Source organism: Hyalella azteca, unplaced genomic scaffold (assembly GCF_000764305.2).
Source record: "Hyalella azteca isolate HAZT.00-mixed unplaced genomic scaffold, Hazt_2.0.2 contig261, whole genome shotgun sequence".
Taxonomy (NCBI): domain Eukaryota; kingdom Metazoa; phylum Arthropoda; class Malacostraca; order Amphipoda; family Hyalellidae; genus Hyalella; species Hyalella azteca.
Genome location: NW_025930616.1, coordinates 51583 through 173478, shown reverse-complemented (window position 1 = coordinate 173478; position 121896 = coordinate 51583). Strand labels below are relative to the sequence as shown.

The 121896-nt window shown below is 39.7% G+C and overlaps 7 protein-coding genes across 7 annotated transcripts in view; 4 read left to right on the top strand and 3 right to left on the bottom strand.

The window, feature by feature from the left end:
• Window positions 1-876: 876 nt before the first annotated feature.
• LOC125179554 (histidine-rich glycoprotein-like) lies at window positions 877-6735 on the bottom strand. Its single transcript, XM_047885629.1, has 4 exons — window positions 6716-6735; window positions 5356-5408; window positions 4359-4649; window positions 877-1148 (listed from the first exon to the last, which is right to left on the bottom strand). The coding sequence occupies exons 1-4, from the start codon at window positions 6733-6735 to the stop codon at window positions 877-879; spliced, it is 636 nt and encodes a 211-aa protein (XP_047741585.1).
• Window positions 6419-47611, top strand: LOC125179552. Its single transcript, XM_047885625.1, has 8 exons — window positions 6419-6628; window positions 40147-40397; window positions 40827-41032; window positions 41882-41978; window positions 42345-42785; window positions 42922-42992; window positions 43572-46803; window positions 47189-47611. The coding sequence occupies exons 2-8, from the start codon at window positions 40254-40256 to the stop codon at window positions 47609-47611; spliced, it is 4614 nt and encodes a 1537-aa protein (XP_047741581.1). The 5' UTR covers window positions 6419-6628; window positions 40147-40253.
• On the top strand, window positions 47610-82373 carry LOC108665709 (regulator of G-protein signaling 3). The gene is made up of 9 exons (XM_047885593.1): window positions 47610-47940; window positions 69142-69192; window positions 69374-69432; window positions 70021-70184; window positions 70714-70768; window positions 77184-77274; window positions 80099-80176; window positions 81319-81580; window positions 81964-82373. Exons 3-9 carry the CDS (start codon window positions 69376-69378, stop codon window positions 82343-82345), a joined length of 1089 nt encoding a protein of 362 aa, XP_047741549.1. The 5' UTR covers window positions 47610-47940; window positions 69142-69192; window positions 69374-69375; the 3' UTR covers window positions 82346-82373.
• Window positions 82374-91368: 8995 nt separating this feature from the next.
• On the bottom strand, window positions 91369-92788 carry LOC108665708 (clumping factor A-like). Its single transcript, XM_018152499.1, has 2 exons — window positions 92750-92788; window positions 91369-92061 (listed from the first exon to the last, which is right to left on the bottom strand). The coding sequence occupies exons 1-2, from the start codon at window positions 92786-92788 to the stop codon at window positions 91369-91371; spliced, it is 732 nt and encodes a 243-aa protein (XP_018007988.1).
• Window positions 92789-95414: 2626 nt separating this feature from the next.
• On the top strand, window positions 95415-105281 carry LOC108665706. The gene is made up of 8 exons (XM_018152498.2): window positions 95415-95550; window positions 95589-95799; window positions 96345-96531; window positions 97177-97327; window positions 97942-100443; window positions 101059-101122; window positions 102091-102161; window positions 102681-105281. Exons 1-8 carry the CDS (start codon window positions 95443-95445, stop codon window positions 102702-102704), a joined length of 3318 nt encoding a protein of 1105 aa, XP_018007987.2. The 5' UTR covers window positions 95415-95442; the 3' UTR covers window positions 102705-105281.
• Window positions 105282-111300: 6019 nt separating this feature from the next.
• LOC108665705 (keratin, type I cytoskeletal 9-like) lies at window positions 111301-120021 on the bottom strand. The gene is made up of 3 exons (XM_018152497.1): window positions 120006-120021; window positions 118964-119506; window positions 111301-111365 (listed from the first exon to the last, which is right to left on the bottom strand). Exons 1-3 carry the CDS (start codon window positions 120019-120021, stop codon window positions 111301-111303), a joined length of 624 nt encoding a protein of 207 aa, XP_018007986.1.
• A 579-nt stretch (window positions 120022-120600) lies between these two features.
• The window catches only part of LOC125179545, a 6601-nt gene continuing 5305 nt past the window's right edge, over window positions 120601-121896 (top strand). The window contains exon 1 of the mRNA XM_047885616.1: window positions 120601-121702. Coding sequence (XP_047741572.1) covers window positions 120601-121702 — 1102 coding nt within the window. The remainder of the gene's footprint in view (window positions 121703-121896) is intronic.

Here is a 121896-nt window from a genome sequence, read left to right as displayed (position 1 = left end):
AGGATGCACATTTGAATGTTACACAAGGATACTCGTATAAGTCACGTTATAAAGTGATTACAGCATCTTTGTGGCATCTCATAAAGTCTAAAACCATCATTAATCTACACAATCGACTATTGATTATTTCTATAATACAAGGCAAATTTATTTCACTAATACTAATTTCAACTGAAAAGTTTTTGCTCCATATTTCAGAATTTGATTTTCTTAGTCCAGGCTTTCGCGATGTTTAAAAATTATTTTCTCTATTATGTGTATTAAAATGTAAATATTTAAGCCTGAAAATTCACAGGGAAAAAATGTTTCATAGTGATGCTGTAAAGATATGGCTTCATTTTGAGGAATGTTACAAATGTTAACGCAAAATAAAAACTTCTGTAAGTAAGATAATGAACCTAATCAACTAAAAAGGAACCCTGGTAATTTGTGTTTCAAGTTTAGCGTGCTTATCATCAAGAATGACAGCTGAGTGCGTCCCCGAAGCTGAGTGCGTCTTTACTGAAATTTTGATAAAAATCTTTAATAAGAAGCGTCATCTGCAGCAGTCGAAATAATAATAGCTATCTCCACTTCTCAGTACCTCTTAAAATTCAGTAGCTCCACTTCTCGTCATCTCCTAAATCTCTCTTATGAACGCTTACCTTTAAAGAGAGAATTAAGTTATAAGAAGTAATTCAAGAAGCATTTTTAATCATTTCCTATTAATGCATATCAAGGAGGGTTGAGTATTTTTGTACATTCAAGATTTGATGTGATGTTCTAATTTCAAACTGCCGAGCCTCTCCCGCCTTGCATTAATTTGATTGTCGGTTCTGTGGCCTTGAAGATATTAAATGAGCGGTCAGGTTCGGGGTAGTGCGATCATTGCCTGCATTACGCATAGAGCTGGTAGAGTAGATGAGAGGAGCCGGTAGAGTAGATGAGAGGAGCCGGTAGAGCTGATGAGAGGAGCCGGTAGAGCAGATGAGAGGAGCCGGTAGAGTAGATGAGATGAGCCGGTAGAGCAGATGAGAGGAGCCGGTAGAGCAGATGAGAGGAGCCGGTAGAGCAGATGAGAGGAGCCGGTAGAGCAGATGAGATGAGCCGGTAGAGCAGATGAGAGGAGCCGGTATAGACCACCAGCCTCGTCGCTCTCCAAGCTTCACCTTGCCATGTCCACGACAACACAACATGTCGGTGCCGCAGTTAATCAAACACAACACTCGTTCTGGTGCAATGTTTATTTCACGCGTGATTACCTTATTCCAGGTTGCATTGGCTACGTCCAACAGCCGCACAGCAATACGATGTAGCTGCATCTTGCTTACGAAACATGTCGGTGAGCGGCATCATATCTTACGACCCAACACTTCTTGTGATGCCCCGACATCAGCCACCAAGGCTGGACCAAAACGAAGTATGATGAAGCTTGTCACCCCAGAGAGCGCTTGTGCCGCCGCCAGGTCAGAACTGGAGTGCGTACGTTCGTTGGATGTACCTGGACCACCCACACTGGGAACCACCCGCGCGTTGCTCATCTCTTGAAGCTTCTCTTCAACATCACCCCTCACCCGATTACTCCCCTTACCCATTACTCCCCTCACCCCATTACTCCCCTCACCACATTACTCCCTACCATCTAGAGTACTACTGCTGCTGAACTACGTAGTGCGCTTGTACACTTGTTCTCGAAAGGAACTCGCTCTGAAATGACAGAGTCGGCCAGAATATGGAATACAGAATGTATCGCTTTCCTACTTCGTACTAACTTATATTTTAGTATTAGATGACAGAATTTACTTGTTTATACACGCGCGATTGATGACCAGAGATTCGTTGATTTATATTATCCGGGAGTGGTTTATAATTATAATGTTATTTGTTAAACATAATATTATAATGTTGTTTGCATTCGAAACGTCGTTAATGAACAAAAACTACTTCCTGAAACTCTCCTTTTAATATACCGTCATCTGAAGAAAAGTTCCATTCCCTGATAATAACGAATTCTCTGGTCATAAATCACGCGATTATAAACTTGTATTTTACTATGCAATTTTTTCGTGGATCTCTTTATAAACTTTTCCTCTAGTATTTTAGTGTCGGCGAAACAAGAGCGCTACGCGCACATCGTGTGTGTGCAACTATCGTCAATTGATCAACGAATGCGCTTCAATATTCTTCGGATCTTACAGGATTGCATGTCGGACGCTCCTCGGCCGTTTTGAGGCTGCCATACCTGAAGACAGGATCGTATCTAGATCCTATATACGAGTCATTGTTGTTACTTTTAGGGACACCCAAACATTTTCCATCGTTTGAAGCATCTTTCTATTCCGTACATGGCATCAAATTAAGGCAACGCTTCAAAGGCGGCGAGTGATGAAGAATTCTCCGTCTCCAAGCACCGAGTCATTATCATCATCTTTATATAGTAGTTCATTTGAATACTGAAAGTCTTCGACTGGAATTCCGGTAATCATTATTACTATTGTTATACAGCGAGGATTCGTAGGTCGCGGATGTGTTTTTTGTATTAATACAGCACATGCCTTGCAGTAACTGAAGCTTACACAACAGCAGATAAATAACATTTCATTTAATCAAATGGAAATAAACACTTTTTGAATTGAGTCGTATAAACATGTTTGTTTCAAGTTTTCGAATCTTATGAATAACAAATTTACACAACAAACTTATGCTGCTGCTACGGAATAACGGACTTGAATGATAACTGATATATCGCGACTTTCGGTGCAGGTTTTGTGTACGAGAAAATTTAGGGACCTGCAAATTTTCAATTCTGAGATTTAGAAGGAAATAATGACCGGAGACAGCGTTGCAGTACCCACTTTATTCTCAGAGATCTCTCAACTGTAAAATCCGGCGCGGAAATACAGCCTATAATAATTCCATTTGTAGTCCAGCGCATTGTCTCCAATTGAACTGTTAGGAAAGACGTCGCCACTAAGAGAAGATCGCGACGTGGAATGATTGTATCATCATCGCGACGTGGAATGATTGTATCATCATCGCGACGTGGAATGATTGTATCATCATCGCGACGTGGAATGATTGTATCATCATCGCGACGTAGAATGATTGTATCATCATCGCGACGTGGAATGATTGTATCATCATCGCGACGTGGAATGATTGTATCATCATTGCGACGTGGAATGATTGTATCATCATCGCGACGTAGAATGATTGTATCATCATCCCGACGTAGAATGATTGTATCATCATCACGACGTGGAATGATTGTATCATCATATCAGCGGGGCAAATATAAGCTTTAAATTAACTCGAAAGGCAGCAAATGGTGGCTGAAGCTGAGCAGTTGTTGCTTTCATGGTCTAAGGGTCGCGTCAAAGTCAACATTAGTAATAGAACAATTATTGAGGATCAAAGTTCAATTAAGAATAATATCATTCGAGCAAAGAAATTATTCTAGAAAGTCGCTTTTCATGTTAATGGTTGATTTTAAATAATGTTCTTGCTTCAATTACTCATTTCCAGTCTGATTAAACAATACGGTAAACACCAACAGGGCATCGACAGAACAGTGAATCTTTCTCTTGCCAACTAAAATAGTTCATTAAAACTCACACTAAAACTAAAGTGATACAACATCGTTGCATTGGTAGCTTGTCAGTCAAACTGACACTGGAAATTATCGACCGTTCATCGGCGGCCACTCATTGATGGTCGGCAGAGCGGTCCGGGTTACAATTGATTACTAATTAACCAAGCCAGACCCACTCCTGTTGTGTGGCTCTTCACCTCCATATATTTAATAGCAAACGTTAGGATGTGCCAGACGTGCGTGTCAGACGTACGTGTCAGACGTACGTGTCAGACGTACGTGTCAGACGTACGTGCCTGACGTACGGGCCAGACGTATGAGCCAGACGTACGAGCCAGACGTACGAGCCAGACGTACGTGTCAGGCGTACGTGTCAGACGTACGTGTCAGACGTACGTGCCAGACGTACGTGTCAGACGTACGCAACAATCACCGCTGACATAGAAGCATTGTCAACAACAGATGTATGGCGGAAATTGAATAAAAGTTTGATTACAGGAACGTGTTTTTATCTCGATAATTTGATCCGCAGAGCGTGAGTAATACGAGTCACATCAATTATAACTCGCAGGAATAATAGGATCATGAGTCTTGTTTATTGCTGCTTAGGCTATTACTGAACGATGGACTATGTTTTCTTCAGAATTGGGTCGCTAAATTTTAGGTATTACTCATCTGCCTTTATAGAGACGCTAGAACAAAGCTCTTAATCGACCAGGAACAGAGTTCTATATCTGTTATTTGTGATAACAGTTACACTGATACATGGTATATGGTGAGAGATAACAGTGTGCATGATGGTAGTGATGGGTGTGATGGTAGTGATGGGCATGATGGTAGTGATGGATATGATGGTAGTGATGGGCATGATGGTAGTGATGGGCATGATGGTAGTGATGGGCATGATGGTAGCGATGGGCATGATGGTAGTGATGGGTGTGATGGTAGCGATGGATATGATGGTAGTGATGGGCATGATGGTAGTGATGGGCATGATGGTAGTGATGGGCAGGATGGTAGTGATGGGCATGATTGTAGTGATGGGCACCGCAAAAGGTAGACAACAGATGGGGTGGATCTGGCGGACGTTCAGAACGAGAGAAGCGGAACCGATGATCACACTCTTCAGAGCCCTTGTAATACCTATCCTTGAATACTGCTGCCAGCTCTGGACTCCGTTCACACTAGGCGCAATACGGCAACTGGAAGGAGTCCAACGAACCTTTACTTCCAGGATCAGAGGGATGGAGAATTTTAACTACTGGGGGAGGTTACAGCGACTGAATTTGTACTCACTGCAGAGGAGACGGGAGAGGTATGTTATTCTGTACACATGGAAAATGATAACCGGAATGGTGCCAAACTTCGAGAGCGAGACCTTCAAGATTCAGACATATCACAACGAGAGAAGGGGGAGACTGTGCAAGATCCCTCCCCTGCATAACAGATCCGCAGTCAGATTTCAATCCCTGCGAGAAGGATCACTCTCCGTGGCAGGAACAAGGCTGTTCAACGCCCTACCAAGGGATCTAAGAGAGGGGGAGTTCACCCTGGAGACCTTCAAGAGACAGCTAGACGTGTTCCTGAGCACAATCCCAGATCGACCGCCCCTGCAACACTACCAGCGGCGAGAAGCAAGCAACACCATCGTGCATCAGGTGGCCCAAATGAGGGCGGATGAACGATAATCAGAGGCGGCGATCCATCGTGGCCTGGGACTGCTGTGTCCCAAACAAATACTAAGGATACTAAGGATACTAAGGCATGATGGTAGTGTTAGATATGATGGTAGTGGTGGGCATGATGGTAGTGATGGGCATGATGGTAGTGCCCCCCTCTAACAAATAAGAACAAATTACGAATAAAACTACGCTGAGGTTCTCTTGAGAACTCATGAACTGCAATATATGTGACGCTCGAGCGGAGATGCTCAGCGAAGAACAAACGAAGTAAAAGTTATCGGTAAGAATGCGGAAGGAATATGTCTTCCACACACGAATAACAAATCTATTCGTTATTAAAAAACAGATTTTTCGGTTGCTGTCAAGATAATAGAAAAACTGGACTTATCGAGACGTAGACCAAGACCATAGCTACCATCAAAGACCGCTTCTATCATCAATTGGACTCTTACTACCATCAAAAGCCATCATAACCTTCAATGATCTTCACTACGATCTATAACCATAACCTCAATTGCATGAAGTGCATGGCTTCCATCAAAGACCATAACTACCAGCGTAGAACATGGCTGCCGTCTTAACTACAAGCGTAGAACATGGCTGCCGTCTTAACTACCAGCGTAGAACATGGCTGCCGTCTAACACAATAACTGCAATTAAAGTTTCTTGACATTTGCCGTGCTGCAATTCCTTAAAAATGTTCGCAATTTAATAGTTTTGCGTACTATTTTTACACGCACACCAGCAGACAGCGATAGCAGTTCATGTATCTTTAGACCTCGTATGAAATCTCAAGTCAATGAGATCATTGTAGGAGCAGGATTAAGATAATATTTCACAGCAAAACTAAAATGAACAAAAATAAAATGTATGAATAAAATCGCGAAGGTTTTTCCCGCCGCTCATTTTTGATTGGAAAGTTTGAAATTATCAAACGATATTTAATTTAATAATATTTTCATCCCTGTAACATTTTCAAATGTCATACTAGTACTTGTGCTTGCTTATGCATGGAATGAATCCATGAAAGACTTCATCCGAGGTGTATATAATTGCAAGTATTTTAGATCGCCGCCTTCACTGTTCAGCCTATAGGAATTCCATTCAGGTTAGTTGTGTACCTGTGACGCTGTGAAGTTTTTGTGCATCGCGCGTACAACCTCAGTGTGGCATCAGACTTCGTGAGGGGAGGAGTGCGTATGAAGCTCCCGTACCGCCGTGAGTTAAACTGTCCAGCAATCCGACGCGGTCGCGGCTGTCATGGCTTTCAAGAGTTTCAGAAACAGATACAATTAACGCTCGGATTTAGTGAGAAGACTGTGCTAACTTTTACCCTCAGCTGCATCATCGAACGCGGGAATATTGTTTATCCGGGGTAAGTACAATTATTTACTTCTACTGAATGAAAATTGAGAATGTCTAATAATTTGCGGCAAATAGCTGGTTTTCCGACATTTTTTACCTGCCCATGACCAGCTGCATTTCAGTTGATGATTACCGTGTCTGATGGCAAACGAGTTTGGCGCAAAGTTACACGTATTTTAGGATACCCTCAATGTACAAAACATTGAAGAAGAAATGTGAACTCCACTCCAAGATTTTATTAGGTATCTCTTGAACTTTTTTCCTTTACTGTTCCGCATTTTTTTACTTCAAGTTTCGAGGAATGTCGCAGTTAGAAGGTTTTAAATGTCGCAGTAGGATTGACATGCTCTTCTTTCTAGTTTAAGGGGATTATTTCGTACACGGGCATTATTTCAACGATCAGCGCTGATATTTTGGTCTCGTCATTATCCTTAGTTCCGTACACAAGCGATCGCGGTAATATTTCTCTTTTAGAATGCTTTTTCTTGTTAATTGCGTTGCATTCCCGTCGCTCATCTCGTGAATTAATTAAACCGCCGAACTAATTTTGTTTAATATATTTTATTCATTTTCTTAGCGGCCACGAGTTTTTCTGAATAATACCAAAATGTGACCACCTAATGGCAGCTGTGATGGGGTAACATTGACCGGCTTGGAAATTAAGTTAAAATTACCATATATAAGACTCAGTAGAGTCTGAAACATAAAATATGTGGTATTCAGAACACACGCGCCCCATTAGAAAAAATCTACTGACTGTCGAAATTGAATTCCGAGTTCAGATATCGACAATTTTAGCAGACGGTCGTAATGGCTGAAATGTGTTCGAAGTTAAATAGGCTCGTTTTTTTTTAATTTTTAGCTAAAAATTCATCGCTGACAAGCCATTCAGTAGAAAACAATTCAATTTTGAAATGGAACTTAGCGAAGGTACCCAGGATGGCTGGTGCAAAAATAGGCTTATAGTGCAAAGAAGGCTCTTATTGCCAAGGAAGGCACTAAGGTGGAAAGAAGGCTTGCGTTGTCTGTGAAAGCATCAATGATCGTTGCTGCAAAGAAGTCTCGATAACCTACTTTATTGAGAGTTGGTTGCAAGAAAAAAAGGCTCCTAGTAGAAATACGTATAGGTGCCAGAGAAGTCACCATAGGGATCCCCAGCGGCAAAGAAGGCTCATTGTATCAATGAAGGCAGCCGAGATCTTACCAGGCAGATCCGCAACCATCATCTTTGATCTGGCAAGGCTGAGAATTTATGAATGCAATACTTCAGCCTCAGCGTTGCTGCTGACATCCGGGCTCTGGTGCTTTACCGGCCGACTGTTTAATTCTGTTATTCACCGTAAGAAATCATTCGGTCGCTAAGAAACCTTTGGATGGATCCATGCTGGACGCATGAATTATTGCGGCCTCTGTATTGTAGTAGCTCCGTTGCTTCAATACAGCTTATCTCTTCGCTCTGGCAGGGTCCCCATATATCTTGTCAATGTTATATATAATTAAACTATACATTACACTAGAAATAGCATGTAGTCGTTTCTACATCTGTGTAGCGGATGATATTTATCGTTCTTTACATGGTTTTTGAGAATAAAATTAAATTATATTTATACGCTCTGTTGTGAGGACATATCTGCTCCTAAACTGCGCTAGCTGGCAGAAGTTACTGCTAACATGGCAATGTTATAAAGCCAAGTTATTAGGCCTATATACAAGTGCCTCAATTCTGGTGGAAATGAGCATTTTTTCCATCCAGTCTCTCGTTTTAGATTAAATTCTATTTATCAGACGCACATTATAGCTAGATATACAGTATAATCTGCTAGATACTATGCATAGCAAGCTAATTTTAGTGTTAAAATTTAACCAGTACCAATATTACTTAAATCGTTAATTTGCTTCGAATTTGAGAGCAATGAAAATTCCACAAAAATCACGTTTTCATGGAAAAGATTTGGGAGTCCTGCTACATAGTTTGGGAGTCCTGCTGCATAGTTCGGGAGTCCTGCTGCATAGTTTGGGAGTCATGCTGCATAGTTTGGGAGTCATGCTGCATAGTTTGGGAGTCATGCTGTATAGTTTGGGAGTCCTGCTGCATAGTTCGGGAGTCCTGCTGCATAGTTTGGGAGTCCTGCTGCATAGTTTGGGAGTCCTGCTGCATAGTTTGGGAGTCATGCTGCATAGTTTGGGAGTCCTGCTGCATAGTTTGGGAGTCCTGCTGCATAGTTTGGGAGTCATGCTGCATAGTTTCTACTGATGGAGCATCACTGTATCTTAGAACTTCAATAGTTCTCTTCATCGTCTCAAAGCTATTACTTGAGAGACAGGCTTCACACAATAGGAAGATTTCACGTGATTTGCACCTTCTTTCTCTCATAATAGCGACCAATTACTGGCGCGACGGAGGCGGTCGTCGTTTGAAGTTCATGCTCATCGTTACAGCACAAACCTTCAATCAGAACTTGGCGATAGGCTGTGTATTAACGAAACGGTTTTATCACAGAACTTGGCTGCGATGGAGCGGTAGGCTGTGTATTAACAAACGGTTTGTTCGATTGAATAACGTGAGCTTTTCTTCGACTTTATCTTTTGTGTTGGAAGATAGGTAGGTGAATGCAGTATACTTTATTGTTTTGGTGCATAAAACGATATAATTATTCTAATTTAGCTTTAAAAACATTCACTTGAAACTAAGCTTGTGCTCATTCTTGCACCCAGAGAAATGAGTGTGACTTTGTCCAAATAGGGATGCACTTTGTGTGGGTCATCTAGATTCAGTTTGGTTGGGGGAACACGGCGTCTCAGAGCTACGTGAGGAAGGTGACAATATTTGGCAATCGACTTGACTGATGGAGGCCTTTTACCAGATCACATAATGCATAATTTACAACAAATATTCAGAAATGATGGCGCTGATAATATGTTTAATTGTGATCCTAAAGTAGAATTGTATACTTTGATTTCTGAATGGCCTCTTGTGTGCATGATTTTTACTGATTTACGAGCATGTGATATGTCATGAGCTCCTCGCAGCTAGAATAAGTGCATTGCGATCTCGAACTCAATTTCTACTCGACAGTTACCAAAAGAAAACATCATCGTAAAGGAAATTAAAAATGAAGGCTGCTCGATGTCAAGGTTATTTATTCGCCTTCACGATCAAAAGATCGCACCAAAAATGTTCCGCTGTTCGATTCTGGCGTGTCTGATTTTGTGGTGAGTTCTGAGCTGCGCTGCTGTCCTCGCAAGAAATTTCGTGTTTCCAATCCCGAGCTAAAATTTGTGGTACACATTAACTGCGGAGTCGAAGTTCACTTGAAATTTGAACTCTCGACTTGATATTTTCGTTGTACCGCGCCAGGTGGCAAAGGTGGTGTTCAGTATTTTAAGGTGGGTTTGCATTTATTATACGTGGTACCTGAATTTATAACGCCATTGTTTCCAGAATGTCTTCGTTAGCATTTAAGCATTTCTTGCATACTAATTTTGGAAGACATTCACAGTGGTCGCTGAATTTCCTTCTCTCTGGATGCCATACATATATCGATATCTGCTGCCATCAACATTTTAAAATTACCGCTCACATTTCTCTCTTATTTTACTAAAAATTAAGTCATTTACTCACTGTAATTTGCCCATATTCCCCCTCTCTGATGCAACCAAAAATTTTGTTTTGGCTCAGCTGACATTTTGCTAGTTGGAGTTCATCTCCAAATATTTCGGTTAGTGGTCCTAGCCTGTCGTTTGCTCACTGTGCTCAAGCCATGCTCGTTTGTTCACAGGTCCCAGCCCATATTTCTCTTACTGGGCCCCTGGGCACCAGCCCATTTGTTGCACACTGGGCCTCTGGACCCAGCCCATATTTCGCTCACTGCCCCTGCTCGTCGTTTGCTCACTGGGCTGTGCCCAGCCACTGCTGGATGCCATGCCCCAAAAGCTCTTATAGTGCACCTGCTGGGCCCTCCAAGAGCCCCAGGCTTGGTAGGTTTTATTGCTATGGGCTGCCATGCTCAGGCTAGACGCCCTACAGAGCCCAATTGAAACCCAAGCAAAGCTTTGTTGCCTTCAATTCATTCCCGGACGATGGAAGTTCTTCACGATCTCCTTTACCTTGTGACGCGATGAAGCCATTGCCTGATTTATGAATTGGCCGCTTGAATTGATCGACTTGAAGTTGCCGAGAATTGATTGCCTTGCCAAGTTGGTTTACCTCAGGCATGAGTGATCGTTTGAATGGTGCCGCAAGCCTAATTTACATGATTGCTGCCCAGTATTTGATCTTCCTTTCAAATTACCTTGTTGCCCACCACCGCCCTTATATTTTTTTTGTTCAACGTGCCTTGGCTCTCTTCAGTTAATTATTCCAGCTCGTCCTTAGTTAACTGCTCTTTTTGTGCATATCTTACAGAGTAAATGTTTGTGGGATTCAGTATTAAATTTGATTCTAATACGTTCCAAGATATTTGCACTAATTTAGGTAATGGCTGAAAATTCTTTAAATTTTGGTTTATAAAATGACGGGTAAATACATTTAATTTGGGCTCAACTTGAGCGGTACAATTCACATGCTGTAGATAGCAGCATGATTACCTCCATATAACCCGTGGCAAAGTTGCGATACTCGGAACTACTGATCTTCTTTCTCGTCAAGGAACAATGATTTTATAATTTAGAATTTTTGCGACTTGGCTTTTCGCGAGAAGGTGCGTGAGTGGATGAAAACTTGACCAGTCAATAATAGCGCGAAATTACAATTAATTATCAAAGTTCCTCCCTTGCGTAAGTTATTTTCTGATAAAAACTTGGAGTTATGAAAAACGTTTTTTGACATTTATCATCGTTCATCAAGACCATAAGCCGGTATACCTTTCTCACCAAGACCATGAGCTGGTATACCTTTCTCATCAAGCCATAAGACGGTATATTTTTCTTATCAGGACCACCAGACGGTAAATCTTTCTCATCAAGACATCAGGCGGTAAATCTTTCTCATCAAGACCATGAGCCGGTAAATCTTTCTCATCAAGACCATGAGCCGGTAAATCTTTCGCATCAAGACCATAAACCGGTATACCTTCCTCGTCCTTATTATACCTTTAAATTAATGTGGCAACGCATCCTCCGTTAACATCTATGCAGTTGAACGTGTCTGAATGTTATTCCTTATCATGTTTTGTGTGTATGAACCTCATCCAATATAACTAACGCTAAGTTTAGGGAGCAGAAATAAACAGCGACGAAATACTTCCAATTGCAGAGTTGAAATTTCATTTATCCACAAATTTTTCATATCCTGACAATGCTTAAGGCGTTTACGTAAATCTTAGCGTTGCCAGATGATATTAATAGTCCAGATTTATTGACTGAGGCAGTGGACAGCTCCGTCTCCTCGGTCCTGTGAAGTGGTAACTCGGAGGTGTTCGAGGTGCGCCTTGCGATTCTTTCTTGAGGTTTGGGCTCCTGCCGCTGCTTGCCTTCCCGACGGTTTTATTGCTGGCACAACTTGAATCTTAATTGGCTTTCTCTTTGTCTTCAGTTCCTCAGTTTCTGCTTGTTTCATTGGTGAATCGTAAATTTTTACTTTCAATTTATTTACTTCTAATGACGTTCTAAGCTGGTGTTGCAGACCTGGATGCTGTGTGGCAGTGGGAGGAAGAAGTTCATTCGAACCTATCTATTACCTTAGTGAAGACGTTGGTTTTTGTTTAGAATCTCCTTGTATATATTGAGGTTAAAAGATAATTTTGGGAGGTTTTCAAACAAAGTCCATCAACAAAGCTTAGACATTTTTCGTGAAGAAGCCAAACAGTTTCATTGTGAGGTACCTAAAACAAAGGCACCAATTACCGTCGGGCAAACCAAGTCTTTTCCTGGTCTTTGCTAAAGATAGAAAAGCGCGGTGCCGGGCGGGCCGCGGCCTCCAAGCCTCACAAGAAAGGCTCATGGTTGTAATGTTGAGAAGAATGCGGCCGTTGGTCAGGCTCATGCCCCAATATTGGATTACAGTTGTGGCTCTAGTGGAGCTGAGTGTCTGTCACGGCACCAGTGAGCGACATCGATATACGCGCTGCTCTCGATACGCCACGCAGATATACGCGCTGCTCTCGATACGCCGCGCAGATATACGCGCTGCTCTCGATACGCCACGCAGATATACGCGCTGCTCTCGATACGCCACACAGATATACGCGCTGCTCTCTATACGCCACACAGATATACGCGCTGCTCTTGATATACGCGGGCACTCAACGATTGGGTAACTGCCACTTTGATATCAACGAAGCGGGTGTAAACAAATTTTATGTAAAAATTACACATTGAATGGTGGTTAATCAATATCAATATTCCTTATGAGTTATTTTCAGGTGGAATGGTTTATAATAATTATGGATGGGATTGCTGTGACGAATAGTCAGTTTGTAAGATATGTTACTTTTAGGTGGCTTACGTGTTCATTTTAAACATTCATGTTTTCATGTTCGAATAGGCATGTAATCAACGTCCAAGGATAATAATGAAGTTATCTTGTAGCATTGTAATTGCAATTTTTAAATGAATGTATTACGCGTTGTATATTCAAGTTTATTCATTCTAGTTACACGTGGATATGCAATACCTTTTTAACGCACGGTGCTGCTCAATGTTCAAAAGTTGTTTAGTGGTTACGATTTACGGACAACATGGAAGAAAGTCGAAGACAAACTGCTGGAAACAAAAGCTACCAACCTTAAAATGGGTGGAATATTTCATACAGTTTGACAATTTTTTGTCACCATATTTGAAACTCTTTGCACGGACAATGGAGCAACATTGAGCATTAATTTTGTCGAGTAATTAATAAAGAAAGATTATAATTACTTTAGCAATATTAGTGTAGTTTATGACAATCAAATTGTTTTTTCTAAACTCAATGTACTGTAAACTTGTAGAATTTCAACGTGGAATTAAAAAAAATTATTGGATGCTTTAAACTAGGGGGAAGTGTGGACTATGGAAAATTCTAACCCTGATACTAGTAACTCAGTAGAGTTGTAGCGTGAGATTCTGGGCTCGCGATGTAATTCAATATATCCTTCTTGAAACCAGACGCCCACTTTACCAAAGTTTTCCTTGAAGTTTGACGTGGGCAGGCAGGTGTTGTTACCCAATCCCTCGGCTAGCGGCAGGTTCTGAGGGACGTTCCCACCGAGGGGAGACCTGCCATGGATCCCAGAAGAGCTTTTAGTTTTTGCGACGAGTAAACTGATAAAGACTGCGTTGTTTTGGCGCTGAGACGCGAGAAGCTAAGTGCTGGCCGCGGCTTGAAGTGTTTACTGTTACATGTCAGCTTAATGATTAAAACTATAACTAATACCATAGTCGATTTGCTCCATAACTGAGAGCAATTTATTGAATAAAAAATTTGTAGTTGCTAGTTTTGGTTCTTGTATGGCAGTTGCAAACTTGTGTACAGATACTTTGTGAATTGCTAGAAATACTTGTGTGTCAATAAAAAAATTAAATTTTCATACTTTGATTTTAGTGGTGATATTTTAGCAACGTTGAAATATATTCGCACAGCTAATTGGAGCTAATCGAATTTACATGTATTTGGTAGTGTGTAGCTGGCTGCTTGACTGTCTTTTGGGCTTGGCTTTTTATCGACACTCGAAAATAATTCAACATTTGTTTAAATCCTCCAATCACTATCAAGATTATATTCTCTACGTTGACGGGTTAGCATAATTTTTTATTGTTCTGCAAAATATCATCGTAAAAAAGTTGAAAATACTATCTGATGAGCGTTTGGGCTGAAAAGGCTGTAGCGCAGAGATTCAGGAGTTTGGAGTGATTAGCCTAGGTTATTCTGCGTAGTGATGAAACTATGCTTGATATAGATATATGGTCGCGATAATATGTATTTATCGTTTATTACATTAAAAAACCGTATTCAACACCGCATCATTTGATGCATTTGAATTTCTTTCCGAGTGGTACAAAAGGACGCGATAAGGTTCTCCTAAGAGTCAATGACGAATTGACAAAAGGACAATTGAAAACACATGTAGTCTCTCATGAGGATAGTTATCGCCCTCCTTCTTTTAGTTTGTTGACTATGAACGCCGGATTTATTTTGTTTACGAAGAAGGATAACCGTATTTCTTCATTACGGAGAGCGGGGAACGTTTCTTACGAGTCGCTGGGGAGTGGCGTATGAGTACAACAGCGCTCTGTCTGCACCGCTGTGGTGGTTGCCCTCGTCCGATGAGTGACTAAGATGCGGGGGATGAAAAACGGCGATTAAAAATATGAAGCATTATCATTTAATTGAAAAAATACCTTGAAGTTTATTTCTTGCATTCTTTTTTCGTGATTTTCATGTATAATTGTTAGGAAAAAAGCTTAATTTCGCATTCTTTTGCTCACTTTCTTTGCGGTGGTGAGAATTTCACCCACCAACATGTCGGTTGCTTTCTAAAGTGAAGCGCGTGATGACTCGTGTCTGCCCTCGTCTGATGAGTGACTAAGATGCCGTGGATAAAAAATGCCGATGAAAAATAAAAACGGTTACTAGTTTGAAATTAAAAAACATATTGAAGTTTGTTTCTTTCATTCTTTTTTCGTGATTTTTATGTATAATTTCTAGGAAAAAAGCTTTATTTCGCATTCCTTTGCCCGCTTTCTTCTGTTGCGGTGGTGAGAATTTCACCCACCAACATGCCGGTTGCTTTCTAAAGTGAAGCGCGTGATGACTCGTGGCACTGAATACGTGCAGAATTGTATTTTCTGCGTAACTTTGTACCACCAAAACTTTTGAACATGAAAAGTACTGCAGGGTGCAGCGTATTCCGCAATATCGTAAATACAAGGGCTGGTAGGGCGCTAGACTAACGCCCTTGACTTTCACTCGTCACTTCGTTCGACCGCATTCTTCGACGTCGAAAGTTTTGCTGCGGACGACGCAAAATTTGGATGGCGCGTTATTCCTGTAGAAAACAATCCTTGGTTCTGCTTCTTAACAATGTACGTAGTTGAATTCAATTATTCATTAGACTTGAGTCAGTTTGAGGATAACACTCTAAAATTGGGCACCGCATTGGAGAAATCTCAACTGTTATTCACGTAAGAATATTAATCTTCAACTTCATTTATCGAGAATTATTATTCATTTTGCACAATTCCTCAATTATTGTCAATTCGATAATTAAAAAAAAGAAACGAAAAAACTTGATACCTGTATTTGCAGGTCGTATCGTAGTCGTGGGGTTTCTCTCCTTTATAGAAATCACTCTTGAAAACCAATAGGCTAGAGACACGGGATCAATAATTGTCAAATAATTCATTAGGAAAACAAATTTTTTGTAATTCGTGCATCAGTTTCGCCGTAAATGGGTTTAAACTGAGACTTATTATTTACAGCTTTTAATGCGATCAATTACTGCCTTCAGGTGCGTGGTTCCTTCACTTGATTACACTTCAATTGGACCTCACCGTTACAATGATAGTATAACTTTTCGCTAATTTGGCTCTTCAGGTTAGTTATAGGCTCATCAAGTTAATTAGGCTCATCAGGTTAATTTGGCTCTTCAGGTTAATTATAGGCTCATCAAGTTAATTAGGCTCATCAGGTTAATTGGGCTCATCAGATTAATTTGGTATTTTTTTCCTATAATGTATAATGTAATTTATGACTTTTCGTAACGAACTTGGGAGTTTAACATTTTCGATCGTCCGCTGAAAATTAATCGTGTTAGCAAGGAGTATTGCACCATTAACACGAACGTAAGCAATGCGCAGAAGCAATTATATAGTTTGTAAGAGAACTTTACGTTCTGGTAGCACGAATATGTCGTTTGTGCAGCACGAATATGTCGTATTGTGGACGAATATTTTACGAATATTGTGGAATAAGTGCTGCTGTACTTATTCCTCGACAATTGAAACCGCCGACCTTGCGATTTGCGTAGCTTTGTTTTCTACCACTGAGGCATTGCGAAAAGTAAAAGCAAGAATAGTTGGAGTGAGTGATACACCAATTCAATGGCAGGTCAGTGATTACATCGATTACGGTCAATATGTGAACAATTCCGTACCTCATAATTTGTGCCTTGCAGGGATGAAAGTTGCAAGCAGTGTCATGGAAGCCGTGTTGCGATGGAAACTTTTAAATGCTATTACGCATTTCTTGGTCGAATACAACAGAGTATGAGCGTTAACAACTGGCCACTCGGTATTCATAAAGCAAACATAGAGTTACATTTCGGTGCAATCGCTAAATGAAGATGCAACCGCGCTGCGGCTTTCAGCCACTACGCAGTTCTTGGCCAGCGTAGTGCGCGACGCTGACCAAATACGTTGCTGCAGTGATCGACCTGACGAACGTTGTTAGCGAGACGCCGCTGAGTTATGGGCGTTCACTTGACTGATTCTGAATGACCTTTAACGTATCGCTGTCGTGACGGCAGCCGTTGGTGCTCACCGCTAAATGTCGTCAAGCGGTCACTTTTCCCCAGCCAGTGCGTGACATATTAATGCTCGCGATTTTCACGCTCCCGTAACCTTCATGTAGCTGACGCAGTCCTTTCTGTATGTGATTTACCTACGAAATTTTCAAATCCATTCATCCGGCAGGTCTAGTGTACGTTTCAGTAGGTAAATTATAAGTTGTGGCACGGTGTTCAACTGGGTATTCTATTTATGACAAATTACCGTTTATATTGATATCTGTGTTATTTATTTATAATTAATATTTATAATAAGTTACATATATGATATCTGTGGAGATGCGTGGTTCCCGTTTAGCGCTGGGCTAACGTAATTTTCATTTCTGTGAAGTTACTCACGATTGATGAAACAGTACGCATTTAAATGAACACACTTACTAGTGCAATGGGTGCAAAACGTATCCGACACAAAGGAACAAACTTAATTTAATTAAAGCTTATTCAACAAAAATAACATAAACAAACTAACGTGGGAAATACAAATATCTCATCAAAACAAGAATATCATTAAATGTTGACTTGATAACTGCAATTTTGTAAAAGTTAAGGTTCAAAAAGTATGAAATTTTTCCATTGTGTCGGATACTTTTGGCACCCACTGTATATCATGGCGAGGTTCAACGTCATGATTGTCACGCTGTTGATAAAGAAGGTTCAACTTCAAGATTGTCACGCTGTTGATAAAGGAGGTTCAGCTTCAAGATTGTCACGCTGTTTATAAACGAGGTTCTACGTCAAGATTGTCACGCTGTTGATAAAGGAGGTTCCACGTCAAGATTGTCACGCTGTTGATAAAGGAGGTTCCACGTCAAGATTGTCACGCTGTTTATAAAGAAGGTTCCACGTCGAGATCGCGCCGCGCAAAGATGTCCGCTGTGTTGCGCTCGAGTCACCGTTTGTACCTGCAACTTGAGAGTTCATGATCGAAGCTGAACACGCAATTAATGCGCCTCGCTGCCGTACAAAAGCCTTTTGTCCGTTTCCACTCGGCTGGCTTCCGTGAAGAGGCAATTCGGTGGCGGGAGAAGCAGCGCAGGACATAACCTCCTCAACGTCGGGCTGCTAGCGCTGAGCGCTGCTATAAATTCGCTAATTCCAATTGAATTAAAAACAAATGGATTTTATGGCGATAGTGAATAATGACGGGAGTTTAAGGATGTGTTCACTTTGGAAATAAATTGAGTGATGACAATGTAACATCATGACATTATTCCCACAATGCGTTGCCAATAGCTAAAGTTGAACGCAGCAAAAGCCTTCTCGATCGCATCGTGTCGCTCTGGGCTTTCATTGCAGTTCCTTACTGTATGAGGTTCGTATGTTACAGAAAGTTCAAGGTAAATTTAATTTTTTCCGGTTTATAAGTGCACAAAGTTTACGATTCATTGAATTAGTCTTGTGAGTATTTCCTCAAACATACGTATATTTGCACGCATTTCTGAAACTATGCCACGATAACAAAAATTTCTGCATGTCACCATAACAAAAACCTTATCGGACGAAGTGGTTTATGTTCAAGTTAATGAGTAAAAAACGTTTCTAATTCGTAAACGTAATTCTAAAACTTAATATCCTGGCAAGGTAACATCAGAGATATATATTAAATACATTATATCTTTTAAATTTAAATCTGCTCCTGTTCCTAATTCAATAGCTGTACCGTGCTGACGTACGTGTGCTTTAGTTCACATACCAGCGCCTCAAAATGAAGTGTGGACCTATAACCAACGATCTAAAATATTAAGAGAATTGTTCGCCGTAGGTACACGATGTTCCTGTTGAAACCATCGCTCTCGTAACTTATATTCGAGGAGCAAGTGATGTAGTCTACATTGAGGCTCTCAGCTGGTGCTGTGTTGTGCTCAGGTGGCAAGCTGGGCAACAGCAGGCTCGCCTCTGGGCTGGAAGCCTCAGGCATGGCTCTGATTATCTACTGAGATAATCTACCTTCACTGCTTCCATGATCTACCTTTAGGAACCGTTTATCTCCTCCATGAACCGATCCACTTCAAAGTCTGCCGACACACCGCAGCGAATGCCGGACACATCAAGACAGATACTCCCGAGACCGTGGCTCGCTCGGGCCGGTCCATCTGCTCGGCTAATGCTTCTGCGTATCCATTCACTACTCCATCGTATCCATTCTTTACTCTATCGTATTCATTCACTACTCCATCGTATCCTTTAATTATTCCATCGTATCCATTCACTGATCCATCGTATCCATTCACTGATCCATCGTATCCATTCACTACTCCATCGTATCCTTTAATTATTCCACCGTATCCATTCACTGCTCCATCGTATCCTTTAATTATTCCATCGTATCCATTCACTGCTCCATCGTATCTTTTAATTATTCCATCGTATCCATTCACTGCTCCATCGAATCCATTCTCTACTCCATCGTATCCATTCATTATTCCATCGTATCCATTCTTTACTCCATCGTCTCCATTCGCTCCTCCATGGTATTCATTCACTTCTCGATTAGTTAGCCCGCATGAATGGCCCGACTATAATTGGATGAAGGAAGGGCTCACTAGAATGAGTACTTGTACTTAATTTCACACGTCTTGATGATTCAATATTTAATCGTCATATTATTTCTCATATTATAGATTGTTTGTAGAACTTCATTTAACTTGCGGATTTAAACGAAGCTAAGGTAGCGATCTAACACACGGCTTAGTCGCGGTCACAGTCTTTTTTCCATATAACAATGCAGCGAGTTGAGAAATGAAATGTTCCGGCTCAATATTGCATCGTTATAGGAAACGCAAATTATTTGTAATATTAATGTCGACAGATGACATGAAACATGCGATGTGAGGGTAAAAAACGGATGCAAGTAATTATTTTTATGCACCCTAAAAAGAATGCAGTAAAACGAAAGGATATCTCAGCTGTAAACCTCCATGACTCATTTGTTTGGGTCCAGATTTTCTTGTGTATCTTTGGTGCTGCCTCTAGCTATGCCTCCACATGTTCAGCGTGTATCTGCTTAGCTGGAATATGAAGGGACACCTTAGGCTTTTTCTTGTAATTTGTATTTTATGACATGCTTCTTTTGTCCCTTTGCTATATTACGCTTGAAAATGTTATCGCGAATGCAAATCGATTTATACGCGGCTGGAAATAATTTTTTCCATGCGAAGGGTAATCAATTTTATTAATTTACTTCTATGAAGTTACTCTCTGCAACTGATTGTCATCAACGTCCTGGACACTCAGCTTCAAGTTCAAACATGGCAGCCATATTGGTTGGTGTCCAGGTGTGATCCTACCAGCGTGGTGATCAATAACGGCAACCGCAAACCTGGTGGTGTTGGTGGTGGTGGTGGCAGCGGCAGAATGTGCGGCGGTTCGCCACTTCCGCCCAACCGGAAGCGCGATTTATTGCGTCCGTTATTGACTTGATGATGTGTGAAGTATGCAATAAACCTACGGAAGCCCCACATGATCACCGTCATCACACTTCTTCACCGCACTACATCACGCCTTAACTAGACCCGTTATATAGGCTCCATGTTTCGTTGCTACGAACCGGTTGCTGTCGTACCTGTGAGTTTGGTTGAATAATTTACATCGTTTATTTTTGGTTGAAGGCGAAGTAGCGACGAAATTTTTTTCTGGATACCGCCTTATGGCATACATATGCAATTGTTTATCGAATATTTATGTATTGAATTTTTACAAACCCCTCGTGCATTCATAAAGTTGTTGATTCAATATGCGTCGAAAAAAGATTAGGGAATACAGCGCGAATCACGGCATGAGAAACTAATAATACTCAAACGATCATCTGGATGCCTTGTCTGAATCAATTAAGTAGCGTTGTGGTAGCATATTCTCCTAAAAACGGATATTGATCACTTTGAGCAAAGCGATCTGAAATAATAATTGGTTTATCTACTTAATTACTGACGTATTATCGCAATTCAGTTTACTTTGTTAAATTGAAGAATTAAATGATTGAATGAATAATATTCATCAAATTGTTATTTTTGTCGAAGTGTCTCCGAATTTTTCTAGACTAAATATTTGATGGTTTACAATCCTTCATCAATATTTTTACTTTCGCTAGGAAGTGATTTTAAATTATACTTCCGCTACTTTACCACTTTCATTGAAAAGTTCTAGTTACTATAGTACAAATAACTATGAAGTTGAAAAAAGTAAGGAGTTTCGTTAACAACGATGATGTTCGTTTATAAACTTTTAGCAAGATTTGCAGACGGTTTGACTGCCTCTAAGAAGCAAACGGCCGGAATTTTGCTAAGTCAACTTTGTACTAAAATTTCCATTATACTACATAGAATATGGGATGAAAAAATTAAAACCGTGCAGTTTTATGAATTAGGTCCCAGACATGAGTCTGTCGAAGTTCGTTCAGTTTTACTCCATAGATGAAAGGCGACGATATAAATTGCATGAACTAAACGTTTTGATTGTGCAAACGAAACACGCGCTGCAAACCGGACCCATTGCACGCTCCGCTGCCCTCTGCTTTGCATCGATGCGAACCTTTCCCTTTTCTCTTGGATGGTCCTCCTTTAAATTCCAAACTCAAGTAGGATTAAACTTCGTCCAGAAATTGCTACGTATTCATGAACCAAACGTACGGTGTTGCGGAAATGGATGACTAATATACGCTTCGTACTTGTGGGGTTAATTTCACTTCAAGTGTCATTCCTGATTAAAGAAAATGGATTTTTCAATAATAACGGCGGGTAATGCTTTGATTAATATATTAATGACAGATTATTTGGACTTCCTTTACATCAACAAAAGAAGTATGCGAGAACATTATCTTGAAGTGACTAATGTTCCTCATGAAACACTGAAGTTCGAAAGAATAGACGTATTATAATCATGCAATTTGTTCCTAACGAGTGTCCAACGATAATAGATTATTCTCCAGATGAAGGCATTGTAACTACGAGCATTTCTCAGCAGCTTGTCTTCAGTATCTAGTGAGAAGACCGAGCGTGTAAATTCTGTTCGAGAATTTATTTTACTTAAAAACATAATCTGATTCTTGCATTCGCTGCCCGAATTCTCAGCGATGAGCTCGTGACTGTATTTCGGGGTGGATCTGGGCGGGTATCTGTGATGCAAGTTCTACTCAGTCGTCGGAATTTCCCCGAACTTTGCTGCCGCCCATCAGCCATTATATATCTTGGAATGAGCTTGCAGCTTCGCATTTGAGTGCGTGTCACTGAATTAAAGCCTTTTCTTATTTTTTTTGAACAGTGATACTTTTTACTGAGTTAATTCGAACTGCCAAGCAAATAACATAAGACCATTATGACTAAATATCCTAGTGCATGTAACCTTTTTGAATAATTTCGGTGTCGGTATTGTCGATCCCTTGTGATGTTTGAGGTCTGACTGATGTGGAGGTTCAAACTCTACCTGCGACAGTTACGAATAAGAATACGTTATTTTGAACTGAACGTAAATTAATATCGTGGTGAACAAGCATCCACACCCACTTTCCACACGTACTGATATTTCTAGCAAATCAAGTATGCTTAATTGTTAATTGTATCTGTGATTATCGGGGCGGGACTGACTTTTGCACGCACGAAAGTCGCAGCTGCGCTGGACGTTGGGCGTGCGGTTAAGGGGGCTACATGAGCAGCATATCGACCAGTCGGAGACCCCCTTCCGTTGTCCACGCTCGGAACACATCTTACGTCCAACGAGTTTGCGCGATTGGGGAAAATTCAACCTAGTTACGGTAAAATCAATTATGATAACTCGCTTAATGAATCTTTTTGTGGTAATCGTATTTTTATGTGAATATGTCTGCAATCATAATTCTGAGCCTAAAGAATGCAAAATTTTTTTGATTTACGATTATTTAAGGCATTTATATGCTGTTATCATCAATGAGTAGAGATCCAGGAAAAAATCTGCACGTTTTAGCTCAATCGTTGATTATGGTCTGGCTTGTGTTTTTGGAATAATGCAAACTGAAAGTGAGTAGAAAAGAGATTTAATGTGCGTTTATTGTATAATAGTAGACTATTCTTTTGCCTGATGTCAATTTTATCTCGCTCCAATGTAATATGCACTTTCAGGTAAATTGACAGGTTGCGTGTAGAACCATAACCAATAACATAACATAGCATAGTGATGTCAGCGCTGAAGTGTAGGCCTGATGTGGCCTGTCGCCAATTCTTTTCCTTTTCGAGGCCTTGTTCACAGAAGATCTAATATCGTGTTATTTGCCCGGATCTTTTCATGACTGGTGATAGTTTGAAGTAGCTACTAGACTTCCACCGTTTCGTTATGATAATAAACGCACCATGCACGATATACGTTCGTCCATGTATCCTTTTAACGTACGAGCACAAATTATGAAAGTGTATCCTGTCTGTTTACGTACCTGTAATCTGAAAGTTTAGACGGATCTTCGTGCAGTGGAACATGTCGAACTTCCGGCCTGTCCCATGCTTGAACTTTGGGGTCAGTAACTGCCTTCGCAAAAACTCCTGCTAATGCCGTTTCGGCTTTGCTTCGTATTTCATGTCTTTTTAGGAATCTATAGCCTGATGGTCTGCCATTTGAAAATAGATCTTCAGGAATCATTTGGGGCTTCAAAGTTCATTTGCCATCTTTAATATTCTCTGGCAGATAATTCAGCGATTGATTTGCCAGGGGGTCTGGGATTTATTATACTTGCAAGGCCGTGTGCAGAGGGCGCGTGATGTACATCTTTCTAATTTAGAGGGACTTCGGAGTCCGATCCTATTGCAGCTAGTGGTAATTGTTATTATTTTATGCTAGAAAACTTCGATTTAGATTTTTAGAGCGATCTGATAGTGATCCGCCTCTTGACTATAGCAAACAAGGTGATTACTTTGGCTGATGGGCTAACAATAATATTTTTTGAGGCTGAAAATTGAAGAAATTGTTTTGTATTTCATTTGAATTATATGCATGTTATATACAAGCATTATATACCCAAGCTTGTACATTATTATTCATGTATCACTGTGAAAAAGACCCTGCCTGGCTTAACTGATTTAATAGTGTTTAACAAGAATTGGTTTAAAAATTTCAGGTTGTGTTATTCGTTGGCTTGGAGATATTCATTTAAATTAGAGTTTAGGTGCATTCATTTGGTTCAACGCTATCCAAACTAGTAAATATTTTCATCGTACAATTCTTGTTTACATTAGGTCCTTGATTTCTCCCTATAATATAAATTAAGTCTATGTTTGAACATTGAAACAAAAAGCGTCTAAATGATGACGAAATGAGAATGGGGGCAAAAAAATAATAAAAATGTCCAAGTGGTGATTTTGGAGACTAAATGAAAGTAACACATAACAGTTTTGAGTTAAGATTTTGATTTGAACATGGAACTGAGATTACCAGAGAGGAACATGATCTATTATATCGTGTATATTCATAGTATTGGTGGAGCTTTTATAGTGGGTACATCTCATTCATTTGTTATTAGTGGGTACATCGCATATGTTGCGGCACGTTCGTGACTCGAGCACCGCGGTCGGGGCGCTGGTCGATATAGTGGGACCCTTCCGTAGGGTCGCCCTACGGAAGGGACTCCCATTGCACACCTCATTACTCACGCTACCCTCGTTGGCGGGGCAGTTAGAGCCTCATGTCCTAATTGATGGTGTCGCTGCTGATAATAATTCTGATGATAGCTGAGAATTATTAGCATCCGGATACCATTTATCATACGTGCTCGCCGGCGCAGTGCAAGCCATTACGCACAAGCTTCCCTTTCAATGAGTTTAAGCTCTAATGGCGTTGTCTGGATATAACGCATTTGTCAATTGTAATGCATACGACGGAATGAATATTTGAAAAACCAATTCAGCCTTAAAATTACATGATGGCTGTTGGTAATGGTCCAGATCTGTATTGATTATTTTATCTCATGAATGTGCATCGTGCTTGTGGTTAAGGTTGCTATGATGCGGACACTCGAGGTAAAAAAATTTGTGGCACGACTGGTGCATTATGCTTGCAAGGTAATCAGTTCACGCCTGGTCCTTCCATGCAATTCATTCGTGCATAGACTCGTTTCTTCTTTTGGCTGACATTCACGTCTCGTTTTGTGTTCGTATTTTTCGCTGGTGGCCCTGAGACTTTAACTGTGTTTTGAGGATAATGGCTGAATTCTTTGAAGTTCCTCAATACTTCACTGGAGGATTTTCCATCTTCTCTCACTCTGCCTTGGGAAGGCTGGTTATTGTGTGTGTCGAAACAAAGCTTCAGACTGGCAGATCTGTCACAAGCGAGCGTGACGGTCCATCTGAAGGCGTTGTGGGAGCCCTGCGACATTCGACGCTACACGAAACAATGCCACTCACGAAACAAGGAACCTGAGCGCCACGCAGCGGCCTGCCTCTCATCAAAAGAAGTTTGTTTGCTACTCTTGATAAATTCGGCGTCTTAGACGTGCTTCTGCATAGCTTTGGTTCTGCATAGGTTTGGTCGCGTCAAAGATTTCACGTTTGAGAAACAAGTTCAAGAAGTAAACAAAAGCATTACGTTTTTGCAGAGTCATTTCAAACGGCCACTAAGAAGTTATAAATCGGTGTAACCTTAAAAATTTCTTTTGTTGAGAAGTGTTAAATTTGCAGGATTAATCATATTTTTTATTTACCCTGTACCCCGGATCTCGACGGTTGGCCAAAACCATGGCCATAAATGAGGTTCCCATTTAAATGATGAGGTTACATTTTTGATTATTTTAGAACTTTGTATGTCTGGCCAATTATATAGTAGCATTCGTACTATAATGTGGTTATAATTTGTTTACCTCAAATGTGCCGAATGTAATTGATGAAAGAAATAAGTTTACTGAGATTGAGAACACAATAAGACGATTTTTCATGTCCCAGGTCCTTTTTTGATGGCCCAAAATTGAGGAACTATCCAAATTGAAGAAGATTTATAATTTTTCGCTAAAAATTCCAATTCTCGTGATACTAACTTCAAGTTTCACTAAAGAATCGAGCACCGTTTCATGCGTGTTCAAGTAAAACAACCGAATTTGTGAAGTTCCCCCGGTTTGGTTTTACGCTAGCTCTCATGTGTCCTGATATAATGCTCGCATGCACGAGTTCTTTTTAATAGATTTTCATTAGCAAGCTCTAACGAATTCATATTTACGGTAGACATTTTGCTTGACCCAGAGGCACTGAATAGATTTTTTTCATTGCTCAGGCATTGAAAATCATTCACGAACAATAAGATGAAAAGGAGAATAAATTTCTGTCATAACCCACAAAAGTGATTCCTTTCATTTTAGAGTAGGAAGTCCCTCGAGGTGTGCTCTAACCTGAACCCCATCAGTCGATGCGAGGCCTGCTATTTTGTTTGCGTCAAGTGGCTTGAGGGAAACGCTAGGGACGTGACATGCCTTACCTTCAGTGCCCCTCATTGTTCGCGTTGGCTGTTCCCTCGCCTTCCTTTGTGCTGTCAAGTTTCAAGTGGCGCTTGCGAGGTACTTACGTGGCTGGTTTGTCTCACGTCATCGGTGGTGTTGGGAGCCTTGGATGTAATCATGATGCAACTTCCTCATTGTTTTGAAAACTTCCTCAAATTTGTGTGAAATTCGCCAGCAGAACTCACGACTTTCCAGTCAGACTTGTAATCAATTTTGAGGTTCTACTGCTAAAACTTAAGATGAAATGGACACGAAGTGCAAAAATGCGTACGAACCGAGCAATGGATGGCGTATTTTAAATACATTTAAGGCTCTTAAGTAATTCAAGAAAAGCATTGCGTTTGTTTAATAATGTTATTGCCAAGCCCAGATGTTTGCATATTTAGACTTGTTTTCGCTTGTATACAAAAGAATACAAATGAATGTTTCGTCATATCGTCAAAGCATCAATCCTGTGGAAGCCTTTGCTGCCTCTTTTATGTAGGATAAGTGAAGCACTCGTCCGAAGATGTGAGCGCGTTTCTCCACTAATGAATTTGCTCTCAAATGAAGGGCGGAGTCAACAAGACTGGGGCTAAACAAATGTTGAACTTGGCTTGGATGACCTCTTCCTCAAATATGCTGGAGGGGGGAGGGGAGTCGAAGCTTTTGGACGCACTTAAATTGTGTTTTGTTATAATTAATCTTAACTAATCGAATTTAGTGCTAGGCCGATTACTAATTCAATTATATAATATTTTCAAGTTTAATGCCATGGGAGATTTTCCTCATAAGGAAGTCTGCATTTCGCTCATTATTTCTCTCGTGGATATGATTGCAGCGCAGCCAGGGAGCCATCACGTTCGTTACAACACAGAAACAATTCCAGAATAAAAAGACTATGACGATAAATAGTTTATATTTTTAATTTTCTTACATATGCGAAGTATTTGTCGCATATGAATATAATTTTTTCAACTCCGTGTAAATTTTCAGACAAATTGCATTCTTTGAGATGCGCAATAAACGAAAGAAGTGAAGAGTTTGCACCTGTTCTATATTACAATAAATTCTTATTACTGCAAATTAAGCTGCATTTGATTGGGACGGTCATTTCGTCCAAAATAATTCGAAATCCAATTTATTTTCATGCGATTTAGTGAGGATGATTTTGCATGATAATTAGAAAATTAGTTTTATGATTTCGGTTCTTTGCGATCATAAATTTTGCGATTTAATCCATGCCATAAAAAATCTTACAAGTGTTACGCTTCCAGGCATAGCGCCTTTTGTGTCCAGTCATAATGCCATTTGTTTCTAGTCACAAAACATTTTCTTTCCAGTCATAACACTTTTTGTTTTCAGTCATAACGTTTTTTACGTCCAAACGTAACGCCGTTTGTCTCCAGTCATAACGCCTTTTGTTTCCAGTCATAATGACATTTGTCTCCTGTCATAACGATTTTTGTTTCAAGCCATAACGCCTTTTGTTTCCATTCATAATGCTTTTCGTGTGCAGTCACAACGCCGTTTGTGTCCAGTCATACCGCCTTTTGTGTGAAGTCATAATGTCTTTTGTTTGCAATCCTAACACCTTTTGTTGTCAGTCATGACGCTTTTTGTGTCCAGTCATACTGCCTTTTGTGTCCAGTCATAACGCCTTTTGTGTCCAGTCATAACGCCTTTTGTGTTCCAGTCATTACGCTTTTTGTGTCCAGTCATTACGCCTTTTGTGTCCTGTCATTACGCCTTTTGTGTCCAATCATAACGCTTTTGTGTCCAGTCATAACTCATTTTGTGTCCAGTCATAACTCATTTTGTGCCCTGTCATACCGCCTTTTGTGTCCTGTCATACCGCCTTTTGTGTCCTGTCATAACGCCTTGTGTGTTCAAAGTACCACAGTTCTAAGTCTATGCATTTATGTGCAGATTTTAAACGGTAGGAAAATGAAATTGAACGTATTTTTGTGCCTTTTTCTTATAAAAATCTTTTATCGTGAAAAAGATATATTACGGACGTTGATTAATATTTCTCGCAAGAATTTTCCCAGTCACGCTACAAACTTGATTTATAAACATTTGAAGTGCTTGCTAATTTCAGATAATGTCTAATCAATACTGAAGGTTGTACATACTAAGAAAAATCTCACACTGGTCATCATTGCATAGAAGTCCTGACAATGATTTAGTTGTGTTGCGCATTGCACAATAATTGAGACCGAAGGAATTGATTTGAGTTTAAATTGAATCAGCGTGACTCGACACAGACGAACACAATGCCATTTAAACAAATTGTTGAGAATAGATGCCTTGCCCAGCCTGCTCGGTAGCAAACGCCTCTCACTTTCACTGGAAGTTTCCGCATAGTGCAGGAGCTACACTTTATTGCAGCCATAGTTGAGCGTCTGCCTCCGGCCCGACCATGTGAACCGACCGGTCCAGGGCCGCTGCTGTTTTGACCGACAATCTCCAGCCCATGTAATTGCTCTCTGGGTCAACCATAGGCGGTGACGTGTTGCACAAACTTGCTCTATGATTAAAGTTCGAACCTGATGGAGGTTTCGGCTAACGAATCTGTTGCTGTTGAATGGTAGTCATTTAGAATCTATTATTATCTTATAATTTTTTATATAAGCGTAACATTTTAACAGATATTTTTTATTACTAACACTAGTAACAGTAGCTTTTTGTAACAGTTGCAAATGTCGTAATTATTTCTTCTTTTGATGTATTAGTTTCAAGCACATATCACCTATTTTGCCGGATTTATGACTCCAGAAAGGGAAACGCGTAAACTTCACTCGCCCCTTCATATAGTGCTGGGACCTCGACATGTCAAGCTTGTTTCGCTTCAGGTTTGACAGGTTATACGTACTCAAGGCCACGGTTATCTGGTCTCACTCCGCTCATCAATTGCTTCAGATAGAAAGAAGACCATTAATTTTTACCGACGATGTACTTCTGTTCTTGTTTCTTTTTAGTATTGCCTTTTGTTACGCAAATATATGATCGGAATTGTGAATTTCCAAAAAAGTACGAGTTTCAAATTTTAATTACTTAATTTTTGGTGCCCAATTTGTATCCTCGACTTTACCCGGCCGGGATGAAATTACTTTACTATAATAAGCCTATCAGTTGAACTCAACATGTACTATTTATTTATCAGTAAAATTCCGAAGGCTCCAAGTATGTGAGTAAGTCTGATGTCCTGGAAACTGTTCTATTGTCATGATAAAAAATATTAGGAATCAGCACGTCTATAATTAGCAGATTAATTGATCGAATTACATATTAATTGACAGCTGAGGACAGCCATCCGACAGCTGAGGCATCGTTGAGATGCAGCTAGTTGATATTCATTTATGATGACATTTACGTTGATAATACGTTGATGATATGTGCTTACGTTGATTGTATAATTACTCACGGTTCCGAACTGCATTACGTTATTCGACATGACAAGTTATGATTTATTACGGAATTCTCCTATAAATTTACTTCATAAAATGAGCTGAACACATGAATTTGGAGAAAATTAATTAATGGTATTATGTCTTAAGATACTAATTAAGGAGTAGTCCTGCTGTGACTACAGCGAGCAATTTTTATCCTACGTATTTAATTTAACTTCATCCAATTTTAATATTTTTTGTCCTAAAACTCGAGGAGCTAATTTTCCCTTGAAATCTAAATGTCTAGCATTATCTATATTGGTCTCCTCATACTATTTTCTTAGGTAATAAATTGTATTATATATATTGAAAAAATCTATTTATAGCAATTTATTTAAATAGGTACCTTTTGTTTAATAGACGCAATGGCACTATATATATGTCTGTTGGCGTAAAATCCCTTAATTATGTATTTGAATTTATTTTAAAGCGAAAGTGCAACTTTTTAATTTCAACCAAAATGAACCTTAAGCGGTTAATAATCTCTATCGTTCATTACTGAAATGTAGCTATGTAGGTGTATGAAGTAGCTCAACCTCTCCGAGTTGTGGGACTCGTACTGATCGGTACCCGTGAAATGGGCGAACAACAGGTTCGTCATAGGACCTTGGTTAAACTCTTTGACCTAAAAACCTTGAAAAGTTGAAAGTTAAATGAACTCAATCAAGTTAGAATTGATTGTTGGCGCAATTTTTGCACTTAAATTAAAAGATATATTAGTTTTTACGAACTATGTAGATTTAACAAGTGATAATTTAAAAAATTAAGGTGCAAAAATTTCACGCAGAACTTAGTCTGGAATTATTTGATCTGGATTACGAATTTTTCTGAGCGGCTTGTACGAATATGCAAGTTATTAATCGCATAATCAATAGAATATACCCATCAAGAACTAGTTTAATTACACCTCCAGTTAATTGTAAAAAATCTACGATTATAGTTAGCATGAGACTAGAATTATTTTCACCTTAATTAAAAAAAATAAACTTCTACGATTGCACTTTCGACCATTTAGACATACTGTATATCAGTGCCTTAGGTTTTGTGTTGCTGGTGCAGTGAACACTGTCTGTTAATTAACGACGAAGTCACGTCTGGTCTAATGAGATGTTTCAACTCCGTCGACTTTTGTCCAATTGTGGGAGCGAATTAAGCGTTCAATTGTCTGGCTCAAGGGTGCTCAACTTGGAACTTTTTTTGAATCGTAACTACATTTTTTTTCTTGGTTCAGTCGAAAAGGAAGTTCACTCACCATTTACTTTGACCATGAAAACGATTGAACGTTTTTGTAATAATCATTTTGAATGTACGATGATTGACATGAAATATTTTCACATTCTGACTTTTTAAACTCGCTGCTGTATTGACATTGCAGTGGACCCATCAACTTCCGTAGACTTCTCATCCGATAATTTTGGTAAAATTCCATATAATCTTTCGTAATACAGCAGCAAAAAAATCACGTGATATGAATAATTAAAATTATCACTTGATATGAATAACTAGCGCAAAGAATAACAAAGGTTTCAAAAATCTATGGCTCAGAGTTAAGTTTTTAATGTTGATGTTCATTTAAACGTCAGCCTTTTACGCTATTAGCATAAATATATAATGAGCTGCTGCAGGCTACAGTGTTCCAGGTCCCTGACATTCCACAGGCGCCATAAGGCGCTGGATGAGTTCTGCTCAGTAATCTCCCCTCAGGAGTTCAGCCTGCAATTAACGCTTGAAATTGCCGTGCCTGGACCACGTCTAGATGTGGTACAGCGCGGCCTGCAGCTACCATCATCTACTGGTACTACTATTTGCAGCTACCACCATCTACAGGTACTACTATTTGCAGCTACCACCATCTACTGGTGCTACTACTTGCAGCTACCATCATCTACTGCTACTACTATTTGCAGCTACCATCATCTACTGGTGCTAGTATTTGCAGCTACCATCATCTACTGGTACTACTATTTACAGCTACGATCATCTACAGGTACTACTATTTGCAGCTACCATCATCTACTAGTACTATTATTTGCAGCTACCATCATCTACTAGTACTATTATTTGCAGCTACCATCATCTACTGGTACTACTATTTGCAGCTACCATCATCTAATGATATTACTATTTGCAGCTACCATCATCTACTGGTACTACAATTTACAGCTACCATCATCTACTGGTACTACTATTTGCAGCTACCATCATCTACTGGTAGTATTATTTGCAGCTACCATCATCTACTAGTACTACTATTTACAGCTACCACCATCGTGCACGGTACTGTATAAGTCAAATAACTGCCACTTGCTGCAGCACTCGACTGCTTCTTATTTTGTTATGTATTATCTCTCTGCTACGATGAATAGAAATCTCGTGTTTGCCGGTTGATTTTTTGTGGTTGATAACAAAATTAAACTCGTATAAAAGGAAAATAGTTTCACAATATACTTTTTAAGCTTCAGCTCGCGCATTGCCTAACGCTACAACGATTTTACGTTTCAGCTTCATGACCCTATTGACTGCCTTTTGTGTATATTTGACAGCGATGATCACATCTTACTTACGTCAATGAAGCAAAATATTTTTTATTTAAACATATAAATAGAGTGAGCCATTTAAATGCCACGGACGATACGCCTATATCTTCAGCAATAAATCTACGCGACTTTCACACTCAATTTAAGTGGACTCTTCATTAAAATTTACTCGCTTTTTACGGTATTAAGTGTAACTGTAAAATGCTTCATTTCATTTTCAGCGGCTAATCTAGTTTTCATTTACGCACACGTTTCTCTATTTTTAAATTAGAACGTTTTACAAATTTGCGTTACACATCTTCACATTTAAACTACCTCGTACCTCGTATGTGCTTTCGTTCTTACACAAGTAGTCGATGAATTTAAATTGTTGAATAATTTTACCTGGCTTGAAATTAAAAAAAGTTTTCTACGACTGGGATATTTTTTCTTATATAATTCAAAATTGCATTGAAAAGTAGAGGATAAAACAACTTTTCGTGTCATTACAATTTATGAACGAAATAGTTATGAGATACTTACATATGGATGGTGGTGGACAGATGAGTTGAAGGCAACAATGTCTCTCTTTCTATTTGCAATAATTTTTAATAATTTCAATGTTTTTTTTTAATTTTAGACAACTTTGTCGCAAGCCATTCCTTAACATGAAACTATGTGATTTCTCCTCCTGAAGGAAATAACTGTGGCATTCCTGCCTAACTACTTGCTCCTGAAGGCCAAGTTGAACGTTTGTGGCGCAACGGATTTTGCCGATGGCACATTATGCACTTGTTTCCGGTGGCGTTGCAATGGCCGTTGGTTGGGATTTTGTTTCTGCCCTATGCGTATAGTTTTGAACATGACTGCCACACAGCGATGTTTGAATGAGTACATTTTCGTATCTTCTCTTAATGAATAGACTAATTGATAGGCGGCAGGATCTATATAAAGGCGTTTTTATTGTTCTCTTGCTAAATTTCGCTTCCACCATCGAGTTGTCGCACGAAGTTCTTTTCACATCGACCGCAGAGGAATTAAAGCGTTTACTGCTTGCAAGAAGAAGATCCCTGCTTCGATCTTAGAAATTAAGTAAATCTCTTTTAGGTGAATGGGGTAGAAATTGATCGTTAATGTGAGTAATAAGTCATGCTCGTCGTCAGACCTGCACTGGTCGCATATACTTGATGCCGCTATTTCCTGGCTACTTCTGTCGTAGGCTGGAAGGTATGGTCTCATCAGTAGTCAGTTCGGGAGCCTGATGCAGACAAGAGATCTCCTCTGTCAAGGCGCAACTCGTATTAAATGTTGCTTATGTCGCGATGCAGCTCGTGTCGAGATGCAGCTCGTGTCGAGATGCAGCTCGTGTCGAGATGCATTCGTGTCGAGATACAGCTCGTGTCGAGATGCAGCTCGTGTAGAGATGCAGCTCGTGTCGAGACGAATCTGTCTCGAGACGTCGCGCTGAGGTGCCCAGCGCCCTCATGCCATATGTTGAAGTCAGCCACCGTTAGCCACCGGACTTATCGCTATAGCGATAAGTCCGACGCAATCGCTGCTTGATCTCACATCAGGAGAATTAATGTTACGATGAGGCAAAAATTACGTAAATTTTGCTGAAAAAATAAACTTGATCCTGACGATTAGTGTAATTGTTCCTGAAGCTCCAGGCGTAAAATTTTTAAACAAATTTTTATTTCGAAATTGAACTTTTATACCGCTGTTCTCCAGAAGGATACTTTGATTTTGGTTGTAAAAAAGCCCTTTGTGAAGTAGCTTTATAAATATTACCAAGTCCTGTGACAGCGTTTTGGTCAATCTGTAAATTTCGTAATGATATAAAATTGAAATGAACATCAGATATTTTATCTTTCACTCGGCGTTCTACCTTTTTGGCTATTTTTGTCGCATCCTCAATTTGTCACGATTTAATTTTCACGAATTAATCGACTATTTCATGTTATTCATACGTACACACTGTGTGTTTGACATCATCGATCGGAACTAACACGTTGAGCAAATGTGCACTATGTGTCTTTTTAAATCAAATATAACACGCGTTTTCCTTAATTATTGCATATGCTATCTAAGCCTGAAACTATAGTGGTCATAAATATCTCGTTTTATTGAGAATTGTACGTCTATTTCTTGATGAAGTACATATCAGAAAGCAAGAAAAAATGTGTCTCCATTGGATAGCATTAAAATTCGTTCAGGATTATCTTTGTACGCTGAACACATTTTCCGTCATTTTTAACTTCATTCTGCACGCCAATGTCGCCAAGCCATTGAAATAGCCATCTAAAGCGTTTCTTTGACATTGAGCTTGAAGAATTTGAACTTTGGTGTTCTGTATCATCATTCATTTATAATTCATGTGTTGGATTGAAATAAAATGTCCGTGTGTTGCAAACAATTATCATTTAACAATTTCTAGACAGCTTTTTTAAATCGAAGTTTTCTGTTGGATTCTATGACCTCGAGTGCGGCGAAGTGCGAGCGGAAGGGTTGGGCGATGGAGCTCCGAGCGCCTGGGGCACTTCACCGCCCCCGGCCTTCCTTGTCGCGATCAACACAGGTGTTGCGCGTCGCCGACCGCGATCACAGCTGGATAACGTCAAAATAGAGCGCTCGAAAGTCCCAATTACGATCCTTCTTGGGATGGATGTTGGTTTTGAGAATCGTTTAAAGGGCGAGGCTGCGGTGACTTATTGTGGCGTCGATGGCTTGATCTCTTCTCTACTTCCAGGCAATCGACTACTCCGTAGCATGGATGTACGGAGTGTGCTACTGCCGCCTTTCTGCATGGTCACTGCTAGGCGTTTAAATTTCGGTGTTTGTGTCGTTCCACGCTTCAAGTGTTTCATTCTTAAGAGGGTGAAAATGCTTTGTGCACATTCCAAATATATTCTCTTTTTACCCGCTGAAGCTGCGAACGATGCGAAGATTAATCGTGTTCGTTTTGGAACACTGCGGTGTGCTTTGAAAATTCCTTACGGACTCGCTCAACGCTTTAATTTTTGATACGGTATGAGGAACTCGTTCACAATACGACAATGGTATTTGTACGATGTTTGGTGCATCAATAAAACGAGGTGCTGATCTTGAGTTTGAAACTAAATATTTGATATTCATAGCATTTTATTTTTACGAGGCACCCTGCTATGACAATCCAATAGAAAGCAACATTTGGAATTAATTACCTACCTACTCTAAATTAATTCATTTTAAGAATTAATTCTTGTGATTAACTTGGTAGCTGGTCAATAGGAAAAAAAGGTATAAGTTTGAGAGATCCAATTAGGAAATGTGTGTTTATTCGTTTTATTTGTGGCATATGCTTTTGTTTCAACGCACAGTTGCTTGTAACACTGTATTTGGATCTAAAAAAAAAAAGATATTACACTCTGAAAACCAAAAATTTCAATTGAAACGCAAGAGATTTGATTCTCCATAACTCGTAAGCGTTAGAATCTTTTTGGAGCTGCAATATGAAAATATAGAGTCGTGAGTCCATTCTAGTATCTGAGACAGATTTGATTCAGCACTCACCCAGCCTCTTGGTTTGTGCTGTCTCTGTATCGCCATAAGCCGTGTTTCGTGGCGCCATATTTGTAAGACGTGATCTTATCTCTTATTGGATCGCTTGCAGCTTGCGGCGGTCACGACTCACACCAAACCAGAGCACGCGGAGGCCTGAAAAAATCCATTCGCGGTCGCAATGTTGGTTCGCCGCGGCCTGTGGGCAAGTCTTGTATCTCAATGGGCATCAATGTTTACACTACACGCGGTTGCGATCATACCGCTTACGACGGGCGGTGCGAGTTTCTCCTTCGGGCGTGTTTGCATAACGTTTACAGTACGTAGACCGGTTAGGATCTGCTGGCTGTCATCATCGTTTACATAACGTTCATGTAGGATTTGCTCGAATCCAGCTAACGAGAAGTCGACCAGGCTAGTACCTCTCACATCGCGTGTACCTAGCGCTATGAGGTTTATGACTGTAACACGTTTGCTAACCGTAGCTGTTTCTTACATTTGAATATTTTTTGCTCCTCGGGCTATTTTGCTAGAAAATTTCATTTAGCAAGCCCAACTATTCAATCATGCAATTGTTTCATTTGGATTTTTTTAATCGTAAGGTTAAGATTGACTGAACGATCAATTCAGGATGGCCTTTATTTTTTAGCCCAGCTCAAACATCGGAGTTGATACGTATTTTATGATTTATTTTTACGACAGTATGAGTAACATTTGATTACCTGTTGATTTGTAGTAAAGTGTGCGTGAGCATACTTGCGGTTTCAAATAAGCATGTGTCCTTCAAAATTGATTGATATTCTGTTCTTTCTTTGTCCGCCTCGAACCGAGTTTTATCTGAAAATTGGTATTAATCGTTTAAGCAAATCAACTGTAGCGCTAAGTTTTTGGTTAAGAGCAGTGCTTTTTAAACTGGGGTAAATTTCCTCCCCGTTGTAACTTGTCAATTTAGAGGTAGTTGAGCATGTAACAGGAAAAAGTTAATGCAAATAGGCCTTGTAAACATCAATGGCCGTAGCATTTGTGGAATGAGCAGCATATTCCATTGTTAGCAAATAAATATTGTGAAACTTCCAAGTGAAATGGTAAACAAATTGAAGTTCAGGCGCCTCTGGATTAGGGCGGGTTGCCCGTGGGCAGCTCGAGGAGGCAGTCGGGACGACAGGCGTGCGATGGTCGAGCCTGCGCTGTGCTTTACGACCTCAGACGCCGCCTCCTGCGCACTCAGGCCTCACCGCTGTTCCATTTCTGGGACCGTCTACAAGGCTCGGGAAAAAATACTAAGCGCATTTTCTCATTTGTGGAAAAAAGGCGCTATTGTGCTTGCCATGTCCGTTTTTCTGTCTGTCCGTCCGTGACTTCACGTTTTCGTCGACTAGAAAATGCGCTCTCCTGTCACTCACTTCTGTGAGTACTGAGTTATATTTTTCACGTTATTTCAGTGTTTCACATCGTTTCACCGTCTGCGAAATGCGGCAGGGTGTACATATTTTGTTCGACCGTTTTACAAGCAATAATTTTGAATGAGTTGTTGGTCTATTATTAAAATCTCATCGATGAATTGAATAGTGAATTATCTAGTATTTTGAAATTATTTTACGGACATCCAGAATTTATTCAATAATTATTGAAACATTCCTTCCAAAACACAACAAGTTTGTGTTAAATTTTCATTATTCTGCATTTCTAAATTATTATACCATGAGACGAGACTCTATGGTAGCTTGCGTTACAGTTAAATAAGGTTAAATAATAATAATAATAAGGTTTACATATGGCGTGCTTCCTACAACTTTACTGGAATTGTTTAGCAGTTAAGGGAAGACTGTGTATTTGGTTTTTCGTTTCCACTAAATGACAATAAAAATTGTTCTAACCACACAATTGCTGACCTCCCGCTGTGTGGGACGACATCCACGGACTGCTTAGATTGGCCTGTCTCGCTTGGGGCCGATGTCCGTAGATTTCAACACCTGCTCGTCGCGACCACAACGACTTTTGTGATAACCTTACTTTAGTGGAATTTAATAAAAGCGAAAATCTTTTTTGGGAAAACGGTTTGTACACAAAAATTTTCATCATTCTGCAATCTTTTTACGTCATACTTTCAGCAAATTTTGAGTTAAAATGCTTGACGATGCTAGTAAAACTTGGTAGAAAGAAAAATTTTTGGAAATATTTGCCCAAAAATTTCGAGAGAAAATTTTAATGTTATAGAAAATACTTTTACTTATATAATTTTTGCAATGTATTTCCGATCAATATTTAATTTACAGAACTATTTTTTAATTAAGTAAAAAAATGTTTCATTTCTAGTCCGTGAAATGGTATTCGATTGAATATTCTGGCTGTTTCGCCGCAGACACAGACAAAGACTGCACCATGGTTTACATGCGCATTGCATTTTTTGGACGGGTTCGAAACTCTTTTGTAAATTTAAATACGATCATACTCACACGAGTATTGCATTATTATTTTGTTTCAGCAAAATTATGTAACGCTTGCATCAGAAGAAAGACATCAAATATAAACTCGAAATTCTTAATATGTTTATGGCGGTCATAGTATGAGCTTATCTCATTTCTCATGTATTTTTCCACTTAAGTGATTAATTATTTTCATGTTTTGCCAAAGTTTGCGTTTTATTTAAGCCTGATGCCGTTAAATATGGGGATGTTGGTGCGCGTATCAACGAATCTAACGAGTCAGGATGTTGCCTGGCCCTGAAAATGTATTTATAGCGGGAGAAGTAGCACGTAAATCTGGAAGGGAATGGGTGGACAAAATTTCGAAAATTTAATTTATGTGCAGATATTTACCTTGCAATCGCTATATAATTTTCCAAAATTCTACAGCAAAAGGAAGACTGTGCGAGATTTTCCTTCATTTTCCTACATTGGATTTATTATTATTACCGGGATTTGCAACAACGGGATTCAGGATATAGAGAGATTCTCAAAGTTCAGAGTCAAGCTATTCCAGGCGACGCCGGGCTAACAGGCTAGTTTATAATGATGGCCAAATGTCGTTTACAATTTATTGAAAGTTTTACTTCGGCTTTCTAGTCTAATTAGCTTGGCCTAGACTGGGCTTGTTTGGAAAAAAGGATTTCATATGAAGCAACGGCTAAAGGTGCGATTTCTTATATGTAACACGCGTTCGAATGATGACCAGAAAATTATTTTTATTATTGACTATCTTGTACGTTTTTGTCAATGAGTCGAACGATGTTCTTTGCTGGCGTCGGTAGAGCAAAAAACAAAAGAGCAAAAGACAACATAAATATTACGGCATTCCGAATAATTTTATTATATAACCACCGAGGAATATTTGCAACATCGCGTGTTTAACACCGCCGTTTCTCTATACGCTCATACATCACTGGGTCATATTGTGCAAATAGTGACACGATTTATGCACGTAGCACAGATGGCCAAATTGGGTCTGGATATTCGGTCCCTCACTATGACAAAAATGCGTCGATCTTTCGACTAAGTCCCATTTCTCTGACTGCTTCTAGCAGTAAAGCTCAGCGTCGGAAGCTTCTTAGCCACCAACCGTCGCGGCTTGCAGATATGTTTAGCTGAAATATTTCTCATTGTTTTGGCTGGACTCAATAATCTTCTTGGAAGCCTTGACGCAAGTAGAACGGATATGCGCCTCGCTACTTTCTGTGTATGCAGGCTTAGCGTTCAGCTTGCGTGCCTGCGCGTGCGTTGCGAACTTTGCCGTACCCAGCGTTGATTGCGTTCTCGGAGCGCACGAACGTCAGAGAGGAAATAAATAAACTACACTTACTATAAAATTATTTTTTCGTTTCGTTTCAATGAACATTGAAAATGGTTTTATAATTTTTATTTTTATTTTTTCGCCGAAATGTTGTTCATATCGGAAAGATAATAACTGGTGTGTTAACTTAACGCAAGCCTTCGACCGCCATAAAAACCGAGCGCGATGAGTGAATGTTTCTTGTCATGTTATTCGATTACTTCCCAAGAAATCGCAAATTTATATTTGATGTTTTGTCAAATTTTACCCATGAAATAATTAGAGTGATAGGTCATATTTGCACCATTAAACATCAGAATCGATATAATAGTGATGAGTGACTCCTCTTTTAGGTGAAGGCCTAGGAAGTCACGCCCATCACAAGGCCGTCTAAGTCTGAACGACTCCCGGCACTCAGCGCAGTCCCGAAGCTGGCACGTGTGGGGCGCCGCGCCTCGCGATGTTGAAGTGGACGCTGCGCTCATCGGCGCAGCCGGGCGGGCGTCGCGCAGCGCCGGTCACTGCACATGACATCCGACCTGACGCCCGCTACTCCACGGACTCCAGCCTGCGAGACTCGAACAAGTGCTGGTCCGAGACCCAGGTGAGTCAGGCGCCAAAAAGTTGTTATAATAAATTAATTCTAGAAGAGAAAAATATAAAGAATTATATACACCGAAAATTTGCATTTTATAGATATCAAATTGGTTGTACTACTAATTGCTTAAATTCATCTTATAGCATTTTGTCGGAGTTTAAGATTTTCCGAAAAAATTCTGTTTGTTTTATATCCTGGGATCCCTTCATAAGTTGTTTTAATGCCAAATTTTCCAACTTGTTATTGAACAAATTAACTTATTCGCTGAAAAATTATCTGACGTATTCTATTGAAATAAAAATCATTTAGCTCTTAGTAAGCTATAAAATTTTAAATAAAATAATTAATGGCATTCAAAATTTGTAGGCATTAATAAATGGTACGCGAGGGGCTTTTGTAGTAGCTAACTGATAACTCAAAAATTTTCCAATGCAGGTGAAAGTAGCTCAAGTGAAGTCTACCCTAAAATTGACTAAAGAAAACCAATTCGAGAAACTGTATGAAGAAAATTGTGATTCACTGGAGTGCAGCAGTAACTATTCTAGCTCAAAGACATCTCGATCGTCGCTAAGATCTAACAAGTCATCAACGGCCGACGCTAAAGAGGACAAGCGAAGAAAGAAACTTTCAAAAAATCTAAGGTATTTTGTAGGATAAAATAATGACGAGTTTGTAATGAGTACCAGAACAATTTTTCTAAAGAAAAGTTATTCCCTTCCTTTTAAATTGCTCCATTACAATAGCGTGACGGTGGCGTCGAGGTCGGATGTGTCAAAATGTCGCACATTTTTCGAAACTTTTTAGGGATTAGATATTTTATGATAAATAATTCAAACTTATATACCTAAGTAATTTAGACATAAAAATATTTAATAGCCATATTCGCGTTTGCTATTTTTTCAGTTAACTGTTTACATTCCGTTGTTCTCGAGATAACTGTGATTTTTTTTCAAATTCATAAAAATTTTTTATATCAACAATATTTACATGATTATTTACAATTTACTGAAGGATAAAATACATTGTATAAATATTTCCTTTAAATTGTGGTTAGAACGTTTTACCGTCGGTACCTTTGAAATTACTCAATTCTTTATGTATTCATTACTGTATGATATCTTTCGTTCGGTCCGGAAATCTACGGAACTTATCACGACATAATTTTTTTTTTCGTGTGCATCATCATGATATGTATCATCATGATATGCATCATCATGACAAGAGGTTTGAAGATTGCGCTACAAAATCTATATTTTTTTTATGTAACCGGCAAACTGATACAGTAGACTTCCATGCCATGAAAAAGTATTCATTCTTCACTATGGAAAATTATAATTGTTGCCTTTATTGGAAGCATAAGTTTAAAATATCGAATTAAGACAAATTGAACAAATCAGCTTTCTCTAGGTTTTGCTGTCCGCGGGTTGATTTCAAATATTATTGGTATCAAGTTTCTTTTCTTTAATTTTATTTTGAACATTTCTTACCAGATGTGCCACTCTGATCGCTGGCTCGGCGAGCGACAGCGACGCGAGCAGCGGCGTATACATGCAGCTCCATCACACGCCGGTCGCCCTCCTACAGCCGGTGAGAAATATTTATCTTTGATGCGAGATCTTGAACGCCAGGCCAATTCTTCTGTTTTATTGAGCTGGATAAATTACGCGTAGTTTAATAAGCTTGGCCCTGACTGGACTTATTTGGAGAAATGGATTTCAATTGTGTGCCGTGTGGCCCCATGCGATCTAATAAGCTTAATTTCTATCCAAGTTCGTTTCATAGTTTCTATCCAAGTATGAAACGAAGCAATAACGATAAGAATTTAAAGCATCAGATTCCCTTGTGTATAAATTGACCACATGTGACTCTTCTATAGTAATTTATCTGACATAAGAAATGAAACTGAAAGTAATTATTATTTGTCTGTATTGATTCTAATCAAAATAATCACAGTGTGGACCAAGCACGGGGCACGACGATCCTCGACGTCGCCCCTTGATCGACGTCTCGAACGGTGACTATGACGACGTAAAGAAGCACCTGCAAAACGTTTACCTCAAGCACCCACTTGCTGAAAACTGTCTGCTCGCAGACTCGGTCCAGGAACGAGCCAAGACCTGCAATTTCTCTTGCATCGCAGACTCCAACGCCTTGGTCACTTCTGAAGCAGAGACTGACACAGGTAGCACTCCTGATGTCATTGGATGCCATCAAGAATTTATTGAAGAGAAAGAAGGTATGCAAATTGAAACTCATCAAGAAGTAACCCGAGATGCTTCATCAGAACATGGACATGACTTACGTCACGATTGCCGGTCTGTTGTCAGTGGGGGGAACGGGCTAGAGAACTCCCTCGGGACTGCCGGGACCGTGCGCGATGACACGGAGTATAGAGTGAGAGAATTTTCTTGAAATAATTTATGGGAATTTTATTCCATTTATACTTGGCAGTGTGAGAGTATTGATTTTAATCTTACAATATTTTCAAGTATTAATCAGTCTACGTGACATAGACCATGTGTCTTTACAGGGACGCCGTCCTGAACCACTAGGCGCCAGTGTTCCATCGGGGGCAGTCGACCAGCAGATTCCTTCTGCGGGGTGAGTAATCAATATTGCGTTTTTTGTTACTCATTAAACATCATCAAGTAAGTGATTCTGTTATGCATGCAATAAATTTTAAACCCATCGTTCAATTTTCTCCAAAGGAATTGCATGAATGGCCATGAAGAAGTAAATTGACTGTGGGCATAAGGGCTCCGTGGATTTTTTATATATTCAGTGGTGTAAGAAGAGGAAATATTTCCATGTAAAAATATTTCATTCCCATGTTACACATCGGAAATAAAATTTTTACTTTGATTTAAATTTTTTAATTTAAATGAAAATTAGATTAAATTGAATTCTAATATTCCCAGTTAATGACATTAAATACTGTGCTGTCAGCAACAACTTTGAGATGGCGTAATGTGTGTGATTCAAATGTAAAATGTAGTAATTTTCAACGTGTATGTGTGTGTGTGAAATTTGTAATAGGATTCCTCAAACGACAGTTTTTATTGTCTTGGTGATAAGGCAAGAAATTAGGTGCTAACTATAATTTTCATTTAGTAGGTAGTTACTAGTTACCAAAACTTTCTTGAATATAAAATACGTTATTCTAAATATGAACCCTGACAGTAAACTACGAAGTTCCACGAGAATAGAAGGCTTCTTCAAAGACGTGTTCAGGAGCGCGCACAACCCGCGTCGCTCGCTGAGGTCGAGAGGCGCTACTGCGGCCGTGACGCAGTCTAAGCCTCGCCAGCTTCCCGAGGACACAAGCCTCTTGCCAAGAAGCTCAAGACCTTTCGTCCGTGATGGTCCAGAGGGCAGCAGCGCCTCGAAACTCGAATTATGTTCAGGAGAGACCAAGATAAATTCTCTATCAAGCAAACGACACTCCATTTCAGTTTTTCCGAAAGAAATTTTCTTGTGTAGTGTCAGTTCAAAGAAGCGATTGTCTAGTTATGGCCATAAAAAAGTTCTGCAAAATCGTGTTTATGACATACAAATAGATGGAGATAATAATGACGAGCCTTCAAGTGCAAGCCACGGTGATGGGGAACCTAAATCAGTGGACAATGTCAATGAAGAAATTAAGAATTCGAATTGTCTCGAGTCTGCATGTACTGGGGGCATCAGGACTCGCTCCACCTTCTGCGAGAACGCTCTCTACATGTCCATGAATGGCGATGATATTATTTTGGAGAATAGTAACAGAGATATCGATACAATTTATTCATCTCCAAAATTATTTAGATGCAATGATGAAGGGAAATCGGAGGCAAATCAAAGAGATCTTATGCATGGAAGTGATACTTACGTTCTCATGACAAACGACAGAGCGCGAGCAAGACTACAATCAACTTGCGAAATGCCGCGTAAAACTCTTCATACTAGTTACTCTTTTCCTTTACTATTGCCTCATAGAAGACTATTGCATCAACCTTGCAGTGACGCTATGGTACATGAGCACACGAATGCAGAGAAAGCTCATGCTGGCAGCGATCTTTTTAATTCAAATCCAAAGCGGAGATCATCGGAATCGAGCGAACTGAAAACTGCATCCCCTCGGGGCATCCGACCCATCTACCCCACTCCTCCATCGCCCAGCCGCCGTCTCATCAATCGTCAAATGCTTCGCCACTCTGCCAAGGATGTTGTACAGTCCGACATTGGCTCTTCCGCCACCTCTTGTCTTGGTGTTAGACAAACTCTCGTGAAGCCTGCTGAGTTGCTACCATGCAAGTCATGCCTCGTTTACGGTGACTTAGCTTCTCCGAGTTGTTTATGTGACATACCAAGACATGATAAAAATAGCAGTAACCGAGCCCGTTCCAATGAACAGAGCACTGCATTAAATTCTACTTCATCAAAGACGAAAGTTTCTGGTGAATATAATATTGATAAAGGCAACGATGGATACGATTATTCTAGACTCAAGAGCAGTTCGGTTTCATTGAATAAACCTGATTGCGATTCTCAGTCTACTAGCAATCAACCCGAGGCGGCTCATCAAAATAATACTGAACAGATTACCTATTCAGATGTAATTTCGCGCGCCAATGGTTCAAGCAACCGAAATTTGAGTGTTATTATCGACAGAGTTGTGCACAAAACTCTTTTTGACTCTGAATCAGGGTCGCTACTTGAGGCTCAGTCGCCAGCTGCTATTCTGTCCAGACGACATTCGATATCGAGCTCTGATAACGTCTCCAAAGAGTTAATAACAGGGTCGAACCGTTGTGACGTATCATTTTGGAACGAAGTTAGTGATTCATCAATACATTTACCAAAATTTCGAAAATATCCTTCGGAGTCGATGCTGTTCCACGAATATGAAGTTCCATTGGCAGCTTCAATTGATAAAATCCTAAGCCAAACGCAGCAAAGCTCGTTTCTTGATCCTGATAACCGAAAAAACTTTCCGGATCTCATGGTCAGTTTTAGCCTTTTTAGGCAATGTGGAGAAAATCGAATTCGTCACGTCCTTGCGAGGAGGAAGGAGGCAGGGACAGCATTGCCGTGCCCCATAGTGGCAGGTAAGCAGGTGATCTCTGCACAATGGTTGAAGACTTCGTCCGAAGCTGATCTCTTCCATACTACTCCCGGTAACTTGACACTTGAGCTTCCGGAGATGGGTAGCGAGCAGCTGGGTACCCGCAACATGACTGGAGCGTCAGTGCCCAACACGGCCGCGCGCAGTGAACATGTGAGTGAGTGTCGTGAGCTTAAAAAAGGCACTAAAGAAGAGGGTTTACTGCCTGCATCAAAAACTGAGGAAAAGCTACTGCAAAGACAGGAAGAAAGTTCATACCGATTGTTAAGGCTTTTTCAGGACTGCTCGATAGACGAGGTAATTGAATCCGACGATGAAGACTTTGATAGTGGAGAGTGGTCAATGCATGCAACTCTTGATGAAAACTCCACTCGCGACCCGGCTTTATTAGATTTGAGTTGTGCAATGTTGAACGTGGATGTCATGAGAGATCCTGAGAAGCTAGACAGTGCCACAGTGAGTGTTATAGAGAAATTGAGAGCGATATCCGACGATAAGATGCTGGCTAAGTTTCGTAAGTCTTTCCGGCGCAAAGACAAAGATAAAGTTGACAACAATTTAAGTATGTTTATGTTTGTCGATAATCCAATGTATTTAAGCCCTGAAATAAAGAAGGAAGCCAAAGTGGTAAATTCTGGTTTTGGGGGCACTAGCTGGTTTTTTAGCAATCCGACTTATTCGTCACCTAATATTATTAAGAGCAAAGTGCGGTCATATACGCGGCCTCTCAGTGACAGCGTTCAGTGCGAAAAAGAAAATATTAAGAACCTGATGCTTGCTCAAGCTTCATCAGAGCCTATATGGCATCAGAGCTCGGCACCGAAAGTATCTCTTCTCCAGAGCAACCCATGCTATCAATATTCAAATGCGATGCGGGTAAGCTCAAGTGACGACACGCAAGAAACTCTTCCTGGCCTCGCCTTCAGCCAGGAAGACATAAATGGTGATAATATTTTAGAGCACGAGTATTGCACGATACCTGGCGACGAAGAATCTGATTCGTGGATCACTCAGTCGTCTGGATCACAGCAGGCCAATTCAAGTCCTAGTTCTAAACGACATTTTCCTCAGTCTTTATCTTCACTCTGTCTATCATCTCCGCAATCTCGGGGCAGATTTGTTCTCACCAAAGATCTTGCTCTTACCTCACATAATAATCTAAAAGAAGCGAACTGCAATCCTATTCACGTTTACGCCAATGGACCAACTTATAATCCGTGCTCGACTGCCACGACGACGCTGGCCGCTGCCTCGTATGCCTCGCCTAGAACCCCGCGGCCAGTCAAGAAGTCTTGCTCCCTCAGGCAGCAGGTGAGAAAATTATCAAAATTTGGTGAAAATTTTTTGAATTATTTGCTTGATTCATCTTTATTATATTTTTTAGTGTTGTGTTACGTTGAGATGTGATGAACATAAACTTAAATGGATGATTTGATTTTAACTGCCGTAGTGATTATTCTTGAGGTGCTGATAACAAGTGCCAAACATTTACTGCATAGTCATTCTGATTTAATATTTTCGCACTCTATATATGGTTACAATATTCCTGAAAATTACCTTGGAGCTGAATAGATTCAAACTTCGCGAATTACTTGTAAATATACGATATTAGCATCACATGTTGCCTGTTATCATTGTTTAATATTAATAATTTAATTAATTTGATGGTATTTTCAAAAACGTAAATATCCTTCAGTTCGTTTTCGGCGAGCATCCACCCACCGTCCCTCCTCCTCTACCCTCGCGCTTGAGAAACAGCATACGACAGTCTTCTTGGGCTCCTCAGGAGCTTCCTTCGCATGGAACCTTTGTGTCTCAGGAGTCCCAGTCTCAATGTGCTGACAATACACATTCAATTGGAGACTTGCGTAGCAATCAAGAACGTCTAGATATACATGGCAGTAATACTAAAATTTCGGCAACCAAAGCATTCCAGCTGCCTCCTGATGGGGTGTACGAAAGCATTGCTGACGCAGCTTCTCGCCGATCACGATCTGATAGCTCGAGCACAAACAAACGAGTGGATTTTGAATCTCATAGCGATGCCTCAAGAGTGTCTTTGCTGGGGACGTGTCAGGGCCTGTCTAATGGGGCTTTCGAGACACAGCATACGATCTGATAGCTCGAGCACAAACAAACGAGTGGATTTTGAATCTCATAGCGATGCCTCAAGAGTGTCCTTGCTGGGGACGTGTCAGGGCCTGTCTAATGGGGCTTTCGAGACACAGCAAGCGCCCCAAGCTGATGGGGATCCTCAACGCCCGGTCTCGGGGAGGCAGCTTACACTTCGCGTCCCCAAGACCCCAGTGAGGCGGTCGTCCCGACCCTCCTTCGTCACGACGCCCGGGACAGCAAAAAACGCCCTTGCGTCTCTGGGACGGGGGCGACGAACGCCTTCTCGTCGGCCTCAGAAGAAATACCGTGCCAGGGACGTCCTAGAAGGAAAAGGTAAGCCCTTCGTTGAATGTCTGTTCCTAACTGAATACTTGGTATCTCATTTGAACGTCATTTTCAAATTTAAATTATTCCATTTCATTTTATTTGTAAACACAATTATAAATAATGTCTTTTGCCTCATCACACTATCGTGAACAGTTTTCGCTGTTCATTTAAAAATCAAAATATTTGAATCTGCTTGAATTTTCCCTCTAATGTACTTGGGTTCCGTTTATCATATATCCCGTTTATATTTATTATCTTTGAGCTTTAACCAAAGAGCGTTGCGTTCTGAATTTCAAGGAAAATTACCCTGCTCGTGCAGGCCTGTAGTTAATTTTTAAATACGTGGCTTTGTTTCTTGCGCCTTTGCAAACAGATCTTGCATCCTGAGGATACATTTTATTTGTATTGCATGGAGACTCGTTTTATAAATGTTTTTCAACATGCCACTCTGAACATGTTACGACTCCTGGTTTTATTGACGGCAGAAAAATTTATTGCATTTTTCGTTTATTGCCACTGCATAATATTGACCCAGCGATGAAACACCACTTAGTAAGACACTGTTTTTTATGTGTACGAAGTTTGCATTAGTTCCAAATATTATAGTGACCGACTTTCTATGCCTAATTGTGTGAAAAGTAAATGGCGAAAAAAGTTCAAGTAAGAAATTGAGTGATGAAGAACAAATTGAAATCGCTTCTCGTCTATTTCTGAAAGTTTTAGCTCCATAACCAAGTGGATGATAAATTTTTCACTGGCATATGCAGTCAGAAATTTATTTTCCCAGCCACAAATTCATGAATAAAAAGCGCTGGATTTTCTTGGCCACATTCCAAGAGTCGGCTTTGCTGTGCCGAGTCCAGCCCTTTTATGGCTTCATTGCGTATTGACCGACACCGCAGACCAACCCGCAAATTTTTTGAATTCTCCTTGGCTTTCCAATGAACATAATATCTTGGCCATTGCTGATCACGGCGGAAAAGCCGGCATCATTGATATCAATCGACTGGTGATGTAGGAAAATGTAAATGAAGTAGTTTCATTTCCTATCTAGTTTCATTATTTATATCCTAGGCTGGCTAGGTGCCTATCGCCATAAATGAGGACTTGACAAATGATGAAAATAAGAGACCGTAGGTGATGGTGATTATGAAGTAAAAAGTCTTATGAAATTCAAACTTCTGTCGGATCATGATTCAATATCGGGAGCGAAGCAGCGATCTATCACATTTTATTTTTGCATTCTATTCTAATAATCTATCACAAAAATATTTGATAATTTTTCATTTTACATGATTACGTATTACATCTACCATATTCTAAATAGTTTACCTCCTACAAGTTTCTGGTGTGCTCAATCACTCCTCTCATTATGTCACTGACTGCATTGTGTTGCATGAGTTTTCAATGAAATCTTCAGTGCTGTACCTAATTAGTGTGCTCATTATTGTAGTTAATGCCTTCTTAACTCCAAATGAATTGTCACTGTCATGTCTTTCTGTACGGAACGTGCTGCTAACCAAGCCCTGACCAGGCGTATCCTATTAACGTCCCGCTGTGGTCCGCTTCACGTTTGTTTTCTCGTCACAATGTTTTGTTGGTGAAAAAGAAGGCGTAATTACCTCGTACACGCGAAAGGTTATTAGGGATTCACCCAGTTTTTTCGAGATTCTCATAGAAAGTTTAACATATTTCATGGAGTTTGAAGCATCATTACATTTCTTTAGTTATTTGACGGTGGAAAGTCAAAAACAAGAATAAAAAATATAACTCAGTACTCACTGCAGTGTGTGACAGAGACCGCATTTTCTCGTCGACAAAAACGTGAAGTCACGAACGTACGGACGGACATGACGAGCACAATAGCGCCTTTTTTCCATAAATGAGAAAATGCGTTAAAAAGGTTCACCATTTATTTAATGTCGACGCAACGTCACAATTTCATCATTTATGATAACAATGAAAGTGCGGTAAATATGGAGCGTGGGAGTGTGATATTCATGTCCCATTTATGTGCTAGTTATTGGTTAAGCTTGCCAACGACAACACGCATTACTTTTGTCATCTTCTTCTCCAATGCTTCTTGTCGTTGTAATCCTGATTTCCAGTCGCCCGATCGTCTGGACTTAGGAGCCTCAAAACAATAGCGTCAGTATTATGGCCTGTTCCTAACGGCCACCCGAGCTGCTGCTTTCCACCCGAGCTGCTGCTTTCGCTGGTCCAACGTAAGATTTCAGAGCTGTCATCCTTCTCTTCTGTAGATGATTGATTAGAGCAGCTGTCACAGCACAAGAATTGCGGGATATTAGGCAGGAGTTGTCCTAGATACCCGAAGTCAAAATGACCAGATTCCCTCACATTACATGCAATGGAAACTCGATGTAAGATTAAGCTCTTGAATGCGACCCTTATTGTATTAATTAATGCGACCCATTAATGTTTTAAGCTTGTGTGTGTGTGTGGACAGAAAAATGCAGAGGAATATTAATTTCTTTCACTAGTCCAAGAAAGCATAAGCATTCCTAAAAGAAAAATTCACTCCTGGGCATTTTTCCAAATCCTGTTTCCAACTGAGTAACTGTCATCCAACTGAGCAACTGTCATCCAACTGAGCAACTGTCATCTAACAGAGCATTTGTTTCCAACAGAGCATTTGTTTCCAACTGAGCAATTGTTTCCAACTGAGCATTTGTTTCCAACTGAGCATTTGTTTCTAACTGAGCATTTGTTTCCAACTGAGCATTTATTCCAACTGAGCATTTGTTTTCAACTGTCTTTGATGGTCTCAATTGCGGTCTTGAAGTTTTTGGCTCTTGGCGCCGTCAATAATTGGTCGTTGTCCATACGCTGGCCACACCAGGGAGAACAAATCGAGCTTGTCCGACAATGGGTCTTGCGGTGCCGACAAACGATCTTTTCTGAGCGCTAAATGTCTAATTAATAAAAAGCCTAGACAAAATTACTGTCCAGGTACAGAAATTTGTGGGACAAATTTCTATTTGAAGCGTGTGACGCCTACGACGTGTCTCAAAGGTCGTTGGACCAAAATATGCGCAGATGGTAGAAGATTTGTCGTTATTTGATTTTGATTGACCTAAATACTTTTGATTGAACTAAAATATCTGCAGTGCAATTGCGGCCATAACTAAAAATAAAATTATTCAGAGGTAATTTTGACTTAGTTTAAAAATTCCAGTGTCTGCTTCCAGTTACAAACCTAATTACGTGCAAATGAGATTTTTGATGCTATAATGGAACTCAATTATTAGTTCTCATCTCGAATGAAGAATGGTTTGACGTGTAGTTCCCGTTTACCGTGAGTGGTACCAACGTTCTGCTACTAATGCTGTACTGGTGGTGTGTTGTTCCAATTTCTATTTTGATCCCAAGCTTTGGAAAAGTAGCCACACAACACTGGATAATATTTGGATTAGTCAGTAATTATTGGGTAATCTTCGCGGTTGTTTTTCTGTGCAAGGGATTAGTGAGTGTAATGCAGTGCGGTGCGCACACAGGCGCACAGAAGCGCTCGGCTTATGCGCTTCACAAGCAAAAGAAGCTTTGTCGGCTCCAAGCGCTGCTTCCTGCGCTGGTGACCTGTTGGCCAGAATTTGCTTACTTCGCCTTTGTGCGCTCGCAACAATTCCAGTTCTGTTCGGGGCTCGCCAAATCCCGGCACTGCATTCAAAATGCGATTGGTCTAAGTCTCTATATATATATATATAACTATTTTGTGGTTGGTCTAAGGCTATTTATATTCAACTATTATGTGGTTGGTCTAAATCTATTTGTATAGAACTAAGTTAAGGTCGGTCTAAAACTCTAGATCTACTTGTATACAACTAAGTTGTGGTTGGTCTAAATCTATTTGTGCATAACTATTTTGTGGTTGTTCTAAGTCTATTTGTATATAACTATTTTGTGGCTAGTCTAAATCTATAGACGACAACTTAGTATACAACTAAGTTGTCGTTGGTCTAAGTCGATTTATATATATAACTATATTACATTGTGTCTTCTCGACGCTCATGAGTGGTGAATAAATATTATTGGTGACAGTAAAGCGGGAAATAAATTACAAATGAGAATATTCGTTTACCGACTATGTATGATTTAGCTTCCCTTTATCATAATATCGTCGCCTAATTGTGTACAGCTTTCGTTATATATTACTTGATTAATATGCATCCATATATATTTTTTTCACCGCTGCCTTTGCATCATAATAATCGCTGGCAGTGTAACTAAGTTGTCGTTGATCTAAGTCGATATATATATATATATATATAACTCTATTACATTGTGTCTTCTCGACGCTCATGAGTGGTGAATAAATAGTATTGGTGACAGCAAAGCGGGAACTGCTTACGAAAATAAATTACAAATGAGAATATTCGTTTAACGACTATATATGATTTAGCTTCCCCTTATTACAATATCGTCACCTAAATATGTACATGCAGCTTTCGTTATATATTACTTAATTATTCTGCATCCGCATATATTTTTTTCACCAATTGCCTTTGCAGCATAATAATCGCAGGTGTGTGCTGGACATCCGTGCTGTGTAATAAATGACTACCAGGGAGACATTGTCAGCTGAGTAATAATTTATGTTTATTGGTTCAATACTATTAAAACTTTTTAAATTTATTATCTCCCACCATAACTAATGAAATTTCTGCTTAAAATTTGTGTTTAATATATTTTATAAATCTGAATATTAGTAAATTGTCCCTGAACTGATAAGTTGGATTGAATACTACGTTTCCGATATGGCTGTGAGTGTTTCGTAAGATATTATGAATTCTTGTGCATGAATTTTCCTACCATTGCATATCGTAATTTCTGCATAATTTGACTGTAGAATTGTAATACTATCTAGTTATAAGACTATCTATAATACTATCTAATTATAATACTATCTTTGTAAATTTAGCGACGTCTTGATTGGCTCATGTTTCGTCGTACGCCGCGTCAACTATGACGATCAATTCAAATTTCATTAGAAGATCTCCTAAAAGCACTTATAAAGCCTCATATTGAATCATTCAACCATTCATAAGTATTAACAAAAATAATTTCATTTACAGTCGTGAAATTTTTACTACACTGGTTTTACTGTCATGAAAATGACATAAGAGATCGCGCTTTCATAACTTCTTTAATTTTCGAACTTAATTTCAGTTGAATTCCGGGCCTCTGTTAACGTTCGCCCATTCCACTATATATATCCAAACTATAGCATAAGCGGTCGTAATTATTCAATTTTCGCGGACTATATTCATAGATTGGCATGTTATTTCGTCTCATTCACGCAATTAATGCTTCTTCGTCGTCTTCATCGTCTTCATCGTAAAAAAATAAACTCAATGAGACAAACTCAATAATTATTTATGCTCCAGTCGCTGCTTGTCTATCTTGAAGTTAACGTTTCCCTAAATTTTTCTTAATTCTAATAATAGAAAATCGTATATTTTATAAAGTTTAAAAATTATGTATCATTTTTCGTAAATACTTTCGTAATTCCATTAATACTTGTTATACGTATCTCTGTGAATACTTGCACAGTTTCTGTAAAACTAGTCAATTTTCCAGAATACTAATTAATTTTCTGATAATACTTAACACTCAGTTGGTAATTGTTCTCATTTCACAATCGCACCACAACTCCACTCGTACTTCCCTCCTTACATATCGTAAGATTTTATAGTTGCATCGAATATATCCGCACATCACAGAATGCATGTATTTCATATTTTTAGTAAGCATTAGTCCTTTTTCTTCATACACTTCCCGTTTACAGTTCTCTGTAAAATCGCACCATTTCATTCTACAAAATTTCTCTGTTCTTGCCGAATTCGTCAATTCTTTTTACTACACTGGTTTTACTGTCATGAAAATGACAGTAAAATGCAATCGTGCTTTCATAACTTCTTCAATTCTTCCATTTTCGAATTTTCCTCTAAATTCTGGGCCCCTGTTAACGTTCGCCCGTTCCCAAATATATTTTAACTAAAGCAAATGCGATCGTAATTATTTAACTATTATTATTATTATTATTAGCATCTTATTTCGTCTCATTCACGCAATTGATGCTTCTTCATCATCTCCATTTAAAAAAATAGAAAACTCGTAAAATTCGTCTTCATTTTTTTCTTAATTATGCTCCAGTCGCTGCTTGTCCAACTTCACATCAACGCTCCCCTAAATTTTTACTCAATTCTAATAACAGAAAATCGTATTTCTCGTAGATATCTTATAACATTCAAAAATTATTTTTCCTTTTTCATAAACACTTCCTTAATTCCATTAAATACTTGTACATAATTCTCTCGTTGTAAATACTTTTTCAGTTTCTGCAAAACTTGTCTATTTTCGAGAATAATAATTGCTCTTCTGATAATACTTAACACCCAGCTGGTAATGGTTCTCATTTCACAATCGCACCAGAACTCCACTCGTACTTTCTTCCAGTCATACAACTTATCGTAAGATTATATAGTTGCGTTGTATGTATCCGTACATCATAGAATATAGTTCATATTTTTCGTAAGCATTAGCCTTTTTTCTTCATACACTCCCCGTTTACAGTTCTCAGTAAAATCGCTCCATTTTCTTATACAGAATTTCTCTTTTCTGCTGAACTCGTCAATTCATTGCTTCGCCCGAAAAACTTCTTCCCTTACGCACCTCTACTTCATCTAGTTCACTTGCTACTAACCGTCTGTACTTTACTCGGTACATAACAGCCTCCACGTCTGTACGTTATCCAGTACACTTCCTCCAACGTGTCAATACTTCACCCAAAACACTTCCTCCAACGTGTCAATACTTCACCCAAAACACTGCCTGCAACTCCGCCCTTCTTCCTCCATGCATGAATCTGACAACACTGCCTCCAACGTGTCAATACTTCACCCAAAACACTGCCTCCAACGTGTCAATACTTCACCCAAAACACTGCCTCCAACGTGTCACGTGTCAATACTTCACCCAAAACACTGCCTCCAACGTGTCAATACTTCACCCAAAACACTGCCTCCAACGTGTCAATACTTCACCCAAACACTGCCTTCAAGTCCGCCCTCCTTCCTCCATGCATGAATCTGACACAACCATCACCGCAAGCGTCCAGGCGTCCCCAGTCCTGCAAGGTTCTCACGCCACGGCGGTGCGCAGTGACACCTCAGTGTCGGCCGCACACCCCAGCGTCGCGGTTACACCACTGGAATGTCATGAGCTTCTCCTTAGCACTAATTGGAGGCTTCAACTCCGGGTAGCAGCCTCGAGTAAACGCAAGCGTAGCTATTGATTAGACGATCAATATTGCCCTCTGTTATTTGGCAGTGTCTCTTCATCAAGCTAAAGCTAGGCAGCGGATCGCTGCAGCAATCCTGATACTACACCGACACGCCATTTCTGCGAGCATTTCACAGGTTAAAAGACCACAATGTTTATTACTGGTTATGATTTCTGAATAATAATCTTGAGAATGAATAATTCACGCTCAACCTGCACAGTGCGCTCGCATGCATGAATATTTAACACTCCATCATGCTAACGTGCCTAGGCATGGCCGGCAAAGAGGTCATCTTTCCTATCCACGCCTCTGATCTTTGTTACTTCTGATTTCCTTCTCATGCCTACATCGGATTTCTTTCTCATGCCTATATCGGATTTCTTTCTCATGCCTACATCGGACTTTCTTTCTCGTGCATATATCGGACTTTCTTTCCCTCGACTCCACTCACACCTTCACACTCAAGTCGTTCTTCTCGAGCTCTCCCACCCGGCCCTCACTCACACCACATCCCAGCCCTCGTTCCCACCACCCCTCACCCAAGCTCTCATTAGTTGTCCTCGTAAATCCTTGGCCAATTTGTCGGAAGATCGGCGAGTGATTTAGGCTTTGTTTGTCCAGGGCAATGCAACGCCCGAGGTGCGATCGACATCGATATTTTGTTTTGTGTTCGAAAGATTTTATTGTTGCGCGAATCGAGGCTTGAAAATTAGACGCATTTTGAGACATTTTTTGACTATCTTACTTTTTTATCTTTACGTCAGTTCTAACGCACGACACTCGCCAACGGGTAATTAGGTAAAACGAAGGTTAGTCCCTTTAAGTTATTCCATCTAACGGAAGTTTTCTAGCAACTGTTCTTATGATTCAATGTAATATTTAGATTTTTTTGGTTGTTTAATTTTTTTATTGACTTGGGCAAGTGGGGTAGGTTTTTGGGCCCCACTTTTCAAGGGGGTTTTTTCAATGTCTTTAATAACGTTATTGAATCTGAGTTTAAATCGGGTACACGCGACACATTTAAATTCAAGCTTTTGATGTGCGTTTGTCACGTTAAATTAACCCGCTTCTCACAGGAGCAAAACGAGAGATTTTACGTTTATAAATATGAAAGGCGACCGTATTCATTATGAGTGAATTGGTATGAAGGAGAATGAATACCGTCTTGGATGATGACGCTCCTTCATCTTGCTGATGAGCAGTTGTCCTGATTAAAAAATTCGAGCTTTTTCCCTCTGCCCGCTAGCGAGCCCTCGTTCCCCCTGGGCAATGGGGACCCTCCCATGCACCATTGCCTTCCGCTTCTCTTGGTCCTGCCACCATTGCCTTCCGCCACTCTTGGTCCTGCTACCATTGCCTTCCGCCCCTCTTGGTCTCGCCACCATTGCCTTCCGCCACTCTTGGTCCTGCCACCATTGCCTTCCGCCACTCTTAGTCTTTCCCCCATCGCCCCTCTAGCACTATTGGCCTTTCCACCATCGCCCCTCTGGCACACTTGATCTTGCCACCATCGCCCCTCTGGAATTCTTGGCTTTGCCACCATCGCCCCTCCGCCACACTTGACCCTACCACCATCGCCCCTCCGCTAATCTTAGTCCACGCCACTCTTAGTCCACGCCACTCTTAGTCCACGCCACTCTTAGTCCACGCCACTCTTAGTCCACGCCACTCTTAGTCCACGCCACTCATAGTCCACGCCACTCTTAGTCAACGCCACTCTTGGTCCTCCTATCCACCAAGGCCCTCCGCCACTCCTGGTGCTCGCGTCACCGCCCCCGCCGCTGCAGGCGAGTTTGGACGGCCGCCAGCTCCTCTATAGAGCAACTCACGACGGCGGGGGCGGCGGCGCAGAAGTTCGCTGCGTGACTCGTGACCTTGGCAGACTTTCGTCCCTCATCAGCCGTTGTTTGTTTATTTTTGTGGTGCGCTGCTCGCGGCTGGAAGAATTTACAACTTTTTTGGTTGGATCCTGGCATTGGATTCTCGACGCCCGATGAAAGGCATCCATTGACGAAATTTCAAGTCGCGTCCGGATGCTACCGCGTTGTAATTCTACCACGTCACTGCGGCATTATGGTACTATCACTTCATGGTACTACCACTTCATTTTATTACCACATCTATACGAGGTTATCTAATACAGACGAAGATTTTTACAGCAACTCGGCGAGTTTTATTCCATTTCTTTTTGGCACCCTTAATCTTAATCGCTTTGCTCATTCTTTTATTCTGAGTATCAGAAAAACGTTTTTTGTTAGTAAAAGTAAATGTGTAAAATAATAAATACAGGACATGCTCGTAGAAGTAAACCCGGGTGTGCATGGATCTCTCGTCATGATTTCCGATTTTCTTTTTTGGTGTATGACTATAAGCGATTTCCTCTTGATAATGTTCCTTTTTATCAGGATTTTAGGCACGGCCTTAAATTTACTCTTGTAATTTAATTTTACTTCACATAAGGCTTTCTTCTCATCTCTTTTTAATTACGTTAAGCGTTGTACATTATCGATCTTCTTCATGTGCATTAATTTATTTCCACAATTTTGCAAAAGTCATGGAACAATTTAAATTATTCAAATGCTTCTATACTGCAACTTAAAATAGCTTATTCAATAATAAGGAGGCAGTTGCCTCAGAGACTATACAGCTAAAGTTTCAGTGGCTTTTCTTGCGCTGCCGCTTTCTTCACTGCGATTGTAATGATTCAAAGGACCATTGTGGGGCCTCCTTGGCAAGCCTAATAGACGCAAGGCTCAAGTCTCGCTATTTACAAACTTATGTTGGAAACTCCAAGTTTTTATTCTGGCACGCATCTCGGAAAAAACTTCGAGAATTGCGTTCTTGGAAGTTGGGCGTTGGTCGTGTTATTTTGAACCGAGCACTGCTCGGCCAATACGGAAAGATTTTTTTCATTTCTGATATATTTCTATTGAGTCGAAATATGACAGAAACGAGAGTTTTGATTATTTTCCGGATAATTTTATTATTTTTGTGAATGCATTTTACTAAACGCCCTTTACTAAAAGGAAATTTTGGGAAATATATTTTTTTAATTACGAGAATAATTTCTACAAATTGACTTTGATCTTTGTTATATAATTGGCCACCTGAAGATGTGAGCAGCTGACCGATGCACCAGCGAGGCGTTTTCGTAAATAGAAATTATTTAGATATAGGTAGCAAAATAATGTACGTTAATTTGTGGCCTAACAGTGCGTATCAAATCAAGTTTAAATTCAAAGGACGTGACTTGTAAATTTTACTGAATTTATGGCTTCTGCACGATAAAAGAAGAGAAATTCTCCTCAAGGCTTTATTTAGTTTAAATTGTAAAGGAATGAATAAATTTGGAGATTTCTTACAACGATGGAATTAATTGAACCGGCGTTCCCAGGAGCGGAACTTTCTTATATTTTAGAGCAAATGAAGAGAGGTTACAAAATTCGATTGGAAATTATTTCATGGCTGAAAATTATTGTATATATGTAAATAGCGTTTGTGTAAATAACGCCTATATAAAACAAGAGAGACAGGTTGAGGAGCAAAATTTTCCTGTAGGGCCACTTAAATTCTTCAGCGCCCAAGGTTGTCTGTTAAAGCGCAGTCCCTAAAGCAATTTTCCTCTCATTTGAGTCTTTGTCAGGCTTGCACATTAGCACTTAAGGGCTCTTTTGTTGCTCCGAATATTTACATGCGTGCCAACACGAGCGTTGGTCTTCATTAGCATCACAAGGACAGCGCCGCCAAATATGAAACCTTGTCCGCGCTAAACTTCGGGCACGAATCTCATTGCTCCCGATAAAGTTTCTTCAGAGACGTCAGAAATGAATGAGAATTAGAGGATATTACACAGTGAATACCGTGAACTTTACAATAATATTTCACTTGTATAAAGGATCAGTTGCTGAGAGCTTGAATGACTTCACGCTAATTCTGCATGCTAAGTGTGAGTGCTGAAATATTCCAATTACAAGCGCTGCATTTTCCCACTGTTTAAGAGCTCAGAGTGAACTGAGTTCTTACTTCTTAAGCGTTGGGGGGCACCTAAGAAACTGCATGCAGAGCCTGTACTCTAATTATTGCGCCACCTATGGAGGCTTCCTTTCGTACAAGGTTCAGATTTCTAATGTTATAATTTTAGTTTAACGTTTGTCTAAGCATCAACGAAGTTTTCTTATCCAAAGGCTCCGTTATAGTCTGTAGTCCATTCTGGAACACAACTTTACAAGCCAAAAATCAACGTGCACGACATTTCTATACACGGCGTTGCAGAGCTGGTATCGTATTACGCAATACAAGACCGTCTTCTGTTCGTATTGTCGGTCCCTCAACCGTTACCACTCGTCAGGAGTCCATGCCTAATGCCCATGTTACCGTCTCAATACAGAAACTGTAGATTCAATTGCGAATTTTGAAATGACTTCTATACGAGTCCTGCCTGATATACGTTGGTGCAACGTTTTGTCAATTTTAATAGAGTCCTATTATAACTTGCTTTCTCCATTGGTTTTTTAGAACATCGCATTTTTCTTTAAATTTTGGAGTACAGCACGTACATGGGCATTACTGGATTTTTCTCTCATTGCCATGTTTAGCTTCTGACTTGATAGTGACTCAAAAAGTTTCTTTAGTTAACGAATTTCACATTTCATAATAACAAGGAGTGGCAATTGAAATTTCATAACTGGTAATATAAAATATTATCTGCACGACTATGCGTTAAGTTAAAACAACTGGTTCCTATATTAGCCAAAGTTGCCACGCTGCAGTAGCCAGACTGGATGTACAATAATAGCAGGTACACCACCACGCTGCAGTAGCCAGACTAGATGCACAATAATAGCAGGTACACCACCACGCTGCAGTAGCCAGACTGGATGCACAATAATAGCAGGTACACCACCACGCTGCAGTAGCCAGACTTGATGCACAATAATAGCAGGTACACCACCACGCTGCAGTAGCCAGACTTGGTGCACTACCATGCAGTTGTCAGAATGAATCATCGTCACATACACGATTGCAAGTTGCCATGTTTCAGTTATCAGTTAGGATTTACATCCAAAGCTGGCAATTGTATTCAGTGCTTCAGTTGTTATATATATTGGCTGCACCTGAGAAGCATCTATATATACTCGCGCTGTCAGAATGATGCACTTAAGAGGCAGGTAATCAGGTAGATGTAGGCAGCCAGGATAGTTCGTGTAGACACTGCAAGCTACCTTGAGTCTCGGTCCCTTCTTCAGTTGTCCTCTGAAGCGTAAGACGGCAGGCAGCCAGTGCGTCCCTTTGTATAGGTTCAGCCGGAGCTGCTTAGCGCACTGGGGCATTCATGAACTCATCATGCTGTTCGACCATGCGTCTGCTCGTCCACGTCACGTCATCAATACATTATGTCAGTCGTTGATGTCTCGGTAATCTTCAGCTACTCAATGTGTGCTCTATACATTGTGCTGAGAGCTTGCGTAGCAATTCATTGCACGAACTAAATGTACCCATAAAGTGACAATTCATAATTTGTTAATCATTTGGAAGCGGTGGCTTATTGGAGATAATTGAAATGCGTTACCCTCGAAAAACATAAAGGCAGTGAATAAAAGTAATCGAGATCATTTCGATCATTGCCCTTCACGTAGCACACCCTTCAACTGCAACGGAAAGGTCGGATCGGTTGAAAATCTTATACATTGACGTAGACTTTTAACTAAAAATTCAATTACATAAAATTTGGAGCAATAAGTTTTGTCTGAGAATTACATGTGTGAAGTCTGTCCAGAGGGAATGCTTGTCCCCGCTCCGAGACGCTCGTTTGTAATCAGACCCGCTCGCATTTTCTGGGCTGATTTCCCTGCGGCTGCGGTGAAAACTTGACTGCTTTGAGTGGCGCGTTTTGTGGAATTCTTGTGAATAGGCAAATATGGGCGGGGTTCTCAGGAATGGCTGGTCTGTGGGAGAGCAAGTGGAATGTCTGATCATGACAACCATCAGCTGATTGCTGCTGACAGACCATGACAACCATCAGCTGGTTGCTGCTAACAGACCATGACAACACACAGCTGATTGCTGGTGACAGACCATGAAAACCATCTGCTCACAAACCATGACAACCACCTGCTGACAGACCATGACAACCATCTGCTCACAAACCATGACAACCACCTGCTGACAGACCATGACAACCATCTGCTGACAGACTATGACAATCATCTGCTGACAAACCATGACAACCAGCCGGTGACTGCTGGTAGTAAACGCTGTCGCTGGCACTGCAGCAGGACTCTGTCTCTATTTTAAAATTGCGAAGTCTTACAGTTACCATCTGCTGACAGACCATGACAACCATCAGCTGATTGCTGGTAGTAAACGCTTTCGCTGGCACTGCAGGAGTCTCTCACTCTCTATTTTAAAATTACGAAGTCTTAAAATGTTCGGAAACATAGAATATCTCAAGACGTTGTTATGTCTTTAAAATAAGACATCAGCTTTTGTGGAAGTACCATTAATTTTTCCTATCAGCGGAAATTGAGGGTGGAAATCATATGGGCGCATTGAAGGCTATGGCTAAATTCACGAGTGAAGACAAAAAGCGATGGCTACAATGAGAGGGTTTTAATGTGTGCTGTTAGAAACGTTACGAGATTATAATTTAATATCTATGTAAGATGCTTTCAGACATGTTCCGGGAATTAATTAAAGTTACCTGGAGCAGGTTTGATGCTGTGCTTTCAGGCTTGTTTTCATCCTACAATCATGTATTGATTTATACATGATGCTATCAGACATGCTATCGGACAACAGTCATGGTTGCATACATGATGCTAACAGACATGCTAACAGACATACTATCATGCAACAATCATGGTTACATACATGATGCTAACAGACATACTTACAGAATACAGACAACTATCAAGGATGGATATATAATGTTTTATACACGTATTGAGGCTACCATTACATCGAAACAGTTTGATGCCAGACACTGCCATGGCAGAAGGACATGAAGGCCATGAAGGCCACGAAGGCCATGATGTGTACGAAGGCCATGATGTGGCTTGAAGGCAGCTATAGCTTGCGATGTTCCGCTCATCTTGCGCTTGTCAGATCAGCAATGGGCTCACCATTCCCACCCCAACATGAAAAATAGATGAAAGAACGACTTCCGCCCTTCTCAAGCCCTCCCGCCTCTCGACCCGCAATGATCGAGGAATGACCATTCCCATTCCGTGTGGACTTTGGCCGGAACCTTTTCGAAAATTAATGTGCCTTATTTATTTGTGAGCTATTGAAAAGGACTCATCTTTGATTTTGGCTTGAAGAATATTTCAAGTTCCACTGGGTTTGGTATCTGTGAGTTCATTTGGATTTGGTTTGAGGTTGGAATATTTATTTTTATGACCGTGCACTTGTGTTTTGTAGCGTTGTGGTTACATTACGAACATAATATGCTGTATCATATAAATTTTAAACGAGTTTAGGTGAGCTTTTGGCTCGCTTTTAAGGCATTTTAAAAAATATGATACTAAATTCAAGTGGTTATGAGGGTAGCGCTGTGAGATGAAGTCTATATGAGGCTTCCGCCGCACTTTGAGACTGCATATCAGAGCAGGACATTCCTACAGAGTTTAGAGCTCTGCCTGATTATTTTATGACACTCGTAGACGCCTGCTCCATTCACCGTAAAGCTTGTGTTTTAAGAACCAAGTGGGAAATATCCACAGCTTTTATTTTCCTTGTTTCCGTAAGTCAGCCAAGCAAGAACAATATGTTTTAAAACTCGTCTCCTCGCACTTTTTTACGAGTGTCGGAATGGGGCGCGAGTTGTTCTTTGGGAATATGGCAGGAACAGCGTCTTGCTGCCTCCCAGAAGCCGATGATGTTTAGTAAAAAACAGAGTTTCATTTTATTTTACAATTGGAGAAGCTATTGCAGAATATGACGTAACGCAAACTAAAAATTTATCTAGGAAATTTACGACTGGATTTTTTTTTATTGGATTTGAAGGAAACTTAGCTAATGTTGATTCTAATATCTCTAATCAACAGTGAGATAAAGAATAATTAATTTTGCTTCGAAATATTTTTTTAAGTATAGATATCCAGCAGTTGTTCATTCGTGTATTCATCAGTGGACTGCACGATATTTACCTGCTTTCGTATATGAAAATTCATGCTGTCTTTCATTTAAATTAAACATTTTACTCCAGTAAATATTCACTTGGATACTAGCCTAGGACCTGCATGCACCGCACCTGTGTATGGGGACGATCCTTCGCTTTTATTTCTGGTTAGAAATTCAGGCAGTTTGGTTGGCAGCGTGAATTCTATTTCAGCGCGGCCATATTGCCTTCCTATAACCGGATGAAACTTTGCTTTAAAATAACCTCGGCTTTCGGCAAGTCCAAATTAGTGGGAGAAAACAGCCTCGTTATCTCACGAGGCTTACGCTCTCCCAGATATTCCCGGTTCCTATTTTGCTTTGAGTCTTTTCTGACGACCAATTTCCTGTTCTTGCCAATTTAGGGAAGTAATTTGATCGTCATTGAGCGAGTTTGTTCCGCTTTCCGCCGCGGCATCAACTCTCACCGCCGGTGCAGGTCTGGGCGTGTCTGGTCGACGGAGAAATTCACGGATATACGAAGAAATTTTGGCGGTTACTGTTGGTTGTTGAGTGATTTTACTTTCTTCGATGATCGCATTTTAAGTTCTCCGGTTATCCTACGACCGTTCCGTAGGATAATCTTCGTGAAAAATAAGTTAGACCAAATCTACAAAATAGAAGTTTGGTAAGTAACTTTTTTAAGTAACTCCGAGCTGCTGTCCGGTGAGAGTCCTGAGAATCACGGTGCCAGAAATTAATTTTTAGTTTTTTAACGCCCATTGAAACCGGATCTTTTCCAACACCGCTTGAGTCAATAAATCAGCATGGTTTTATGCGGAGAAGGGTAAAGGAAAATTCAGCTTCGTCCAAATGTCAGACGGTTAAACGAAAATTTCCTTATATGAATGAAAATTCTTTCATATAAGCAAAACTTGTTCCTACCGGCGGCAGTAAAGTCCTCTGATGATCGCAAGTCCTCCGATGATCGCAAGTCCTCTGATGATCGCAAGTCCTCTGATGATCGCAAGTCCTCTGAGTAAAGTTTTGGAGAGTAAAGGATTGGAGAGTAAAGGATTGGAGAGTGAAGGATTGAAGAGTAAAGGATTGCTGGATGTTACAAGATCTGATCACTAATGGTGCCTGCTTATCAGCCCCAAGCGTGCCTATTACTCTGTCTTATCTATATCGAAATTTCAATTGTATCCTATTCATTATTGTTCAATGTTATAGAATATTATATTTTAATCACTATCTGAAAATAATCACTAAAGAAAATCATTGATATGATAAAAATTTTTGGGAAATTTCGTTTGTTGTTATAAATGAAAGCTTACTTTCTGCAGCTCGCTACCCAATCCAAATGTCATATTTTATTTTGCATTTTTGAATGAATGTTTTGGTCTTTATTTAGATGCATTTCTGCCAGCATTTAATATTCTTTTCCTGCCTTTATCTCAATGATTTTATCATGCACGAATTGTGTTTCAGTATTCTTAGTTCTCACCGTCAACCTAACATTATCGGAATTATTTCACTAGTCTGTTTCGTATCCCAACTCTTGTGCATTGCTTGATTAACTTCCAGAATTATTTAGTTCCTCATAATATCCTTCCATCATTGAATTTTTTCTTTCAATTTTTTTTCTGCTAGTAATTTTTACATTATTTTCCTGATTATTTCGCTTAATTTTGACATTATCAAGTCATCGTTTGTGTACAACGTAGATGGATATTAGAGGCCAAACCGAAGCGAGTGCAAGTAAATGAGCTCGTATTACCTACTAACGAATCTTGACACTGTCATGCAGTATCTTTATCTGCTGATTATTTGATTTTCCGTTAAGTAAATCAATTTACAACAGCTGTAAAACTTTAGGCGTCGATTGTTCCATTATTTTCTTCAGGGTAGAGTCAGTGCGGTTCCCGCCTAACGATACATCAAAGGCTAGGGGTCAGTTTACGGAAGTAGGAAATCGGGACGTTCGCCATTGGGTCCTTTTTTCTTCGTTCAAAGTTATAGAATACTGCAATGTTAGCGGCATAATTCACCATTCATGTACCGTAATAATGAATAGTTTAGATTTCACGGAGAAGTGGAAGCAGAAAGTAGGAGCTTCAATTGATTTAGAAGCGGTCGGTTTTATCTCTCATTTGTTTAGCTTTTTGCTTTTATTGTATTAGCAAATCCCTTTAAAGATGGCAGGCGTCGAGTTCAAGTGGCAGGAATCGTTGGAGCCACTTCTGTCATGTCACCTTGTGAAAAAATGAGCGATCCTAGTTTTGTTAATTAATGGACAGTTTGGACTTAATTTCGATAGAAACTATTAGAAAAGTGCACGAATGAGGCCTGAATCATAATTTCTTACCAGAAAATATTTCACTTCTGTGACAACTCAAGAACGGTTAGAAGTTTCTCCCTTCTCAGTCTGTTGGTTTCCGTTAAAGATTTGCTGGTCTGTCGTCACCTGGAGTTGTCGTGTTCACGCGGCTTGTCTTGTTCAGTTCCAAGCTTCGTATTTCACTGGCAATTGCAGGCATTAGCGGTGACCCGCGACGCCCATCTGCGTCCAAAGGATCCCATCTCACGCGGGATCCTTTGCTCACGCCTCAGTTATTTAGTTGCGAAATTATGTAACGAAAATTCTGCAAGAAATATGTGGCTTATCGACTCGTAGCTTGAAGAATAATATGTGGTAAAATTGTTCATATTAAAGGGTTATTGGCTTGTTTAAATGAAAAAGAAACGGCACATCAATCCATATATCGATTGCAAAATAACCAACGGTTGCATTATTCATATTAATAATTGGTGGTCAAATTGTTCATATTAAGAGGTTGTTGACAGGTTTGATTAAAAAATAAACAAGATCAATCCATAGATTGAAAAATAATCAACATTTGCATTGTTAATATTGTATGTTGTTCAGTGTTCAGGGTTTGTGTGTTATTACGACTAGGGTTTGATTTGATTAATGCTTGTCCGATAACATGCAATTGCTGTAAAAAAATTGTAATTTATATCCTTTGATGTATGTGACGGGCTTGCCAGTGTTGCTATTCAGCCACAACACTTCACTATCTTCTTTATGTTATTTCTAGGTTTCTCGCGCTCTAGGAATAAGCTAACTGATTGACCGGGCCTGTTACTCGCTCTACTAACATAGAATAGTGAAACATTTGGCAGATTTTGAGGTATTAGAAAAATATTCTTTATGTCTAAAGGTGACAATTATTTTGAGTTTAGAGAGACCGCCTGAAGTATATATTCGCTTGAGGCTTCTTAATTTTTGCAATTTTCGAGTGGAACTTGTGGGCTTCTTGAATTCAGTGGTCGGCAGTGCTTGTCAAGTGTACTAAATAAATTCATTTTGTGGACTCGTCATATATAGACCATAATATGCTTATATAAGCGATAGAGCATATAAGCATATAAGCATATAAGAATATGCTTATATAAGCGATAATTTATGATTTGTATATTTTAGGAATCAAATGGGCTTCCGGTTTAGATTTTATAGCATGGAATATTCTTTTTGATGATTATGAGTGCCTGCCTTATTTATGGCCTTCACTCATGTTGGTTGTGGTTACTTAGTTATTGTGCAGGGCGCTGGGTCTAACATGCGAAGAACGCTGGGGCTGTCTCTTATACACATCTATTTAGNCGGGGTCTGACATGTGAAGGGTGCCGGGGTCTAACATGTGAAGGGTGCCGGGGTCTGACATGTGAGGGGTGCCGGGGTCTGACATGTGAAGGGTGCTGGGATCTGACATGTGAAGGATGCTGGGGTCTAACATGCGAAGGGTGCTGGGGTCTAACACGCGAAGGGCGCTGGGGTCTAACATGCGAAGGGTGCTGGGGTCTAACATGCGAAGGGCGCTGGGGTCTAACAAGCGAAGGGCGCTGGGGTCCGACTTGTGAAGGGTGCAGGGGTCTAACATGTGAAGGGTGCTGGGGTCTGACGTGTGGCAGTTGATGATCGCAGGCTGGGGCATTTGAAGCTGTAGCCCTGGCAAGGGGAAGTAGCTCTGGGAAGTGCGGGAGGAAGGATGCCTTTATGCGCGGCAAACTCGACGTTTTCAGTTATGAAAGAAATCTGCAGCGTTCCCTGTAACGGCTTCTTCCCTACGTCAATGTTTCTTAGTATATTAAATATTGCGGGTATTGGTTGGTCATCGAAAACAAGTTGTCCACGCTCGAGGAAATGAAATTGAAAATTATTTGGACAATATATGTTTTCATTTGACGTACCGAATAATATTTTGGCCTTTCAAATCCTACTCATTGAAATTATTAGAAGGAAAAGAGTCGATATTATGAGAGCAGCACTTCTCTTTCATTTTGCCTATGTTATACGAGTATTATAAACACAATAAAAATTATTCGTATTTATGGGTGAGTATTAGATTTCGTCGAATGAATATTAAATTTATTAATATTTATCGCATTTAAACACGTTTGCACTTCGTTTTAATCGTTAAATTTTGGATATTATGCATGAAAACTCTAATTTAGCCTGCGATGCTTCGTGATTCGAGATGTTATGAACATCAGCTTTTTGAGAAATGTTTAATGTATTGGCTGTCAAATTAATATATTATTGATGAGGCATTTTACTTTGGCAGCCATTATCCTCGTTCCTTCTTCACCATGATCTTTACTTGAATAATCCTGCTATCTCATTGAAATTATTAGAAGGAAAAGAGTCGATACTATGAATGGAGCACTGAGCTTCTCTTTCATTCTGCCTATGTTATACGAGTATAAAAACAATAAAAATTATTCTAATTTTTAGGTGAATATTAGTTTTCGTCGGATGAATATTATATTTATAAATATTTTCACATTTGAGCCCGTTTGCACTGCGTTTTAATCGTTGAATTTTGGATGTTGTGCATGAAAACTCTACTTCAGCCTGCGATGCTTCGTGATTCGAGATGTTATGAACATAGCTTTTTGAGAAATGTTTAATGTATTGGCTGTCAGATTAATATAATATTATTGATGAGGCATTTTATTTTGGGAGCCATTACCCTCGTTCCTTCTTCGCCATGATCTTTATTTGAATAATCTTGCTAGTTTCGCATATTATTTTGTGAAACAATTTCCGTCGTAGCCTTGCAGCCACAGGCGTTATTTCTAGATAAATTATACGCACATCAAAGGGAGTTTGGGGCCCGGGAAGAGAATGGTATTTGAGGCCAGGTGAGGGGTGTAACGTGCTGGCGTACCCTCGCCTCCTTCCCTCGCCTCCTTCCCTCGTATCCTTCCCTCGTATCCTTCCCTCGTTTCACTAATGAAAGACGGCAACGACTTCAACCGTCTTTTCTGATCGACTCTTTCTTGCGAGGGAGCGACATAAAAGCTGCTCGGTAGCGAATGCAGTGCAAAGAAGCTGGTCATAGCAGATGAAACGAAGGCGAAAAGAAACGATTATTAAAAGCTGGAATAATTCCGAGTGACGTAAATGAATATATGAGTGCACAGATAAAAATAATGATTAGTGTCTAACGGCAAAAAGAATACATAATCAAGTGCCAGGCTTCAGAGGGCATAGAGTCTACATGCAGGAAAACGATAGTAGACATTATTTGTGGAATCAGAGTGACTCAAACCCGGTCACTCGTATAATGGAAAGGAAATTGTAAGATTGATGAGAATATTCGAGAACAAAGATACAATTTAAAACATTAGATGATGCATGAAGGGGAAGCTGGCTGAATTAGAGGCGGTCACGAATTTCTAACCATTTTTTGATTTTTTCATTTCATTCTGTAACCGAAATTTGCCATCGAATTTTTCAGGTCTTCTTCAGTTAGCGGCGTACGAGAACAGTGGGCTTCTCACCATACACAGTAAGCGTTCTCTTCCTCTATTTACTTCATAATGAATATTGCAAGTGAATAAATCACCTCAAGTTTCTCCGATATAGTTTAATTTTTTATTTATGATTTAAATAAATATTTTATTTTATTTAAATATATGAATAAATAGGTAAAATTTAATGTCATGTTAAATTCCAATGCTCCTTTGCAGTTATGGAAGCACGCAAACTCAAGTCGCGGTCATCAGGCGTTTGCAACCCTTACGTTAAGGTGAGCAAGAACAAAACATCCTTAATATTTTTTATGAAATATTATTTACAGACTCGTTTATCGGTCAGTCGAAAAACCATTGTTCTATATTGACATTGCTGCTATTACCGGATAGACCTGGAAAACAACTGGCCCTCGCAATTCACGAGGGAAACTAAATTGGTTTTAAATAACCATGAATATTTTTAATAACATTCAAGTAATTTCCTAATAACTGTGCGAATTAATCTTTATGGCCTTATGAAAGTGTAAACAAACACAGAACCTAAGTAAGCATCATTGTAGAATATTCTCCCCAAGTTTCCAATTACTGGCACACATTTGGTCATTACCTGCTTGAGTCAGGAGTGCTTGTCTTGATGTATCTCGTATGAAAACTTTATTAATATAACAAAGCCCGTATTTTTCTATTGTTTTTCTACTGTGCAAAGCCCGGATTTTTTAATTTCATTGATTTATAGATCAGCGAGTAGCTAGACATTAATCTTTGGCTTCATTAAGTTGTTTCAAATTTGTAACGAAGATTGACTATTTTCAATCAATGAATCGTAATGATTTTACTTAATTAACGTTGGTTGAGTTGCGCAGTTATCGCTGGTCCCCGACGAAGTTGAGCGCACCTTCTGTCGGACGTCGGTGCTGCGAGCCACCAACTGTCCGCACTTCAACCAGCAGTTCAGCTTTGACTTCCTACCTGAAGACCTCAGCAAGCGGCTCCTTATATCTCTGTGGAATCGTGACCCCCTAAAGAAGTGAGCGCTTTATTATTAATGTTGGATAAGAGCCCTTACTATAAGCGAATGTGTTCTTTGTGAACGTGCAGTAGAGGCCATCACGATAAGCGAATGTGTTCTTTGTGAACGTGCAGTAGAGGCCATCACGATAAGCGAGTGTGTTCTTGTGAACGTGCAGTAGAGGCCATCACGATAAGCGAGTGTGTTCTTGTGAACGTGCAGCAGAGGCCATCACGGTAAGCGAGTGTGTTCTTGTGAACGTGCAGTAGAGGCCATCACGGTAAGCGAATGTGTTCTTTGTGAACGTGCAGTAGAGGCCACCACGTTAAGCCAGTGTTTTCTTTTTGTTTTCTTGGGAATGTGAAGTACAAGTTTTACGGTTTATTTTAATACCGTAATTAATTGCCACATTTCATTTAGAATACCAGTAATTTTAATCGATATTTAATTTTTTCTAACAATTATCACCAAAGCTGTCCGATGCAGATCAATTTAACGTGTTCATGCGTGATGTTCGCTAAAGGTTTTCTTTCCTTTGGTCGTGCAGAAAGAGCGAGTTCCTGGGCTGCATGTCGTTCAACGTCGGGCACATTTTGTCAAAGGTTAGTACGACAAATTCTGCACCAGTTCCTTATTGCTTCACTGAACATTTGTTTTATCATTGGTGCGAAACTTTGGTTATTCTGGCAGGATAACTTCTAAAATTTGTATGCGTAGCATAGTAAGCAATTTACTAATTTGATGGTTGAATTTATGCGGTAAGTCGTTCATCCAGAAAGTTGAATACTGACCACTGTTCTAGTTGCTAACAAGGACTTGAGAATTTATCTGATTAATTTATTGTAATCATATTGTAATCAGTATCTTAAAATTCTAAGATGATATATCTGATCAAACTGAGCGCCAAATCAGCAGCAAATTGAACGTTGCTCTCTCTACAAACACCTTTAACACAATGCGTGTGCAATTCGTTATAGCAGAGACTGATGCAAGCGTTAATCCTGCATTTACATTCTATGCGCGCTGCGCCTTCTTTAGCTATAGTCATCCTGGTGATCGCCATGTTTGGAACTGTCTTCTGATTTTCTAGTTTTTCTTTATACCAAGTGAGGTTGGGATGAGATTCCCTTGAAGGTATCCGTCATCGAGTCGAAGCTAGCCGGGTGCCAGTGCAGAAAGTAGTTTTCCGTTATGCAATCGTCAAATTGCAAATATTGAGTATGGCTCGTGTGGTCATTTGTGACATTTCGAGAAGGGCATTTTGGAATCGTGCTTGCTTGGAAATAGTTTATCCTCAAGAATGGCTCATGTACAATATATAAAGGATGTAGGATTGTGCCATATATTCAAACACCTTCAAATTCTTGAATAGCGTTAATGCTCCTGAACTATTGATAATTGGCCGATAATCGTGTACTTTTGGCTCTGTATAGTCATAAACCGCCTAAATTGCCCACTGCTGCAGAGTATCCTCCCGTTCGAGAACATCAAGTTTATTTTAGCCATGATAAATAATGAGCATTGATCGTTTAACAACTGAATTTTTGAAAGTTGCTCCATGGTGCTGCTGGGAACAGAGGCGTGGGTGCAGAGAACATGAGGGAAGTGAGGGAGGGTGAGCCAGCCAGGGCTGCCCTCGGTGTCATGCTGCAGTGCAGCGCGCGGGAGGAAGGCGTGCGGATCCCGTAGAGTTTGGCTGCAGTTCTCCCATTCCCTTGTTCGACTTGAGTTCGTGCGATATCTAGTGCTGAATTTGATAAGTCAATTTTATATAATTACTTCGAATTTTAGAGATCGTTACTCGTGCTAATTTGCAAGGCCAAAGGTCCAACCGGTGATGTTATCGGCAGTCTAAGTGGTAGAGCTTTTTTGTGTTATCAACAAGGTTCTCCTGACTATCCCGTGCGCGTATTCTTAAGGACGAGCCTTACGAACGTCTTGTTCTTACGAACTTTGATTATTTTTTAATTAGCGGTTATTAGCGAGCCCAGTTAGCGCTCTCGCCACTGTGCAGTACATATTGTTAAGTGAAATAATGAAAGTAATTGTAATTAATTGAAAGTAATGCATTAATGTAGTATTATGTAGTAGTATATATTAATTTATAAACATTTTCGCCTCCCAAGAAACGAAAAAAGTCGAAAAGCAAATATTTACAAACTATGTATGTATAATATATAAACTTTTTCATAATGCAATGATGAATTGGCGTGGTAAAGTTTATAACCATCTTAAAAATCGGAGATTTTAATTCTAAATAAAGGAAGAAATTCAAACGTGACCAATTTTCATGTAAAGCATAAAAACATTACCATACATCATATAAGCTGCTTTTGTTAATCGACGGTATTCAACAATACTTGTCAATACTCATGGTCATGAACTCATTGAGAGACAAATTATACCTAATGTATTTACTTTCTTAATCTTTACTTAAAGATTAATTTCTAAATACTTAATTTAGAGATTAAGATAAAGAAAAAGAAGATTAAGAAATAAATTTTTACTTAACTTCTTAATCTTTACTTGAAGCGTTGCAAATCTGTATTATACTTAAGAGAATATATGTTTGTTCAAAACCTCATACAAAACAATGCAAATCTTATCTTCGAATTTACAAATTAAACTAAAATTCTAATTTGCAAAATCGAAAAAGCCGTAAGAATATCGTTTAGAAAACTTTCTATATAGTCTTCAACAAATCTTCTTTTATCGAGCCAACTCTACCTAATTTTTCCGATTACAAAAACTGACTTAAAAATTTCTTCCCAGCACTGCTCTAATTGACGCGTGTTATAATTAATGGCTGTCAAGATATTTGATGCTCGGCATACAGGCCACGTCTACCAACATTTTCTCGGCGATAATAACGTTCCACGATAATAATATAATAATAAACGTTCGATAATTATCATGAGCCTTCTATGAGCCGCGCTCGACAATCAGCCATCTAAAGGCCTCCGATAACCCGTCTGTAAATTTACTTCAAGGGTTATTGACGATGAAATATTAATTCTCAATCATGTAGTCATAAAGAGTTTATTTTCCAGCACATTGTTTTCCAGTGGGTTGCTTTGTGCTGCCGTAGAGCATTTTTATTTTTCGTAAAATCAAACTTCGTTCTTCCTCCTTAATTGTTCATAGATTGCCACCGATAAAGAGGAAACGTTTGGGTCATTGACTTATATCGTTTCATAGAAGCACTATAGTTAAACAGCATCGTGAATCATAGCTATTGTTGAAGGATAAATAAAATGTCAAGTTCAATTTTTTTCGATTAAAAGATAGAGAGTTGATTATTAATTGCTGGAAATATCCTTTGTTTTTCTTCAAAGGCCTTTAGTTATTTTGACGAATTTATGACATCACATAGAACATTCGAGCCGTATTCTAAAAATAATTAGGGTGCATGAACAATGTTACATTGCCACCCTATATCGGACCGGGTTTGATTTTTAATTATCTTCATTTTAATAACTAGCCAAAACATGAGCCTATATTGGGGAGAAAACTAAGGCTCCTCAGAGAAGACTAATTCTTATCGTACGTGGTTAAGCAGTTCACGCGATGTTTAGTGAATCATTTGGCTAAAATTTAAATGAACGAGATACGGAAATCAAGAATGCTTGATCAGGTGCGGATAAGTGGTTTCTTCTTGCCCACTCAATGTCGTGTGTTTGGTCTAATCATTAAGTGCTTCTTTATCACAAACTTGAACTAATGATAATCTGATTAATTTTACGCTGACTGTTAGTGCTGGAAGGTTACTTAAATTTCGTGGTAAATCCTTCGTAGTTTAGAATAGGTTCCAGCGCATTGCGTGCTATCCCGATTGAAGCGCTAGGCGCGCGCACGCTTCGGTCCGCCTCGCGAGATGTCGCACCGCGCGCTGCAGGTGCAGCTTCACTCTGGCAAGAAGCTTCGGTTCTCAGCGCCTGGCGCGCGCTGAAGCCGCAGACCGAGTTACCCCAGACCGAGTTACGCCAGACCGAGTTACCCCAGACCGAGTTACGCCAGACCGAGTTACGCTGGACCGAGTTACGCTAGACCAAGTTACCCCAGAACGAGTTAACCCAGAACGAGTTACGCTGGACCGAGTTACGCTGGACCGAGTTACGCCAGATCGAGTTACGCTGGACCGAGTTACGCTGGACTGGCCACTCGCGTCATGCGTTCACACGCACCAGACGACCATATGGACGTGGCAGGCGGTACTGACCGTCACTGCAGTGCCGCCGTGAGTTGCCATTATTAGCCTATGATAATTAAACGAATCGTTGGCACGCGAAATCGTCTTTCTTGGGTGACTACAGAATTCTTCTCTCTTGGGAGACCACATTCAATAGTAGACAAGCTAATTTTGTTACATTAGCAACTTTTAACAAATGTTAGGGACTATAAGATTATCGAAAGCCATAAATTATAAGTTTCAAATAATTGGATCCTAATTCAATTTCAGTAAGCACTGCAAAACCGTTCACATTTATTAATTGTACACGATTTTATTCGTCTAATCTGAAATGATATAGATCCGTTGTTTATGAAATAAATTGAAACAATATTCTTTGTGGCAACCTATTTTCATCAAATGAGATCTAGCTCACACATTTTCTGCTTAGATTTTTACAGTTTGTTGTAAGGGGTTTTCGCAAAGTAACTGAACAATGAGAGAACAATGGCATTTTTGAATAGGCTTGTTGTCATCGTTTCTAATTTTGATATGAATAACTTTTTGGTTTTATACGACATTTTTAGCTCTGTAATCATATTTTATTCATTGAAGCGAGTGCTTCAGCATACCAGGCCCAGGAACGGAGGTTTGAATACCGACCAATTGAGCAACTTTATTCTGTTCTTGAGTAAAGTTACCTTACATTGTTCAATGCTCGTTCATTAATTGTTATCGATGGGTTTACTATACAATGCTTGTTAAGTAATTGTCATCAATGGGGTTACTATATATAACACAATGATCGTTCATTAACTGTTATCGATGGGGGTTACTATGTATAACACAATGATCGTTCATTAATTGTTATTAATGTGGTTATTATACAATGGTTGTTCAGTAATTGCTATCAATGAGGTTACCATATATAATACAATGAGCGTTCATTAATTGTTGTTGATGGGGTTACTATATATAACACAATGCTTGTTCAGTAATTGTTATCAATGGGGTTACTGTATACAATAAAAGGCTCGTTCATTAATTGTTATCGATAGGGCAGTACTATTATCGATAGGGCAGTATCGATACTATTGTTATTTAGGCAGTACTATTCATTTCGCACCTATTGGTTGGTTAAAATTGACGAAAAGTTTGACTAGCCAACTGACATTATTATTTTTTTATGAAGTTTTATGCTAGTGATTAGTTTAAGTCTTATTCTTTTTTTAGTCCCCAATTGAATTAATTACAAACTTCCTGCTCGAGAGCCTGAACATGATCATTTTTATTTCAAATTATTGTTATTAATGGGGTTATTATACAATGGTTGTTCAGTAATTGCTATCAATGGGGTTACTATATATAACACAATGATCGTCATAATTGTTATCAATGGGGTTACTATATATAATACAATGATCGTTCATTAATTGTTATTAATGGGGTTATTTTACAATGGTTGTTCAGTAATTGCTATCAATGGGGTTACCATATATAACACAATGCTTGTTCAGTAATTGTTATCAATGGGGTTACTATATATAATAAAAGGCTCGTTCATTAATTGTTATCGACAGGGTTACTATACAATGTTTCTTCAGTAATTGTTATTAATTGGGTTATTATACATGTCTTTTTCATAATTTCGTTGATAATTAATATAATAGAATAATTTATAAGAAACAAACTCAATTCTATGAAACTTTTAGGGTCAGTAACGATATTACTCCAAATATTATACTTTGATTATATTATTTTGTGTTGTGATGTCAGTTGATATTTCAAGTAGAATGAATTATTTATGAAGTACTTTTCATTTCGCAACTATTGGTAGGTTAAAAATTGACGAAAAATTTGAATAGCCAACTGACCTTATTTGTTTGTCTCTATGAAGTTTTATGCCAGCGATTAGGTTAAGTCTTGTTCTTTTTTTCGTCCCCAATTGAATTAATTACAAACTTCCTGCTCGAGAGCCTGAACATGATCATTTTTATTTCAAAATATTTCACAGACGCAGCCATCTGCGTTCACTAGGCTTTGAAACTCCGAACATGAATACGCTCTTCAAACATGTTGTAAACATGTTTCTAGCGTGGTTCAGACAATATTCAAACACGATTTAAACCTTATTTAAACCTAACCTAACCATCCTCGCACTTTGTGCAAACTGTTTTACGACAATGTTTAATCCTTGCTCTAACCTTTTTGAAATCTTTTTCAAATTTGTTCAAAGCGAGTTTGAAGCTTGCGCCAAGCCAGTTCTGTGGTACGGCCTTCTGAAAGCAATTTTGGTGGAGCGATGCAGCTAGAAACGTTGAAACAATTCTCTTGTTTAATGTTCAATTTTCTATCATAATAGTTGCTGGAAATCATCGAAAATAATTATTATAGTAGAGTATAGAGTAACTATAACTATAAATCATCGAGTCTCAAATTGTATTTGTAACTTACAATGGTAGTACTGATAAACCTGGGCGTATAGGAGCGTCACGACACTTGCATCAAATCAGTACCACCTACCATCATAATATTATGGTTTCCCCTGCACTGCTTTAAAAAATATAACTCAGTACTCACTGCAGTGAGTGACAGAGAGCGCATTTTCTCGTCGACGAAAACGTGAAGTCACGGACTGACAGACAGAAGACAGACGGACGGACGTACAGACGGACATGGCGAGCACAATAGCGCATTTTTCCATAAATGAGAAAATGCGCTCATAACACCTCAATCATATATAGCTCGTTCACAATACGCTAGTAGCGTCAATAAATAAGATGTAACAACTACGAATCATAATTATTATAGTGAAAATGTTGAAAATAATAAAGTATGTTTGGTGACAGAAGGTGCACGGATGGTTCCGGCTGCTGACGGAGGCCGTGGGTCGCCGTAAGCACTTCGCTGCTCCTCCGCCCTCGCCCATCAGACCTGCAGGTGATTAATTGATTGGTGTAGGTGATTAATTAATTGATGCATGTGATTAATTAATTGATGTAGGTGATTAATTAATTGATGCAGGTGATTAATTAATTGATGCAGGTGATTAATTAATTGATGCATGTGATTAATTAATTGATGCAGGTGATTAATTAATTGATGCAGGTAATTAATTGATTGATGTAGGTGATTAATTAATTGATGCAGGTGATTAATTGATTGATGCAGGTGATTAATTAATTGATACAGGTGATTAATTGATTGATGCAGGTGATTAATTAATTGATGCAGGTGATTAATTAATTGATTATACGTGTCGGTGATCGTTATTTCGATATATTTTTATGGTAAATAAGCCCATATTTTGATTTATTGTATCCCATTTAGGACATAATTTTGGCAAATTATTTGTAATCTAAACTTTTAATTTTCTGCATTGTATGCTATCTAACCATTTTTTGATAAATTTTACAATTTAAATCCTTATTTTGATGAATATTCTTATACTGTAATTAGTTACATGTTTAATATATTTAAAATTTAATATAGTGAGTCACTGTATTTGATAAAGTTGCCGGCTCGATGGAGATTTCACTAAAAGGTATAAAAGGTATAAAATGTACTAAAATTATTTTCACGTCAAACAAGTACAAATATTCAGTCAGCGAACCTAACGAAATGAAAGAAGTTTGAGAAGCCTTACGAAGAAACACGTGCATACCTCTAGCTCCTCCTGTGTCGCTGATATGATCATTTCCTTGCCTTTAGACCTCATGTTGCCAACACGTGTGTTGCACTGCGCAATGTTGCAACACTCTCATAGGCCTGTCTGTTGTTATCGTAATAAATTTTTACTATACCGTATGTGATCGTTATTAGTCACAGTGGGACAAGTGATGTGACGTTACACGTTTAATTTTTTTGTATAGCTTCCATAATCAGGAAGCTTCGCTAGTACCTAGTGATGAGTTTCATAATTTTCACGTCATCACAAAATTTCCGCAATTTCCGGTTGCATAATTTCCACGTCATCGTTGCACAATTTCCACGTCATTGTTGCACAATTTCCACGTCATGAGTTGCAGCCTCAAGGGATGGCAGTGTTGTGCTGTTCATAGAAATGTTGCACGTATAGTGTTCTATTGTTCTTTTAATGAGAAGAGAAGATATTTGTTATGTTATGGATTTTAAATTTTGTGTTTGATGTGTAAAATGAAAAATGTTTCATTCGTTCATTTGTCGGGCTTTTTTTTGGCTTGCATAAATCGATGAGATTTACGATGAAGTTGTGCATGCCTGGCTCGCCGCCGCCTCGAGTATCGATGACTGCGACCCTCCATGAATATTTACTGCTTGTTTAGAGCAGCACGCGGCCAGGCCTGTCATGGGGCCACCGCCAGCAACATTTGTGCACGTTTAGTCTGGAAAAGAAATGAATGATGAATTACTCTCGTGAATTGCGTTTAAATGGTTTAATGTCGATCAAAACAGAACAGAATTCAGAATATTTTGAAATGGAGCAACTTATTATGAATATATTCAAAATTTTTTAGATCATGTTCTCGTTTTCCACTAGAATTCGAAATATCCGAGCATTGTGCAACGTTATATAAACTTACGCAGAACTTTATTGAGCGAAGTTCTTGTTTTCCACTAGAACTCAGAATATTTCAATAAATGATATTGATTTGTGAAGTCTTAGCCGCCGACTTTTGAAGATGAATTTTACAGGATAAGCGCAAGTTTATTTCCGACAATAATTTAATTTAGTAAATTCTCCTGTTTGAATAAATGGATAGCCGTTTCGAAATATTAAGATGATTCCAGAATGTTCTGGATGTGTTATACGCGTCAATTTTTCTTGTGATGCCATTGGTTCTCCGCAAGTTTTTTCTTGTTACCAAATTAGCATTTTTTGTTACTTCAAGTCTGTTGTAATTAAGCGTTCATGATGAGACTCTTTGTTGAACTACACAGGAAGTTATTACTCGTCATCAGGAAGAAAGGCATATTAAGTTAAAAGTTATTTATTCAATTCTTTAAAGATTATAATGTAACTGAGGCTAATGCAGAGCGTCATGGTGCTCTGGCATATATAAATACAATTTCGTCACAAGAACTACAATAAACAAAATAAAGAAATGAACAAAAACAAGGAAGCCGCCTCAGTTCTAGATTTCCTGAGCCAGGAAATGTGAGATTGCGTAGATTATTGACATCTTGGCGAGCCTGCAGGGAGCTAAGAGGCGAGAGTCGCATACGAATTTGCTTGGCCCAACGCGGTCGCTAACTTGCTTAGCTGCGAGGCGCGACTCTGCAAATTGCTTTTGGATCTCAAAATCTTATTCTACACAATTTTCTTAGCTTGGAACTCTTACAGATTTCTAGATTTAGGAGCGCCTCGCATGTTCTCGGGAGAGCAGGTGTCGAGCGACTTAATTAAATATCATAGCATGTTTACTGTCAGGTGCAACGGCTGCACATGTTTAATGTACTGCGCTGCTGCTTGCTGGTGTTGAGAATTCTGTAGCTATTTGAAAATAATTTACATAAGCGAGCATTTTATATTTTAACCTCAAACTTAATACCTTCTAATGAATAAATTCTCGTATTAATATGCATGATTCGATTCTAGTGTCGTTGGCGAGGCGACAATTTAAGGCGATTGTTGTGTTTTATATGAGCGGCGACAGTTTAAGGTTTAAAGGGCATCGATAATTTTCTTTAATGCTTAACCTTAAAATACGTACTTTGTACTAGGCTTTCAGAATTTATTGACTTGGAAAATATTGACAATTAAAAATACATCTCACTGTTGCAGTTGGATCGAGACCAGATAGCCAACAAGACTCCGAGTCGCCGACATCGCCGAGGCGGCACCACCAGGTCTCTGCTGTCGGTAAGCTGTATTTTCCTCCCAAGCCTCTGTACTTGCATGCATCCAGCATGATGCTGGTTTTTAGATATAATATATGCAGATATAAATAAATAAATTAAATAAATATAAATAAAAATAAACCAGCGAAATATGCTGGCTACTATAACTATCCCGCAATGGATAATAGTTTTTTTATCAGTTCGATGTTTAATTGGTAACTTGCATTTGCAGTGGGATGAATGTGACGCCACTTGTTTGCAACAGGAATTCTTTCAAAGTTGATGCTGTTTGTTTCTCTAACTGCCATATTAGCTGTTCTATATAGTTTTTACAGCGACACAAATGTCTAAAGATCATTGATAATTACTGCGAGCAATTGCTCAGTTTTGCTTATAGATTAGTTCTTAGAACTGCTAAAAAAATAGACCCATAGATATCATATTCAACCGTCTTAATGCATTTTCAAGGTGGTAAATCCAAGAAATTTATATTTTTTTATTGTAGGTTAGCTTGCAAATCTTACTAAAACTTAATTGCTGAAATTCAGCACATTTTCATTTAAATATTTCGTTACAAATGATTTTCATGATGAATTCATTATGGCTATGGAAACGATGCTGTCATGCAAAATGCATGCGCTATAGGGCTATACGCTGAATTCATCTATTCCTGAAATATTAATCCAAGTATTCCTGTATAAGGCATATACCGGCCGTACTAGTGATAATTTCTTCATCTACATATAAGTAATTCAGCCTCATAGAGCATTGAAAAATAACTCCATTTGCAACTTATATACTCATGAACGCATCACGTGTTCAAGATTTTTCACCCCATTCGACAATATGCATCAGGTGCAAGTGCCTCCGCGCGAGAGGCGGGCTGGGGCGGGGAGGCAGCAGCAACCTTATATAGAGCATTTAAAAATAAGTGCTTTTGCAAGTAATATACTCATGAACGCATCACATGTTCAAGATTTTTTTTTCCACCCCATTCGACAATATGCATCAGGTGCAAGTGTCTCCACGCGTGAGGCAGGCTGGGGCAGCGAGGCAGCAGCATCCTTATATAGAGCATTGAAAAATAAGTGCATCTGCAACGGCGCCGGCGATGAACACATCACATTTTCAAGATTTTTCACCCCATTCGACAACATCCATCAGGTGCAAGTGTCTCCACGCGTGAGGCGGGCTGGGGCGGCGAGGCAGCTACGGGCCAGACGCCGTACACGCTGTCAGTGCGCGTGCCGCGCGGCGCCGGCGGCTTTGGCTTCTCCGTGTCGTGGTCGCGGCCTCCGCGCGTCGAGCGCGTCGACGCCGGCCTGCCGGCTGCCGCGGCGGGACTTCTACCGGGCGATTATCTTATCTTCGTTGGCAACCGCAACGTCGTGCGCATGCATGAGAAAGAAGTCATGGCCGCCATCATGTAAGTTGTTCTTCAAGGATCCATTCCAAATCAGTAGGTTGTTCATGATGTGTTAGGAATTATGTTTCCTGTTCATTTATTGGTATTGCGCATCTATTTTAAATGTTTGTATTTCTATGCTCATACGTGCCTTGGAAGAAAGTTATATGGATATCATTCTATCGTTCAGGCCAAAACTCATCTTTAAATGATCATCTAAGAGCTTGCAGTCCGTAACTACGAGACAAATTACGAAAAGAATAAAGGAAAAATCTTTGGAATAAGCATTTTGTCTTGATAAGCTTTGCTGCATTTGTCACCTCGTTTAATGAATTTACGAAATTCATTTACTGAATTACGAAATGAATTTACGAAATTTCACTTACCATGAATTTTGGCCGCAGGGACAGCGGTGAGGAGCTACTGCTGGAGGTATACCGTAAGGGCGTCACAGCGGGTCCCCCAAGCCTGCCCTCCCGCCGCTCGTTGTTCCAGCAGCAGCCTGGACTCACGGACCCTTCATTTAGCTGCAACCAACAGTCATGTCTAACATATTCCACGAGCACTGCTCCTTCCAGCCAAACATTCCAAACTAAAGACCGACGTCGATGGCAGTCGGCAGAAGACAACCCTCGGACGTCGCCATCTAGCCAGTATTATAACAACAATTGTCTGCTGCAGCAACATGCGCAGCTATACCCCGCCATCTTGGCGTCCCCGACACGGCACCATGAACGCTTCCAGCAGGTGACCAAACCTTACCTCAGCGCCGTGCTGCAGGTGTGACCGCTGTAGTGCAGCTGCCGTGCTGCAGGTGTGATGTGCAGCTGCTGTGCTGCAGGTGTGACCGCTGTAGTGCAGCTGCCGTGCTGCAGGTGTGACCGCTGTAGTGCAGCTGCCGTGCTGCAGGTGTGACAGCTGTAGTGCAGCTGTCGTGCTGCAGGTGTGACCGCTGTAGTGCAGCTGTCGTGCTGCAGGTGTGACAGCTGTAGTGCAGCTGTCGTGCTGCTGGTGTGACCGTATTAGTACAACTGCAGCAGTTTTAGCCCAAATATTTTGAACGTTTAAGTCATGTTTAGATGACGAAATAAGTATTCCAAGTTTTATGGCGCACGTTTAGCCGAAATATCCTGTAGTGCAAATGTGGCTCAACTTCCTAGAGCAGAGTTTAGGAACGAGAAGGTACAAGCACTGCGCACTTACGTGCATAAGCACTGCCTGGTTGTTGGACTGTTGTAGAGATTTTCAAGTTAAGATAAAGTTTGTCTTGCTTGTTCAAAATGCGTTTTTCCAACGTATTCTTCGTAACGCGGGCCAGTAAAATCATTGGTAATATTTAGGCTCACTTGACGCAGTTGAGTTCCATGCAGTATCGCTTTAAAATCAATAAATTAAAACGTGTAAGTGCTCACTTCGATCCGCCTTGTGCTTCTGCCTCACAACATTTTAAGTTTATAAATGAATCTTAAAAAATTGTTTATGGAAGTTTTAGAAGTTATCTAGCTGCGTCATTTTAATTTCCAATTTTATTAGTGTACTTTTTTATGAAAACAGTCGTTGCTCAAACTGGTTGTGACGAACTTTTAACTTCGAAAAGTTTGACTTTTTATATTATGGCTAAAAATCTTACGCCCAAAAAATATGAATGAATGAAAACATTTTTCTGATTTCGGTTTTAATGTTACAAATTTAGTTGCTTCTAGTTGAATTTAATTAATATCGCTTCAACCAAAAACATTTGCGGGTCGTCATCTCTGTTCCTATCTATTTATTCCACAGTTATTTTAATGCTTATGTTTGCAATCTTTGTACCGCACTATCCTAAATTAAGTTAAATTTTCTAATGTACTAATTATTTACTTTGTTCATTTTCATTTGACTGTTATGATGTAATGGATCTCACTCAATTTGCCGTTTTCCTATCAGATGACAACAATTACCTTTACTTGCGTTGTGAACAATCTAACTCTAACGATCCAAATTTTTGGTGGAGCCAGCATTGCTCTTGACCATTCAACTTGTGACACACTCAGTCTGACTATACGCTTGATGCGCAGTCTGACTATACGCTTGATGCGCAGTCTGACTATACGCTTGATGCGCAGTCTGACTATACGCTTGATACTAGTCTGACTATACGCTTGATGCGCAGTCTGACTATACGCTTGATGCGCAGTCTGACTATACGCTGCCCAACACGCTGTCATAAACTCGTTGCGATTTGCGTTCAAATTATCTTGCTATTTATATGTGATTTTTAAATTATTTAATATGCTCAATCCTTCTTCAAACCACATCGCTTTCTAATTTATTTTCCTCCTGATATTTTGCTGTAGGTATATTTGTGCTGCCAGTAAGAATTATTTTAAAATTTGCACTTTTTGCAGCTTTAAGCTTTTCTTAGGTGTACTGAATTGCTCAAACGTTACTCTTATTATTCTTTGATTTTTGTCTGTCTCCTTTCAACTCTTTGATCTCTATTGCTTTCTGTAACTATATACAAATTTGAAACATTTTACTTCTGTTCGGTATTTTATGTTTCCTCTGTTTTGTTGTACTCATTATTAAAGTATTTTTAATTTCGGTAATTTCCTACATTTGTATTTTTTTCCTTATGACTAATATATCGAGTCATTATTTTAATCGTAAATAATTTAATTTGTAAATGCCATTCAAGAGATTTGTTTTATAGCTTGAGTATACAGTACATATCATGAAGTATTTTTGTGTTCTTTTATTTGCCAATCCTTTAATTTATTTAGTCATTTGTTTGGGTAATAGTTATTAATACGTGTCAGAAATTTACGCAACTAATGAGTTCCATCGGTAAAAAATTATGGCAAAAATACTTTGGTTTTGAGAATATTTAAAATCTAATTCATCGCTCATCCGACACTTCAGACATTTTTCTACAAACTACTGCCAGTGCATACAATTAATGAGCGATAGGTTAGTGTTCATCATGTTTTATTTCGCACATTTCCTGGCGTGTGCTTTTGCGCTTCTTCCTCCGCTTATAACCTGCGTCTCCCTGTACCGTTGAAAACGTACAAAATTAACTATTCATTTCATGAATTGAGTTCGTTTCAATGCGAGTTCATTTTGAAAGTTATAGGTGGCGTTCACTGAAAGTTCGAAGTGGCGTTCATTTATTGGATGGTTTCAGTCAATTCACAACAATAGCTTTAGATTTTGTATTGCTGCGAAAATAATCAAATTATAGACCTTACGTTCACTGCATTATTCATTTCGTCAATATGCTTCTTTCGCTGTTTCATATTCACTGAAGTTGCTAAGTGGAAAACATTCCAGTTTTATGTTCCTGCCTCGTCCATTGCAGTAAAGTCCATCGCTGTAAATTCCATTGCCGTAAAGTCCATTGCGGTAAAGTCCATTGCAGGAAAGTCCATTGCAGGAAAGTCCGTTGCAGGAAAGTCCATTGCGGTAAAGTCCATTGCAGTAAAGTCCATTGCAGGAAAGTCCATTGCAGGAAAGTCCATTGCAGTAAAGTCCATTGCCATAAAGTCCATTGCAGTAAAGTCCATTGCAGGAAAGTCCATTGCAGGAAAGTCCGTTGCAGGAAAGTCCATTGCAGGAAAGTCCATTGCAGGATGTCAGGAGGCAATTGACGTTATCAAGGAGTATGTATTTTAGCCTTTCTTCTACTGACACATTACTATTTTTTCATTGTCGTTAGTAACTAGCTGCCTGGTGACTAGAGTACCGTCAGTAGCCTAAAAGTCGCCTCCACTGACATCCGACTCACTTGTAAGACAGAACATCAGAGATCTGCTGGAACATCTTGTGCCGAAAATATCACCCATCCTGTGCAATTTACTCTCAGAATGCTATGGTAATCAATTACACAAATTACATGGTAATTGTTAATTAATGATTTCGTTCACATTAGTTTAGGCAAAGTGACTATCAATTGCTATTTGAAGAAGTCGATTAATATTAAAATTTAAATACGAACACAATCACTAAATGATGAGAGATATTTCATGCATTGCTCGGGTCGATTGTTTTGAAGCAATATATAAATTACGACCTTTACGTTCCAACTGTACATTTATTATAATTTTAACTTTATAAGTAAGCTCATATGAACAAGTTTTTTCCATTCGACACAATTAAAATGGTCGACATCCAACACTTAACAATGCCGAGAAACTTTGAGCAAAATAGCTTCAATCAACGGATGAGCAGGGCTACATAAATCACCCACCGCTTAAAAAGCTTTGGACGATAGCAAGTCCCGTCCAACTAAATTAATTTTTCAGGAAAGTTTTAGGACATTTTACACCGCAGCCCAAGGCGTGGCATCGAACCTGTGGACCGTATACACAAGTCGATATCTCTTATATATATACACACTATACACTAGTCGATATCTCTTTCCGCTGCGTTTACTTTGGCTCGCTGGCTTACACGCTCGCAAAAAGCTTGTTTGCTCGGCCAATGGTGTGGCGAGGGATTGGCGTGTCACGAAATTGCTCGTAAAAATATACTTTAGATGAAAGTTCACGTCTGCATAGTCAGTTATGTTTCCCCTCAGGCTTTAGGTAACAATGTAGTGGGTAAAATGTCGCTCGATAACCGCATGCAATTTACACATTAATGCCTCTGGCTTCTAATGAAATAGAGAAGGGTACATTCCTGATGGAGCTTGCCGGAAAAAATGTCTCATTATTTCAAACTAGAAAAATTTTAAAATTAGATATACGCTGACTACAAGCAAATTTCATTTGATGCACTAAACTTTAAAAGGTCACGGTCGTCCAGATTTTATTTCAAATTTCGGGCGCAGTCAAATTAGTCAGATTTCTTATATGGCGTGTTATTCTTTGGAGAGTATTTGAAAGTTCATGGTTGTAGGGAACACATCTCACTCGAGCCCGAAGAGATTTATTTTCTTACAGGGTTTATATTCATAACTGTTATATTTATATCAAAATTCATGATTTTTATCTCCCGCCGCCGAGGCGCACGCCAAGCACGTTGAGCCATGCATATGTGGACCATCACAGCAATAATGCTGGACACGGAGAGGGCGAATGGGCTTTATTTCCTACAGTAACTTCAAATAAATGTGCCTTGCAATACATAATTCTTGCAATTTTCATGGTATAGCTCCATAATATTTATTATTTTAGATTGATTTGGCATACGCTTTGTTCAAGAGATTTCGTTTAGGGAGATGTGCACTCAACCACTGTACTTATGAGGGAGATTTGCACGGTCAAAAATTGAAAATAACATATGTAATATGAAATTTAATTATCATTCATTGCTTGAATTCGTGGCTTGGCTGCGGTTTAAATAAAAATTTTGAACAAATTGCTAAAATCTCAAAGCTCATAATTCTATGATATCGGTTGAATGGAGAAACCTAAACTCAGAATTTCAATCATTACAATACATGTTATCAAGAATATGGTTTGGAGTGTCTTGTCATTTTCAAAAATTGTGCCTTTGACGTTTGCATAAGGCATTTTGGGAGTTGTTGCCAGGAGCCGCACTGACAGAATTAATTGCGGATTTACTGAATAATAATAAATAAATTATTCATCCGTCACTACGTATTATCACGTTGACTGCGGCGCGACCCACCGGTGGGTTGCAAGGTCTTTTGTTCCGGACAAAGTCCGCGAATTAGTTTTTTTTTCTATCGAGTTGGCCGACAGGAGTTTATGGCGGTGTTACATCCTTCTTAAACATTAAACAGTACGGAAAAAAAGGAAATCGAATTTTTGCACCGGAACCTACAAATTTACTAGTAAATATTGACTTATAGGCCAATTTTGTCCGCGGACTTGGCCGTTTTTAGGCCATGTGGCTGCCCTAGTCGGTCGTACCGCACTGCTATAGGCAAAAATTATACGGAATTTTGATGGGCGAAGTGTTAACAAATTGATATAATGGAATCATTTGTGTATGCGACTGCACGTACTATAATCTAAATGAATAAAAGATTTGTGAGCATGAGATCTAATATTGCGTGTTATAATTTAAATCACTTTTCCTGTTAAGTTTGTGTACTTACATACATTAAAATACGATTTTTCAAGCGTACGAATATTTATTTCCCCCCACTGTATGTTATCAAGAATATGGCTTAGAGTGTCTTGTCATTTTCGAAAATTGTGCTTTTGATGTTTGCATAAGCCCATAAGGCATTTTGGGAGTTGTTGCCAGGAGCCGCACTGACAGAATTAATTGCGGATTTACTGAATAATAAAATTATTCATCCGTCACTATGTATTAACACGTTGACTGCGGCGCGACCCGCCGGTGGGTTGCAAGGTTTTTTTCCGGACGATTTAATTTTTTTCTATCGAATTGGCCGACAAAAGTTTATGGCGGTGATACATCCTTATTAAACTTTAGACAGTACGGAAAAAAGGAAATCGAATTTTTGCACCGGAACCTACAAATTTACTATTAAATATTGACTATTAGGCCTATTTTGTCCGCGGACTTGGCCGTTTTTAGGCCATGTGGCTGCCCTAGTCGGTCGTACCGCACTGCTATAGGCAAAAATTCTACCGAATTTTGATGGGCGAAGTGTTAAGAAATTGATATAATGGAATCATTTGTGTATGCGACTGCACGTACTATAATCTAAATGAATAAAAGATTTGTGAGCATGAGATCTAATATTGCGTGTACAGTGAAATAAGAAAAATTCAGCCTTGAAATAATTTAATGGAGGCGCCTAGGAACAAACTCCGCATGGCAGAAAACACATTAACGTAATAGCCTTAAATACTATATTGACGTTGCAATTAGGAAAATTAGTGGGAATAACCACATGTAATTCAGCAGAAAATTTCCCCTTATTCATCGTATAAATTATTTGGACGCTACTAAATTCAGCTGAGTACCACTCCCTTTGTTACTACTCCATTGACAATATTATAGGCTTATCATAATAGAATCGCGCTGTAATAACATTTTTTCGTCTATTAAAAAATCTTGACGTGACAATATCTGTGAACAATTCCTAAATATGTGATTAAATTAACTCAATTTTACAACATTTTACAACAAATAATTTGTCTTCGTCTCTCAGCGCTGGTCGCCAACCACAACTCCTGCCCTCCTAAGCAGCGGCTGCAGGATGCAGCACGAGCAGAATCCTGCTCGCAGGAAGCTGCTGCTCGCCGAGAAAGCATTCGCTCGTGACGCTCGTCGAGGCGTCGAGCGTTACGTGATTCCCTTGAATTTCATGCCAGACCTGATCACCGAACTGGAGCACCAGCAGCTCTTCTCGCAGGTGCAAGAGGTGCGTGGCTAAGATTTACACTAGAAATTAGGACAGTCAACCACAATTATATGGTTGTTACCAATTACCGTTATACTACCCGTTATCTCAGCAGTAAGCTCCTAGAGTCGAGTTATTCTGCCCGTTATCTCAACAATAATCTAGAGTCGAGTTATTCTACTCGTTATCTCAACAATAATCTAGAGTCGGGTTATTCTAACCCAGTGGTTCCCAAACTTTTTCAGGCTGGCGCCCCCTTTGGCTCCCTAGTGAATTTCTAGCGCCCCCCACAGACATACGCCTCNAGGCAGCACTTCGAAGCGACCAGCGAAGTTACAGGAGCGGCTGAATAAGGCACGCTGCAGGTCATCAATAGCGGCGCTGAACATGAGTGTTTGGCGATAGAATTTGGCATGTCCGTCGACGCTCCAGGACCGCACTCGGCGCCCGTCGCTGACTATGTCGCGCACGTTTTTGATGGAGAGGTTCACGCTTTCCAAGACGGAGAGCACGTGGTCCCAGTTCTGCATCTGTCTCTTATACACATCTAGATGTGTATAAGAGACAGGCACGTGTTGTGTACAAATCGTCAAACAAACTTTCGAACTTCTGACTTCGACTTCGGATTGTCGCCCCCCTATCGCCCCCCAAACGCCCTCTTCTTCCTTACCGCCCCCCAAAATCTTTCCATCGCCCCTAAGGGGGCGATATCGCCCACTTGGGGAACCACTGTTCTAACCGTTATCTCAACAGTAAGCTCCTATAAGAGTCGAGTTATTCTACCCGTTACTCAACAATTTTCTTCGTATCAACATTCATTGATTTATTCGCAGCTGGTGAGCGTCACCGAGGCGCTGGTGCAGCGTCTGCAGGCGACCGCCTGTGCAGACGTCGCCTGCAGCGTCCAGGCGACCTCGCCTGCCGAGGACTGTGAGCTCCCAGCCGCCTGCAGGCGGGCCGTCGGCACAGCCTACTACCCACTTGTGCGTGATCATTGCTAGGCTGGATTAACATATTGGATTATTATTGATTATTATTTGATTAATTTACATGTTACAACTAGTATCTAGTTTAATTAAGTTTTCTTTAACTTTTGCTGACTTAATTATAGCTTAAGCCTAACTATTAAGTACCGTCTCCTCGTAAATATATTATTGAATGCTATTTCTACAATTGTTGTTTGCCTAATACAGCATTTAATTTTAATCGAAAAAAATTACTAAATTATTTTCTTTAAGGATGAAGTTGAATAACAGTTTACACGAAAATTTTTGTATATACTGTATTAGGAGAATTATCATCTATTTATACGAATCTTTGATTTTTCATACAGGTTCAAAATAATTTACTCGTATAATTTTTAGCTGTGGTAATTGAAACAAACTCTGAAGCGTTCAGTACTCTTCATTTGCTAGCTAATTACTTGAATCAAATGCAGGTGAATTGTATTTGCGGTATAAATCATTAATTTGCACGGACTGATATATTGCTCTCAATAAATATTATTATTATTTTATACTTTGTGTGTCAGTAACGATGGATAATAACTTGTCTATAGCTCATACCACTAATCCTTATTTTGTTTGGGTGAAAACTATTGAGATACACAGACAAATTTATTGTTAATATCAATTATCTTCAGTTTGTAGTGGTGCCAAGAAACTAAGTGCACTGACTGACTAATTATCTAATTATCATCGTTAATATTGATATATGATCAGCTGACCCAGCTGCTCGGTCTGTACGAGAGCCACCTGTCATGCATCCCTGTAGCCAACAAGATCCTGGCAGCGAAGAACAACATGTACTGTCTGACTTATTATTTAATGATTAATATTAATATAGATGTTTGATCAGCTGACCCAGCTGCTCGGTCTGTACGAGGCGCACCTCAGGTGCATCCCTGTAGCCAACAAGATCCTGGCAGCGAAGCTCTCAGACGCGCGCTTCCTCAGCTTCCTGACGCCCAAGAATCATTTGCCTGACGTCGGCCTCGACATCACCAGCTTCCTGCACTTACCGGCTCAGGTTAGGGATATCTATGATATTTATTACAATAAATTTTACGGCCAACACGTAGGAAATTTATTAAAGCATAATGAATAGGTTTGTCTGCTTGTCCAGGAGTATTTTTTCATTGATTAGTATCTTTGTATTTGTTAAATTTATCGATCAACGCGACAAATAATTTCTTACCAGTGTTTGTACTACTAACTGAATATATCGGCACAAATATGAATCTTAACTTTCGAAAATCTAACGAATATATTAAAAAAAATTGTCTCGCATAGATGAATTTCTGGCAAGATTTCATCTCATTTGGGGAGTTTAAATAAAACTTTTTCGAGAATTTGGAAGCACGTGGTTTTATTTAAAGTTATCTTTAGTATTGTGGAATTTTTTGGATACATGACGATCGCCGCGCTAATCCGTGATTTTATTCTGAAGCATATTTTCAGAATTGAAAGTTTAAAAATATTAACTGGTAATGTTTCTGAATATAGAACAAAATAGAAGTTATATATAATTTCATTAGAGGAATTTAACTTTCGCTGGCNCCAGGTTCACTGAGGTGAGTCTTGCTGCCAGACTCGTCTTCACCAGGTTCACTGAGGTGAGTCTTGCTGCCAGACTCGTCTTCACCAGGTTCACTGAGGTGAGTCTTGCTGCCAGACTCGTCTTCACCAGGTTCACTGAGGTGAGTCTTGCTGCCAGACTCGTCTTCACCAGGTTCACTGAGGTGAGTCTTGCTGCCAGACTCGTCTTCACCAGGTTCACTGAGGTGAGTCTTGCTGCCAGACTCGTCTTCACCAGGTTCACTGAGGTGAGTCTTGCTGCCAGACTCGTCTTCACCAGGTTCACTGAGGTGAGTCTTGCTGCCAGACTCGTCTTCACCAGGTTCACTGAGGTGAGTCTTGCTGCCAGACTCGTCTTCACCAGGTTCACTGAGGTGAGTCTTGCTGCCAGACTCGTCTTCACCAGGTTCACTGAGGTGAGTCTTGCTGCCAGACTCGTCTTCACCAGGTTCACTGAGGTGAGTCTTGCTGCCAGACTCGTCTTCACCAGGTTCACTGAGGTGAGTCTTGCTGCCAGACTCGTCTTCACCAGGTTCACTGAGGTGAGTCTTGCTGCCAGACTCGTCTTCACCAGGTTCGCTGCGGTGAGTCTTGCTGCCAGACTCGTCTTCACCAGGTTCACTGAGGTGAGTCTTGCTGCCAGACTCGTCTGTGTTAACCTAGATTCATATCAACTTTTTATTAATTTGCAACTGAATTTGTTCGTCTGCATTTCAGATTGCTTCAGAGATGCACGATGTCAATTTCACGGCTATCAATTTAGTCGCATCCACAATACGATCATCTTGCCAACTCAATTGTATTCTTTGGAATGAATAACTTCGAGAGTATCCTTGCATTTTATTATTATCTGTCGTTGACTGTCTGTCTTCGGTGCTAATATGGAACAGCCCCATTCCATGTCTTTGACTGCCTGTCTTCGAGGATTATAGGGCCCAATCCTATCGTAGATATTTACTGCAAGATTAATAATAAATAAAATCAATAATCTATATCCTTTCTATGGCGCGCGTTTCCAGCCTTTCGAGCTGGACGACGGGCGGCGACGATGGGTGTTCGGAGGCGAGTTATGGGCGTGTGAAGGGCGGCAGACGCGCCACTTTATTTTTAATATCAATTATCTTCAGTTTGTAGTGGTGCCAAGAAACTAAGTGCACTGACTGACTAATTATCTAATTATCATCGTTAATATTGATGTGTGATCAGCTGACCCAGCTGCTTTGTCTGTACGAGGCGCACCTGAGATGCATCCCTGTAGCCAACAAGATCCTGGCAGCGAAAAACAACATGTACTGTCTGACTTATTATTTAATGATTAATATTAATATTGATATATGATCAGCTGACCGAGCTGCTCGGTCTGTACGAGGCGCACCTGAGATGCATCCCTGTAGCCAACAAGATACTGGCAGCGAAGAACAACATGTACTGTCTGACTTATCATTTAATGATTAATGTAAATATTGATGTATGATCAGCTGACCGAGCTGCTCGGTCTGTACGAGAGCCACCTGAGATGCATCCCTGCAGCCAACAAGATCCTGGCAGCGAAGCTCTCAGACGCACGCTTCCTCAACTTCCTGACGCCCAAGAGTCATTTGCCTGACGTCGGGCTCGACATCACCAGCTTCCTGCACTTACCGGCCCAGGTCAGAGATGTCTATGATATTTATTACAATAAATTTAGCAGTACAATAAAGCAATATAGCAGTACAATTTTAGAATAAATTACAATAAATTAATTGACACAAGAAATTAATTATAAGGAAATGAATAGGTTTGTCTGCTTTTCAAAGAGTATTTTTAGCGCATTTTCTCATTTGTGGAAAAAGGCGCTATTGTGCTCGTCTTGTCCGTCCGTCTGTCCGTCTGTCTGTCCGTAACCACGTTTTCGTCGACGAGAAAATGCGCTCTCTGTCACTCACTGCAGTGAGTACTAAGTTAAATTTTTCATTGACTATTTTGTATCTGCTAATCTTATCGCTCAACGTGTCAAAAAAATTTTTTATTCGTGTTTGTACTCCTAATCACATATATCGACACAAATATGAATTTCCACTTTCGAAAATCTAAATAAAATATTTTATAAAAAAAAATTCGCATACATAAATTTCCGGGAAGATTTCATGTCATTTGGGGAGTTTAAATAACACTTTTTCGGGAGTTTGGAATTACGTGGTTTTATTTCAAGTTATCTTTAGTATTGTGGAATCTTTTGCATACATGGCGATACAATTCTGAAACATACAATACAAGCATACAATTCTGAAGCATATTTTCAGAATTGAAAGTTTAAAAATATTAACTGGTAATGTTTCTGAATATAGAACAAAATAGAAGTTATATATAATTTCATTAGAGGAATTTAACTTTCGCTGGCTGCAGATAAGATAATTTTGAATGCGAATAGTTAATCAGATTATATCATCATTTCTTAGGCAGATCATCGATCGCATGGGTTTTGAATGCTCAGACGAGCATTCGACGAGTGAGCTGTCGATCGCTAGTTTACAGAAAGGTCAAGTTAATTATTACCTATTATGGTTAAGGGGAGAACATAGGGAATTATGGAAGTGAAGATGTTTATTAGATTTTGAAATTAGAATAAAATGGGAGCTCTATGTTCCATGTAAAATGTGGGTTTGAATTGTTCTACATTTTATTAGAATACACAAGCTTTTTTATTTTCAACGGGATTACGAAAACGACGGGATTTGAGATAATAGATTCTAAATGACAGGAATTATTAAGCCTGGGTTCAATAATCTGAAAAAAACATCTCAAACTTTTCAATACTCAATGTTAGTTATCTAAACATGTTAGTTATCAATGTTAGTCATCTAAACATTGTTTTTAAATGACTAACTATTTCTTAACCAATGTGTGGTAAATTCCCGGTAATCTCTAAAAGCAGAAATTTATCTTTAACCCAACAATTGCTTTACTCCGGTAGCGCTCAACAACAACGATATTGACTAAATCATACGATATTTTGGTTACCTTATCAAATACCATTCGTTCACGAAACTTAGTCCAATTCTTAGACCTGAGTTTAAAACGCGCGAAATTGAATATTGTATTTGAATTATCTGTGTGAAGTTCTGAGTTGCTGTATACTTAAGTACCTTTCCCTCGTATTATCTGTGTGAAGTGCTGAGTTGTATGGGTCTGGGCGTCTGAGGGTCTGGGGGTCTGGGGGTCTGCGGGAGGAACTTGGGAATTCAGGTCTAGGGGCTAGAGGGTTCAGTGTTATAAGCTTAAGGGTTCAGTGCTCGGGGCGCGAGGGCTCGGTGGAGCTGAAATTTTTTTTCATGGGGGATAATAGTAAGTAATTGCAAAATGAGGGGAGACGGTTAGAACTAATATAAAATTTAGTTCTTAAATTGGGAGGATGCACAAAATATGTTCCGTCACATTGTACAAGAGGTGTCAAACGAAATTCCATCTTTCTGTGTAAAATGTAGGGTTAAAAAGGAGTTCTATAAATTACGATACATTAGTTTTATACTATTAACGGGGATCAGGATATTGGGATTCTAAAGTTCTTGAGATTATTGATCCCGGGCTCAAATGCTGCTTATTGCTAAAACTAAGAATGTAATGGTTTCTCAAGAACTGATTTCTGATAGCTGGTGTGTGTGGTTTTATTTAAAATCACGGAGCTTATGATTGCAACTATGCTCAAATTAAATCAAATTAATCGTCATTAAGTCTGCAGCGGATGATTGAAATTTTGATGCTTTCCGATACTTCTCATCCTGAGTATTCATTTGAGATGACAAGAATCTGTTGCCTGTCAATGACGTATCTTCAATTTATCAAAACTGCCAAAATCAATTTATAAGCAACATATTGCTAGCTAATTAATTTTATTGCATTTGAAGAGTAATGAATGTTTTTTCACTGCATTTAATTGTTCTAAGTGTTAGTATTTTATGTTGTATTTACGTATTAGATTGGACTGTTACTGCATCAGTCGTAGTCGCAAATTTGACCTGTCACAGAACGCGTACCACGAGGTGACGTCACAACACAACATCATGGAGCCTGGGCTGGGGACTTCCCCTAACTCACCGTCCCGCCTCCGCAGTCCACTCACCTCCGTGGCCGACATCGCTGCCAGACTCGTCTTCACCAGGTTCACTGAGGTGAGTCTTGCTGCCAGACTCGTTGCGCGCGTTTCCAGCCTTTCGAGCTGGACGACGGGCGGCGACGATGGGTGTTCGGAGGCGAGTTATGGGCGTGTGAAGGGCGGCAGACGCGCCACTACTGGGCGATGTTGTTCAGCGACCTGCTGCTGCTAACCGTCATCAACAGGGACCGCGTGATTTACGTCGTGGAGGAACCGTTGCTGCTCGCCGCCATCGTCCACACCAACTTCAACGTCAAGAAACATCGTGAGTTCGGAACGCTGAGCTGCGATATTCTTAAGAGTCGTCGCCAGTGTATGTGTCTGTGGTTTATGGTTTAAGTAAATGGTTTAAGCTTGTAGATTATTGTCTTGAGTTTCGCAGCTCTGGTGTAACAATAGCACATTAGTACCTCTAACAGTAACAGTAGACCACGATAAACCTGTTCGTAATGAAAATTGATGAAAAATATAAATATATATTGAAATGTGTTATATGTTAAAACAGGAGCGTCATATAGGATTGAAAGACCGAGAAGACTAGGCCTCATAAATTTTTTGATCATATTTGCTGTAATAATTTATAACTACTGTTCGATTGTTTATTCGAACTCAGAAAATTCTAGGGTGCTGAAGCCCTCTAAAAATGAGCCATATGATGCCACTGCCAGTAGAGCTATTTAAGTATAATAATTATATTCATTGAAATCCAACGTTGCATTCCAGCATCATTGAAATCCAACGTTGCATTCTAGCATCATTGAAATCCAACGTTGCATTCTAGCATCATTTAAATCCAACGTTATTTTCCAGCAACCGACCTCCGTCTGTTGCTGGACACGAGCGTGAGGCTCGGCACCGAGGCACGGCCGAGGCCGGTGAGGCGCGTGTGGCTGCGCCTCTACCGTAGCCTCCATCGCGGCCTCACCCGCAGCCTCTCACTGCGAGCTCCAACTCCGGAGCACAAGGCCACGTGGAGCAACTTGTTGCAGCGATGCATGTCAGCAGACGCTATATTTAATTCTCGAACGCAAATTTGTTATTGTTGATCTATGCAAAATAATTTCGCTCCTTTTTCAATATGTAACATTCTTTTTAGCGCATTTTCTCACTTATGGAAAAAATGCACTATTGTGCTCGCCATGTCCGTCTGTCTGTCTGTCCATCCGTCTGTCCGTCCGTCCGTGACCTCAAGTATTCGTCGACGAGAAAATGCGCTCTCTGTCACTCACTGCAGTGAGTACTGAGTTATATTTTTTCACATTTAGGTTCGCAGAAGCATTTCAATATGAAAATTTGCACGCATGTTTCCTTGTTTAGATTTTTCATTGATATGGGAAAATATTTACTAAGATTATGACTAAGTGGTCATTCTTTTGATTCATCAATATAAATTATAGGTGTCTTGGATATCGGTCAAAAAGTTCACAGTTTCTTGCAATCGCACTTCGAGCTACTTTCGCTTAGCTGTTGTAGTCACGCAATCCGAGCTATCGTGTTGCTGTCAAAAATCATTGCCGTTTCACCTGCGTACTAAGAAGCGATCTTACAACGCCAACGGTCCTAAAATACATCAAAATTCTAATGCAAGTTTGATAAGAACATCAATTTTTATGTGTAATGTGTAACAGAACATTTCTGCCAGAGTTTCGAGCAAGCGGGGCAGTGAGAGCTCTACAGCAAAGGCACACGAGGCAAGCTCTCCGACTCACGAGTCGAGTCTGGGACGCGCCTTCAGTCTCGACGCCTTACATCTGCTCCGCTCGACATCTCCCGCCACTCATAGGGCTTTCAAGGTGATTTTTTCCGACGATTAATACTTACTGGAGCAAATAATTATTTATTATAAATCATATTCAGAGTAGAAGTAACCCACAATCGAGCCATGCTGTCGTATTCCTGGTCAAGATAAATATTTAGAGATCAAAGATAAATCAATTTCAAACGGAGATGGATTTGATCAAAGTTCGTTGTCGATGACGTAAGCGTTTATTCTGTTTTGACAGTATAACTCACTAATGTCCATGTGCATTTTTCTTCGGTTGTGAAAAATAGATGTGCTTAAAAAAACAATTTCTTACCAAAGCGAGCTACATTGTGTAAAATTACCTTATTTTAAAATTAAACTGTACATCAAATAGATAGCATACTTCAATTAAATTATTATTTACTCTGATTTACAATTATGCAGCTACAAGAAGTAGACCAAATTCAAGGTCTCCTAATTCAGTTAGTGTTACTAATGGCTATTTCGCTTAGAGTTTTTTTTTCCAATTGTCTGAGAATTCTTTGTTTATAATAAGCTAGGCGGTCCTATTCTCCAAATGCATGTAAGAGGAACATGATATTATAGGAACATGATATTATGAGTGTCTGTAATAAATTTGAAGACGATTCTTGACTTTCTCAGAACAAAAGTGGTTCCTTTGGAGATCTTACGGACTCACGGCGAGCAGACGACCCGTCAGAAGGAACAAGTGCCACAGTGGAGCCCGGTCTGAAAAAGCCTTCTATTCTTTATCCAGACTTGAGAGTGGTCGCTGAAGCGTCTACTGAACATCCAAGTGCCTTAAACAACAACCTAGATTCTCCTTTCAAAAATGTTGGTTTTCAGTTAGAGATAGAAGATAGTTGCAATCCAAATTCCTCGAGTAGAAAAAATGTTGAAGTAGCTTCACAAAGTGACGAAGATGAGCCCATTCCTTATGAGAGACCAAAACCTGATCAAAAGAAGAAAGGAATAAGTAGCAGGTTCAAAGCAAAGCTATTCCCTGCAAAGCAGCTTCCAAAAAAGAAAGTAAACAGCTTGAAAAAGGTGGAGAAGTACGTAAACTCGTTGAACATAAATTCAGACTTCATTGAGACCCGAAGTGTGACTCCTGTTTTTGAGCAAGAAGAGAATTTGAACACGGAAGACTTCATCCGAAAACGGATTGAATTTCTACGTCTGAGCGGCGGTGACTCGCTGCACGGTTGTGAGGAAATAGTCGTGCTGGACATGCCCGAGAGTCAGGAAGACCATATCGAGGCTGCGATGGAACGTCGCCAGGCGCTACTGCGATCCAGGGACGAGAAGAAAAACTCATTGAAGTTGGAAGGCATACAAGAAGAGTCGCCGCAATTATCTCCAAAACATCACGTTACACTACCAACTCCTGAAGAATATGAAGGCTATCTTGATGCTGAAGTAGAACAGGATTACCCAGAACTGGCGTCCACTCCGTGTTTAACGCCCGATGACGACGTGAGATTGCAGTCTGTGGAGAAGTCGTCTGGCGAAACACACAAGTCGGTCCAAATACAATCAGCTAGCGATGATACAGTGCAAGGTAGGAAGAAGCTGAAGTTAAGAAGTAAAAGCTTTGAACCTCCAACGCTAAATAAAAGCTTATGTAACCCTTCCTTTATTATCAGCGACAGAGCCCGTTCTCTGAGCGATAGCCACGAAAGTGCTGATTCCTCGTCTCATCCACGCGCTAGCAATAATCTAGAATCGGTGCGTAGTGTTTGTAGTTGTGAGAGTCACAATGACACGCAGTATTCTTCGAGTAATTCAAGTGCCAGAGAGTCCCTCATAATCAGCTGTATGGGTAGCAGCACCTCAGGCTACAGTAGCATGTCGTTTGATTCATCCACAGTTAATAGCTCGCAAAAGAAAGCTACACTCTTTTTGCCTGCCACAACCACGAGCTTGCCAGAAATATCCCTCCAGCCACCCACGCCACAGGCTCCAAAGCTCAGGCAAGGCTCTCGAAGTAGAAAATCCTTGAAAAATTTCAATATTCCTGGCTACGGGTCAAATTTTTTGACAGTTCCTGGGTCCGAAGAAGATGGAAGTAGATATCTCCCTGGTAATCCTTTAGAGTTCAATGATGAAGGGAGCAGCAGTGGCAGTAGTAGCAGCGATGATGACTGCCGTGTTTCAGGCCCCAATTCAACACGGGGCCCCATGTCTCTAGGTCTGCTAAGGCGTTTCGGCAGCGGCTGCAACATGTCTTCTGTAGGCCTCACTTTGCCTGATTCCACAGGCGCTGACATTCAGGAAGCTGAAGAAGTTCCAAGATACGGTGCAGGCTTCAGCGGAATGCTCAACTCAAACCAGCAGCGAGATGAGCAAGCGTGGCTTGAGTGTGAAGTTTGGGGCCAACCGCGTAATCATGAAGATCGTACAGCTGACAACGGTAACTCAGGGTTGTTTTCAGAATTGGAATCAAACTTCATTGTACAGGATGGAACGGGGAAAAATTGGATAGAAGATTACCCGCAGAAAACTATTGGAACCAGAAACTTCGATTCTGTTGCAAATAAAATGGATTTGTCAATGCAAGAAACGCCATGGCTTTCAGGCAAGACTTCTTTTGTAGCCGACAAATGTGCCATCTTTGAACGAGTTGCCGAAGAAGAAAACAAGAGGTTTGAAGAGAGCCAACAACAACGTAAAATGATCCAAAAGGTCCCCAAAATGACAGGAGAATACATGAAAAAGTTTTATGGACCTCAAAATCTGAATAAAATTGCGGCCCGAGCCTCGGATGGGCCTCAATATGGCGACTACGCCTCGGACTCGGAAGGCTACGACAGCGACGAGCCTAGTAGCCACCATGCCAGCAGCCCTCAGTCGTCGCTGGTCAAGAATCAAAATTATCTCTTACTTGATAATGCGAATCAAAACAAGTCACACGAACAAGAAACACTCGATAACAAGGCTTATGTGTGCCACTACTCAGTGACCAGATCTGACCATGACCGACTGTACAGTCGCAGTTCTGATGACGTTGGAGGTCAGACGTCGTCTGTCCCTCCTCACGTTCCTCGTTTGCGTCTCGTCAGCAGCGTAGAGGAATATCTTCCTCCAGTTGACGATGACTCTTTCTCTCTCTGCTACAATGACGAAGCCAGTGCTTACGAGGAGGTAATTATTAGTGTTATTTTCCAAAAATCACTTGTGAAGATGATCATTTTTTTTTTAGTTTGGACCAAACATCCGGGAGGCAATATGCATGAGATGAATCTTAAAACATCAATGTTTTGATTGAACTTTTGCAAGTTTATTATACGATCGCACCGTAAGTTTCATTTAAAGAATTTAATTCAGAAAATATATTATAATGTCACGAAAGAAATTTTGTTTACTTCCAAATCAGATTTTGTCTAAATTTGACCAGCTTTACTTGACAGCCTACCTGATCTAATTGGTAGCGAAATAGCAAATAACAAAATTTCCTCACACAGCTAATTTGAGCTTGTATTCTACGAATTATGAGAGCAGCTTTTCATATTCTCATACAAAACCTATCGGTAATTAAGTTGGTTACAAACTTTATTACAGATTTAATTTTGCATAAAAACTGGTAATTTTACAAATAACATATGCTACATTACCGAAAATAATAAGGTTATTACTTTTCACCTATCACGATGTCTTTTTTATAGGCTAAAATCCCTACTCAATTAGTTATGCATCAGATTTATATATAATTGCTTCAATCTATGGGAGAAATGAACAAATTTTGCTATTTTCTCCCAGCCGCGCATGGATGGCTTGCGTCGAGCGTCCAGCTACTCAGGCGACTACAGCACCATGCGGTCAGGTGGGCAGACTCAAGCATTAGTCAGAATGTTTCATGAACTGAGATATACTGCCCTCTCTATGCGGTTAAATTATATATTATCCATATATTACAAAATAATCATCGGTTGACTGCTTGTTTTTTGTAACAATTAGTTGACTGCTAGGGATGGAAGCGCAGCCGTTAGCCACCAATTTAACTCGTATATACGACTTGAACTGCGAGTGTGAAGTCTTTGTAAGGTGAATATATATTGATGGAAGCCTCCTACGGGGAGACTTCCCTATTAATGCTATTATTCCCCAAATTCCCCCCCCCCACAACATTTTTCCCATTACAACTGTTTCAATACAATGTTTACATATTTTATTGTTGTCTGCATATTTCAAATGAATAGCCGGATGAGCGTTGTAAACACATCCCGGTTCTCCACATCACACGTCCCGGTTCTCCACATAACACGTCCCGGTTCTCCACATCACACGTCCCGGTTCTCCACATCACACGTCCCGGTTCTCCACATCACACGTCCCGGTTCTCCACATCACACGTCCCAGTTCTCCACATCACACGTCCCGGTTCTCCACATCACATGTCCCAGTTCTCCACATCACTCGTCCCGGTTCTCCACATCACACGTTGCGGTTCTCCACATCACACGTCCCTGTTCTCCACATCACACGCCGGGTTCTCCACATCACACGTCCCGGTTCTCCAAATCACACGTCCCAGTTCTCCACATCACTCGTCCCGGTTCTCCACATCACACGTCCCGGTTCTCCACATCACACGTCCTGGTTCTCCACATCACACGTCCCGGTTCTCCACATCACACGTCCTGGTTCTCCACATAACACGTCTCGGCATAAAACAGTCCGTACTCCCTATGGATCACGTTTATATTAACTCTGGTTACTTAACTACTTTAAGTTATAGTAATTACATTTATAGTAACTCTGATTAGTTTAACTAACTTTTTATTAACTCAGGCTTGGGACAGACGGGCGAGCCTGACACGCCAGATGACAACGACGACGTCTTCGAGGAGCTCGACTACAAGGCAAGCTTTTACTTATTATCTTTTGTTTTAATAATCATAATACACGCTGCAATTATTAGGTGCGGTGCGATCATAATACACGCTGCAATTAGGTGCGGTGCGATCATAATACACGCTGCAATTAGGTGCGGTGCGATCATAATACACGCTGCAATTAGGTGCGGTGTACCTTAAGACGCGCTTGTACAAGTTTCCGGGGATACCTTGAGACACGCTTGTACAAGTTTCCCGGAATACCTTGACACGTCTTTTGAAGTTTCCCAGGATACCTTGACACGCTTGTACAAGTTTCCCAGGACACCTTGACACGCTTGTACAAGTTTCCGGGGATACCTTGACACGTTTGTACAAGTTTCCGGGGATACCTTGACACGCTTGTACAAGTTTCCCGGGATACCTTGACACGCTTGTTAAAGTTTCCCGGGATACCTTGACATGCTTGTAAAAATATCCCGGGATACCTTGACACGTCTTTTGAAGTTTCTATTTTCACACTTATGACAGTGCTTTTTTCCGCAGGTGCTGCGGAACATTTCGTCCTGAATGCCAAGCTGAAATTGCTGCCAAGAAATTCGGTTCAAGCGACCAAGAAAATGTTTGGACTTTGTAAGCCCGCAAAAAATCTACAAAAAAGGAGGATTTTTCGATATTTTGATTATACTAGTACATAGACATTTCGTAATCTGAAAATTAAACTTTTTACAGAGTTTCTGCCCCGACACAAACTTGATAACATATAATTTTAACCAGAAAAGACTTTGGACGAACTATATGTCTTTTTTGCGGGGAACCCAGCCATTCGAATGGCGACAGTAAGTAAAACACCGTACAAGAAAGACGAATAATCTTCAGAACATTTAGGTTTGACTAATAAGCGCCAGCAATTGACTTGAAAAATGTTGAAAATTATTAGTGAAATAAGAGACTTCTTATTTATTTTTCCCCTTCGTGTGATGTTTAAGTGTAAGTGGTAGAATAAGAATTTTTTGAAGAAAAACTACAGAATCTAATATTAGTTGAGACGATAAACTTGAATTTTAAGTGGTTCAACTTTTTTAAGTTCAGTCTCTACGGTGTATCATCTCTTTCATGCTCATCTCGTCTAAATTGCATCTATATGAGTATCTCATAAAAATGACATTTTAAGTATTTCTGTTTTATCAGAGAAGTGCATTTGTTTGTAGCGTCATGTTTATGCAGCTCTCATGGTGCGTTGTGAAACAAAACTTCTTATTGCTGGGAATGAAATTATTTCCATCTTCATTAAATGCATTATCCAGATCAAAGTGAATGTTTTTACATGATCAGCGAACTCTGCTATCACGACTCTTCTACATACTTTATTTTTCGCAACTATATTTGCAATTCCGGCAATGAAGCTTACTACACTTGAGTAACTTGGTTCAATCGAGCACTTGTGTATAGCAGATGCTGGACTGCAGGTCACGGAGCTGGTCTCTACACATATATTTATTAATGTATAGACATACGTATACACATATTCAAACATACCAATTTAGTTGCACTATTAATAATTTTTGTCTTGGGTCACGTTGGTCCTTTTTTACCAGCAGCTATGAACAGATTTGATTAAGTGCATATCAGAAATAAGCGTTAGGCCTTGTTCCTAACAGCAATGGTCAACAATAATATTGTTGAGTCTGAAATAATATCTGTACATTCTTTTATTTATTTATTTCGCACTCAGTAGGTTTTATTGACATTGAGTAATTTTCAATTAATGGTATTTCCGTTGAATAAAGGATTTTAATGTTATCTTCCGCTATGTGGAGCCGCAATCGCAACCTTTGTTTGAATGACCGACGTTCCTTTTGAACATTTCTCAGTGTTATGTTAAAACTTGGTTATTACGCTAATATGCTGAGGCGCGTTCACTAATTAGCTCCAGGCAGTTCTGCAGTGTGTTGCTGACGTTGCTGGCAGTTCACTGCGAGTTTGAAGCATCGGAGAGCCATCTATTATTTTTGTTTTTTTTTTTGTATACAATCACTCAAATACTTATTTAACTATGTGTCAATAGACTGAACAGCTGCACCACGCCTGAGTTTAATGAGAAATCAGTCTGTCATATAGCAAGGGAGACTAATCTGGACGTCTGGCAAGGGGCACCAGCGTATAGTTTTGGGTTGCGTGTTGAGCGGCTACGAGAACTTTATTGTATAATATTCTAAACCGCACATTGAGTTTTTTGGGAAGCACTAATCTTTGGTGTGCAAACTTAGATCGTTTCAAATTATTATAGTATTTACAAGTCTTCTTTAGACTGCATTAAAAGCTCCACCTGTACAGATTGCAACGATATCATCAACCAGCACTCGCTTTAATTGTTATGCAAACTCTCCACCGACGCGTCACGGCCAAACTAAAGTTTTTCGCGTCACGACATAGTTAGAAATGACTGCACCGATAATAACTAAATGCACCGTAAATTGCACTTCATCGCTCGGATGTTCACATGGGTTTTTAAATTGCTAAGCATTTGTGCTGTCTCAACGCGTCCACTTGTAATCGCTTCCTCCATTTAAGTGGAGTTCACTGCAGTTCAAAGCAAAGATATTAAATTTCGGTCTTTCTCACGACTACCTTCCTAATGTAGCTTTGAGCGATTTTTCATTAAACGTGATTTATCAACAGTGATATTTGTATTATATTCTGATGTACAACATTACGTAAATTATATAAGAATGATTTTATCATATATGTAAATTACTTATGATGAGATAATGCTGAGGAAATGTTGGGTAAAAATCTAATCGTAATTTCACCTCTAGGGAGAGTTTTAATCCTGATGATTGTCTGCTGTCCAAGTTACGATTAAACACTTCGATTTGTATGTATTGTGACCTCTAACGAAATGTATATTGGGCCAAGCGAGGTCACTAAATTCATAAGAAAGAACGAAGGATAAAATTTAACATGTCCTGATTTCGATACGTAATTTATATTATGGATGTGAGTGCGATATGGATGCTTAATTCCACGAGTTCTAAAGGATGTTAGTGGAAAAATAATAGGATGACTACATTATCCTCCGGAAGAGTAGAGGATACCCTCCTCCAGCGCATTAATTCCAAAAAATATAACTCAGTACTCACTGCAGTGAGTGACAGAGAGCGCATTTTCTCGTCGACGAAAACTTGAGGTCACGGACGGACGGACGTACAGACGGACAGACAGACGGACATGGCGAGCGCAATAGTGCATTTTTTCCATAAATGAGAAAATGCGCTAAAAAGGGACTCCTCTTCAGATGTCCGTAGGTAATGGACATTCTTTAAGCAACGGTTAACTAGAATTGGCCTGGTTAAACTGGCAAACTTCCACTGTGGTTGTCATTAGAACATTTTTATGATAGTAATGATATGCTAAACTTGGTGAGTATAATACATAGTATTTGACCGGTGCCAAGTTTTATCGATAAGTATTCTTCACTTTTCGCCGAGTGCCAACAAAACGATGTTATTTATTATATTATTGAAAGATATATTAAATTTCTGGGCTTCAAGGAAGCTCTTTGAACAGAATAGCGTGAAGTAAATAGTTTTGTGTCGCTGGGCGTTATGAAGTTAGCACATTTACTGCTTCCTGCACACAGTTATTAATTTTGCTGGTGTATTGCAGATACAAAAATATTGCAGATACTGGTGTATTGCAGATACAAAAATATTGCAGATACATGCAGTTAGTAATTTGCTGGTGTATTGCAGATACAAAAATATTGCAGATACATGCAGTTAGTAATTTGCTGGTGTATTGCAGATACAAAAATATTGCAGATACATGCAGTAAGTAATTTTGCTGGCGTATTGCAGATACAAAAATATTGCAGATACATGCAGTAAGTAATTTTGCTGGTGTATTGCAGCTACAAAAATATTGCAGATACATGCAGTAAGTAATTTTGCTGGTGTATTGCAGATACAATTAAAAATTTTACTGGTGTATTGCAGGTACCAAAATACTCGGTCTGTGGGTTGCATGGTTCGGTATTTCATCTCATTCGTATACTGTGTATTCGTTAATTTGTTAATCTTGCTGATGGTTTGATGTCAATGTTACTAATGGTATAACGGTAATGTTACTAGTGGTATTAGGTCCTGCAGAATAATTGTGCATTTCAGCACGTATCCTTAATCGTGATAATCGATGTATCTTCCACGGCTATCTTAATTCTTTATTTATTATATACGTATTGTTGTATTAGCTTGATTCTTTAGAAAATCATTGATGTTAATATAATCAAAAAGCCTTCTTATCTTGATAAGATCCTTGTTATCGTTTCGAGCTTGCAACTCTAACTTTCTCACGTAACTTGTTTGATTTTCCTTCAGCTCCTCGTGCGTTGAAACGTAACACACAAATGTTGTGTTAAAGTTTTTTATAGACAGTGCTAGTGTTGCAACAGGGATAGTCACCCTGCAGCGAAATGATATTTTTTTTGTCGTAAATTCGACAAATTTCTTGTATTGTAGTAGAATACTAGTCAGCAATGGAAGTGGAATATTGGACTCCTTAATAATCTCCTTAATATTTTGGACTCCTTAATAATCCTTAATACTCCTTCTCTGTCTCATCATAATCTAACAATATCCATAAACGATATTACACAAGTAAAAAAGTCACTAGATTGCTTTAATCGCAGATTCACTAGAAATTTAAAAGCGAAGAAATCACCGCAAAAATTTAGCATATCTCTTTTGAATATGAAAGAGAATTCAAATATCTCTTTTGAATTCAAAAGAGATATGCTAAATTTTTGTGGTGTTTTCTTCGCTTTTAAATTTCTAGTAAACGATATTAACAATATTCGATAAGCAATTGATGGACTATACTACTGCCGAGGGTGAAGTCGGCGCGAGTAAGGTTTAATCATGAATAATATGATAATTTCTTTATGCGAGAATAATATTCTACTCAATTAAGGTATTTAATTGAGTATTAAAAAATTTATCAATAATATGCAACATACTGAAGTCGTCGAGTTTCAACAAAGCTGAACCACCTATCACTGTCTGGAACAGTTCCATAGACTTTTTATTCTTAGAGAATAATGTTAAAGATTAAAAAGTGATTAATAAAAGGGTTAATCCTAGGTATTGTACATCTTCCATCCTAGCAACAGGCCCATAAACCTCAATACAATGCACATATTGTATTGAGGTTTATGGGCCTCCCATTATTGTTATATTGCACACTGCCTCCCAGATCACTTCACAATACAATGCACATATTGTCATAATAATATTTATTAATAATTCACTCATAATAATATTTATTAATAATTCACTCATAATAATATTTATTAATAATTCACTCATAATAATATTTATTTGCAATATGAGCTCGACGAGCTCGTCTCAATTAGGGCACTGTTAATTATTTACAAATAACATTAATTACCGGGACATCAAACTCGCGCTACACAAAAAAATAGCAAAAAAAATCATAATAATCTCGAAGCTGGACTTGACTACCAAGCAACTGCTGCCCATGCCTCCTCATTTCTGATTATAATAATAATGAAGGTTCATTAATAATGCACTTTTTCATTTCTGATAATAATTTAACACTCTACATAGTAATAATAATAATAATAATGATAATAATAATAATAATAATAATAATGAAATAATAATGAGGGTGCATTAATAATGCACTTTTTCGTTTCTGATAATAATTTAACACTCTACATAGTAACAACGATGAGTAATGAAAACAATGATAATGATATTGCAATGTCATGAGCATTGGTCGGCCATAGCGCCGTGTGAAGGCTTCGTTCAGCTGCCGCCATGCAGTGTTGCGAGGTACGAGGGATGGGAAGAGAACTTACAACCCTCCTTTGGCATATGACGTTGAAAATATGATGATTATGAGTTGATTTTGTTATAAAGTTGATTTTGTTGAAACCGCGCAGGTCTCGCATTCTCCATGCAACGAGATTATAAATTATTTAATTTAAAATTATTCATAAGTTCAAGCTTATCCTAGTCATAAGTCAATTTACTTCCAATAAAGTGGTGGTTAATAAGTAAAATATTCCACTAATTATCTAAACTTAGATTTTGGTGAAATTTCGAGTAGGGTAACATGGGGCAGCGAGCCCACTGCGGGTCACGGGCCCATAGCGGGTTTCTCGCTAAGTATGGCAGATATTGGTCCGTGTTCTCTACCGCCGGTCGACAGTTTCACTGGGATAAAGTAAGCGGATTTACGTTTTGCTAAGTGTTTCCGTTATTAAGTTATTTGTGAATAACTGTTTTAGCCCAGATAAAATTTTTTGCTGTTAAATAAAACTGTTTTCGATTACTGTAAATGAAGTTTTTGAAATTACAGTGAATTATATTTTGAAAGTAAGATTTATAGGGATAGTTTTGAGATCAAGTTTAGACTATCAGCTTTTAAAATAAAATGTTGACACGATATAAGTTGAAATGATACCTAGTGGGGGCAACGGGCCCACGCGTGTCACGGGGCAAAGCGCCCACGGTGAAGTCTTGTGTTATACCTCATTAGATATGTCTCAATGACCTTTTCAAAACTATGACTAGCTTTTTGAATTACAAATTACACTTCATATTGCATGTCTTTTTTTTATTTGCCGCCTCAAGGCAGCAGGTTTAGTTTCTAGTTATGCGTATTTATGACCCCTTATCGAGTTATATTGACTCTTGCCTTGCCAAATGTTGATTTCAGTCAACATCAATGGGCAAAAAGTTGATGAGTTTTTATGGTGTTGGCTGAAATCACGATTAGGTACGAATTCTCTGCACATAATATCTGGATTATGGACGAAACTGGAACGAAGTTTTTCTTCTGATCAACCAAATATATTTTTTTCTAGTCAAGGATACATTTTTCATTTCAATGACGAATATTTTATCGCAAGGATATATTTTTCAAGTCAAGGATATATATTTTTATGTCAATGAAATATTTTTCTTCACGTCAGTGATAGATTTTTTAAGCTGGAAGTTTGTCGTTTCGACACGGAATTATCAACATGACGTCAAAATTTTGAAGTGGAGTATTATTTACAATTTAATTATTACCTCAATGTTGAATGTGAATCTCAACTAAATAATGATGATGGTCAGCTGTTACCTCACAACCGCCCGTCTGCTGGGTCTACAAATCGTCTGCAGTCTGCAATGTTGCCTCACAAGCGCTCGCCTGCCTGGACTACACATAGTCTGCAGTCTGCACTGTTGCCTCACAAGCGCTCGCCTTCCTTGTCTACACATAGTCTGCAGTCTGCACTGTTGCCTCACAAGCGCCCGCCTGTCTGGACTACACATCGTCTGCAGTCTGCAATGTTACCTCACAACCGCCCGTCTGCCTGGACTACACATCGTCTGCAGTCTGCAATGTTGCCTCACAACCGCCCGTCTGCCTGGGTCTACACATCGTCTGCAGTCTGCAATGTTACCTCACAACCTCCCGTCTGCCTGGAGTACACATCGTCTGCAGTCTGCAATGTTACCTCACAACCGCCCGTCTGCCTGGACTACACATCGTCTGCAGTCTGCAATGTTACCTCACAACCTCCCGCCTGCCTGGTCTACACATCGTCTGCAGTCTGCAATGTTGCCTCACAACCTCCCGCCTGCCTGGTCTACACATCGTCTGCAGTCTGCAATGTTGCCTCATCACAAGCGCTCGCCTGCCTGGACTACACATCGTCTGCACTATTGCTTGCACTTCAGTTTTAAATGGGGATGTGCAAATTACAATAGATTTTTACTTTTTTCTTTTGAGAGCAGCTGCATATATGCTCGGTAGTTTCAAGTTTATGCATAATATATAGGTTTTTAAAAAAAAATTCCGAACAGCTCATTTGGTCGCTTAGGAAATCTGTTGCCAGGAGACTGCTGTCTGAAACGACTTATTAATTGGCTAGCTCAAGGATTTCTTTTCGAAGGGAATAATAATACATTTTATTATTACAAGATCATACAGTGACCTGATTTATTGTTCACAAATCATTCACTGATCTAATTTATTACCCATAAATCACACAATAATCGAAGATATGGATGGTAAATCAACAATAATCATCAAATGAAGATTAATTCCCGGTGTATAATTATAATCTTAATGAAGGTTCAAAATTTACACTCACAATAGCATGAATGCAGTATAAAAAAATGCGCACGTTACTATCATGCGTTATTGAAATCAATACGCGCTCTTGCGTTATGAAATCACCTCGTTTTAAGACGCAAACGCAATGGGTGCAAGGCAGTCTCATTAAATACCGCTTCTTTATATGTAGTGACATCTTGATGTATGAATTGTTATTTGGGGTGAAAAGTTCCTCGATTTAGCTCCAGTGCTGCTGGGTTGATGAAATGATAGTTTAATATTCTATAATTAACCTTATGATATGCATGAATGATGGTTAAATGCAAATTTGTCAGCCTAGTGGTTGGATCCATTTCATACCATAATTTACAATTTTTAGAAATCAATAAGTTATAATATAGGCATTTGTGAGTGAAAACAAACGGTCAAACTCTTAGGCTGGGATTTGAAATATTAAATTCATTCGATTGGTGCTGAAGTTCATGAAATGTTTCTCATCAACAAACTTGGGGATGTCGTAATCGCTAAGTAATGGGAACTGCAATGTGGTCAAAAGAGTTTTATTTTTGCGTTTCCAAGGATTTACAAGCATATCCTGATTAGCGAAAAATTAAGACTAAAATTCAGTTTCAGTACTCGTAATGTGTCCTAATCTCCCTCCTTATAATGCCGATGTCGATTTTGAGATGACCTCGAAAAATGACTCATTCGCTTTAAAATCCCTGCTTTGATAGATCGCTATTGACGCCCAGGGGCCATACTTTCAAAACTCGCTAAGTGAACGTAGGTACTTACGCTCTATTTTCTTGTCTATGATTGGTGGATACTTTCAAAGCTCGCTATGTGAACGTAAGTACTTACGCTCTATTTTCTTGTCTATGATTGGTGATTTTGCTTGAAAGGCCGTCAATGATTGGCGGATGAACTCACGATCTCTTAACTTTTTTGAAAGTATACGCCCTGGATCTTATCAAATTAGATGATAGAGCTTTACCTTAGCACTGGGTGCGAGTTGTCTCCCAGTCAGCTGCGTTCACTCCAGATGGTCCCCAGGGTTCAGGTAAGTTGAATCACAGGGCACGCCTGAGAAAGACAAGTCTGAGACATTGTCGGTGCGATATTATTACGTTATTCTGAGTGTATGTAATGTGCCGAATCCGATTGCCATCTTTATTGACTAATCTTTCTGCAGAAACTGCTTTCCGGCGTTGTACATGGAATCATTGCCTAGCCATTGCATTTGTACATTGCCTCAAAAGAAATGCCTAGCAAATTACGGACCAGGCAATAAGTCCAGCAGCTATCTCAATCAATCGTCAGTTATGGAAAGATCGGGTTCCAGAGGCCGGATCCCTTGTGAATCAAGACACGAAAAGTACAAGAATCGGCAACAGGCCATGGGCCTATTTCTTCATTGCCGACACTTCTATTCTATTCTATTCTATTCTATTGTCTTTAGTGCCTCGGCTGTGGGACTCTTGCATTAACCGGAGCCCTTAATTATTCGCTTTTCTCTGCAGTTTGGTGATGAACTCAGCGTCTACTATAAAGGCCGTTCGTTGAAGGTGTTATTTTAACGCAATGCAACGCATTATTCTTGTAAATGACAATAAAATCCCTACATTGACTTTGACGCACAGTTTATTATGATCTTTCTATATGTTTGGTGGAGTTCACAATTGCTTAAGCGGGTCTTTTCCACAGACGATAAATTTAAAGTATTTAAGTGACGAAATGGTTATGGAGTCTAGACACATTATGATGAATTGTATATTTTTCAGGTATTGCGGATTACGGCGTCTTCAAAATCAATGATCTTACATGTACGGATTGATATCAATTAGCGCACACTCCAGTCAATTAAGTGTAGGCCGCTCTGTACGAAGTGGACTGCGCGTGTATGACTGAGTCCAACTAGTGATGACTATGAGTGTTCGAAATAGAGCCTTGAGAGAAGATCACTTCACAACTATTCAGAATTTTTTGAACAATATGTATAAATTATTATTCGGTCTCGAAAACTCGGGTAACCAAATAAGAGTCTATCAACATTTTGTTCATTTCAGTGTTTTAGTATTGTAGTTAAATATTTTTTAATACAGGCTATGGTTCCTCACCGAACAACTGTTCACAAAGCGTGAATAGTTGTGTTGTGGAAGAAGATTTGCAAGATAAAGTTAAAATACATGAATTTCAGTCGAGTGCCCACTTTATTTTTACATTAGATCGTGTACACATCAGTTTCAAAATAGATATGTAGTACAAAGATTATGGATAATAGAAGTCTATGAGATAAAACAAGATCACCATCACAGAACAGTCTACGCAACAACGTCTTCTAATTTTAATGCTTATTTACTACGTCAATACACAAGTACGTCCGTATAAATAGTTCCAAGGAGACAAGTTATTAAACAAGAACCAGGAACGTTCGCGGGATTGTTTCAAAAGAGAGTTTCACAGTCATTCCGTAACCGCACAAAGAAAACATAAATGAATCATAAATAGTTTCTAAATTATTATACAGTCGTTCCTGAAATTTTTAGTTTGGTAGACACATGTTTACTAGTGCTTCAGCTATTTAGCTACATCGCGCTGAAAGTCAAGATGAACATCACCAATGAGATGGAAGTCTCAATTATTGACAGTTTTTTTGATAAAAAAAATCGGTCACCCACAAGTGGCNATGGAAGTCTCAATTATTGACAGTTTTTTTGGATAAAAAAAACGGTCACCCACAAGTGGCGGAAAGTCGCAGTTATTGTCCAGCCCTCTGAAGCTGGCTCGAAAGAAGCAGCGTTATCATTTCAAAGAGACGAAGTGACAAGGAGGGACAGGTGAAAAGCAACAGAAACTAAGACACTCGAACAAGAGGTCGCTTACACGGGACGTCGGCCGCCCGCACGAGAGAGACAGAGAAGGGAAATGTAAGGAATCCTACCTACATAATAACTAAATGTAAGGAATCCTACCTACATCATAACTCTTAACCCCACAACTGAGACCTACAGTCAGACACCGCGAGCTCAACGGTGGGGCGCTCAGGAACAATCACCCTAGGAGCGCGAAATCCCATAGGACTTCTGACGAGCACAGACACGCGTCAGAAGTTTCTGCAATAAATAAGTAACAAGAAATGCAATTTTTGAATTGGGTTTAAGACTTGTGGTAGCAGAAGCACCTCAGAGCCTGATCTCAGTTAATTAAGGAAGAAGTACAATGTTTCATTTATTCACTCTTCATAAGAACAGCAGAAAATGTAAATAAGGCAAACAAATTCTTTTTCACGTGAAATACCATTATACCAGAACGATTCCAAAAGTTTTACATTTGCATGTAGTATTTTTTAATGAAAAACTCGATCTATCCCTTTTTCTTCTGCTCATTTCTTACTGTTAAGCAACCACATGCAAAATGAATAGTCGACATCAATGATTTCCACACAAAATACAGGTTTCCGAGGTTGGTATCGGTGTTTGATGAAGTTTTTTTCTTGAAACAAAAAGTTCAATGGGCTTTCTGAAGTTCATGGAGCTTAATGTCTTGCAAGGTCAGTAGGCCCTGCATGCTCGGCTAAGAGTGACTAGCAAAACTCACGTCGGTTTTCTTCGGAAACAAAGAACTAATGAAGAACTTCGAACAAGGAAGCTTGCGCTAACATCCGGAAATTCGAGTCGATCGTTCAGTGAATTGATTCTATCATCTTGGAATGTTCGGGTAATGAGTAGGCACCTGAATGGTATAGGGATATACAGATCAATATTTGTTTGCTGAAAATGGAAGCAAAACGGCTAATTCTTTATTTAGAATTATTCTTCCCAAATGTTTGTTGTCAATTTAAAGTATTCAATTCTCCGTTTATTTTGAAAGCATACGTGCGTCTGATTAGTTGTCATTTCGTAGTGGCTGAGTGACTAAAATGCAACGTGGTTCTTGATTGATCGGTTTCTTACTACAGAATTTGGTAAATGTTACAACTTCTGAATGTGTTTTATCAGATTTATAATTTTTTTACTTGCCTCCACCATTAGCAGCTCAAGTTGCTGAAATTTTTTTGTACATTTAGCTTAACTCAACTATTTGATTTTGATGGGTTCGTTTATGGTACTTCACAATCAAGTAATGAATTTCATATTTATTCTTCAGCTCATTGTTAACACAGCTTATTGTTAACACATGAGTTGCGCTACTGCGGCGTCATGCAGCAAAATAGAGCAAATTATATTGTGATTTAATTTAAATTTTAATACAGGGAATTGCATTCCTTCTTGAAATGAATTTGTTTTATTTGAAAAGATTTACGTTTGTGGGATGAAATTTGTAGACTTAATTAATTCATTATATTTACTTCTGATTTTTTTTAAAGGAATTCTAGAGCCACTCCAGCAGTAAAAGTCTCTTCTGGAAATTTCGTTTGTCACCACGAGTTGCCATATTTTGACGGCAACAAATTTACATCAAAATTTTCTGACTGGTAGGAGTATTTAATGTGTCCGTAGCTTTAACGTATGTTTAAGAACGCTTCTGAGGACTTATATATCCTTACAAATATATACCTATAAGTAATTTAAGTTGGAATGCACGTAAAACATGATTGTGCTCTAAAATTGTATCTATTTCAAGTCAGTAGTAAATTCTCTCTACTGAGATATTGTTGTCTTGTGAATCAGGTTTCCATTTTTAGGACAAAATTATTCTTCTTGGCAGTTAATTGGTTTGAATGGAATGTTCAATTGCCAATTTCTCGGGAGAAAAAATCAAACTATCTCGCCATTCTGAGCGTGGTTCAGGATTGCTTTGATTGGATTCAAGAATATTCGGTGTTCTGCAATTATTGTAATTTTACTGATTAATATCGCATTTTGTCCTAAATTCAATTATTGAGCAAGTCACCTGTCCACTTACGAACATTTTATTTTCCTTGAAGCGTGTTTGGAATTTTGTAGCTATTGGCTTAATTTTTGTAGGTAAATTAATTGAAGAAATCATTTACTTAGAAAATCATCCGAGGTTTTAAATTGTTGAATTGAGAAACGTTGGTTACTTGTACCTGTACTACAGATGTTAATTGTTGTACCGATAATGCTTCTTTATTTTGATTATGTATATAATTCCGCTTATGGCTTGTTATCTCTTAGCTCTGTCACTTTCATGAGTTTACATCTGAGTTAACTGATGCTCAGACGCTCTGCTGCTTATTGAGATTTTTTTCATGCGTCTGTGCTTGACAGGCAGATTTAAATTGTCGAGTTCGTCAAACCATTTTTGAATGTGACATTGATTTGAAAATGATCGTTGGTCGGTTGACTTATTTCAAGTTCAATGTTTTGAGAGGCTTTCTCGAGCTTCTCGGAAGGTTTTGTCGAGTCGTTCTTGGAAAATATATTCACAGTTAACGTCAGATCGCGCAATTTGCTAGTATATTTGCGGGAAGATGGAAGTAATGATTTTTTTGGTCGATTTTCTTGACAAGGAGCGGACGGTTAATTTGTTTAGTGGGGCTGTACCACTCTGCTGGCTATATCAACAACGAGCTATTCTTAATCAGGATTTAACGAATATTATTTTTTTGTTCACCAGGAGTGTCAAGGATTCTCTAAAATTCCAAGTTTATTCCTATGACGGTGGGTTTGAACATATTGAACTGATGTATGTTCATAGCAACCGTCCGAAATTGGAGAATAATGTCAAAGAAACAGCCACAAACTTGTCATTGTATAGAAAAAGCAGAGCCTTTTCTTTATTGCTACAGTACATAATGTCTACGTCACGTTTCTACGGTACATAGCAAGTCAGTTTGTAAGAAGTCATTTTTATAGCGTTTACGTTATCTTATTATCGTGACGGTATGTATTTTTCAGTGCTGCCAGGTAAAAACGAAATCGTGCACCGAAGTTGCATGATTAGAACTGTTCTCTTCCCCTATGACAACGTTTTGTTATTCTTTCCGAGGGAACTGGTTGCGATATTTTTTCCGAGGTAATTTGTTGCGATATTTCTTCCTTAATCCATTCCTTCCAGGTTCTTTTTCGTATATTTGCATTTTTCCAATTAACACAGTTTGCGAATATAATGGAACCGTCATGTATTTCCAGGATGGGGTTGTAATATATGTATAGAGTAATATTTGATTTACGGGTTGACCCGATCATTGAAAGGTTCGTCTTTTGCAATTGCAGTGAGCTGAATTTCGCCGCCTCGGTGTCACATTACGAGTAAAAATGACTTCTGAAACTAATTGCTTGCACATCTGTGATCTGAAGAACCGTATCCACGTTACGCTTTTCGCCCTCATGTATCTCATCCATCGAATAACTTTTTGATGTGACTTCAATCTGGAAATTCGACGATGCATCATCATAAGCATTCCTGTCTGGAGGGCAAAGGGAATTTCGACCAGCGAACCGAGCCCCCGTACCTTCCTCGCTGTCAACATGGCTGTGTGTGTCTGACCCCGCCAGATGAAGGTGATAGATCGCGGAGATCTTCTGAAAAGTATTTCCCGCCTCCAGAAACGAACAGCCAGAATGTTTCAACAAAGCTGCGCCCCGCGGAGCAGCTAAGACCCATGCCAGAAAAGCCATCCAACGAGCGAACAGATTTGACTGGGTAAACCGAGCGCGGTCACCATCATTTCAATTACCGAACGAAGTCTCAACTGACGGGTTTTCATAAGAAAACGATCCAAGCATCTGGAGAAACGTAAGCACGCTCCAACGAGAGATAAATCAAGTGGATTCCTTACAATATACAAGTGGAAGAAATCGAAGATACAGTTCATGATGACCAGCTTCATGGGACGCATACTAACGGAATTACGCAGGTAGAGCCAAAACCTGTACAGCAGTAGATTTTTGGGCGGTAAAATCCTGAAAGACAATAGAGTTCACACTCGACTACAAACGAGAGCGAATAAGATCGATCAACCAAGTCGTCGGGACGCAAAACTGTAACGTTTGCCGACAGCACTGTCTAGAGTCCTTCCTTTGACCGCCGTATCAGGGAGTCGGGGTCAATAAGTAGAGCAGCTTCACACCCGCACTTGAGGTCTCAATCTCAACCAGATCGATCTTCAGGTAAATCACTTTCGTCAATGATTTCTATGCATCGGAGATAATTGGAGCGAAGGAAAATGATGTTACTCTCCAGCCAGCCTCGAGGAAACTTTGGTCGAGCCATAGCGAAAGTGGCCGAGGAAACACGTTAATTGGTTGCTGGAAAGTCTTCTGGATCAGTCAAGACTAAAACTAGAGAGTCCTCAAACGCCACTAAAATTTTTTACAATCCTTTTGACGCCACTAAAATTTTTTCTCAAAGCAGCGCGCACCGGTCGAAATCATCGTAAGGTACAGACAGAACTTGCGTCGAGCTAGACGAAACGAATTTTTATTCCTACCAGACCTAAAAGCTCTGAGGCTAGTAGGCCTGCTTCAGAAATTGATCTCGATGGCTTTCTTGTGCCACTCGCGTTGAAGAATGGAGATTGCGGGTACGTCCTGGCGGAGAAAATGTGTGTGCACCTGTCCGGTCGCATGCAGTGCGCTTGTGCCATGGCAGTGTCAGGAGAAGCAACATCGTATCCTTCCGTTAACAGCTTGACTAAGAGGAGCAGCGGCCGCAGTATCGGCAGATGTTGCGCCGGAAGTTGCATGTGTCACGTGCTGATGGGCACTGAACAGCACGAGATGCTTCTGCGAACACTCGAGTTGCACGGCCTGATAATTAACAATGGAAATGGAAAAAATGTCCATATTATGTAAACAATATAAACAATATGTAACAATATGTAATAATTTTATGTAAACAATATAAAATGTCCATATCTTGTTAGTAAATTTTATACCCTTATTATTTTGTTCACTATAAATTAACATAGCGAATCTGAAGTTCATAAAATTTCCGAATTTTCTTTCATGCCATTGAGATAGAATAGAATAGAATAGAAGTGTCGGCACTGAAGAATCTGCTCATTAGGAGTTCAACGGCTATGCAAACCTTTCAACTGAATATCGGTTAAGCTTGTTAAGGTCTGGAGAGGCAACTGTATTCGTATTGTCATCAAATAACCTTTCTTGACATCAATTAAGAGCAAGTCTTGCAGATAACGGCCCCCATGATTACTCTCTTCGACGTCGCTGGAGTAATTTGGCTACTTATGGCCTTAGATGAAGGGGAGGGGACTTGTTGAGTGCACAGTCAAGTGATAGTTAGGTTTTCGGAAATCTGCGTCTTTGGGTCATTTATTTACGAATTTAGTTTATAGTCTGAATTGAATTAACCACAGCTCCAAGAAGAGAAGTGGCATCGGCTTTTCAGTAGCTCAGCGCGAGATCGGAATGCCAATTTTGCGACAAGATGGACCCCAGCTTTTAATGTAGCTAACATTCAAGTCAAAGGCATCACCAAAACTGAATTCAAGATCGATCTTGCATTAAAATGCGCAGTTAAAAATCTAATAACTGTTCCAAGTCGATAGAATTGAATTTGTGCTCCATTTATCATCAGTAAAATAAATGAGTAGAGTTTCGTTTATCATAAAATTCGAATTTCCTGATAAAATTAACCAAATATACTATGGCAGTTTCCGATTTCTTCTAGAGACACGATTTTTTTTTTCAATACAAGTTTTTACAACCTAATTATAACATCGTAAACAACGATGGATGAATTTATTTTCGACGACTTCGTTCGCTCACGCTCGCCATTGCCAAACTTGGGAATTAAAGTCGAAAAGATCGCAGAGCAAATGTCGGTGCCTCCGTTGCCGGAGCCAGCAGAGGCGTTGCCAAAGTCAAAGGATGCGTCACCAGCACCAGAGGATGCGTTGCCAGCACCAGAGGATGTGTTGCCAGCACCAGAGGATGCGTTGCCAGCATCAGAGGATGCGTTGCCACCACCAGAGGATGCGTTGCCAGCACCAGAGGATGTGTTGCCAGCACCAGAGGATGTGTCGCCAGCACCAGAGGACGCGTCGCCAGCACCAGAGGACGCGTCACCAGCACCAGAGGATGCGTTGCCAGCACCAGAGGATGCGTCACCAGCACCAGAGGATACGTTGCCAGCACTAGAGGATGTGTCGCCAGCACCAGAGGATGCGTTGCCAGCACCAGAGGATGCGTCACCAGCACCAGAGGATGCGTTGCCAGCACCAGAGGACGTGTCACCAGCAAAAGAGGATGCGTCGCCAGCACCAGAGGATGCGTCACCAGCAAAAGAGGATGCGTCGCCGGCGTCTGAGCCTGGGAATGCGTCACCGGAGGCAGACGAAATGACGCCAGATGAAGCGTTGCAGGCGCCAGACGTTATTACGAAAACTAAAATATTTAAAGGATGCACGAATATTATGGGCGAACCATTGGACGATTGTCAAGACACGATTAAAGAGTTTCAAAAAGGAGCGATAAATGATACGTCAGTTACTCAACTGGAAATTTGCCGAGATTCTGTTGCTAATCCCCTAGTAAGGAAGACCAGCCTACCTTCTTTGAACGCTCTGACCGAGGCATCATACGTTCCTGTCTACAGCGTAGAGAACGAAACCAACGACTGGCATCAGCAGAGTGACGAGTTCTCAGCTTTTGTTACAGTAACGCAATGTGAGTCTGAGCCATGTTCTCCCAAGGCATTACGCCCTATTAAAAAAACGGCCTCCAATCCGAACTTGTTTCAAATTACCAGCACCGGTGAAGATGAGATGAAATCGGACGCGTCAAATAGTTCTTTGCCTCGCTTTCTTACCGATAGCTTTACACATCGACTCCACATAGAAGGGGTTTCAACGAAGGAAATAGCTCTCACACCAAAAAATGAGGCTCATGAATACATTGAGTTGGATGACAAAGGTCCTAACAACTTAACGTCATTTAATAGCACGAAAAAATCAATTGAAGATGAGCATAAGGCGACAGAAACAATCACAAGTCCGACCTGGGTAACGTTTTCATCAATTGACAGTGTATCGGACGATCAGCAGCAAGATCTAGCCCATGACCCCAAAACGTATGATTTTCAAGAATTTCAAGAGTATTTTACGAGTTTCTTTGAAAACTGTCTCAATAATTCAGAAGAAGAAAAAGCCTTTAATGAAATTCTACGAAGCCGCGAAACTGTTCCAAAAGTAGAAGCGAATGTGCAATTCCGCATCTCTAGCTCCAGCTCGACCGATAGTAAGTGCTCTGAAATGGTCTCCATTACTGGAGATCCCAGCTTGGTGGTTTCGACAAGACATGGTGGTCCACTGCTTGACAAATTGCCAGATAATTCAAACGTGCTCCAAAGAAATAAGTTGCGAAGTAATGGCAGTTCTATCTACTTTCCTACCTTGGGAGTTTACATGACTACTAGTAGCCCGATTTCTTCCGCAGATTACGAAGCTGATGAGGATTTCAAATGGTGCTTGGACTCTCGACGGGCCTCTGATTGCCCAGACAACCCTGAAAGCAAACGACAACCCAAAGTCGAAGCTCATGCTCCAAAAGAATCAAATTTATCAATTGTTCAAATTTCAGATCCCGAAAATGAGGTAAAGACGAGAAATATTACACAAGCCTCGTCAGATTTTGCCGTAAAATCGACCACAAGCAAAGTTCTCACTGCTTCGACAGTCCCAAACGAAGAATTGATTAAACGAATCAGTTCTCCAAGTGAACCAAATACGCCTGAAGAAATCTACGCTACCACTAGATTCGCTGATATTCTCATCTCATCCCATGACATGATATCCGGAAATTTTGCCCATGACCCTAATAGTGATTCTGAAACTAAAGAGACGCATATAAAACAACCGTCGTATCCAGGGATAGAATTAACCCAGTCTGATCGACGTGTGAATGAGAAGACGACAACAACGCGGTCATCAAACGATGTGGTGAATTTTGAAAAAGATGAAGACGTTGTTAGTTTCTCGCAAAAAGATTGCTCTTTTATGTCTCCTTTCTCTTACTGCCTGCTTTCTGAAGTATTTGACTCGTCAGAAACACACCTGCCACCCTGCGTCTCAAGATCAGAAAATGCACCACTTCGAAAAGAAACGAACGAATTGACGACTTCAGGCAGTTTAACGGACCAAGCGGGGGCTGTTCCGACTCGAATGGCACTTCCTACGATTCGATTGAATGCACACACATTCGAAGGCTATGCACCAGATTACGATTACAGAATGGAAGAAGAATCGAGTTCAGACGGTGCCAGAATTAACGGGTGTAACGAAGATAAGTTTGTCAAAAATAGCGAAATGAACCGGACCGAGACGATGGCTGAGGCGGCACTTGCTGAGGAGAATTCAGTTCAAGCGCATTCAGTTCCGGTGAATGCTGCCATCTGGACGTCAGATGACATCGAAAACTTCCTGATAAATAATAATTTTGAAGAAAATATGCGGCTTGGTTTCATATCATCCGAAGACATAGACATTTATGAATGGAAACGAACAACTGGTAAGCTAACGAGACCATTTAGAACCAGTGCATTCATGGGTTTTATTTAATTTAAAGAGATATAGTGAATTACATCTTGATGCAAGTCTGATCCAATTTTGTCTACAATTGGAGTCAGTCTGGTCGAGGGTAATTATCGGTGCAAGTAACGTAAAATAATGCGGAATTATTTCAATTTCGTCCTTGATTCAATC

What these genes read in the sequence shown, in the direction of transcription:
- LOC125179554 (XM_047885629.1), bottom strand. Translation starts at nt 6,735, where the DNA reads ATGCAGCTGGTCATGGGCAG. An exon ending in ATGCAGCTGGTCATGGGCAG is followed by an intron (nt 5,409 to 6,715) that starts GTAAAAAATGTC and finishes CTTATTTGTTAG; the next exon opens with AGGGGGGCACTACCATCATG. An exon ending in TCACTACCATCATGCACACT is followed by an intron (nt 1,149 to 4,358) that starts GTTATCTCTCAC and finishes GGACATGGCAAG; the next exon opens with GTGAAGCTTGGAGAGCGACG.
- LOC125179552 (XM_047885625.1), top strand. Translation starts at nt 40,254, where the DNA reads ATGTTGAAGTGGACGCTGCGCTCATCGGCGCAGCCGGGCGGGCGTCGC. An exon ending in AGTGCTGGTCCGAGACCCAG is followed by an intron (nt 40,398 to 40,826) that starts GTGAGTCAGGCG and finishes TTTCCAATGCAG; the next exon opens with GTGAAAGTAGCTCAAGTGAA. An exon ending in AAACTTTCAAAAAATCTAAG is followed by an intron (nt 41,033 to 41,881) that starts GTATTTTGTAGG and finishes ATTTCTTACCAG; the next exon opens with ATGTGCCACTCTGATCGCTG.
- LOC108665709 (XM_047885593.1), top strand. Translation starts at nt 69,376, where the DNA reads ATGGAAGCACGCAAACTCAAGTCGCGGTCATCAGGCGTTTGCAACCCT. An exon ending in CCACCAGGTCTCTGCTGTCG is followed by an intron (nt 80,177 to 81,318) that starts GTAAGCTGTATT and finishes AACATCCATCAG; the next exon opens with GTGCAAGTGTCTCCACGCGT. An exon ending in GAAGTCATGGCCGCCATCAT is followed by an intron (nt 81,581 to 81,963) that starts GTAAGTTGTTCT and finishes TTTTGGCCGCAG; the next exon opens with GGACAGCGGTGAGGAGCTAC.
- LOC108665706 (XM_018152498.2), top strand. Translation starts at nt 95,443, where the DNA reads ATGGAGCCTGGGCTGGGGACTTCCCCTAACTCACCGTCCCGCCTCCGC. An exon ending in TCTTCACCAGGTTCACTGAG is followed by an intron (nt 95,551 to 95,588) that starts GTGAGTCTTGCT and finishes GCGCGTTTCCAG; the next exon opens with CCTTTCGAGCTGGACGACGG. An exon ending in AACTTGTTGCAGCGATGCAT is followed by an intron (nt 96,532 to 97,176) that starts GTCAGCAGACGC and finishes CATTTCTGCCAG; the next exon opens with AGTTTCGAGCAAGCGGGGCA.
- LOC108665705 (XM_018152497.1), bottom strand. An exon ending in CAAGTTTGGCAATGGCGAGC is followed by an intron (nt 111,366 to 118,963) that starts GTGAGCGAACGA and finishes ACAATGTCTCAG; the next exon opens with ACTTGTCTTTCTCAGGCGTG.